Genomic DNA, 127,048 nt, shown 5'->3' with positions numbered 1-127,048 from the left:
TCATGTTGGATACTCATTCTGATTTCAAGGGATCATGCATCCGAGGCAACTCAGGCTGTCGAATAATTGCCACTGGGAAAATGTGTTATGCAATATGTAATTGATGAAATCTGATCTGCCTTGTCAACAATCCAAGTCTTTGGATCACCTTTTTACACGTTTTTCTTTTGTGGCAGCGAATCCATGGATTTAGGTGTTAGTAAATCACAACTCTGATTTTTCAAACCACAATAACATCCAAAACCGGATTTTCATTTAATTAAAAATTGTTTTTCTCACGCAACCTGGCAGATAAGGCTGCAAAGAAACCTGAAAAATATCTCAAATGGTTACGAATTTGAGAAAATCGCTCCTGGGTAATATAATTAACCCCGTTATGAAGAAAAATCACGTTTTAGTTTTTTGAAATGTGTTTTCATTTGGCTAGAAATCGTGTTTTAAAATGACGTGTCGAAAACTGCTACACATATTTGGCAAATGCTCAGGTAACTGCTAGGTCTTGGAATTAAAAAATGGTTGTTGCTTCTGTCAGAAAATTGCCAATCTCAAGCTGCTTTGAAACACAAAGCTCAACTGCCTCTATTGGGAATAAATACATTGAGGATTTGGAAGATGTTAAGTTGAAACTGTCCAAATTTCAAGCTTCACCAGATGCGAGTGAAGCATTGATTCATTTAGTAGAATCTCAATTTTCATAGTTTTTGAGAGAGATAGATAAAAAGAGCAAGATACTAGAAGAACATGAGAGACATGTTACAATGTTAGGAAAACAGGTTGTTGAGTTGAATGAATATGTTAAAAAAAGGGAGAATTCTCAGAGGCATCAAAGGGAAGACGTCCTAAAGCTGAAGCAAGAAATCAAGTTTGCAATTAGCAAAGCTGATTTTCACAAAGAATGTGAACTTGGGAGGATTTTCATGAAGTCTATATGAAACCTCATATAACACTTTCTTCACAACAACAACAATGGTTCATCAAATTTGCCTCATACGATCCATCAATTGAACCACAATCCAGAAAACTATAACAAGAGCATTGTTTATTGTTTTATGTAAAAGATTGGGATCGACTTTTAAAACAAATATTTGGTGCAAATGCATATTGAATTGCAGGAAGAAGTTGAGCTATAGATGATTAGCCAAGTATGCGGCGATTTAAAGCAAGATCTAATTTTATTTCTTTTTTAAATGATGAATTTTAGATTTTGATTTTTAAGCTAATGCAATTGAATTTATTTTTTTGCAGGTCGCACGAGAGCCAACTATTAATTTGTCAATTACCTTGGAAAATGAAGATAGTGAAAAGAAAACTATTTTTTTTTATTAATTTCAAACTTACATTTTCCTTATTATAAACATAAAAAATAAAATTTAACATGATTTTTTTTAATTGAAAAAAAAAATGATTTTTTGTTGAAAATATTTTTGTGAGGTTAGTGAAAATCTAAGAAAAATAAATAAAATCTAAAAATTTTAAAGCCTAAAAGCTTTAAAAATGCAATCAAGAACCTTTAAAAAAATGCAATCAAGCTTGATTTTATTTTTCCTAACTTATCTACTTGAAATTTTATATATATATAATATATATATATATATTTATTTATTTTGTTTTTGTTTTTGTTTTTTGTTTTTTTGTTTTTTTTTTATAAGTATATGAATGTTTCCAATGGAGCCATTTACAGATTAAACTTTCTAAAATGTTCATATCCAAATTTGTGAAATGTACTTGATTGTGCATGAGGACATGAAAAATTGTTTTAACCTTTAGATTTGCCGCAAATATCTCTTGAAGAACAGATGAATGTCGTGGCGCAATCATGTTTCGATACTGTTACACAGTAATTTGTCACTGTCTCCCTGTCAGTCTTTCTACTGTGTCATGAGTCCAATTCATCCATGCTCATGCTCCCTAATGTTGCCAAAATGACCCACTTTGCCAAAGTTTTTGCTATCATCGCGACTGTTGTCAAGATAAACGCGTTGATGGGCGCTCCATAACAGACGGAATGCGCTGCCAGCGCGGAAGTACATGTGTTTCCCGCGCTGGTCGAATTTCATGAGACAGCGCATCTGTTATTCATATCTGATCGCGCTGACATGACCTTCTTTGTTATTCAGCTGCGATGTCAGCGCTCCAGTGCAGTTATGGACCTGCGCTGATCCAGTTTGGGCGAGTTTGTTCTAACAGCCGGCCTTCCAGATGACTCCAGACCTGGTTGTTGGCCTTGTAAATGTCGCCCTCCCTTCTCTGGCATGTCTGTTTCGTCATTTGAGCCACCTTCCTTGGAGATAAGATCATCCTCCCACCATTCGTGGAGACTCCTTCTCCTATTTAAGCCTCTACCATTGCCATGAGCAGCTAGTTTGGAATTCATAGTGCTTGGAGTGTTGCTGCTAGTGTGTGAGTTTGATAGGTAGCTGGTGTGACAAGTGTGGGATTGCTAGGGAGCTTAAGGAAGGTTGTGAAGTGTTTCTTTCTTGTGTGAACTTGTGTGAGAGAGAGCTTTTGTCTTGGGAGATCTACCTCCAAGGGTGAATGCTTAAGAGACCTGCTGGCTGGACCCTCTTGGGAAGGATTTGACGTTAGAACTATGGTTGTATTCTTCTTTGTTTATTAATAATAGACGACTATCATTATGGTTCCACTCTTAATGTCCTTATGATGATGTTTGAGTTATATCCTTTCTGATTGATATATAGTTACATCCACTGGATTTTATGCTTGTGTTTGTATCGTTATTTGCATGTGCAGGTGTCCGTGCACAAGGATCATGAGGATCGTGACCAGCCGAGGCAAAGGAACGGGAGCATCAACTCTTCTACAATTACTAGCATTGGAATCCAGGTAGGCCTTCATCATTGGTATTTTATGCGTAATGAGGAACCTGCATGTTAGCGTTGTTTGATTGTTGCTAGACCTTGTTTGGACTAGTAGGGATCGCCTCTGTCCGCAGAGGGGATTTACCTCCACAACAATACCATTCCTCAATGTAGTCCTTGTGCTCCAAAGAATGTTTGATCTGCATTCTAGATCCTTTGTCAATAAATGGTTAGTATTGATTTTTTTTTTAATATTTTTTTATAAAAATGATATGCAGCTAAATGATTTATGCATCTACATGCTTTAATCATGCATCTAATTTTTTCTTGAAGAATGAACTCTAGACTGAAATATAGTTCCTATGCACACTTCCCCGACATCGGTGCAAAATGTTGAGGCAAATTAATTACCTATCATTTAATTGTCAACCCGAGGGTTTCGTAAAACTTGCGAAGTGTGTGTGCACTGTATATGCTAGAAATTAACTTTCAATTTAGATCAATCTAACTACAGAACCAAATGATGACAAACGAAATTCACCTATTCTAATTCAACGCTCAATTCAAAAGAAATTATAGTACAATTACATGAAATCAAATCTACGCTAAGGGATCATGTGTGCATTATCAAATCAGGATCCTATGAAATGAATAATCAAAACCACATGACATGAAATGAAATAAAAAACAATCATTCTTAACCTCTCACACAGGAAAAGATATGAAAGCAAATAAAAACAATTTTTTTTTTAACTTCTAGATAGGAAAGAAAATAAAAACAATCGCTCTTAACCTCTAGGTAGGAAAGCAAATAAAAACAATCACTCTTAACCTCTCACACAGGAAAATATATGAAAGCAATAAATCTTAATCTATGAAAGCAATAAATCTTAATCTATGAAAAACAATAAATCTCACACATTATAGGTGGCCAATCCAAAAGCATGAGAGATGGCAAGTTGAGAGGCTCCCAGTGCAAGCATTACCAATCAAGGTGAACATCACTCATGAGCATGGTGCTAAATCTAAATTCCATTCAAAACATAAGTAATCTTAACTTTCCACCTGAGTATCTCCAACTTTACACATGCCTTTGAAAGGAGAAGGCTCTCCTATTTATACAAAAACATAAGAAGCTACCTCATTAATGGAGGTCCATTATTCTCTCCCTAGATCCCTAGAAAATCTCATAGAGTTACAACTCAAATAGGTAATGATGAGACACATATCCTCTTTGACCTTTATCCAAATCTTCTTCCATATCTTGAAGGGAATTCGAATTTGAGCATTGGAGGCCACATAAGGGTGCCTTGGAAGCTTCCAAATGACCTACACATGTCATGAAACTCAAGCCACTTTTAAGTATTAGCAAGTATATGTCATTTTTCTAAGTTTTAACCATAAATTCACTTAAAATACTAGAAATCATTAGCTTTTGGAAAACACAAAGGTAACCCATATAATTATGAAAATGGAGGCTAATGAAAGGTTATATGGTCATGGAGTTGCGACATGTGAGTGAAATGGTGGTGATAAAGGTGAAAGTGGATGATATTTTGAATAAATTTTGGGGGCTCTACAATCACAAAATCATTAGGAGTGGAGATTCCATATTCAATGAAAGGGTCTTGTATAAGCATCAGATGCAAGAAAAGGGACAGGAAAAAGAAAGCAAAAAATACAAAGTGCTTGATGAGATCACAGGAAAAGTAAAGGTGTTTGAAAATCACAATGATCAACACACACAACAACAACAACATGCACCTCAAACACCTGAAAGTGGTGTTAGAAGATCTACTAGGATAAGTAGACCCCCTGAATGATACTCTCCTTCATTATATTATGTATTGTTGATTGATTCTGGTGAACTAGAATGTTATGAAGAAGCAATGCAGGTAGAAACCAGGAAGAAGTGGGAGCTAGCCATGAAAGAAGAGATGGAATCCTTGGTACATAACCAGACTTGGGACTTAGTTAGAATGCCTACAGGTAAAAAAACATTGTAGAATAAATGGGTTTACAGGTTGAAGGAAGAAGATGGAGGTAGAAAAAGGTATAAATCTAGACTTGTGGTGAAGGGGTTTGCACAAAAGAAAGGTATAGAATTTGATGAAATATTTTCTCTTGTTGTTAAAATGACTTCAATCATAACTATTTTAAGTCTAGTAGCAACAAAAGATTTCATCTTGAGAAGTTATATGTAAAGATGACCTTTCTCCATGGGGATTTGGAGGAAGAGATATATATGTAGAAGCCACAAGGGTATGAGGTAAAAGGGAAGCAAAAACTAGTGTGCAGGTTGAAGAAGGTTTTGTATGGCCTAAAACATGTTCCAAGGCAGTGGTATCTAAAATTTGTCAGATTTATTTCTGAACTAGGTTATACTAGATGTCACTCTGATCATTGTGTTTATCTATATTATGGCAACTATATTATATTGTTATTGTATGTAGATGACATGCTTATTGCATGGTCTAACATGCAGGAAATAAATGTGCTCAAAGAAAAATTGACAAATTCATTTGCAATAAAGGATTTGGGTGCTGCAAAACAAATACTTGGTATCAGAATAAATAGAGACAGGAAAAATAAAAAATTAACATTGTATCAGAGTGAGTACATACAAAAGGTGTTGAAAATATTTAATATGTGTAATGAAAAACTAGTTACTACACCTTTGGCTAGCCATTTCAAACTAAGTAAGGAGATGTGTCCCGAGACTCAGGAAGAGATGGATTATATGTCTAAATTTCCATATGCATCAACAATTGGAAGCTTGATGTATGCAATGGCCTTCACATGGCCTGATATTGCACATGAAATGGAAGTTGTAAGTAGGTACATGAACAATCCAGGAAAAGGACATTGGATGGCAGTGAAATGGATTCTTGGGTATTTGGTGGTTCAAACATTGCCCTACAAGGATATGTTGATGCAAATATGTATGTGATAGAGATAACAAGAGGATCACCACAGGGTATGTGTTTATTGTAGATAAAACAACTATCAATTAGGTTTAAAAAGTTTAAAGTGTTGTTACACTTTCAATAATGGAAACAAAGTATGTTGCTAATATAGAGGCTAATAAAGAAATGATTTGGTTGCAAAGGTTTATGGATGAATTGGTTAAGACACAAGAGATGGGAAGGTTATACAGTGACTGCCAGAGGGCCATTCATATTTCAAAGAACTCAACATTTCATTCCAAGACTAAATATATACATCTCAAGTACCATTTCATACGGTCAGTGTTGGAAGATGGACAGTTGAAGCTGGAAAAGATACACACTATCCAGAATCTTGTAGACATGTTAACAAAAGTTGTAACCAGGGAGAAACTAAGATTCTGCTAAGTTTCAATTGGTCTTCAAGTATGATGATGAAGATGAGAAACAACCAGGTCCAAAATGGAAGAATTGTCTAACAAATGAAGCAATCGCAGAGTCGCAATAATCAGTATCCAAGTGGGAGATTGTTGGGTGTGGAGCCTGATTATCTTGTTTATTCAAAGGTATCACTGCGTTGGACCCCAGTTCCTAATGGGGTAGAAATGCCACCTATTTAATCACTGACGAGGGGGCGATGATAATTTTATGAGCCCCCCTTGGTGGGGGTTCGTGGGTAGCACTCCTGAAACTAAAAAAATATGTAAAATTTCCTTGTAAAATATTGTAATTTCGTAGTCAATATGGGTTGTTCATTAGGCAGATGATTTGACGGTAGAAGTTATGTTAATTAACGGGTTTTTTTCCCTAGAAGGAAACCCCTCGATTTATATGAGGGAATTGTATTCTGACTATTTATATGCGTATTCTGAGCGAGAAATATAGATGAGATTGTGTGAGAGTGAAGGGGAAATTACAATGGATCTACTGTAGGTTGTATCTCTTCATTTTGTTGGATAATATAAAAGGACTAGTTGTTTCTCCATGGACGTAGCCCAAATTGGGTGAACCACATATATTTATGTCTCTCTCTTTTTTTATGCATTTTCTATGTTTGTGTTTCTGCAATATTTTGTGTGTTCCATTGCTCTGTAATATATAAATTTCCAACAACATGGAGGATGATGATATTTTGCAACGCAAGCCATGGCACCCATGAGTATCTAGACAAATTTCAGTCGCACAAGGAGAAGGTGGCTCACTTAGGTTTTGAGGGTTTGTAGATATGAGAAGAAGAAGATAGGGTTGAAAGAGGCACAAACACGTGTAAGGCAAAATATAATCCAACACAACATCTGTAACTACCTTCTAGCACAATATTCTCTATCGATGATCTAATGGTTGAGCATTATTCCATTGTCTAACAATTAATTCAACGGTGCACATTGGCACAGAGTGGCATGGAGGGGATTTCTTCACAAAGGGAACACTTTACGGCGTGATAAGAATCCTAAACTACATAAAATGAATTTGACATTGAGTGTTTCAAACTAGTAAGTGTGCTAATAAAGAGTAAGAATCACATCTTGAGGTTTTTATCCTAACAGACTTGTGTGCATTGATAAGGACCAAAATGTTACAACACACTCATGAGACTATTTTTACCCATATTATTATTGTTCATCAGTAATGATACTTGTCATTTTTTAAAATAAAAAATATAATAATAAACAATAAAAAATCAAATAGTAATACTCTTACATTTCTCTACATTTATGGATATTAGTCTTTTGGCTTTTAAATCTACACATATTCCACACATGCTCACCCTTACTTTCTTAAGTATTCTAATCTATGGAAAATCACCAATCTAAAGTCTAATGAAATATGCTTAGTTTTATATGTTAACATATACTTTTTACACGTAATCCACTTTAAGATAGATATCTTGAAAATGTATAACTTCCTTATTTAGAATATGCTCTCTGTTCAATTTCCTGAGATGCTCTACTTCTGTATTGGGAATTCATCCTTTTTCCATATAAGGATGAAACAATATTTTAGGTTGATTGTACTATTCACACTTCAGTGATTTAGATTTTTTTGGAAAATGTTTCTCTACGAATTTTCTTTTTTATTAATAAAATTTGAAAAATATTTAACCTTTTATCACTTCATACTAATTAAAAGTACACATTGCAATTTTATAAAAATACACATTTTACAATTTTATAAAAATATTATTATAGTTAGTAAACATTTTTGGGTGAGTGCCAATGTTGAAATTATGTATACTTTTATTTATGTAACAATCTGCATACTTCTTTCTATCTATCTATGTAGCAAATTTAGAGTGAGATCATTCATTATGATTGTCTAATTTTGAATTGTCTTATTCTTATGCAATCAATCACCTCTATATTATTTTAGTATGTTTATATTGAAGAAATTATTTCATTATGTTTATATTGAAGAAATTATTTCATTAGATATGACATTATTAAAGAGTACATCATTATCCATAAAAATAGGTTTTTCATGATATTTTATTTATTGGATTCTTTGAGAAAAAGAAGCTATATGAATATTAGAATTATATTCCATTGAATATTCAATGTTTTCAACAATTTTATTTGGAAATTGTTATCTTATTAGATTTAGAGACTCATAACAATCAATTGAGATCGACATGTTATTTCTCTTACAAAAATAAAATAAAACAATAGATATTTTATAATAGTAATATTTTGCAACAAATAAATTAAGAGAATAAAGGATTAAAATTTAAAGATGAATAATTTCAACACACTAAAAGATAGTTGTTTGTGGGAAAAAAGAATTAACAATTTGCTCTTTTCAAAATAGCTTTTGTTCTAAAATTTCGAGTATTTTTGAAATATAAAATTAATAATTTATAGAATTTATTTTTAAAACAAAATTGTTTAATAATTAATAAAAGAAAATTTGTTTTTATTTTTATTTTATAATTTATAAACCAATTTAATAATGCATTATTAACACTACAAAGTTATTATTAGGGGTGACATATATATAGTAGGTGGATGGGGATATATGATCCAAATGGAAAAAAGGACATAGTTTACTTGGGGTTTGGGAGATACTACAAAAACTTGTAATCTTACGAGACTTGGTTTCTTTCAAAGACAAAGACATTCAAAAGGCTATAGTAATTAATGACTTAATGATCATTTTATAATTTCTCTCCCGTTAAATTCTTTTCATAAAACTAAAGTTATTACTAATTTTCTAAAGAACCATCTTGGCCATAAGTGAATTTGAGCATATTGAATTCTTCCACATATCTAAAGTCTCATTGTGGAATCCAAGAAGAAGGAAAGTATGGGGTTTATTTGCCAAAAGGGATTGTTAAGACAAAGGAGGGGATGAGTGGTAAGTAAGGAAATTTCTTGACTTGGAATATGCTAATGAATAACAATAAGTAGTTGTCGACCAACCATAGTATCATCCTTTTCTTCTGATGACATGTAAAGAATTTAAGAAGACTAGGCCACCTCACAACACTCATGCCATCAAGAGGGTGTAAGGGGAAAGAGAGCACAAGCACTAGTTCCATCCTCAAAGAAACATGCAAGCTACTTCAAAGGGTATTATATGGAATAGTATGATGATTACAACTTCTCTTGCATGTGATATTTCTTTGCCTTCTTCTATTTTATGATCGTCCTCCTTGAATTCATTACCAAGGTTGGTGAGAAATTAAAGGTATGGAATGCCTTTGCTAATTCTATACCTTTTTCTTTCAAACATAGTTATGGATTTTGGTAGTGATTGGTCCTTTTCACCAAGGTTAGGGGTAGGCATGGCACATTGCCACTATTGTAATAAGTATTATGTTCTTTGAGAGCTTAGGGGATTGCATAGGGGTCTCAAGCAATGTGAAAAAGTTGTTGCAAAAGGAAAAATACAATGTGATCTATTTAGCATAGTAATAGAAATGGTGGAAATAGGGGTTCAAGAAGTAGATTTTGGAAACAAATAGAGTTTGATATCAATGTGTGGTTGAGAAACAAAGTACATTAAGGGCTTGAGGGAATGGGAGGAAGAAAAAAACACTTTCATGTCAATTCACACAAGAAAGTAATTGAAAATTTCCTTCCAATTAATATCTCTACAATTTTTGGTAGGGTACATCATGGCCCATCCCAAACTTTGTTTAATTTCATCCCTCCCTGCCAAGTCTATGGAAATATTGCAGGACTTATCCTTTGGTCTTTTTGGGGCCAGAACAAAGCACTCGATTATTCATTGTTCTTGTCACTATATGTAATGGAAGCTTATGTAGGGATTGGCTATGCAACATTGGACATTAAACCTAGCATGATGCATATGGAAAATGAAGGACCATAGTTCCAAGTGGATTGTGACAGTAAAATTCAAGATGTATATGGAATTTGTTTTTTCCTTAAATATTAAATGTTTTGTTAGATTTTACTTGTATTACTATATTTTATAAGATAATAAACATGCTGAACTATTTTACATGATGTTGAAGAGACATGCATAACACATTTTTTGTTTGTTATGACCCTACTTTTAAATTTCTATCCATTATTGAAGAAGAAAGAAAGAATACATAAATTATTTTAACATCCTCGAAGCTAAAGATAGCCTATGGGACAGATTTCTTCTTCATTTGCTTGATGTATTCGACCCTTTTCTGTGATGCTTCACAATAAATTCTCCCAACTTCTCGACAAACCCCTCACTAAATAGATTATCCCAAGAGCCAGCTGCAAGCATATCTGCATAACTTTCCATGTTGTCTTTGAAGGACCGTTGTCTCTGAAGGCCTCACATTCTAAAATGAAATGTTTTTCTGTTTCCCACTTTTCTGGAAGAACAAAAAATGCATACTCTTTCCTCCCACACTTCTTTTGGCCTTTTCCAGTGCCCTGTTTCACAATAGAGTTGATGAGAATTAGTCCTTAACTGAGCAATAAGAATTTTGGCTTTCTAAGAGATATTGGCCTCTATGTATGATTTTGGTTGATAGCTAGGAGTGGGATTAAACACTTCAATATGGTAATTTTTTTTTCTTCCTAGCTCCTTATCTCAAGTATGCTTGTGGAACTTATCCATAACAAAAGCTTTTATCTCTTTGCTGTTTATGAAACACACATTCAAGCAAATACCCCATTTACTAAACCATTTGTTATTTTGCTGCATCCAATTTTAATTTTAATTTTTTAATTTAATTTTATTTAATTTTATTTATTTATTTTTTTCTGTTGCACAATCTGTCATTAAATACAACCTTAGGCCATCTACCCTCTTCCATTTGCTCAACTTTTTTTAAATATCTTACGACTCGCACCATAACAATTTCTTCAATAGGAGCAACCCCTTTTTCACTTAACAAGATAGCATAAGGAACTACACTTTTAATCTTGAATTTGTTTGTAATCAAACACTTCTGAATTTTCTCAATTTGTCTCCATTGCATGTCGGATGTATTGCTAGCCCAGTTTGAGTGGTTTTCCAGTCCCATAACTATCCCTCTCTACACCTATTTTGAAAAGCATAAAATGCTTTCCAACCCCCAAAAGTTCTTTTCTTTCTACTACATCCCAACTTAGATTTTTATTGAAGTCAATTCCGAGGTATTTGTAATCTGACACAACTTCTTCCAGAATGTTGCCATCAAAGTAGAACTTATGCTAGTTATGTTTTATTTTCTTAGAGAAACCACTACTTTTGTTTTGCTAATATTGACTTGCATCCCCACACTTCTACAAAAATTCTCAAGGGATAGTAAGTGCTCTTGCAAACCAAGAGTCGATTTAGCAATTAGAATAAGGTCATCTGCATACAAAAGAAGCCTTACAACACACTTTCCCAAATAAATACCATAACCCCCTTGCGAATTTAACCACTCCTCAAGATTTTCGATATATAAACCAAAAAGGGTAGGAGATAGTGGGAAAACTTGCTTGACCCCAATATTGCTTCTAAAACTTTCAGAAATGCCTACTGAAGTTCTAATTTTGATTTTCACCTCTTCATACAGCCTATGCACAACTACTCTGAAATGTTTAGGAACCCCAAGTTCCTCCATTTTGTGCCAAAGCTTATCCCTAGGAACCGAGTCAAACGCTTTTCTGAAATCAAGAAAGCAACATAAGACTTATTCCTTTTTATCCCAAACTTTTTCAATGATGTGCCTTAAAGTTATACAATGATCAAATTTGGAATGTTTAGGTGTAAAATCCGCTTGCCCTTTAGCATGCTTATCTCTTTCTTTTGCCCACTTGCTAATTTTATTTTCTAGCATGCTTCTAAATAGCTTTGCAAACAAAGGGTTTATCACGATGGTCCTATAATTGGAGGGATTATTGACGTCACCACTCTTGAAAAGAGGTATTTCCAGACTAGTTTTCCAATATGTGGGGAGCCCCTATTGTATGATGTTGTTGAAAATTTTTGTAATGTGAGGTGCAAGGATCTTTGAGCCTCACTTTAGATATTCTGCTTGAGTTAAGCTAAGTATTTTGCTTTTCCAACACCAAAAATCTTGATACTCATCTCTACCTCTTGCATCATGAAGAGTTGAGTATCAGTGTTGACCAAGGGGGGAGGGTCAACCTTGGGATCTTGCTCATAAGAGTTGTCTTGCATAGTCAAACCATTTAGAAGCAGTAATACTATTCCTAGTTTATATCTTTTTCAGTTGGAGCTCATTCCAAAATAATTTGGGATTATTTTTCCCAAGGATGATTAGTTCTTCCCTCCTTGAAACCATGAAATCAACTTTTTTCTTGCTTAATAACTACTTATAAGCTTTGAGCTTTATGGTATCCTTGTTTGTCTCTTTCCACATTCTCCTTGCCTTTTTGCATTCCTCTTCAAACCAAGCATTAACCGGAAAGCAATTTGTTTCAGAATTATTAATTTTTTCTCTTTTGCACTTTGCAAGTGTGCATTGAATTAAATGTATTAATTCATGACTATGAAGGCTGTGAATTGTGATTTTCTCCTTCTCGAAGAGCCTCTCTAGTGTAATTTTGAAGGTATTACAATTTTCTGGAGTCAAAAGAATTTTGCCCTGTGGGAGAATTTGTTGGACATGATGAATTTTTGACTCTAATTGTTTCTTTCCAGTCGAAGAGAAACATAAATGAATTGGCTTGTGATCTGATTTTAAGTCCCACAACTGATCTCCAATCAAAACTTCCTCCATTTTCTCACACAAACGATGTGAGAAAATTACTTAATCTATTACACTTGCTCCATTTGAAAGTATTGCAAGTGAAATTACAAGACTTTGCCCATCTAGTCAAGCCATTACAAATGAATAAATCAAAGTCCCCACATAAAGTAATCAGTTGTTTACCAAAGAGATTGCAACCCTTGTCCTCTGAAATTCTTTCCCACTGATGATTACTCTCTTTTGTAAGCCAAATAGGGTCGCAATCATCTTTATATCAAAGAATGCTAGCTTGCTCACTTTCAGTCTTAGCATTGAAATCACCCACTATAAGGACTTCACCTAGCTACGAATATGTTGCAATATCCGCTTTTAAGGCTACAAATGGATCTTTGTGGTCAAGCCCTATAATTTTGTATATTTTTGAAACTTGTGGCACAAAATAACATGCTGCATTTCTGATGTGGTTTCCATTTCTGATATTTTAAACCAAATGAATTGCTTATTGGAGTCTTCTTTTTCTAACTGAATGAAACGACTTTCTTTCTCCCTTACTAAAACCATGATACCCCCGTGCCCTTTGGCATTCCCTGCTACCTTGTTCCAGACTGCCATCTTCCAGTATCCTTAAAACAAAGGTGTCTTTCACCCTTCATGCTTATGTGTTTCTATGAGGAAAATTATGTCTTTATCTTCCGCAATAGGCCCTAACCCAGGTCCTCAACTCCATGGGTAACTTCTATAGTTCCAAAAAACTAATCTTAAGGAAACTTGGGTATGGATTGACTGATATTTATTTTGACATGCAAGACTCGCATTTGAGTCTTTGTCCCTACTTTCCCATACTAAGCTTGCTTCCCAATTTCCTGTTGAAGAGTTTGTTGCCTCTTCTTTATTACCATCTTGCTGCTCTACTTTGGAAGGAGGTCCAAATCGCGATATTACAACTTTGCGTGTATAAATCCATGCTCTCTAGCCTTCATTTCTTGCTTCCCTAACCTTTAACATTTCCTCCCTCCTTTCCTAATGTTGTTTTACAGTTAAATCTTCTTCTAGGAAAAATTGATAACCCCTCAAGAGATGCTTCTTGCTTAGAATGATATATTTATCATGCAAGCTAGGAATGATGACTTTTGTGGGCCTAGTTCTCTTACAGTTAAACTTACCGATCCTCCATGCTTGGCATATTTTTCCTTGCCATAACAACTTTCCTTTCAAGAAGTCTCTTGCAAGGTCAAGAGTGCATTCATTTTTCCCATAGTCTTTCACCCCTTTAATAATTATGTTTGCTGCCCTATTTTGTCTTTCCTTGCCTTCTCTATCTTGCATGTTGTCAACTTGAATGTTTGTTTCTCCTTCCTTATTAGTAGAATTGTTAATAACTTGAGCCCAAGTTTTCGAAAATTTGGTGGAATCTCCTTTCCTTTCTTCTCTTGATTTCTCTTCATGGTTGTCTATTTGGGAAATCATTTTCCCTTTATCCTGGGATTATTTCACATTCACCACCTTTGTACTTTCTACTATAGATTTCTTTATGTTTTGCACATTGGCCTTCATGCATTGCCATTCTGTCTTCCCTATCAGGAGAGCTTCTTGTAGCAATGCCAATTGTTCTTTTAAAACTTTATTGCTTTCTGCTAAAGCCTTGTTCTCAACTGTTATTATATGAATTTTATGATCTCTTTCCTACTCTTTAGCTTCTAAAATCTCCAACCTTTGTTTTGCATTTAACAATTCTTTCACATAAAGATCAGAGGACCAGGTGAGAGGTGTGGATGTGGGACTATATAAGGCAGAATCATCAATGAATTTTCCTCTGGACTTCTTGTTGCCACGTGCTTGTAGAGGGTACTTGTTTGAGTGCTTCTTGCAAAGGGCTCGAGTACTTTCCTTTTTAGACCACTTTTTCCTTGTCTGCTCCCATTTTAGACGGATTTGTCTTCGCTTTAAAATGCCCCGATATTGTTTGGCATTGATGCAAATCCACTTCCCAGCTTTGGCGGATGAGGCAATTTTCACTTGTCCTAAATCATTTGTCTCCGTAAGTTCTAAAATTTCTTGTCCCATTGTCATGTTTGAATGCATTTACCATCTAACTTGTTTCAAGAAAGATGCATGTCTATAAAATGCAAAGATTACTTCGCACTACTCCCCCTATTTAGGTTTTCACTGCTCCTTGCTCGCTACTCGAGACTTCTGCTACATAAAAGCTCCCCGCTCTCACATTGCTCATTGTTCACTGCTCGATGCTCTCACTACTGACCACACTGTTCACAGTGATGTCCATGCTGCTCGCTGCTCGTCAACAAAAAACTTCAAAGATAAAAGAAGCAGCCAATTGGGTGGCCTAGAGCTTGACACCCATCCTTCTTAACCCTCACTCCTCAATGATCCCAGCTTTGTTAAGGCACAACACTATTCAATTTCTATGAATGACTTGTTTCCAGTTTTCGAAACTAGGACCTCGCTCCAAAAATGAGACCTCGCTCCAAATCTGAGATGCAGTGGGAAACATCCACAGAGATGAGAAGCAAACCATAAACTGTTGTCAAAAACCAACTGCCGTCAAAACCTGGTCTAAGACGGATTTAGAATTACCAGCTTGCTAAATTGAATTCGTGCTAAATCGCATTGGAAAGGAAGAAAGCATGGCCACTGCAATTGTCTTTGCCATTTCAATCTCAGCCCCACGTATATCCCAAATCTTCGTAAACCCTGCTTTGCTCTCATAAACCAAGACTGGGAATGTCCATAACCTTAGAAATGTCCATGTAAGTTAAGATGGTTGATATGTCAAGTTCTAGATTTGCAGTGACAGACACATGAACAAAATTGAAGTTTATTAAAACGCCTCACATCATCCGGCCATGAGGATTCCTAGGGGGATGACTACGCTGAATGAGGTTCTAGGTAGATGAGACATGCAACTTATCTCAACGAGGCTTACATGGGCTTAATGGTTAAGAACATGTGTTTCCTCCTAATAGATCACAAGTTCAAATCCACTGTCGAGTAGAGTCTAGACACATTTCTAAACTTTAGTAGTCAAATCCCATACACCAATTTAATGTCTTACACATTTATAGACTTTAGTAGTCAAATCTTATACACCAATTTAATTTCTTACTTCACAGTAAATTCAAATTAAGTTATTATTATTATTATAATATATATATATATTTTTAAATAAAATCTAATAATTATTATAAAAAATACTATAATATTACTAATAATAAAATATCATTAATATCATTAATAATATTTTGTTATTTAAATATTTTTTCCTAATAACCAAATTATTTAATAAGTAATATCAAAATTAATGTGATATTACAATAACGCTTGAAAACACCCCCACATAACAATCATTCTTCATAAGCTATTACCATAACGTTGGAAAGCAACAAAGTTAATCCTAAGCTATTACAATAACGCTAGAAGGATACCATGGGAGACAACAGAGGAGCGACTGAAGGATTATTTTATGACATTTGGTGATTTAGTGGAAGTGGTGATCATGAAGGATAAGTTCACAGGCAGGTCACGAGGGTTTGGCTTTCTTGTTTTTGCAGATCCAACTGTGGCAGAAAGACTTCTCTTGGATTCCAAGCACAACATCGATGGCCGAATAGTAAGTTTCTTTTCTTAACCTCTTCTTCTTTTCTCATGACTTGAAGATTTATGAGTAGCTTGTTATAACTAGTTCATGTTTCTGTCTTCTCTACAAATATTTAGGTGGAAGTTAGAAAAGCAATTTCCAGAGATGAGCAGAATAACATAAATAGGAGTAGGGATATTACACATGGTTATAGTGGCCAAAATCAAAGTAGGACAAAGAAGATATTTGTGGGTGGCCTACCACCCACTGTTACTGAGAATGACTTGAGGGAATATTTTAACCAGTTTGGTACAATCACCCATGCAGTTGTGATGTATGATCCCGTAACTCAATCATCTCGAGGGTTTGGCTTCATCACATTTGACTCAGAAGATACTGTAGATATTGTTGTGCAAACACCCTTTTATGAGCTCAATGGGAAGATGGTTGAAGTCAAACGATCAGTGCCCAAGGAACTTTCTACTGGCCATGGTCGTTTTCCTGTAGGTAGAGGAGGGAATTTTAGTTTCAGCAATGCGCGTGGCTTCAATTCTACTCCAATTCCTTCAGCGGGCCATTTTCCTCCAATGAACACTGGTTATAGTGCTGCAGTGGGAGAAACAGGTAGCTATTCTTCATATGGACCTGCTGGGTATAATGTTTCCAGTTATGGAACTGCTGCAGGATATGGACCCGCCGTTATTGGTGATGGCTATGGTAACACTAGTTTTGTAAACAATATTTCTAGCACTGAGAGAATCTATGGAGGAGCACCCATTAGCTACGGAGGTCCTGTTGCCTACGGAGTAGACACTGCAGGGAATGGAGGATTATATCGCAATGATGCTACAGCTACTCCAGGTTCAAGTATGTGGGGTGCTCCAGCCATGCCTTATGGAAACACAGGTAGCTTTGTTGGATACGAAGACACAGGGAGTAGGGGCATTAATCCCTATGGAGCAGCTCAAGTTGACAATGGGCAGTCAAATGGCAACAATGCTGGTTATGCAGCACAGAACAATGTGTTTGAAATGGGAGTCCCACCATATGGCTCAGCAAGTGTGGGATATGGAGATGCATAGAGGGACACATGTCGCAGCTCTAGTAATGGAGACTCCTCTAAGAGAACGAGAGCAACAACTAGAAAGATTGTGGGAGTTGTGTCAGGCTTATAGCATATCAAGGAGCCGCGTACTAGATTATCTGGTTAATCAACAGTAATCACTGAGAATTTGATCATAATAATACAAAAATATATTTATCTATTTTTTCTGTTAAAAATATTTTAAACATAGTTTTAACGAGGAGTTTTTATTATTTTTACTTACCTAATTTACTACATGAATTGTATTTCAATTACAATTTTAATGAACATTTATGTTTATAAAGTTGATTACGGTTAAAAATTGTAAATATTTACATTGTAATAAGTGTTTTTTAATGGCAAATATAATTCCTTATATCTTTGATGTTAAGGATCAAAATACTTTCAGAAAGTATATTGGAATAGCCAGTTTCAGAAAGTATATTGGAATAAATCACTTATTGTAATTCTAAATCTCTTCTATTAAAACATGAGGCTATAACATCACGCTTATTGGGGTTTCACTCAACGAACCTCTGACATAGCATGTGGGTTAATGACATACTAAACAATACCTTTAATTTGACCACATTGGAAAATACATCTAATTGTACTCCAAAGAAACATTTGGAGCTTTTTGCATATAATTGTTTTTCCTCCAATAGTTTGAGCACCCTATCAACATGTTCAACATTATCCTTCCAAGACTTGCTAGTAGATTAATATATCATCAAAAAATAATAACACAAATTTTCTAAGGAAGGGTTTGAAAATGGAATTCATAAAACCTTAAAATGTAGAAGGTGCATTGGTGAGGCTAAAAGGCATGACCAAAAATTCATAATGACCCTCATGAGTTCTAAATGTTGTTTTCAGAATGTCTTTAGTCTTCATTATGATTTGATGATATCCTAAACAAAGATCCAACTTGGTGAAGTAAATTGATCCATGCAATTGATCAAATAATTCATCAATGACAGGGATGGGAAATTTATCTTTAATAGTGAGTTTGTTGAGCTCCCTATAATCCGGACACATGCGCCATGATCCATCGTTCTTGTGCACCAATACTACTAGAGCAGAGAAAGAACTTTGACTAGGTTGAATTATACCAGCATCTAACATTTTTGCAACCATACGTTCAATTTCACTCTTTTTCAATTTCAATTTACGTTAGAGCTGATTATCTTTCTCGGTTTCCCCGCAATACCCCTTAATTCAACTTCTTTTCCTTACGCACAAAATTTCATGAAAAGTTCTTGAAAATTAAAAGCTATTGTACCCAAGGATTGTAGCCATTAGACTCCTAGTACAACATCAACACCATCCATTGGAATGGAAAGCATTGGGCTATTCAATACATATTCTCCCATGGATAGCTTGATATTATGGCACTTTTCAGAGCAATTTATGATTCCTCCACTTGCAACCATCAATTGACACTCTGGTGCTGGATATGGGTACTGCTTAAATCAATCAACACTATTACATTTTTCTTCTTGATATGTCCTATCTTGATAGTTTGAGGAGTGGTAATTCCAGCCAATGCATTACAAGATATGGTTGGATTCATTTCTTCTTTCTCCAGAGTTTTTTCTTGGTGTATATCCTCTTCTTTTGACATTTCTTGTTCATTTTCTTCCTCCTCTTCACAATATATGTAGAATAATTTCTTCTCAGCACTCTTATGACCTTCAGTGTATTTGTTATCACAACTGTAACAAAGCCCTTTTGCTATTTTTTCTTCCAATTGTTGTGGTGTCAGCCTTGTAGGTTGTGGAAGGCTAGGGGAAACAACACTTCTATCTTTATAGTTGTGAGTGGTGGGCTTCCTGGTTTTCATAATTTTGCTTTCCATTTTTCTTGCCAGCCTGAATGCCATCTCCAATGAATCAGGTTCTGGAGAACCTCATGTTGGAATCTTATGCTCATTTGGAATATCTTTTACCCTTATGTTCAATTTTTGAAAGTCCTCAATGTGCTTCATCATTGAACCCTTTTGTTTGAGATTTATCAATTGGTTAAAAAAGGCGTTGCTTTTTGTATCCTCATAATGTGCTATCATTTATTCCGTAAAACTTGCCCAAATGACAATTTGTTTACGAGAGCAAAGCCATTGATACCATACAAACTGATTTCGTTCCAAATATAAAGTTGCAATACGTACCTTTTGTGTATTTTGCACATTATGGAGATAGAAAATTACTCCATTTGTAGTATCCATGTTCTAGGATCCTTGCCATCAAACTTCCTCATATCGATTTTTGGAACATGGTGGGTTTTCAATCCAACATTAGAGTCTATGAAATCATGATTAAAATTTCTTTTGTTTTCATCATGAGTTTCCTTTACTACCCTTTCACCATTAGTGACCATTTCTTGTAGCAACTTATTCAAATTTATCTTCAATTCTTCCATCTTATTGTCCATGCCATTCATCTTAGCTTCCACGCCATCCATCTTAGCTTCCATCTTAACTTGCATTCCATTCATATTAGCTTCCACGCCATTCATCTTGGCTTCATTTACCTTTAATGAGAGTGAAATTTATTGTACTTGGTCTTGTAATTTTGATAAATCATGTTGCATTTCTTCCTCTTCTTCACAAGTCATGCTAGAGCTTTCAGGTTGCTTACTAGGTGTTTCCATTTTCTTTCTTCGGGGAATTAATTAATGCTAATAATTCTTCACTATTCCCTTTGAATTCCTTCAAACTAATCTTTCAAACCAATCTTATGCAAAATTTAAAAAAAACTACACACCTTTTTTTTCAGTTTGTAAGAGCTCGATATTAAATCTGTTGTATCTCTGTAACTGCGGAACTCGAATATCTAAAATCTCATTCTACAGTAGTCTTTTGAGTCCTCTTTCTAACCCTGCAAGTATGATACATATTGGATTCTCCTAGGGAGAGATATGCCAAATCTCCCACAGTGACCTGATTATAAAATAGTTCAGTAGAGCAAACTTGTACGATGTGCCACGTGTCACTATTTCAAATTTAGTACCTAAACCTGATATACAGAAAACTACAGGCCATCTTGTTTCTGAAACTTCTTACGAAATTTCAATCTGATGCTCAAAACAAAAGTTATGATGCTTTTCCACAGGTCACCTGTTTGGAATGTAATTCGGGAGTTTGCAAAAACCCTAACGTCCTCAGATCATATCTCCACAAATATAGTGAGACAAGATTTGAAATTCGGACCCAAAGTTTAGAAAGATTTACGCTCAAATGGGTTTTTTTGTAGCTTCTGAAACATCGCAGAAATTTTTTTATAAAGAAAATGCCACGATGACCTGTTTGGAGTAGAGAAACCCTAGAATCCAAAGCTTTGATACCAAATGTTAGGAAACCAACTCACAAAAATATAGAAAAGATAGATCAATGCCTTAGAATTCAGCCTCTTAACATAAGGGCACAAAAATAACAATAGTGGGTTTATATGGAGCATATTAACAACAATATGGGGACAATAGGGGGTTCTTGCTAGTAATGTTGGAGTAATTATGGAAAGAAGAAAAATAGAGAAATATAACCCTAACTCTGTCTATTGCGTGAAGGATGTAGGAAAATTGTTGCTTCCTATCATATAAACCAATATTATAAATTAAGTATCCCTCATTGACATAGATAGGTTAAGCCAACCAATACAATTCCAATCATAATCACTTAAACACAAAGCACAAAACACTGGAAAATTGTCTTGCAATCTGGAACCTTCACATCGTCTGAAGAAACGAAAAGTATATTTTCAGGCTTTAAGTCTATGTGAACGAGTTTCAACTCATGCATATCTACCACACACAATTGACAACATTAGGATAAGGAAACCTTGGATTGAAATTATTAGTACCCTTAAAAAGGCCCATGACAATCCAATCTCATAAATTGGGAGTTAACATGACCGATGAAATAGAGTTGTAGACAAACATTTAATATAAAATCAAAATATTTCAACCCTCCCAATGCATATGTCAAGATTCAAGTGAGTATTTTCTACACACATGCCATAGACTTCGATATTTTCCTTCCACCATCTCGTACAAATTCAATGGGAGCTGGGTGGTAATTTTTATTTTATTTTTTCATAGGAAATCATGTATGCTTGGCCCAAGCTTCTCTAAAACTTCTTTTCACCTCCATCCACAACCTTAAAAATACACAATAACAACCAAATACGAAATGCAGAGAACTCAATCTTTGTGAAAAATAAAAATAAAATGAAGATATAAGTTGCTACAAAATTCTGATGATGCAAGTGTGATTTTGATAGTTATACCATTCCCTCATCCGCACACAACTGTATGGGGAGATGTCATACATCTCATACAACCATTTACAAGTACTACATGTATATTTTGAATAAAAAAATTATCCAGGGGTGTTAGGCCACATGCCCAACATGCCCATCTATTAAATTGTACATGTAAAAATAACGCATGCAAAGTAAAACATCAAAACAAATACTTCTTCACATTATGTGTTATTTCTGTCATATTTAGCAACTTCACGAAGGAAATCAACTTGAATCATTGTTACCTCTTGGTACTTTTTTAAGACATGAATTATTTTGATAGCTATGAGATCCTTTGATTTTCATTCCCAACGCTCCAAAACTTGCCCAAATGTACCTACAAATATTGGCCATACTCTCATTAAAATAGAATTGATCGAATACATGATATATGACAAGAAAAATCCAACATACAATGTCTCCTAGATCCTTACCTTGCCCCATTTTACTGATTATTTTATCTATAGAGCATAGAGCAGAAGACATATGAGGAAAACACATCAAGGAAATGGATTATTTGTAAACTAGGTTGTGGTATCAAACAATAAACCTAAAAACGCTTGCTGAGATCCCATACTAACATTTAGGAAAAAACCATTGGAGATGAAATAAATAATAGTGAGGCGAAATATTTGTTATGACATTGAGGTTTCAAATTCTCTCCAAGTACAAACATGTAATGGCCATCCTTGTCATCACTACACCATGGTGGGGAGGCATTGTGGGAGATCCCTACTTTAAATTTCATAGTTGAAGATGAAGGCCAACTATGTTCTGAGGATGAAATGGAAGGTTTTGCCCTTGCTGATAAAGTGAATTTGACTTCCCCTTCTTTGTTTTTATTCCCGTTCCCAACATATTGCATAGTAAATACTTGCAACTATTGGGCCTACACATAAACATTCATTTATACAAAAACCTCTAACTATGTTTATTATTATGAAACCATAAATCTATATGTACAAGAAAATTAAAAAAATGTCACAACAATTTGAAGGTCGGGAGGAATCTCTGTGCTCTGAGTGTTATAGCATAGATCTATGAGGAAAATGGATAGATGAATTTCAAAAACTAAAACCAACTTGAATCCGAGAAGGGGGTACATCCCATGATGACATTATCTTCCGACTATTCCTCATAACTATGTTTATTATTATGGAACCCTGAATTTGAATGTACAAGAAAATTGAAAAAATCTCACAACAATCTGAAGGGAAAGAGGAATCCCCATGCTCTGAGTGTTATAACATAGATCTATGGGGAAAATGGTTGTGATGGATTCCTAAAACTAAAACCAACCTGAATATGACAAGGGGGTATGTCCCACTATGACATTATCTTCTCGCGCTTTCTCATATTTTCGTCAAACAAACATATGTTGGGTGTGGAGCCTGAATATCTTCTTTATTCATAGGTATCGCCGTGTTGGACCCTAGTTCCTAATGGGTCAAAAATTCCGCTCATTTAGCCGCTGTCAGGGGGATCCAGGAGGGGCGACGACGATTTTATGAGCCCTCCCCTGGCAGGGGTTCGCGGGTAACACCCCTGAAGCTAAAAATAGATATAAAATTGCCTTGTAAAATATTGTAATTTCATAGTCAATTTGGGTCGTTCATTAGGAAGATGATATGATGGTAGAAGTTATGTTTAATTTAGAGCTTTTGGCCCTAGAGGGAAACCCGTCGATTTTTATGAGGGAATTGTATTGCGGCTGGCAGGGGTTCGCGGGTAACACCCCTGAAGCTAAAAATAGATGTAAAATTGCCTTGTAAAATATTGTAATTTCATAGTCAATTTGGGTCGTTCATTAGGAAGATGATATGATGGTAGAAGTTATGTTTAATTTAGGGTTTTTGGCCCTAGAGGGAAACCCCTCGATTTTTATGAGGGAATTGTATTGCGGTTGTATATATGCATATTCTGAGCGAGAAAGAGAGAGGAGACTATGTGAGAGTGAAGTGGAAATTACATCGGATCTCCTTTAGGTTGTATCTCTTCATTTTGTTGGATAATATAATAGGAAGGAATGATTGTTTCTCTATGGACGTAGCCCAAATTAGGTGAACCACATATATCCGTGTCTCTCTTGTTTTATGCGTTTTCTTTGTTTGTGTTTTTGAAATATTTTATGTGTTTCATTGCTTTGTAATATATAATTTTCTAACAACTGGTATCAGAACCAAAGGTCTATTTTCTTGATAAAATCACAAGAGAGAAGGGTAACTTCCTGGCTCAAGTGGGAGCAATGGCAAAAGATGGTAGGTTTAGGGTCAAGAAATTTAACAGCCAAAAATACCATCTATGGAGATGCAGATGGAGGATTATTTGTATAAGAAAGGTATGTACCTACCATTGAGCAAAAAAATAGAGAAGTCGGCGAGTATGACAAACACAGAATGGGAGATTCTCGACAGAAAGGTACTTGGAACAATACGACTGTGCCTAGTAGCATTGGTGACCTTTAATATTTCAAAGGAAACGACAACAGAGGGTTTAATGATAACATTGGCTAAAATATATGAAAAACCATCGTCCTCAAACAAGGTATTTCTTATGAAGCATTTATTTAATATGAAGATGTCAGCAGATGAATCTGTTGCTGATCATTTAAATGAATTTAATACGGTTACCAGTTAGTTAAGTTCTATAGGGGTAAATTTTGATTATGAAGTTAGGGCTCTATTATTTTTGTGCTGATTACCGGAAAGTTGGAATGTCTTAGTTATGGCCATTAGTAAATTTGTCTTTGGATCTAGTACTTTAAAGTTTGATAATGTTGTCGGTGCCATCCTTAGCGAGGAAATGCGACAAAAATTCTTTGGTGAGACATTAGGTAATGCATTGACTACAAAGACTAGGGAAGAAAAATGGAAAAAGGAAAGAGCCCAGGATATCGCAGTAAGTCAAGGAAAGGCATATCCAAGTCCAGATCGGGGATAGTATGCTGGAAATGCGGGAAGAAAGGACACCTGAAGAAAGACTGTAAGTCTTGGAAGGGAAAAGAAGGAGACACACACCAAGAAAACAATCATGAAGCTAATGTGACAGGTGATGCATTGCAATATGCTTTGATTCTTTCATTAGAAAATATTATTTATCACTGAGTGGTAAATTCAGAGGCCCCATTCCATGCCACACCTGATAGGAAACATTTTCATGATTATGTTCAAGGTGATTTTGGACAAGTTCATTTGGGTGATGATAAACCTTATAAAATCATTGGAATGGGTAATTTTTTCACAAAATAGTAGAAAGGAAACCAATGGCTATTGAAGGAGGTAAGGCATGTTCCAAATCTGAAAAGAAATCTAATTTTTGGGAGGTGAAGGCTGTGTAACTACTTTTACAGATAAAACTTGGAAGGTCATTAAAGGAGCCCTGGTAATATCAAAAGGAAAAAATGTTGGTACATTGTATTTATGTAGTGGTATTTATAATTCTGTTAATTCTTTAACCTCCACAGGAGTAGATACAACATTGTGGCATCATAGGACTGGGCACATGAGTGAGAAGGGGATGCAAATACTCCACTTAAGAAATTTGTTGCTAGGTTTGAAGCATGTTGATTTGGATTTCTGTGATAATTGTGTTTATGGAAAACATAAAAGACTTAGATTTATCAAAGTTGGGAATGAAAAAAAGAGTGAAAAATTAGAGCTTGTGCATACATATGTATGGGGACCTGCTCAAGTATCATCTCTCAGTGGCTCTCATTATTATGTTACTTTTATTGATGATGCAACCAGAAAACCCTGGATTTATTGTATTTGAAATAAATCTGATGTATTTGATACTTTCAAGAAATGGAAAGCTTTGGTTGAGAATGAGACAAGAAAGAAGTTGAAGTGTCTCAGATCAGATAATGGAGGTGAATACTGCAACAAAGAGTTTGATAAGTATTATTCAGAGCATGGAATCTGGAGAGAGAAGAAAGTTCTAGGAACACCACAACAAAATGGTCTGTCAGAAAGGATGAACAGGACAATCATGGAGCGTGCAAGGTGCATGAGATTGCATGCGAGATTTCCTTTATAATTTTGGGCAAATGCTGTAGATACTAATGTTTATTTAATAAACAAAGGGTCTTCAAGTTCCTTGGATGGTGGTATTCTAGAGGAGGCATGGATAAGTAAAAAGGTAAACTACTCATTTTTAAAGACTTTTAGTTGTGAAGCCTTTGTCCACATTTATAAAGAAAATAGAACAAAGCTTGAGGAAAAATCAAAGAAATGTACCTTTATTAGATATGGTGTTAATGATTTTGGTTATCATTTATATGATTATGAAAATCACTGTTGAGGCAATTTAATTACCTATCATTTAATTGTCAACCTGGGGGTTTCGTAAAACTTGCGAAGTGTGCATGCATTATATATGCTAGAAATTAACTTTCAACATAGATCAATCTAACTACAAAACAAAATAACGACAGACCAAATTCACCTATCTAATTCAACACTCTATTAAAAGGAAATTATAGTACAATTATAGTACATCATGCAGAATTGAAATTACATGAAATGAAATCTACTATAAGGGATCATGTGTGCATTATCAAATTAGGATCCTTTGAAAAGAATAATCAAAACCACATGACATGAAATGAAAGAAAAAACAATCATTCTTAACCTCTCACACAGGAAAAGATATGAAAGCAAATAAAAACAATTGCTCTTAACTTCTAGATAGGAAAGCAAATAAAAATAATTGCTCTTAACCTCTAGGTAGAAAAGAAAATAAAAACTATCACTCTTAACCTCTCACATAGGAAAAGGTTTGAAAGACAATGAATGATCACTCTTAACCTTTCACATAGGAAAAGATATGAAAGCAATAAATCTTAATCTATGAAAGCAATAAATCTTAATCTATGAAAAACAATAAATCTCACACATTATAGGTGGCTAATCCAAAAGCATGAGAGAGGGCAAGTTGAGAGGCTCCTAGTGAAAGCCTTACCAATCAAGGTGAACATCACTCATGAACATGGTGCTAAATCTAAGTTCCATTCAAAACATAAGTAATCTTAACTTTCCACCTGAGTATCTCCAACTTTACACAGGATAAGGCTCTCCTATTTATACAAAAACATAAGAAGCTACCTCATTAATGAAGGTCCATTACTCTCTCCCTAGATCCCTAGAAAATCTTATAGAGTTACAACTCAAATAGATAATGATGAGACACATATCGTCTTTGACCTTTATCCTAATATTCTTCCATATCTTGAAGGGAATTCGAATTTGAGCATTGGAGGCCACATAAGGGTGCCTTGGAAGCTTCCAAATGACCTACACATGTCATGAAACTCAAGCCATTTTTAAGTATTAGCAAGTATATGTCATTTTTCTAAGTTTTAACCATAAATTCACTTAAAATACTAGAAATCATTATCTTTTGGAAAACACAAAGGTAACCCATATAATTATAAAAATGGAGGCTAATGAAAGGTTATATGGTCATGGAGTTACGACATGTGAGTGAAATGGTGGTGATAAATGTGAAAGTGGATTATATTTTGAATACATTTTGGAGGCTCTACATACCCCCCAACTGACATTATTGCATGTCCTCATGCAATCTACTGCATTGTTTAATCATGATTTGCTTTTGAATGAGATTGGCTTATATCATATGTCCTTAAACTTTGAATTTGACAATTTCATTTCTTTTTGCAAAGTATTCCTTATCATACATTGAATTGCAACATGTTTGGTTGGTTCTTGTGTAAAAACCAACTTTTACTTGGTATTGGTTCTTGTGTTTCAACACCTTGTTTCTTTTTGTTGCAGCAAGATTCATTGAACATACTTAAGAATGCATCTTTAAATCAAACATATAATATGCTCATCATTTAGGCTTTATTTGCAAATCACATAACTTTTGAACCATAATGCAATCATAATTGATTAGGACAAGTATGTTAGGATGAAATGAAGTGATATGGATGTGATAATAAATGGATGTCCCCCCCCCTCAACTAAAGGTTTTTACAATTTTTTTTTCAAATGAGAAAGGAAATATGGTGAAGTATTTCCAAGAATTATAATTTCAGTATTCAAGGAATTCTATGATTAAAATCTAGAAAAGAACATACCTTTACTTACCTAGGAAGTGGACAAAGCATATGTAGAGAAGTTGTAGTTGCTGTTGGATCATGGAATAGAATGTGTAATTTTATCTGCTTCTTGTTTGCATAAATGGTGGATGAGGTGGTGAAAGTGTATTCTTTATTTCTGCTATTAAATCTATCGTATATGCTGCAAAATGCTGAAATGATATAGTCTTCACCTGCTACAAACCCGATGGTACAATTCTAACCATACGAATGAATGTGTTGTTGTCGAGCATGAAGAGAAGTCATTGGATTACCAAACATTGATGAATGTCGTTAACCAATGTGATGCAAACTCGCCATTAATGTCAACGAGTACCAAGGTACCTAAGTACATCTTGTAATGTGCAAATAGATGAGCTGATGTCAAGCCACTTGCAAGATATAACGATCAAGGGACATTGATGTATTCCCGTGATTGTCAGCGAGAGAACTTGTCATTGATGCATACAAGCCTCAAGGTACTAATAAGGAATCTAGCCCTTAACCTAGATAATGTGCTGATGTCGATAGGCCAAGACTTGTTAGAAGGGAGGTCTTAATGAATCCTCCATCATCTAACACGAGCATGAAATGATGATTTTGGAAGAACTATGAATGAAAATTTTTGCAGTGGATCAAGGTTTATTTTATGGAAGGGAAAATGACAAGAGGGTAAATAAGTGAATGGAAAGAAAAAGGAAAAATCAGCATGTAAGCGAGCTGAATGTCTCTCTTAATGGGTTAATGAATGGAAATTATGGAAAATGTGAAGGAAACATGCGACTCTTTGCAAGGAAAATGGTGATGGCAATGCTTAGCGAAAATGCTTGGGTAGCTTGTGAGTTTGGAGAGGAAAAATGATGGCATTTATGGATGATAGAAATGGATTCAATTGGTTTATATTTCTTGAAATTGGTCGTAGAAAACCAACCATGTATAATTGGCTTCCTTCAATTCTCTGATTTCCCTAGAACCTGAAAATAAACATGGCACTAACATTGCAACAACGTAAGTGTGTTCAAAGAGAAGTGATCAATTTCTCTATGTACATACGAAAAAATTGCATAATTGACAGGTTCATGATGTGATTTCGTTTCAAATGGTTAGTCCAATTTCACAATCACGATAATAAATACAATTTCTAAAAGAAAACAATTTCCTCAATTTATGTTTGAATCATAGCATTTCATAAAGATAAGCAAATACTATTTGCTAATGCTTGATGATTCTTGCAAAACAATCCTTAATAAAAAATTCATGAATTGATCTTGCAGATAAAGCGCCCTTACAGTTCTTCTTGTTTCCTCCATCATACTTGAAGACATAATCATTAGACAAATCCAATAAATTTTGATCATGATTTTCTAATTAGAATGCATTGTTGGCAAGTAGATCATTGAGTTAAATACATAGCTGCAAAATTGTTTTTCAGCTGCAGAATTGTTGGTCAGCTGCAGAATTGTTGGTCAACTACAGAGTTGCGCAGTTTCTGTAGCTAAAATCTTGAACAGACAGTTGAGTACACATAGATATGCAATTTTGTTATGAAAAAATAACCATTCCAATCTTCAAATTGATCAATACCTCTTCCAGAAAGTTTAGCAAATAGAACATTTTTTTGTAGTTTATTTATTATTGTTTTATTTTATATGTTTTTTTTATTGTTTTGATTTTGTTATTATTTTTTTAATGTTTTTCTTTGTATTTTTATTTATTTAGTTTATTTATTTGTTTTTATTAAATTTTTAAATGATTTTGTTTTTAATCTGTATCTATATATATATATATATATATATATATATATATATATATATATATATATATATATATATATATATATATATATATATATATATCATGTTTAGATATGCCACTCATATTCCTATACCCTTGAGTGATTGTGGTCTTTGATAATTTTTTACAACCCTCTTCTTGTTCTTTTTACTTTCAAATACATGTGGAGATTTGGAATTCAATCATGCTAGGGATTTCAAAAATAACACATTTTTCATGTAATTTGTTTTGAGCGATTCACAAAATCAAGGAAAATTGGATTTGGGGGCACCTAGAACAATATAGAAAACAAATAAAAATATCAAAACTTAACAAGTTGTGATAAAAAAATTATTGATACTGGTATCCCTGAAATGCTAGAGGAAGTGCTCGGGGTCAAAGTGAGGGAGGTCACACTCCCAGGGCTGCCAACGCCTTTTCAGAATATCTCTGGTATTTGATTTGTTGTTCGATATGCAATTCCATCCTTTGAAGATCTCCTTGCACTTGCGATCATAATGCGGTTTCAGCCCTAGATCATGAACCCATCATTGAAGCTTCTTTTGTCGATCCTTCTATTAAACCATCACATAGATTCTTTGGAAATGTATTTCAAATGGCACGTTGGTGGACATCTCCAATATTTTCTTTTTTTTTTTGTTTTTCCATGTCTTCTTCCTTTTGATTTTGCGTCTTCACCACTATGACTGGGCAGGGACTATGGTGGGACAGAAAATCGTTGACGCTCCCAAGGAATGTTCTTGCAAGCATGCCACGTCCATAGCTTCCAATGACAACTGTGTCATATTGTAAAGCTTGCAACCCCTCACAAACCCTTTGTTTTGTTGGCCTTATCACAACCATACCTTCACATGGAATATTTGTCTCTTTTGAAGAATATTGCATACATTTCTCAACTAAATGCTCACTATCATTTAGTGCTTGAACGCCATCATTTTATGTAAGATCAGCTGGCACATAAACTTCTTTCATGCCAAATTCTCTTGTTCCCATAGTAGTAACTGGAAGCATAGTTGGATGATGCACATGATAAACAATTACTTTATCTGGTTCTCTACAAAAATTATGAAGGGCTCATATGAAAGCATGAAATGCCTATGCAGATCAAGTTATTGCAATGAATATCATGTTGGATACTCATTCTGATTTCAAGGGATCATGCATCCGAGGCAACTCAGGCTGTCGAATAATTGCCACTGGGAAAATGTGTTATGCAATATGTAATTGATGAAATCTGATCTGCCTTGTCAACAATCCAAGTCTTTGGATCACCTTTTTACACGTTTTTCTTTTGTGGCAGCGAATCCATGGATTTAGGTGTTAGTAAATCACAACTCTGATTTTTCAAACCACAATAACATCCAAAACCGGATTTTCATTTAATTAAAAATTGTTTTTCTCACGCAACCTGGCAGATAAGGCTGCAAAGAAACCTGAAAAATATCTCAAATGGTTACGAATTTGAGAAAATCGCTCCTGGGTAATATAATTAACCCCGTTATGAAGAAAAATCACGTTTTAGTTTTTTGAAATGTGTTTTCATTTGGCTAGAAATCGTGTTTTAAAATGACGTGTCGAAAACTGCTACACATATTTGGCAAATGCTCAGGTAACTGCTAGGTCTTGGAATTAAAAAATGGTTGTTTCTTCTGTCAGAAAATTGCCAATCTCAAGCTGCTTTGAAACACAAAGCTCAACTGCCTCTATTGGGAATAAATACATTGAGGATTTGGAAGATGTTAAGTTGAAACTGTCCAAATTTCAAGCTTCACCAGATGCGAGTGAAGCATTGATTCATTTAATAGAATCTCAATTTTCATAGTTTTTGAGAGAGATAGATAAAAAGAGCAAGATACTAGAAGAACATGAGAGACATGTTACAATGTTAGGAAAACAGGTTGTTGAGTTGAATGAATATGTTAAAAAAAGGGAGAATTCTCAGAGGCATCAAAGGGAAGACGTCCTAAAGCTGAAGCAAGAAATCAAGTTTGCAATTAGCAAAGCTGATTTTCACAAAGAATGTGAACTTGGGAGGATTTTCATGAAGTCTATATGAAACCTCATATAACACTTTCTTCACAACAACAACAATGGTTCATCAAATTTGCCTCATACGATCCATCAATTGAACCACAATCCAGAAAACTATAACAAGAGCATTGTTTATTGTTTTATGTAAAAGATTGGGATCGACTTTTAAAACAAATATTTGGTGCAAATGCATATTGAATTGCAGGAAGAAGTTGAGCTATAGATGATTAGCCAAGTATGCGGCGATTTAAAGCAAGATCTAATTTTATTTCTTTTTTTAAATGATGAATTTTAGATTTTGATTTTTAAGCTAATGCAATTGAATTTATTTTTTTGCAGGTCGCACGAGAGCCAACTATTAATTTGTCAATTACCTTGGAAAATGAAGATAGTGAAAAGAAAACTATTTTTTTTTATTAATTTCAAACTTACATTTTCCTTATTATAAACATAAAAAATAAAATTTAACATGATTTTTTTTAATTGAAAAAAAAAATGATTTTTTGTTGAAAATATTTTTGTGAGGTTAGTGAAAATCTAAGAAAAATAAATAAAATCTAAAAATTTTAAAGCCTAAAAGCTTTAAAAATGCAATCAAGAACCTTTAAAAAAAATGCAATCAAGCTTGATTTTATTTTTCCTAACTTATCTACTTGAAATTTTATATATATATATATATATATATATATATATTTATTTATTTTGTTTTTGTTTTTGTTTTTTGTTTTTTTGTTTTTTTTTTTTATAAGTATATGAATGTTTCCAATGGAGCCATTTACAGATTAAACTTTCTAAAATGTTCATATCCAAATTTGTGAAATGTACTTGATTGTGCATGAGGACATGAAAAATTGTTTTAACCTTTAGATTTGCCGCAAATATCTCTTGAAGAACAGATGAATGTCGTGGCGCAATCATGTTTCGATACTGTTACACAGTAATTTGTCACTGTCTCCCTGTCGGTCTTTCTACTGTGTCATGAGTCCAATTCATCCATGCTCATGCTCCCTAATGTTGCCAAAATGACCCACTTTGCCAAAGTTTTTGCTATCATCGCGACTGTTGTCAAGATAAACGCGTTGATGGGCGCTCCATAACAGACGGAATGCGCTGCCAGCGCGGAAGTACATGTGTTTCCCGCGCTGGTCGAATTTCATGAGACAGCGCATCTGTTATTCATATCTGATCGCGCTGACATGACCTTCTTTGTTATTCAGCTGCGATGTCAGCGCTCCAGTGCAGTTATGGACCTGCGCTGATCCAGTTTGGGCTAGTTTGTTCTAACAGCCGGCCTTCCAGATGACTCCAGACTTGGTTGTTGGCCTTGTAAATGTCGCCCTCCCTTCTCTGGCATGTCTGTTTCGTCATTTGAGCCACCTTCCTTGGAGATAAGATCATCCTCCCACCATTCGTGGAGACTCCTTCTCCTATTTAAGCCTCTACCATTGCCATGAGCAGCTAGTTTAGAATTCATAGTGCTTGGAGTGTTGCTGCTAGTGTGTGAGTTTGATAGGTAGCTGGTGTGACAAGTGTTGGATTGCTAGGGAGCTTAAGGAAGGTTGTGAAGTGTTTCTTTCTTGTGTGAACTTGTGTGAGAGAGAGCTTTTGTCTTGGGAGATCTACCTCCAAGGGTGAATGCTTAAGAGACCTGCTGGCTGGACCCTCTTGGGAAGGATTTGACGTCAGAACTATGGTTGTATTCTTCTTTGTTTATTAATAATAGACGACTATCATTATGGTTCCACTCTTAATGTCCTTATGATGATGTTTGAGTTATATCCTTTCTCATTGATATATAGTTACATCCACTGTATTTTATGCTTGTGTTTGTATCGTTATTTGCATGTGCAGGTGTCCGTGCACAAGGATCGTGAGGATCGTGACCAGCCGAGGCAAAGGAACGGGAGCATCAACTCTTCTACAATTACTAGCGTTGGAATCCAGGTAGGCCTTCATCATTGGTCTTTTATGCGTAATTAGGAACCTACGTGTTAGCGTTGTTTGATTGTTGCTAGACCTTGTTTGGACTAGTAGGGATCGCCTCTGTCCGCAGAGGGGATTTACCTCCACAACAATTTGGCGACTCCATTGGGGAGTTTTCTTTTTTACCTTGTTGTTTGATTTGTAAACTTTAGACGGAGCCTGAAGCACGGCCAGATAGCCTTCGAAACACTATTGCTCTGCATTAGCGAAGTAGATCAAAGCCACTTCAGTCCATCTCCGGTTTGGTTTACGAACTGAACAACTTGGAGCTGGCTTTTGTCTTTTTGTGTTCATTTTTTTCCTTGAGTTTGATTTTTGCTCTCTTTTCAAAGTTTGGGGATTAGTTCTCGGTTTTTGGATTTCCTGGTTCAGTCTGGGAGGTGCCTTGATTGTTAAAGAGTGATTGCCTTGGTTTGGGAGTTTTTGGCTTGATTGTGCCTATTTTTTAGCTTCAGCGCAGTTTATAATAAAACAGTTGCGCTGCCATCGCATAGCTGTTTCTTTGACTTCTTGATCATCACTTTTATACACTGAACAGTCGCGACAGTTCTGAAAATCGAACCAGCGCGGCTAAGCCGTGTACTTCCGCGCTGACAGCGCTTTGTTGCTACGCGTGGTTTCTGATCAGCGCATTGTTGCTGTGTATCACCCGCGCTGATACCTGTAGAATTGAATTTCTTCAATTCTGCCTCCTGAGCCTGTTGGTTTTGCTATCCCCTGCTGTTTTCACTTGGTTTATGACTTGATTTTCATTGTCTGAAGATTGAAGCACTTTCTTGTGAAGGCTTGTTGAGCGAATCTTGCTTTTTGTGTCTTGTGACCTAGTTTTGTCATTCCAATTTCTTTGGATCAGCTTTGCTTGGTTACTCGCTTACAAAGGTTCATTTACTGCTTGCTTTTGGTTTTGTGAAACCTTCCTCTTTGCTTGCTTTTGCTTGGTTGTTTAGGTGATTGTTATTGAACCAGTCTTCACATTGTTTCGATTACTTCTCACTACCTGGACATGGATCACAGTTGTTTGGGGTCAACCGGTTCTTTTCACATTCTTTTGTTATTATTTCTCAAAATTTTGTTTAATGCACTTTTCCATCAACAAAAAAAAAGATCTCTTTTGCTTTGTTAATGAGAACTAGAAGCTTTTCGTTTTGATTAATGATTAGTGATCTTAAAGAAAAGATTGTGAATTTTCGTTAGCTGCATTAGAGAAACTGTTTGTTGTTTTGTGATCATTTCGTTTGTATGAAAGCCTTCTAACTCTCTCGTAATTAGCATTCATCGAATGGAATGACATATTTTGGCATATAGTTTTCATTTAAGCGATTTTGAGAGATTTCATACGATAGGGCCTGAAAACCGAAACCTAATTCAAGATCAACCATAAAATGAACTGAATGAACTTAAAAACGAATTGGAACATAACGCTCACTGTTTAGAGGTCTAGGCTAGAGACGTGCTCTGGCGTCGTTAAACCTAGTCACTGTTGTTTCACATTACGGTTGGGTGATTCCTCCTTTTGTGACTCGATAGTGGTTTAGCACGGACTTGAGCTCCCACGTACCATCGCGTATATAGGGGAGACCCCACTAGGTTATCATCCTTTATCTACAAGAAGCCGTGTCTGCCGCCTTACAAGCTGTAACGCACCGAACACAGCATTCGGGAAGATTTACTACCGTACGGGAAGTCCTTGGTTTTCATATGACTGCCAAGGTGTATATGCAGTTTTACGGATTTGGTTGGTAAACCCTTTGCTTAGTCTCTCCAGAGTAGTCACTTTTGATCCTTTTCGGACTCCTTAAAAGAAAAGGCTCACTTGAGAACTTGTCACTTCGGGCTCACAAAACATTCAAAGGCGACTAGAGTCACCTTTTTGTCCTTTTCTCGACTCTTAAAACATGAAAAGGTCAAGTTGTGTCCTTGCATCTTAAAATTTATTCGGCCACGTTCACATTTACCCGGTTAGATCTCGTTCGCGTTAGCTTGAGTAGGCTTCTTTTCATTCTCGATGGCAACTTTTCCAGGGTTCACCAACCCAGGGATCCCCTCTGACGGGAACCCTGCTCATTTCGCTCCTTTTGGAAATGTTGGTGCTCCTTATATGGCAACGTTGTCCCTCCCAGGGTTAACTGTTGGGTTGCCGGTTTGGTTGTTCTCAACCTCTTTGGTCTCTGCCGTCTCACCGTCTAGTCAATCTGTCCCTCCACCTGAACAACATCATGTTGATTCTAAGGTGGATCTCTCCCCTTCTATGCCCACTTCTACATCCTCATCTTCTACTTCACCTGGTGAAAGTCTAGGTTCGAGTAAACTGGTGGCTAAGAAGAAGAAGAAGAAGACGAAGAAGAAGAAGGCCCCCAAGGGAGAGGCTAGAAGTACTGCTCTTACTCCGAGTACACCTGAAGTTGGGCCACCTTCTACTCCTCCGCGGAAGGTCAAATTTCCTTGTAGATTATGCAAGGGGGACCATCTTCTTCGCGATTGTCCTGGTATTCCCAGGGTACTAGAAGTATGGTCTTGCGATCCGGCCCGCCCCTCATCGTCCTCTGAAGCTCACGGCGATGCTACCTTATCAGTTGGGAATGGTAAGGGAAAAGGGAAGATTCGAATCCCCTATAGACTTTGTGAAGGCAATCATCCCCTTCATCTTTGTCCACTCATGGATAAAGCCTCCGTTGTCTTGGAAGGTCTTACAGCTCCTTCACCCCAACTTCCCGTTGGTTATCGACGTCTCTCTGCAGCTGCAGATCGTCCCCCTGCTGACAAAGAGATTACTTCAGATTCCTCTCTTGTCTAGGCCCCTCTTCCCGAACCCGGCCGTCCCTAGCCTGTTCCAGACCAACCATTGGTCGGAAAGAGTGTTGACTCGAGTCCGCTGCTCGCTCACTTTGTTTCGGAAGAGAATCATGCCCATGTTCTTCTCATCTCTTCAGATTCTCCTGAGTCTCGAAATGACTCTCTTAACCCAGCTGCTCCCGAAGGTTCTCCTTCGATTCCTTTAGCACGTGGGGGCAATCATACGATTCCCCCACCAAGTAGTCTGGTCACTTCCTTTGATTGGAATCGCCTGATCGCCGGTCGCCTTCCATCCCATATGCCTTTCCAGATCACAGTACATGCCTGTGCTAAGGCAGTACCCGACACTGTTTTGGATGAAGGGGCATCTGTCAGTCTTATGCCGTACACTAGTTGGCAAGCTTTAGGTTCCCCGCAGCTTGGGCCAGTCACTCAGAATCTGTTGGCCTTCGACGGAGGAGCCTGTCCATCTCTAGGAGTTCTCCCAAAGTTCCCTATTACTTTGGGAGGCAAAACCGTCTATATAGATGTCTTGGTTACCCAAGGTGTTTTAGACTTTAGTCTTCTCCTTGGTCGCGACTATGTTTATGCTATGGGGGCCCTTGTCTCTTCGCTTTTCCGTGTGGTTTGCTTTCCACACGATGGAAGAATTGTGACTATCGATCAATTGTCATTCGTTAGTCCCCCGATGCCTCCTGCGTAGTTGTCGTCCCCTCCTAGTTTTTATCCACCAGTTGCATCTACCCCACCACAGATCAACTACGTGGCCACCTATCCCGTGCCTGGATCCAGTGATTCCACCGTTGTGTATAGTGTCCTGGGGGCGTTGGGCCCTGACTTCCAAGATGTTTCCCTTCCACCGGCAGTGGCAATCTTGGAAGCCCCGACTTTCTATTCATTATGATGAAGTTCGGTCGGAGCATAGTTCAGTTTCTTATGTCAAGCTCCTTAAAAAATGAAATTGGGTCTGGTTGGAGCATAGTTCCTTTCCTGTGTCAAGCTCCTTAAATAATGAAACTAGGTGTCCGAGGATAGTTTTGATCTTGTGGCGACCTCGTTAAAAAACAAAACAAGGTAGTCGAGCATAGTTCATGATCTTGTGTCAAGCTCGTTAAAAAATGAAACAAGGGTTATGAGGATAGTTCTTTTACTGTGTCAACCTCATTAAAAAATGAAACAACTCCTCCTTTTCCAAATCAAGTCTTTGATTAAGATCTCGTAAACTACAAGTCGATTCTTTCATCGATCTCGAGCGTGAACCTTCATTCCATCCACTTTGTTGAATGCAATGAAGCTTGGGGGGCATGTACCTCGATTTGCGTCATTATGCTGGGGGCATGCGAGCTTATAACAAGCATAGTTTTTCGTTTCAAGCTTGTGTAAACATGAAACCGAATCCAAGCAGAGTTCTCCATGGTTCAAGCTTGTGTAAAAATGAACCCATACCTGATTTACATCTCGTGATTGCCATGTTTATCTGCTGAATTCTGCTAGATGAGCCTTAGTTGTTTCATTCCATTGCCACCATCTCTTTGGCCGATCATATGCTTTCACTTGGTTGTTTTTCCTTTCCTGAGGAACCGCAGCGATGAGTGGTTTCATTAGCTAGCTTCTTGATCATTACATGTTTTGAGCAGTTCCACCATTACTGGAACTAGTTGCTACCCATTATGCCACTCGTTCCTCTAGGACGAGTCTCCTTTAAGCTCTTTTTTGACTCGTAAAATATGAAAAGGTTGCTGAGTATTTTTCTCTTTTTGACTCGTTAAATAGAATAAAAATGGAGGTCTGCTTTCAGCTCTTTTCCGACCGTTTAAAGATGAAAAGATTGCCGAGTTCCCTCTTGACTCGTTAAATGGAAATAAGAGGCGGTCGTCTTTAAGCTCTTTTTCGACGTGAAATAAGAAAAGATAGCCGAGTCCCCCTCTCGACTCGTTAAAAAAAGTGAGAGGCGGTCGCCTTTAAAGCTCTTTTTTTGACCATTTAAACTCGAAAAGATTGTCGGGTTTTTGTCATTTCGAACTCGTTATTGGCTCCAAAATGACGTGCTTCTGACCGCTTTTCTACTTTTTCGAGTCGAATTCACTACTTACGAAAAGTACTCCTTGATCATACTGGTCGAGCGGTTCTTTCGAGCATTGTTTTATACTTTTTCGGGCCCGAGAGGCACAACTTTACGAAAAAGGACCCCCCTGGAGTTCACTTTTCTGCTGTCTTTTCAGACTCTCTAAACAGGAAAAGACGCCGAGTTCTTCCTTTGTCAGACTCGTTAAAACTTAATGACATCGGATTCCGTCGTAATGATGCCTTACAAGCATATGCTATCCCTGTCAAGCTTGTTAAAAATAACTGGGGTACTCGCCAGCAATGGTGGGGGAAATGGACCCATAATTATTGTCGTGTCGGCAGTATGTCGCTCTTGAACATGGCACTTGTCTGCATTCGTGTCTGGGTGGGAACCTTTCATCTTGTTTTACACTGGCCTCCGTGGGTTTGGGTTATCCTGTTTGACTTTTCATCTGCTCATTGCCTTGTCACCATGACCCTTGATCATTTGGATCTCAAATACTGCCAAGTCCACTGTCGTGCCGCCGATATGTCCAAGAGAAGTTGACCTCTGCAAGAATGCTCAACCTCCCTATGATACCTGAGTCTTCATGGATGGCTGCAACCATACCTTTACTATCATCACGGTCTCATTAGCTGGGTGGCTGCGTCCATACCACAGACCTCTTTCGTATGTCTTTTGGATGGCTGCGCCCATGCCTAGACTACATGTAATTGATTATCAGAGATATCAGTTGTACATACGTGCAGGTTCTTCCTGGTGGTGTTCCAGTTCAGCCAGTTTCGTAAAGCATTTCACCCCTCCCACTCTCTCGGGCTTCATGCTTTAGGGGGCATCTGTTACACAGTAATTTGTCACTGTCTCCCTGTCAGTCTTTCTACTGTGTCATGAGTCCAATTCATCCATGCTCATGCTCTCTAATGTTGCCAAATGACCCACTTTGCCAAAGTTTTTGCTATCATCACGACTGTTGTCAAGATAAACGCGCTAATGGGCGCTCCATAACAGATGGAATGCGCTGCCAACGCGGAAGTACACGTGTTTCCCGCGTTGGTCAAATTTCATGAGACAGCGCGTCTGTTATTCATATCTGATCGCGCTGACATGACCTTCTTTGTTATTCAGCTGCGATGTCAGTGCTCCAATGCAGTTATGGACCCGCGCTGATCCAGTTTGGGTGAGTTTGTTCTAACAGCCGGCCTTCCAGATGACTCCAGACCTGGTTGTTGGCCTTGTAAATGTCGCCCTCCCTTCTCTGGCATGTCTGTTTCGTCATTTGAGCCACCTTCCTTGGAGATAAGCTCATCCTCCCACCATTCGTGGAGACTCCTTCTCCTATTTAAGCCTCTACCATTGCCATGAGCAGCTAGTTTGGAATTCATAGTTCTTGGAGTGTTGCTGCTAGTGTGTGAGTTTGATAGGTAGCTGGTGTGACAAGTGTGGGATTGCTAGGGAGCTTAAGGAAGGTTGTGAAGTGTTTCTTTCTTGTGTGAACTTGTGTGAGAGAGAGCTTTTGTCTTGGGAGATCTACCTCCAAGAGTGAATGCTTAAGAGACCTACTGGCTGGACCCTCTTGGGAAGGATTTGACGTCAGAACAATGGTTGTATTCTTCTTTGTTTATTAATAATAGACGACTATCATTATGGTTCCACTCTTAATGTCCTTATGATGATGTTTGAGTTATATCCTTTCTGACTGATATATAGTTACATCCACTGGATTTTATGCTTGTGTTTGTATCGTTATTTGCATGTGCAGGTGTCCGTGCACAAGGATCATGAGGATCGTGACCAGCCGAGGCAAAGGAACGGGAGCATCAACTCTTCTACAATTACTAGCATTGGAATCCAGGTAGGCCTTCATCATTGGTATTTTATGCGTAATGAGGAACCTGCATGTTAGCGTTGTTTGATTGTTGCTAGACCTTGTTTGGACTAGTAGGGATCGCCTCTGTCCGCAGAGGGGATTTACCTCCACAACAGATACCATTCCTCAATGTAGTCCTTGTGCTCCAAAGAATGTTTGATCTGCATTCTAGATCCTTTGTCCATAAATGGTTAGTATTGATTTTTTTTTTAATATTTTTTTATAAAAATGATATGCAGCTAAATGATTTATGCATCTACATGCTTTAATCATGCATCTAATTTTTTCTTGAAGAATGAACTCTAGACTGAAATATAGTTCCTATGCACACTTCCCCGACATCGGTGCCAAAATGTTGAGGCAAATTAATTACCTATCATTTAATTGTCAACCCGAGGGTTTCGTAAAACTTGCGAAGTGTGTGTGCACTGTATATGCTAGAAATTAACTTTCAATTTAGATCAATCTAACTACAGAACCAAATGATGACAAACGAAATTCACCTATTCTAATTCAACGCTCAATTCAAAAGAAATTATAGTACAATTACATGAAATCAAATCTACGCTAAGGGATCATGTGTGCATTATCAAATCAGGATCCTATGAAATGAATAATCAAAACCCCATGACATGAAATGAAATAAAAAACAATCATTCTTAACCTCTCACACAGGAAAAGATATGAAAGCAAATAAAAACAATTTTTTTTTTAACTTCTAGATAAGAAAGAAAATAAAAATAATCGCTCTTATCCTCTAGGTAGGAAAGCAAATAAAAACAATCACTCTTAACCTCTCACACAGGAAAATATATGAAAGCAATAAATCTTAATCTATGAAAGCAATAAATCTCAATCTATGAAAAACAATAAATCTCACACATTATAGGTGGCCAATCCAAAAGCATGAGAGATGGCAAGTTGAGAGGCTCCCAGTGCAAGTATTACCAATCAAGGTGAACACCACTCATGAGCATGGTGCTAAATCTAAATTCCATTCAAAACATAAGTAATCTTAACTTTCCACCCGAGTATCTCCAACTTTACACATGCCTTTGAAAGGAGAAGGCTCTCCTATTTATACAAAAACATAAGAAGCTACCTCATTAATGGAGGTCCATTATTCTCTCCCTAGATCCCTAGAAAATCTCATAGAGTTACAACTCAAATAGATAATGATAAGACACATATCCTCTTTGACCTTTATCCAAACCTTCTTCCATATCTTGAAGGGAATTCGAATTTGAGCATTGGAGGCCACATAAGGGTGCCTTGGAAGCTTTCAAATGACCTACACATGTCATGAAACACAAGCCACTTTTAAGTATTAGCAAGTATATGTCATTTTTCTAAGTTTTAACCATAAATTCACTTAAAATACTAGAAATCATTAGCTTTTGGAAAACACAAAGGTAACCCATATAATTATAAAAATGGAGGCTAACGAAAGGTTATATGGTCATGGAGTTGAGACATGTGAGTGAAATGGTGGTGATAAAGGTGAAAGTGGATGATATTTTGAATAAATTTTGGGGGCTCTACAATCACAAAATCATTAGGAGTGGAGATTCCATATTCAATGAAAGGGTCTTGTATAAGCATCAGATGCAAGAAAAGGGACAGGAGAGAGAAAGCAAAAAATACAAAGTGCTTGATGAGATCACAGGAAAAGTAAAGGTGTTTGAAAATCACAATGATCAACACACACAACAACAACAACGTGCACCTCAAACACCTGAAAGTGGTGTTAGAAAATCTACCAGGATAAGTAGACTCCCTGAATGATACTCTCCTTCGTTATATTATGTATTGTTGATTGATTCTGGTGAAATAGAATGTTATGAAGAAGTAATGCAGGTAGAAACCCGGAAGAAGTGGGAGCTAGCCATGAAAGAAGAGATGGAATCCTTGGTACATAACCAGACTTGGGACTTAGTTAGGTTGCCTACAGGTAAAATAACATTGTAGAATAAATGGGTTTACAGGTTTAAGGAAGAAGGTGGAGGTAGAAAAAGGTATAAAGCTAGACTTATGGTGAAGGGGTTTGAACAAAAGAAAGGTATAGAATTTGATGAAATATTTTCTCTTGTTGTTAAAATGACTTCAATCAGAACTATTTTAAGTCTAGTAACAAAAAAAGATTTGCATCTTGAGAAGTTATATGTAAAGATGACCTTTCTCCATGGGGATTTGGAGGAAGAGATATATATGTAGAAGCCACAAGGGTATGAGGTAAAAGGGAAGCAAAAACTAGTGTGCAGGTTGAAGAAGGTTTTGTATGGCCTAAAACATGTTCCAAGGCAGTGGTATCTAAAATTTGTTAGATTTATTTCTGAACTAGGTTATACTAGATGTCACTCTGATCATTGTGTTTATCTATATTATGGCAACTATATTATATTGTTATTGTATGTAGATGACATGCTTATTGCATGGTCTAACATGCAGGAAATAAATGTGCTCAAAGAAAAATTGACAAATTCATTTGCAATAAAGGATTTGGGTGCTGCAAAACAAATACTTGGTATCAGAATAAATAGAGACAGGAAAAATAAAAAATTAACATTGTAACAGAGTGAGTACATACAAAAGGTGTTGAAAATATTTAATATGTGTAATGAAAAACTAGTTACTACACCTTTGGCTAGCCATTTCAAACTAAGTAAGGAGATGTGTCCCAAGACTCAGGAAGAGATGGATTATATGTCTAAATTTCCATATGCATCAACAATTGGAAGCTTGATGTATGCAATGGCCTTCACAAGGCCTGATATTGCACATGAAATGGAAGTTGTAAGTAGGTACATGAACAATCCAGGAAAAGGACATTGGATGGCAGTGAAATGGATTCTTGGGTATTTGGTGGTTCAAACATTGCCCTACAGGGATATGTTGATGCAAATATGGTATGTGATAAAGATAACAAGAGGATCACCACAGGGTATGTGTTTATTGTAGATAAAACAACTATCAATTATGTTTAAAAAGTTTAAAGTGTTGTTACACTTTCAACAATGGAAACAAAGTATGTTGCTAATATAGAGGCTAATAAAGAAATGATTTGGTTGCAAAGGTTTATGGATGAATTGGTTAAGACGCAAGAGATGGGAAGGTTATACAGTGACTGCCAGAGGGCCATTCATATTTCAAAGAACTCAACATTTCATTCCAAGACTAAATATATACATCTCAAGTACCATTTCATACGGTCAGTGTTGGAAGATGGACAGTTGAAGCTGGAAAAGATACACACTATCCAGAATCTTGTAGACATGTTAACAAAAGTTGTAACCAGGGAGAAACTAAGATTCAGCTAAGTTTCGATTGGTCTTCAAGTATGATGATGAAGATGAGAAACAACCAAGTCCAAAATGGAAGAATTGTCTAACAAATGAAGCAATGACAGAGTCGCAATAATCAGTATCCAAGTGGGAGATTGTTGGGTGTGGAGCCTGATTATCTTGTTTATTCAAAGGTATCACTGCGTTGGACCCCAGTTCCTAATGGGGTAGAAATGCCACCTATTTAATCACTGAAAGGGGGGGCGATGATAATTTTATGAGCCCCCCTTCGTGGGGGTTCGTGGGTAGCACTCCTGAAGCTAAAAAAATATGTAAAATTTCCTTGTAAAATATTGTAATTTCGTAGTCAATCTGGGTTGTTCATTAGGCAGATGATTTGATGGTAGAAGTTATGTTAATTAAGGGGTTTTTTTCCCTAGAAGGAAACCCCTCGATTTATACGAGGGAATTGTATTCTGACTATATATATGCGTATTCTGAGCGAGAAATATAGATGAGATTGTGTGAGAGTGAAGGGGAAATTACAACGGATCTACTGTAGGTTGTATCTCTTCATTTTGCTGGATAATATAAAAGGACTGGTTGTTTCTCCATGGACGTAGCCCAAATTGGGTGAACCACATATATTTATGTCTCTCTCTTTTTTTATGCATTTTCTGTGTTTGTGTTTCTGCAATATTTTGTGTGTTCCATTGCTCTGTAATATATAAATTTCCAACAACATGGAGGATGATGATATTTTGCAACGCAAGCCATGGCAACCATGAGTATCCAGACAAATTTCAGTCGCACAAGGAGAAGGTGGCTCACTTAGGTTTTGAGGGTTTGTAGATATGAGAAGAAGAAGATAGGGTTGAAAGAGGCACAAACACATGTAAGGCAAAATATAATCCAACACAACATCTATAACTACCTTCTAGCACAATATTCTTTATCGATGATCTAATGGTTGAGCATAATTCCATTGTCTAACAATTAATTCAACAGTGCACATTGGCACAGAGTGGCATGGAGGGGATTTCTTCACAAAGGGAACACCTTACAGCGTGATAAGAATCCTAAACTACATAAAATGAATTTGACATTGAGTGTTTCAAACTAGTAAGTGTGCTAATAAAGAGTAAGAATCACATCTTGATGTTTTTATCCTAACAGACTTGTGTGCATTGATAAGGACCAAAAAGTTACAACACACTCATGAGACTATTTTTACCCATATTATTATTGTTCATCAACAATGATACTTGTCATTTTTTAAAATAAAAAATATAATGATAAATAATAAAAAATCAAATAGTAATACTCTTACATTTCTCTACATTTATGGATATTAGTCTTTTGGCTTTTAAATCTACACATATTCCACACATGCTCACCCTTACTTTCTTAAGTATTCTAATGTATGGAAAATCACCAATCTAAAGTCTAATGAAATATGCTTAGTTTTATATGTTAACATATACTTTTTACACGTAATCCACTTTAACATAGATATCTTGAAAATGTATAACTTCGTTATTTAGAATATGCTCTCTGTTCAATTTCCTGAGATGCTCTACTTCTGTATTAGGAATTCATCCTTTTTCCATATAAGGATGAAACAATATTTTAGGTTGATTGTACTATTCACACTTCAGTGATTTAGATTTTTTTGGAAAATGTTTCTCTACGAATTTTCTTTTTTATTAATAAAATTTGAAAAATATATAACCTTTTATCACTTCATACTAATTAAAAGTACACATGTTGCAATTTTATAAAAATACACATTTTACAATTTTATAAAAATATTATTATAGTTAGTAAACATTTTTGGGTGAGTGCCAATGTTGAAATTATGTATACTTTTATTTATGTAACAATCTGCATACTTCTTTCTATCTATCTATGTAGCAAATTTAGAGTGAGATCATTCATTATGATTGTCTAATTTTGAATTGTCTTATTCTTATGCAATCAACCACCTCTATATTATTTTAGTAGGTTTATATTGAAGAAATTATTTCATTATGTTTATACTGAAGAAATTATTTCATTAGATATGACATTATTAAAGAGTACATCATTATCCATAAAAATAGGTTTTTCATGATATTTTATTTATTGGATTTTTGAGAAAAAGAAGCTATATGAATATTAGAATTATATTCCATTGAATATTCAATGTTTTCAACAATTTTATTTGGAAATTGTTATCTTATCAGATTTAGAGGCTCATAACAATCAATTGAGGTCGACATGTTATTTCTCTTAGAAAAACAAAAAAAAACAATAGATATTTTATAATAGTAATATTTTGCAACAAATAAATTAAGAGAATAAAGGATTAAAATTTAAAGATGAATAATTTCAACACACTAAAAGATAGTTGTTTGTGGGAAAAAAGAATTAACAATTTTCTCTTTTCAAAATAGCTTTTGTTCTAAAATTTGAAGTATTTTTGAAATATAAAATTAATAATTTATAGAATTTATTTTTAAAACAAAATTGTTTAATAATTAATAAAAGCAAATTTGTTTTTATTTTTATTTTATAATTTATAAACCAATTTAATAATGCATTATTAACACTACAAAGTTATTATTAGGGGTGACATATACATAGTAGGTGGATGGGGATATATGATCCAAATGGAAAAAAGGACATAGTTTACTTGGGGTTTGGGAGATACTACAAAAACTTGTAATCTTACGAGACTTGGTTTCTTTCAAAGACAAAGACATTCAAAAGGCTATAGTAATTAATGACTTAATGATCATTTTATAATTTCTCTCCCGTTAAATTCTTCTCATAAAACTAAAGTTATTACTAATTTTCTAAAGAACCATCTTGGTCATAAGTGAATTTGAGCATATTGAATTCTTCCACATATCTAAAGTCTCATTGTGGAATCCAAGAAGAAGGAAAGTATGGGGTTTATTTGCCAAAAGGGATTGTTAAGACAAAGGAGGGGATGCGTGGTAAGTAAGGAAATTTCTTGACTTGGAATATGCTAATGAATAACAATAAGTAGTTGTCGACCAACCATAGTATCATCCTTTTCTTCTGATGACATGTAAAGAATTTAAGAAGACTAGGCCACCTCACAACACTCATGCCATCAAGAGGGTGTAAGGGGAAAGAGAGCACAAGCACTAGTTCCATCCTCAAAGAAACATGCAAGCTACTTCAAAGGGTATTATATGGAATAGTATGATGATTACAACTTCTCTTGCATGTGATATTTCTTTCCCTTCCTCTATTTTAATGATAGTCCTCCTTGAATTCATTACTAAGGTTGGTGAGAAATTAAAGGTATGGAATGCCTTTGCTAATTCTATACCTTTTTCTTTCAAACATAGTTATGGATTTTGGTAGTGATTGGTCCTTTTCACCAAGGTTAGGGGTAGGTATGGCACATTGCCACTATTGTAATAAGTATTATGTTCTTTGAGAGCTTAGGGGATTGCATAGGGGTCTCAAGCAATGTGAAAAAGTTGTTGCAAAAGGAAAAATATAATGTGATCTATTTAGCATAGTAATAGAAATGGTGGAAATAGGGGTTCAAGAAGTAGATTTTGGAAACAAATAGAGTTTGAGATCAATGTGTGGTTGAGAAACAAAGTACATTAAGGGCTTGAGGGAATGGGAGGAAGAAAAAAACACTTTCATGTCAATTCACGCAAGAAAGTAATTGAAAATTTCCTTCCAATTAATATCTCTACAATTTTTGGTAGGGTACATCATGGCCCATCCCAAACTTTGTTTAATTTCATCCCTCCCTGCCAAGTTTATGGAAATATTGCAGGACTTATCCTTTGGTCTTTTTGGGGCCAGAACAAAGCACTCGATTATTCATTGTTCTTGTCACTATATGTAATGGAAGCTTATGTAGGGATTGGCTATGCAACCTTGGACATTAAACCTAGCATGATGCATATGGAAAATGAAGGACCATAGTTCCAAGTGGATTGTGACAGTAAAATTCAAGATGTATATGGAATTTGTTTTTTCCTTAAATATTAAATGTTTTGTTATATTTTACTTGTATTACTATAGTTTATAAGATAATAAACATGCTGAACTATTTTACATGATGTTGGAGAGACATGCATAACACATTTTTTGTTTGTTATGACCCTACTTTTAAATTTCTATCCATTATCGAAGAAGAAAGAAAGAATACATAAATTATTTTAACATCCTCGAGGCTAAAGATAGCCTATGGGACAGATTGATTCTTCATTTGCTTGATGTATTCGGCCCTTTTCTGTGATGCTTCACAATAAATTCTCCCAACTTCTCGACAAACCCCTCACTAAATAGATTATCCCAAGAGCTAGCTGCAAACATATCTGCATAACTTTCCATGTTGTCTTTGAAGGGCTCACATTCTAAAATGAAATGTTTTTCTGTTTCCACTTTTCTGGAAGAACAAAAAATGCATACTCTTTCCTCCCACACTTCTTTTGGCCTTTTCCAGTGCCCTGTTTCACAACAGAGTTGATGAGAATTAGTCCTTAACTGAGCAATAAGAATTTTGGCTGTCTAAGAGATATTGGCCTCTATGTATGATTTTGGTTGATGGCTAGGAGTGGGATTAAACACTTCAATATGGTAATTTTTTTTCTTCCTAGCTCCTTATCTCAAGTATGCTTGTGGAACTTATCCATAACAAAAGCTTTTATCTCTTTGCTGTTTATGGGACACACATTCAAGAAAATACCCAATTTACTAAACCATTTGTTATTTTGCTGCATCCAATTTTTATTTTTATTATTTTATTTTATTTATTTAGTTAATTTTTTTTATTTTTTTTTCTGTTGCACAATCTGTCATTAAATACAACCTTAGGCCATCTACCCTCTTCCATTTGCTCAACTTTTTTAAATATCTTACGACTCGCACCATAACAATTGCTTCAATAGGAGCAACCCCTTTTTCACTTAACAAGATAGCATAAGGAACTACACTTTTAATCTTGAATTTGTTTGTAATTAGACACTTCTGAATTTTCTCAATTTGTCTCCATTGCATGTCGGATGTACTGCTAGCCTAGTTTGAGTGGTTTTCCAGTCCCATAACTATCCCTCTCTACACCTATTTTGAAAAGCATAAAATGCTTTCCAACCCCCAAAAGTTCTTTTCTTTCTACTACATCCTAACTTAGATTTTTATTGAAGTCAATTCCGAGGTATTTGTAATCTGACACAACTTCTTCCATAATGTTGCCATCAAAGTAGAACTTATGCTAGTTATGTTTTATTTTCTTAGAGAAACCACTACTTTTGTTTTGCTAATATTGACTTGCATCCCCACACTTCTACAAAAATTCTCAAGGGATAGTAAGTGCTCTTGCAAACCAAGAGTTGATTTAGCAATTAGAATAAGGTCATCTGCATACAAAAGAAGCCTTACAACACACTTTCCCAAATAAATACCATAACCCCCTTGCGAATTTAACCACTCCTCAAGATTTTCGATATATAAACCAAAAAGGGTAGGAGATAGTGGGAAAACATGTTTGACCCCAATATTGCTTCTAAAACTTTCAGAAATACCTACTGAAGTTGTAATTTTGACTTTCACCTCTTCATACAGCCTATGCACAACTACTCTGAAATGTTTAGGAACCCCAAGTTCCTCCATTTTGTGCCAAAGCTTATCCCTAGGAACCGAGTCAAACGCTTTTCTGAAATCAAGAAAGCAACATAAGACTTATTCCTTTTTATCCCGAACTTTTTCAATGATGTGCCTTAAAGTTATACAATGATCAAATTTGGAATGTTTAGGTGTAAAACCCGCTTTCCCTTTAGCATGCTTATCTCTTTCTTTTGCCCACTTGCTAATTTTATTTTATAGCATGCTTCTAAATAGCTTTGCAAACAAAGGGTTTATCATGATGGTCTTATAATTGGAGGGATCATTGACGTCACCACTCTTGAAAAGAGGTATTTCCAGACTAGTTTTCCAATATGTGGGGAGCCCCTATTGTATGATGTTGTTGAAAATTTTTGTAATGTGAGGTGCAAGGATCTTTGAGCCTCACTTTAGATATTCTGCTTGGAGTTAATCTAAGTATTTTTCTTTTCCAACACCAAAAATCTTGATACTCATCTCTACCTCTTGCATCGTGAAGAGTTGAGTATCAGTGTTGACCAAGGGGGTAGGGTCAACCTTGGGATCCTACTCATAAGAGTTGTCTTGCATAGTCAAACCATTTAGAAGCAGTAATACTATTCCTAGTTTATATCTTTTTCAGTTGGAGCTCATTCCAAAATAATTTGGGATTATTTTTCCCAAGGATGATTAGTTCTTCCCTCCTTGAAACCATGAAATCAACTTTTTTTCTTGCTTAATAACTGCTTGTAAGCTTTGAGCTTTATGGTATCCTTGTTTGACTCTTTCCACATTCTCCTTGCCTTTTTGCATTCCTCTTCAAACCAAGCATTAACCGGAAAGCAATTTGTTTCAGAATTATTAATTTTTTCTCTTTTGCACTTTGCAAGTGTGCATTGAATTAAATGTATTAATTCATGACTATGAAGGCCGTGAATTGTGATTTTCTCCTTCTCGAAGAGCCTCTCTAGTGTAATTTTGAAGGTATTACAATTTTCTGGAGTCAAAAGAATTTTGCCCTGTGGGAGAATTTGTTGGACATGATGAATTTTTGACTCTAATTGTTTCTTTCCAGTCAAAGAGAAACATAAATGAATTGGCTTGTGATCTGATTTTAAGTCCGATGGCTGATCTCCAATCAAAACTTCCTCCATTTTCTCACACAAACGATGTGAGAAAATTACTTAATCTATTACACTTGCTCCATTGAAAGTATTGCAAGTGAAATTACAAGACTTTGCCCATCTAGTCAAGCCATTACAAATGACTAAATCAAAGTCCCCACATAAAGTAATCAATTGTTTACCAAAGAGATTGCAACCCTTTTCCTCTGAAATTCTTTCCCACTAATGATTACTCTCTTTTGTAAGCCAAATAGGGTCGCAATCATCTTTACATCAAAGAATGCTAGCTTGCTCACTTGCAGTCTTAGTATTGAAATCACCCACTATAAGGACTTCACCTAGCTGCGAATATGTTGCAATATCCGCTTTTAAGGCTGCAAATGGAGCTTTGTGGTCAAGCCCTATAATTTTGTATATTTTTGAAACTTGTGGCACAAAATAACATGCTGCAATTCTGATGCGGTTTCCATTTCTGATGTTTTAAACCAAATGAATTTCTTATTGGAGTCTTCTTTTTCTAACTGAACGAGACGACCTTCTTTCTCCCTTACTAAAACCATGATACCCCCGTGCCCTTTGGCATTCCCTGTTACCTTGTTCCACACTGCCATCTTCCAGTATCCTTTAAACAAAGGTGTCTTTCACCCTTCATGCTTATGTGTTTCTATGAGGAAAATTATGTCTTTATCTTCCGCAATAGGCCCTAACCCAGGTCCTCAACTCCATGGGTAACTTCTATAGTTCCAAAAAAATAATCTTAAGGAAACTTGGGTATGGCTTGACTGATATTTATTTTGACATGCAAGACTCGCATTTGAGTCTTTGTCCCTACTTTCCCATACTAAGCTTGCTTCCCAATTTCCTGTTGAAGAGTTTGTTGCCTCTTCTTTATTACCATCTTGCTGCTCTACTTTGGAAGGAGGTCCAAATCGCGCTATTACAAATTTGCGTGTATAAATCCATGCTCTCTATCCTTCATTTCTTGCTTCCCTAACATTTAACATTTCCTCCCTCCTTTCCTAATGTTGTTTTGCAGTTAAATCTTCTTCTAGGAAAAAGTGATAACCCCTCAAGAGATGCTTCTTGCTTAGAATGATATATTTATCATGCAAGCTAGGAATGATGACTTTTGTGGGCCTAGTTCTCTTACCGTTAAACTTACCGATCCTCCATGCTTGGCATATTTTTCCTTGCCATAACAACTTTCCTTTCAAGAAGTCTCTTGCAAGGTCAAGAGTGCATTCATTTTTCCCATAGTCTTTCACCCCTTTAATAATTATGTTTGCTGCCCTATTTTGTCTTTCCTTGCCTTCTCTATCTTGCATGTTGTCAACTTGAATGTTTGTTTCTCCTTCCTTATTAGTAGAATTGTTAATAACTTGAGCCCAAGTTTTGGAAAATTTGGTGGAGTCTCCTTTCCTTTCTTCTCTTGCTTTCTCTTCATGGTTGTCTATTTGGGCAATCATTTTTCCTTTATCCTGGGATTATTTCACATTCACCACCTTTGTACTTTCTACTATAGATTTCTTTATGTTTTGCACATCGGCCTTCATGCATTGTCATTCTGTCTTCCCTATCAGGAGATCTTCTTGTAGCAATGCCAATTGTTCTTTTAAAACTTTATTGCTTTCTGCTAAAGCCTTGTTCTCAACTGTTATTATATGAATTTTATGATTTCTTTCCTACTCTTTAGCTTCTAAATTCTCCAACCTTTGTTTTTCATTTAACAATTCTTTCACATAAAGATCAGAGGACCAGGTGAGAGGTGTGGATGTGGGACTATATAAGGCAGAATCATCAATGAATTTTCCTCTAGACTTCTTGTTGCCACGTGCTTGTAGAGGGTACTTGTTTGAGTGCTTCTTGCAAAGGGCTTGAGTACTTTCCTTTTTAGACCACTTTTTCCTTGTCTGCTCCCATTTTAGACGGATTTGTCTTCACTTTAAAATGCCCCGATATTGTTTGGCATTGATGCAAACCCACTTCCTAGCTTTGGCGGATGAGGCAATTTTCACTTGTCCTAAATCATTTGTCTCCGTAAGTTCTAAAATTTCTTGTCCCATTGTCATGTTTGAATGCATTTACCGTCTAACCTGTTTCAAGAAAGATGCATGTCTATAAAATGCAAAGATTACTTCGCACTACTCCCCGCTATTTAGGTTATCACTGCTCCTTGCTCGCTACTCGAGACTTCTGCTACATAAAAGCTCCCCGCTCTCACATTGCTCACTGTTCACTGCTCGATGCTCTCACTACTGACCACACTATTCACAGTGATGTCCATGCTGCTCGCTGCTCATCAACAGAAAACTTCAAAGATAAAATAAGCAGCCAATTGGGTGGCCCAGAGCTCGACACCCATCCTTCTTAACCCTCGCTCCTCAATTATCCCAGATTTGTTAAGGCACAACACTATTCAATTTCTATGAATGACTTGTTTCCAGTTTTCGAAACTAGGACCCCGCTCCAAATATGAGACCTCGCTCCAAATCTGAGATGCAGTGGGAAACATCCACAAAGATGAGAAGCAAACCATAAACTGTTGTCAAAAACCAACCGCCGTCAAAAACTGGTCTAAGACGGATTTAGAATTACCAGCTTGCTAAATTGAATCCGTGCTAAATTGCATTGGAAAGGAAGAAAGCATGGCCACTGCAATTTTCTTTGCCATTTCAATCTCAGCCCCACGTATATCCCAAATCTTCGTAAACCCTGCTTTGCTCTCATAAACCAAGACTGGGAATGTCCATAACCTCAGAAATGTCCATGTAACTTAAGATGGTTGATATGTCAGGTTCTAGATTTGCAGTGATGGACACACGAACAAAATTGAAGTTTATTAAAACGCCTCACATCATCCGGCCATGAGGATTTTGAGGGGGATGACTACGATGAATGAGGTTCTAGATAGATGAGACATGCAACTTATCTCAATGAGGCTTACATGGGCTTAATGGTTAAGAACATGTGTTTCCTCCTAATAGATCAAAAGTTCAAATCCATAGTCGAGTAGAGTCTATACACATTTCTAAACTTTAGTAGTCAAATCCCATACACCAATTTAATGTCTTACACATTTATAGACTTTAGTAGTCAAATCTTATACACCAATTTAATTTCTTACTTCACAGTAACTTCAAAATTAAATTATTATTATAATAATATATTTTTTTAAAAATAAAATCTAATAATTATTATAAAAAATACTATAATATTACTAATAATAAAATATCATTAATAATATTTTGTTATTTAAATATTTTTTCCTAATAATCAAATTATTTAATAAGTAATATCAAAATTAATGTGAACATCAACTTCAAAGCTATTACAATAACGCTTGAAAACACCCCCACATAACAATCATTCTTCATAAGCTATTACCATAACGTTGGAAAGCAACAAAGTTAATCCGCACTGCAACATAACAATCATTCTTCCTGAGATAATTTTTTAACCACTAATCAAGGAAAAAAAGATTAATTTATTATTATAATTTTAATTCAGAGTTCTTTCACGTCGGTGGAAGGTCCCCGCTTACGAGCACCACCATCTTTTGAACACGCATTCATGTATAAATAGAGATGATCACAATAGAGATTAAAAACAAACACATGCGGTGAACAGATCCTCGCGGGGCTTCGATATAAATATTCATACTGCAGAACACTCCTTCCATCTTCCTTTATCGATCGAGATTTATAATCAAAATTGCTCTGCTTTTTACTTTAAACGGTGCGCAAAGCAGAATCTCTTTTATCCTCTTACTTTATAATTATCCACCGAACTGTACGATTTTTGGTTTGGTTGTAATATGGAATCAAAGCAGGGGAGGGTTTTTCTGGGTGGGATACCATGGGAGACAACAGAGGAGCGACTGAAGGATTATTTTATGACATTTGGTGATTTAGTGGAAGTGGTGATAATGAAGGATAAGTTCACAGGCAGGTCACGAGGGTTTGGCTTTCTTGTTTTTGCAGATCCAACTGTGGCAGAAAGACTTCTCTTGGATTCCAAGCACAACATCGATGGCCGAATAGTAAGTTTCTTTTCTTAACCTCTTCTTCTTTTCTCATGACTTGAAGATTTATGAGCAGCATGTTATAACTAGTTCATGTTTCTGTCTTCTTCTGCAAATATTTAGGTGGAAGTTAGAAAAGCAATTTCCAGAGATGAGCAGAATAACATAAATAGGAGTAGGGATATTACACATGGTTATAGTGGCCAAAATCAAAGTAGGACAAAGAAGATATTTGTGGGTGGCCTACCACCCACTGTTACTGAGAATGACTTGAGGGAATATTTTAACCAGTTTGGTACAATCACCCATGCAGTTGTGATGTATGATCCCGTAACTCAATCATCTCGAGGGTTTGGCTTCATCACATTTGACTCAGAAGATACTGTAGATATTGTTGTGCAAACACCCTTTTATGAGCTCAATGGGAAGATGGTTGAAGTCAAACGATCAGTGCCCAAGGAACTTTCTAGTGGCCATGGTCGTTTTCCTGTAGGTAGAGGAGGTAATTTTAGTTTCAGCAATGCGCGTGGCTTCAATTCTACTCCAATTCCTTCGGCGGGCAATTTTCCTCCAATGAACACTGGTTATAGTGCTGCAGTGGGAGAAACAGGTAGCTATTCTTCATATGGACCTGTTGGGTCATCTTATTCATGGCTGATAATATTTTTATTAGATTCTTCTCGTCGAGAGTTGTAGTATTGATCTAAAGATGATCCGATTTCGATAAGTATTTATGGAGGTATGAATTTATTTTGATTATGGAATAATTATCAAGCCGACCTGCACTTATGTAGGTTCAGAAGCCCAACAGTCGCATCTATTCAATTATCATAAGATGTGTATAAATACAGGAGGACTTTTCCTCATTTGGACTCACTCAACTCATCACATCTCTCTCTCTCTCTCCAACGCAGAAAAGAGTCTCTTCTCTCCTGCGCAGTAGGTGACTCTCTCACACAAGTGGAAGGAAGGACACAGAATCTAGTTCTACAACTGTAGAAACAAAGTTTGACCAGCGTTGACCTGAAGACTCCCTCCTCATAACTATGTTGTAGGTCCATCTGGACCTCCTCTGAAGGCCACAGTTTTTGGTGGTGTAATCAAGCCGATTCGACAATCGGTTTGCGAGATATCAATTGCCCTAGTTTTGATGATGAAGCCGCTAATGCTGATGCTGCTGATCTAGGGTTTGCTACTATTGATATAAATCAGATTCTCTTTGTACTATTTCTCTTTGCTGAATTATTGAAGATAAAAGAAGATTTGATCAAAGGGTTTCCCCACATTGTGGGGTTTGTCCTTGGCTAGCCGCCACATCTTGTGTCTCTTGTCTTGGCTTGTTTTCTGTCAATTGTTTAATGTTCTATCTACACTTTACTTTATGTACATGTGATTGCTAATCTGTGGATAATAATAATAAAGATAAGTAAACTGTTATAAGTATAGAACATACCATAAATTAGCATGGTATTAGAGCTGAGGTGAAGACAAAGCCCGAGCAAGAGCAAGAGCAATCACTGAAAAGAAGATTGGCAAGGTTATCCTGAAAGAACTATGGGGTCCTCATCACTCTTTCCTACTGAAGACAAGCTCTGTGAGAAAGTTGACTATCACGGATGAAAGATGTCTATTGATCTTACCTTAGAAGATCAAGGAGTATTGGACCATGTGAGAGGCAATATTGTTGAGCCTCCATCAAATGCAATCGCTGCTGCCAAGAACAACTGGAAAACTGGTGAAGTCAAAACAAAGAATATCATCCGAGACTCTATTGACAAGCGCTTGGTGGTTTACATCTCCGACTTGAACACCTCCAAGAAAATCTACGATAGACTGGTGAGTTTATTTAAAGTTAATGATGCAAATCAAGTTTTGTTCCTTAGAAATAAGCTAAAGAAAATTAAGAAGGGCAAAGATGAGAGTATGCAAACATACTTCTTAAGAATCACCGAGATTATGAACGATCTCCTATCTATTGGGGAGACTATTATTGATAGGGAAATGGCACTCATGGCTCTTGGAGGATTACCATCTGAATGTATGTGTTCAGGACTGCTCTTTTGAACAATAATGTAATTCCTAGTTTCGAGGAATTAATGGCTAGATGCATTCAAGAAGAAACAAAGGTTGAAGAGCAAGAAATGCCCATGCCTAAAGGTCCTCCTGTTGCTTTTTCTTCTCATGCTAAAAAAAGGAAAAATTCTGTGACTAAATAAAAAAGAAAGGCTGGAACTAAGGGTGGAAGAAAAGGACGATGTTACATTTGCGATAAACCAGGTCACTATGCAAGGGAGTGTCCTGATAGAAAGGACTCACACCGGGACGATGATCAAAGTCCATCTCATGGCAATCAAAGGAATGGAAAATTCAATAGCAAAGGTAAAAGGAGTGCTAGTAATCAAGGAAGAGGACAACCATTCAATAAGGCTAAAAATTCCAGGTATGAATCCAACATTGTTGAAAATAAGCAAGATGAATATTATTTACCAGCTGCTCTATCTACCTCTGCTCCTTCGAACTCAATGGGAATTTGGCTCATTGACAGTGGTGCATCAAGGCACTTCATTGGTTACAAAGAAGTTCTCCATAATCCAATAGAGAAGGAAACTAACCTGGAAATTGTCCTTGGAGATAATATGAAATATCCCGTGAAAGGTGTAGGCAATGTCTCTCTTAAATTGAATCAAGGAAATACGATCCACTTATAGGATGTATTATATGTACCTGACCTCAAGAAGAATCTCGTGTCCATCTCGGCAATGGAAGACAAAGGCTACAAGGTGAACTTCAGTGATGCAAGGTATGTATATGGAAAGTTGATTCATTATATCAAGTCAGAGGAAGTTCGCTAGGTGTCATGTCTTGTGACACATCTCTTCAGTCTGAACTTTGGCATCAGAGGTTTTCCCACCTTCATTATAAAGCTCTACCCGCTGTAAGACAAATGTAACAGGGATGCCTGAATTCCGAGTAGAGAAAGAAGGTGTATGTCTGGGATGTGCCGAAGGAAAGCTAAAAATGGTACCATTCCCCTCAAGCCAAAGTAAGACCTCTGATATATTATAACTGGTTCACTCAGACATATCTGGTATGATGCCTGTGAACTCCTTGGGAGGATATTCATATTACCTTACTTTTACAGATGACTATTCTTGAAAGACTTGGATATACTTCTTGAAAAAGAAGGATGAAGTGTTCTCTTGGTTTCGACACTTCAAAGCCTTGATCGAGAATCAAACCGAAAAGAAGATCAAGATCTTAAGGACTGATAATGAGACTGAATATGAATTTAACAAGTTTCATGACTATTGTAAAGAGGTTTGCATCAAGAGGGAGACTACTACACCATATACTCCTAAATAGAATGGTGTGGCGGAAAGGAAGAATTGTATGATTGTGGAAGCTGTCTGTGCCATGCTCCATGATCAAAGACTTCTGAAGTTTCTATGGGCCGAAGCTGCAAACACCGCTGTATATGTACAAAACCAATGCCCTCATCAAGCATTGGGTTCTAAGACTCCTGAAGAAACATTCACCAATAAGAAACCCGACGTATCTCATTTTATAATTTTTGGAAGCCTTGTATATTTCATATTCCGAAAGAGAAAAGGAATAAATTGGGTTCATTTGGAAAGAAAGGAATCTTTGTGGACTATGGTGAAAATACTGAGGGCTATAGAATCTATGTAGCCGGTCAAAGGGAAGTTGTGATTAGTCATGATGTCACCTTTGACGAAGATATGGCTCTCAGCAAGGTGGAAAATCTTCCGACTTTGAGGAGCTCTCAAGAAACCGACACCAGGGAACTGAAAGAAAAGGATGATGAAACAATGCCTGATGTGGAAGAACCCATGGATCCTATTGATCCACCTGAGCCTTCCTCTTCTAGGAAGAGGCCCTCTTGGCTTAGGGGCTACTCGATGATGTTGAAGGACACACTGCACCCCGAGGAACCTTCCGTGAAAGTAAGAAACCCAACAGGCATCAGGGATACTTGACCATCATGAGCACGATCATACAAAATGAGCCTTCATCATTCTCAGATGCCGTCAAGCATAAAGTATGGAAGGATGTTATGACCGAAGAATATGAGTCTATTATGAAGAATGATTTCAGGGAACTAGTTCCCATACCCCAGGACAAGACAATTGTCACTTCTAAATGGCTTTACAAGATAAAGCATGCAATAGATGGAAGTACAGAAAAATATAAGGCTCGTTTTGTCGCTCGTGGCTTCTCCCAGAAGGAAGGTATAGACTATGACGAGATATTTACACCTATTGCCAGATATACCACCATCCACTCGATCATAGCCCTTGTGGCTTCACAAGGATGGAACCTACATCAAATGGATGTCAAGACCGCATTCTTGCATGGTTCGATCAAAGAAGAGGTCTACGTGGAGCAACCCGAAGGATTTGAGATTCATTATCGAAAATCTCATGTATGCAGGTTGAAGAAAGCCCTCTATGGGCTGAAGCAAGCACCTTGAGCATGGTATGAGAGGATCGATAGCTACTTGATGAAGCTGGTATTCACTAGGAGTGAAGCCGATCCTAACCTTTACTTTAAGGTTGAAGATGATAAACCTCTCATACTGGTGCTATATGTGGATGAAATCTTCCTAACAGGTGCAGACCCTCTCATTCACAAATGTAAGAGGGAGTTGGCTTCTGAATTTGAAATGAAGGACCTAGGACTGATGCACTATTTCCTAGGACTTGAAGTTTGGCAGAAGCCAGGGGAAATTTTCCTATCTCAAGGAAAATATGTGGTGAAGATTTTGGAAAGATTTGGTATGGTGGGCTGCAAGCCCGTAACTACCTTGATGGAGCTTGACTTCAAAAACTTAAGCGGTAGTGCTGTTGGACCTATTTTACGAACTGCCACCGAGTATCGTCAACTCGTCGAAGCATTAATGTTCTTGGTGAACAACTGTCTAGACATATGTTTTGCAGTCAACACATTGAGTCAACATATGGTTGAACCTCACCACATACATTGGATTGGTGCCAAGAATTTGTTGAGATATCTTCATGGCACAATCACTTTTGGGTTAAGATACACTACCAGAGATGTGAGACTACTTGGATATACTAATGCTGATTGGGTAGGCAGTGTGGTGGACTAGAAGAGCACTTTCGGGTGCTATTTCACCTTGGGATTTTCTTCGATATCCTGGATGAGCAAGAAGAAGAAGTCTGTGGCTTTGAGCACCGCCAAGGCATAATATATTACTATTAGCATGGCCTCTTGTGAGGAAATCTGGTTGCGGAAGCTCTTCAGCACGCTGTTTGGATTTACATTGGATACCACCGTGATCCTATGTGACAACCAGAGTGGGATTCGTTTGTCAGAGAATCTCGCATTTCATGATCGCTCCAAGCATATCGATATCAGGTACCACTATATTCAAGATATGGTGCAACGAAGAGCTATAAGGCTCTAACATATTAGTACAGATGAACAGGTGGCCAACATTCTGACAAAGCCCCTTGGGAAAGTTAAATTCTTGACTTTTTGAGAACAACTTGGTGTTGTTCAAAGACCCTCTGATGAGCGTCCTGTATGATGCATTGAGCTCTGGGAGCTCCGGGGGGGGGGGGGGGTGCGGTGTACTTCTTGGAGCGACATATGACCACAGGGTGATTCTCTATCCCCTGGTGGTGTGCATGTACACCCCATGGTGACTATGTAGCAGGATGATTGGTTCTCCTGTGAGGTCTGGATGATGTGTTCTCCATGACAATTATGTAGCAGGATGATTGATTCTCCTGTGAGGTCTGGATGATGTGTTCTCCATGACAATTATGTAGCAGGATGATTGGTTCTCCTATGAGGCCTGGATGATGTATTCTCCATGGTGATTGTGTAGCAAGATGATTAGTTCTCCTGTGAGGCATCCTACCCATGCAGTTTGGGACTCATGGGAAGTACCTCTCATCTGATCAATGAGCAGGGAAATGAAGTTAGGGACCATAGTAGTACCGATGGACGCATCGCTGTATCTACCATACTCCCTACGCTAAGATGACCTTCATTGATATGGGACCAATGATACTGGTTTGGGACTAATGGTAGGAGTGGTACCTACTATGACGTTGAAGCCATGCCGATTGGGACTGGTCTGGGACTAGTGGTATGCACTCTAAGACTAACTTCGAGTCAATGGAGGATGATACTGGTCTGGGACCAATGGTAGGAGTTGTACTCACTATGACGCTGACTTCGGGTTGGTTGAGACTGGTCTAGGACCAGTGGTACATACTCTTAGATTGACTTTGAGTCAGTATGATGCATCCTCGATCATTTCTTCTTCTTCATAATTCGAACAAAAGCAGAGCAGAGTAGAATAGAGCAGAACAGAACAGAGCAGAGAAGTACAGATCAATACAGGGTAGAACAAGACAAAGCAAAACAGGTAGAATAGAGCAGAGCAGGGCAAGGGTCAAGCTGTACAGGGCAGTGCATTTGATGGATGAATCATAGCGACCGATAGACAGATTGCAAATTGTCCAGTTGAGAGGGAGTGTTAAAATTGACAAATAGGGAACTGAAAGAAAAGGATGATGAAACAATGCCTGATGTGGAAGAACCCATGGATCCTATTGATCCACCTGAGCCTTCCTCTTCTAGGAAGAGGCCCTCTTGGCTTAGGGGGCTACTCGATGATGCTGAAGGACACACTGCACCCCGAGGAACCTTCCGTGAAAGTAAGAAACCCAACAGGCATCAGGGATACTTGACCATCATGAGCACGATCATACAAAATGAGCCTTCATCATTCTCAGATGCCGTCAAGCATAAAGTATGGAAGGATGTTATGACCGAAGAATATGAGTCTATTATGAAGAATGATGTCCGGGAAGTAGTTCCCATACCCCAGGACAAGACAATTGTCACTTCTAAATGGCTTTACAAGATAAAGCATGCAACAGATGGAAGTACGGAAAAAATATAAGGCTCGTTTTTTCGCTCGTGGCTTCTCCCAGAAGGAAGGTATAGACTATGACGAGATATTTACACCTATTGCCAGATATACCACCATCCACTTGATCATAGCCCTTGTGGCTTCACAAGGATGGAACCTACATCAAATGGATGTCAAGACCACATTCTTGCATGGTTCGATCAAAGAAGAGGTCTACGTGGAGCAACCCGAAGGATTTGAGATTCATTATCGAAAATCTCATGTATGCAGGTTGAAGAAAGCCCTCTATGGGCTGAAGCAAGCCCCTCGAGCATGGTATGAGAGGATCGATAGCTACTTGATGAAGCTAGGATTCACTAGGAGTGAAGCCGATCCTAACCTTTACTTTAAGGTTGAAGATGATAAACCTCTCATACTGGTGCTATATGTGGATGAAATCTTCCTAACAGGTGCAGACCCTCTCATTCACAAATGTAAGAGGGAGTTGGCTTCTGAATTTGAAATGAAGGACCTAGGACTGATGCACTATTTCCTAGGACTTGAAGTTTGGCAGAAGCCAGGGGAAATTTTCCTATCTCAAGGAAAATATGTGGTGAAGATTTTGGAAAGATTTGGTATGGTGGACTGCAAGCCCGTAACTACCCTAATGGAGCTTGACTTCAAAAACTTAAGCGGTAGTGCTGTTGGACCTGTTTTACAAACTACCACCGAGTATCATCAACTCGTCGGAGCATTAATGTTCTTGGTGAACACCTGTCTAGACATATGTTTTGCAGTCAACACATTGAGTCAAAATATGGTTGAACCTCACCACATACATTGGATTGGTGCCAAGAATTTGTTGAGATATCTTCATGGCACAATCACTTTTGGGTTAAGATACACTACCAGAGATGTGAGACTACTTGGATATACTGATGCTGATTGGGTAGGAAGTGTGGTGGACTAGAAGAGCACTTCCGGGTGCTATTTCACCTTGGGATATGCTTCGATATCCTGGATGAGCAAGAAGAAGAAGTCGGTGGCTTTGAGCACCGCCAAGGCAGAATATATTACTATTAGCATGTCCTCCTGTGAGGCAATCTGGTTGCGGAAGCTCTTCAGCAAGCTGTTTGGATTTACATTGGATACCACCGTGATCCTATGTGACAACCAGAGTGGGATTCGTTTGTCAGAGAATCTCGCATTTCATGATCGCTCCAAGCATACCGATATCAGGTACCACTATATTCAAGATATGGTGCAACGGAGAGCTATAAGGCTCCAACATATCAGTACAGATGAACAGGTCGCCAACATTCTGACAAAGCCACTAGGGAAAGTTAAATTCTTGACTTTTTGAGAACAACTTGGTGTTGTTCAAAGACCCTTTGATGAGGGTCTTGTATGATGCATTGAGCTCTGGGAGCTCCAGGGGGGTGCAGTGTACTTCTTGGAGCGACATATGGCCACAGGGTGATTCTCTATCCCTTGGTGGTGTGCATGTACACCCCATGGCGACTCTGTAGCAGGATGATTGGTTCTCCTGTGAGCTCTGGATGATGTGTTCTCCATGACAATTATGTAGTAGGATGATTGGTTCTCCTGTGAGGTCTGGACGATGTGTTCTCCATGACAATTATGTTGCAAGATGATTGGTTCTCCTGTGAGGCCTGGATGATGTATTCTCCATGGCGATTGTGTAGCAGGATGATTAGTTCTCCTGTGAGGCATCCTACCCATGCAGTTTGGGACTCATGGGAAGTACCTCTCATCTGATCAATGAGTAGGGAAATGAAGTTAGGGACCATAGTAGTACCGATGGACGCATCACTGTATCTACCATACTCTCTATGCTAAGATGACCTTCATTGATCTGGGACCAATGATACTGGTTTGGGACTAGTGGTAGGAGTGGTACCTACTATGACGCTGAATTCAGGCCGATTGAGACTGGTCTAGGACTAGTGGTACGCACTCTGAGACTGACTTCGAGTCAATGGAGGATGATACTGGTCTGGGACCAATGGTAGGAGTTGTACTCACTATGACGCTGACTTCAGGTTGGTTGAGACTAGTCTGGGACCAGTGGTACATACTCTTAGACTGACTTTGAGTCAGTATGATGCATCCTCGATCATTTCTTCTTCTTCATAATTCGAACAAAAGCAGAGCAGAGTAGAATAGAGCAGAGCAGAACAGAGCAGAGAAGTACAGATCAATACAGGGCAGAACAAGACAAAGAAAAATAGGTAGAATGTTCGCCATGTGTCACAAGGTACATAGTTGAGTTGGTCGATTTAGATTGGTTGTTTAGTGGCCAACCACAGGCTGCCATGTGGCCCAACCAGAGTCTGCCATGTGGCAACATGGGGCCCACCAATTTTTTTTGGGCCTAAATAGCCTATGTGGGAATCAAACCTACAACCTCCACCATACAAACCGCATGCATTACCAATAGGCCATGTGTATCGCTTGATAAATGTTGGTGGAGACTTTATTTTAAAGTTTGAAGAGTGGCGCATATGGAATTGGGGGCGTGCTAGGGCTTAGCCCTTGGTCACCCCCGCGCTAGAGGAGCGCGGGCAGGGGGTCGGGGACTAGCCCCTAGCTCACCCCCATGGTAGTAATTATTACCACAACTGCTGTCGTATCATGTGAACAGTCCACCAGAACTGTCGGGGTTTAACTAACCACTGGCCTCAAACTCTTACCACCCGCATTTGATTACCACAGCAGCTACCACAAACAGTTCCGCAACCCAAGCATTAATTGTCAGGAATTAACAAAACACTGGCCATGTGAACGCTTGAACTGCCAGTCAACAAGCCATTCACCTAACCGCCCACCTTTGAAACCACCGAGCCCTAACCGCTGACATGTGACCAGGTTTGCGGTTAGCTTAAACTGTCAATTCGACCGCCAACTGTGGGGGGCCAGTCCTAGGCCATATGGAGGCCCATGTGCTTAGGGGCGCAAATTTTGGGGGCTGGAGAAATTAACGATCCTACAATTTCGTCTGCCGAGTGGGAATTGAGCCAGGTTTGGAGGAGCAGTTCCACGTTTGGGGCACCGGTGCTAGGTTTGGGCCGAATTGTAGGGAGGTTAACTGTAGAATTGGTTAAAATAGAGAAATCTCATATCTTCTTCAGTTTTTGGTCTTTTCATGAGCAGGAAGAGGCTAGATATGCATTTTTGGGACTTCTGAAGCCAATGGAACAAGTTTCAGAGCCATTGGAGCACTTCTGAAGATACTTTTTGCAGGTTTAAGTATATGGGTGCTAGGTTCAACCATGGGGTTGAATCAATTTTTGAAGGATTTTGAGAATGAAGAGGACCTTGTAGGAGTTTTCTAGCCTTCATATGTTTTCTTCAGTAGATGAGACATCTATAGTGTAGCTCATATTTCTATTTTCTCATTATCTCCTTGAGGAAAGTTCTCTTTTAGTACTTCAAGTGAATTGATGTACTTTTTATTCTCATTGTCAGATGGAGTATGGGGTCTCGATTTGAGAACCCTTTTCTTGTTGATTGTTTCATGACTGAATGTAGGTTGTCATGCTTTTAGAGTGAGAATTATTTGTTGGAGAATGTTTCCTTGAAGGGTGAACTAGCCACTCTTTTGGTCAACACACTTTATGTATTTTTTATCATTGAAGTATTTTGAGAATAATGAGATTGGGTCAAGCCATTAGAAGCTAGACCAAGGAGACGTAGCCTAGGAGGGTGTTTGGTCAATTTAGAGTGTCCTAAATTGCTATATTAATTGTCAATCTGGGAGTCGTAAACTGCTGAAGTGAGGCGCACTATATATGCAAGATAACCGATTTCTTACTTTTTGTCGTTTTTGATTTTTAGTTTTTTTTTGGGTTTATCTTCGTTGATTCCCTAATGTGAGATGGAAATTATAAAAGACAAGTATGGATAAAAATGTTCAAGGCAATGATGTCCTTTAAAATGATTTCCAAAACTTCAAACTTGCAAAAAGGTTTTAAAACATGCAATGATGAAATTAATTCCTAAAAGAGAATGAAAATATGCCACTATTCTAATTAAACAAACAATGAACTATTGATCATGAAACCTAGTATCCTTGTTGCTGTATAAATATAAAAGAAACTGAACTCAAAGAAATCCAAAAATTGCAAGCAAAGTAAACTAAAATCAAATTACATCAACTCATATTTTGACCCCTCACCATTCGTCTCACTCTGGCTTTCGGAGGTAATCATAAACAACTTGAGCAATCTAATATCTAATTTGTAGAAAATAAAACTAGTATCAAACTACACACTCATACTTCAATCCCTCACCATTAGTCTCACTATGGCTTTCGGAGGTAACTGAAAATGACATGAGCAATTCAATATCTATCTTGCAGAAAAGTAAACTAATATCAAACTACACATTCATACTTCAATCCCTCACCATTAGTCTCACTATGGCTTTCAAAGGTAACTGAAAATGACATGAGCAATTCAATAACTAACTTGCAGAAAAGTAAACTAATATCAAACTACACACTCATTCTTCAATCCCTCACCATTAGTCTCGCTATGGCTTTCGGAGGTAACTGAAAATGACATGAGCAATTTAATATCTATCTTGCAGAAAAGTAAATGAGCAAAACTGAAATAAATAAAACAGTGCTGGAAATAAGAACTAAGAAAAATAAATCAGCAGAAGGACAAGGACTTCACCTAGCTACGAATATGTTGCAATATCCGCTTTTAAGGCTGCAAATGGATCTTTGTGGTCAAGCCCTATAATTTTGTATATTTTTGAAACTTGTGGTGTAAAATAACATGCTGAAATTCTGATGTGGTTTCCATTTCTGATATTTTAAACCCAATGAATTGCTTATTAGAGTCTTCTTTTTCTAACTGAATGAAACGACCTTCTTTCTCCCTTACTAAAACCATGATACCCCCGTGCCCTTTGGCATTCCCTGCTACCTTGTTCCACACTACCATCTTCCAGTATCCTTTAAACAAAGGTGTCTTTCACCCTTCATGCTTATGTGTTTCTATGAGGAAAATTATGTCTCTATCTTCTGCAATAGGCCCTAACCCAAGTCCTCGACTCCATGGGTAACCTCTACAGTTCCAACAAACTAATCTTAAGGAAACTTGGGTATGGCTTGACTGATATTTATTTTGACATGCAAGACTCACATTTGAGTCTTTGTCCCTACTTTCCCATACTGATCTTATTTCCCAATTTCCTGTTGAAGAGTTTGTTGCCTCTTCTTTATTACCATCTTGCTGCTCTACTTTGGAAGGAGGTCCAAATTGCGCTATTACAACTTTGCGTTTATAAATCCATGCTCTCTAGACTTCATCTCTTGCTTCCTTAACCTTTAACATTTCCTCCCTCCTTTCCTAATGTTGCTTTTACAGTTAAATCTTCTTCTAGGAAAAAGCGATAACCCCTCAAGAGATGCTTCTTGCTTAGAATGATATATTTATCATGCATGCTAGGAATGATGAATTTTGTGGGCCTAGTTCTCTTACCGTTAAACTTACCAATCCTCCATGCTTGGCATATTTTTCCTTGCCATAACAACTTTCCTTTCAAGAAGTCTCTTGCAAGGTCAAGAGTGCATTCATTTTTCCCATAGTCTTTCACCCCTTTAATAATTATGTTTTCTGCCCTATTTTGTCTTTCCTTGCCTTCTCTATCTTGCATGTTGTCAAATTCAATGTTTGTTTCTCCTTCCTTATTAGTACAATTGTTAATAACTTGAGTCCAAGTTTTGGAAAATTTGGTGGAATCTCCTTTCCTTTCTTCTCTTGCTTTCTCTTCATGGTTGTCTATTTGGGCAATTATTTTCCCTTTATCCTGGGATGATTTCACATTCACCACCTCTGTACTTTCTACTATAGATTTATTTATGTTTTGCACATCCGCCTTCATGCATTTCCATTCTATCTTGCCTATTAGGAGAGCTTCTTGTAGCAATGCCAATTGTTCTTTTAAAACTTTATTGCTTTATGCTAAAGCCTTGTTCTCAACTGTTATTATATGAATTTTATGATCTCTTTCCTACTCTTTAGCTTCTAAAATCTCCAACCTTTGTTTTGCATTTAACAATTCTTTCACATAAAGATCAGATGACCAGGTGAGAGGTGTGGATGTGGGACTATATAAGGCAGAATCTTCAATGAATTTTCCTCTGGACTTCTTGTTGCCACGTGCTTGTAGAGGGTACTTGTTTGAGTGCTTCTTGCAAAGGGCTCGAGTACTTTCCTTTTTAGACCACTTTTTCCTTGTCTGCTCCCATTGTAGACGAGTTAGTCTTCGCTTTAAAATGCCTCGATATTGTTTGGCATTGACGCAAACACACTTCCTAGCTTTGGCATATGAGGCAATTTTCACTTGTCCTAAATCATTTGTCTCCATAAGTTCTAAAATTTCTTGTCTTGTTGTCATGTTTGAATGCATTTACCGTTGAACTTGTTTCAAGAAAGATGCAGGTCTATAAAATGAAAAGATTACTTCACACTACTCCCCACTGTTTAGGTTATCACTGCTCCTTGCTCGCTGCTCGAGACTTCTGCTATATAAAATCTCCCCGCTCTCACATTGCTCACTGTTCACTGCTCAATGCTCTCACTGCTGACCACACTGCTCGCTGCTCGTCAAAAAAAAACTCCAAAGATAAAAGAAGCAGCCAATTGGGTGGCCCAGAGCTCGACACCCATCCTTCTTAACCCTCACTCCTCAATGATCCCAGCTTTGTTAAGGCACAACACTATTCAATTTCTATGAACGACTTGTTTCCAATTTTCGAAACTAGGACCCCTCTCCAAATATGAGACCTCGCTCCAAATCTGAGATGCGGTGGGAAACATCCACAGAGATGAGAAGCAAACCATAAGCCGTTGTTACAAACCAACTGCCGTCAAAAACTGGTCTGAGATGGGTTTAGAATTACCAGCTTGCTAAATTGAATCCGTGCTAAATCGCATTGGAAAGGAAGAAAGCATGGCCATTGCAATTGTCTTTGCCATTTCAATCTCAGCCCCACGTATATCCCAAATCTTCGTAAACCCTGCTTTACTCTCGTAAACCAAGATTGGGAATGTCCATAACCTCAGAAATGTCCATGTAAATTAAGATGGTTGATATGTCAGGTTCTAGATTTGCAGTGACAGACACACGAACAAAATTGAAGTTTATTAAAACGCCTCACATCATCCAGCCATGAGGATTTTGAGGGGGATGACTATGCTGAATGAGGTTCTAGATAGATGAGACATGCAACTTATCTCAACGAGGCTTACATGGGCTTAATGGTTAAGAACATGTGTTTCCTCCTAATAGATCACAAGTTCAAATCCATAGTCGAGTAGAGTCTATACACATTTCTAAACTTTAGTAGTCAAATCCCATACACCAATTTAATGTCTTACACATTTATAGACTTTAGTAGTCAAAGCTTATACACCAATTTAATTTCTTACTTCACAGTAACTTCAAATTAAGTTATTATTATTATAATAATATATATTTTTTAAAAATAAAATCTAATAATTATTATAAAAAATACTATAATATTACTAATAATAAATTATCATTAATATCATTAATAATATTTTGTTATTTAAATATTTTTTCCTAATAACCAAATTATTTAATAAGTAATATTAAAATTAATGTGAACATCAACCTCAAAGCTATTACAATAACGCTTGAAAACACCCCCCACATAACAATCATTCTTCATAAGCTATTACCATAACGTTGGAAAGCAACAAAGTTAATCCTAAGCTATTACAATAACGCTAGAAAGCACCCATGATCACTGCAACATAACAATCATTCTTCCTAAGATAATTTTTTAACCACTAATCAAGGAAAAAAAGATTAATTTATTATTATAATTTTAATTCAGAGTTCTTTCACGTCGGTTGAAGGTCCCCGCTTACGAGCACCACCATCTTTTGAACACGCATTCATGTATAAATAGAGATGATCACAATAGAGATTAAAAACAAACACATGCGGTGAACAGATTCTCGCGGGGCATCGGTAATTCTCCAGAGACCGTTTCGATCGAGATTTATAATCAAAATTGCTCTGCTTTTTACTTTAAACGGTGCGCAAAGCAGAATCTTTTTTATCCTCTTACTTTATAATTATCCACCGAACTGTACGATTTTTGGTTTGGTTGTATTATTCGGATTTGATATTTGGTGTTTGTATGAAGCAGATTTGGTGTAATATGGAATCAAAGCAGGGGAGGGTTTTTCTTGGTGGGATACCATGGGAGACAACAGAGGAGCGACTGAAGGATTTAGTGGAAGTGGTGATCATGAAGGATAAGTTCACAGGCAGGTCACGAGGGTTTGGCTTTCTTGTTTTTGCAGATCCAACTGTGGCAGAAAGACTTCTCTTGGATTCCAAGCACAACATCGATGGCCGAATAGTAAGTTTCTTTTTTAACCTCTTCTTCTTTTCTCATGACTTGAATATTTATGAGTAGCATGTTATAACTAGTTAATGTTTCTGTCTTCTTCTGCAAATATTTAGGTGGAAGTTAGAAAAGCAATTGCCAGAGATGAGCAGAATAACATAAATAGGAGTAGGGATATTACACATGGTTATGGTGGCCAAAACCAAAGTAGGACAAAGAAGATATTTGTGGGTGGCCTACCACCCACTGTTACTGAGAATGACTTGAGGGAATATTTTAACCAGTTTGGTACAATCACCCATGCAGTTGTGATGTATGATCCCGTAACTCAATCATCTCGAGGGTTTGGCTTCATCACATTTGACTCGGAAGATACTGTAGAAATTGTTGTGCAAACACCCTTTTATGAGCTCAATGGGAAGATGGTTGAAGTCAAACGATCAGTGCCCAAGGAACTTTCTAGTGGCCATGGTCGTTTTCCTGTAGGTAGAGGAGGTAATTTTAGTTTCAGCAATGCGCGTGGCTTCAATTCTACTCCAATTCCTTCAGCGGGCCATTTTCCTCCAATGAACACTGGTTATAGTGCTGCAGTGGGAGAAACAGGTAGCTATTCTTCATATGGACCTGCTGGGTATAATGTTTCCAGTTATGGAACTGCTGCAGGATATGGACCTGCCATTACTGGTAATGGCTATGGTAACACAGCTAGTTTTGTAAACAATATTTCTAGCTACGGAGGTCCTGTTGCCTACGGAGTAGACACTGCAGGGAATGGAGGATTATATGGCAATGGTGCTACAGCTACTCCAGGTTCAAGTATGTGGGGTGCTCCAGCCATGCCTTATGGAAACACAGGTAGCTTTGTTGGATACGAAGACACAGGGAGTAGGGGCATTAATCCCTATGGAGCAGCTCAAGTTGACAATGGGCAGTCAAATGGCAACAATGCCGGTTATGCAGCACAGGACAATGTGTTTGAAATGGGAGTCCCACCATATGGCTCAGCAAGTGTGGGATATGGAGATGCATAGAGGGACACATGTCGCAGCTCTAGTAATGGAGACTCCTCTAAGAGAACGAGATCAACAACTAGAAAGATTGTGGGAGTTGTGTCAGGCTTATAGCATATCAAGGAGCCGCGTACTAGATTATCTGGTTAATCAACAGTAATCACCGAGAATTTGATCATGATAATACAAAAATATATTTATCTATTTTTTCTGTTAAAAATATTTTAAACATAGTTTTAACGAGGAGTTTTTACTATTTTTACTTGACCTATTTTACTACATGAATTGTATTTCAATTACAATTTTAATGAACATTTATGTTTATAAGTTGATTACTGTTAAAAATTGTAAATATTTACATTGAATAAGTGTTTTTTAATGGCAAATATATTCCTTATATCTCTGATGTTAAGGATCAAAAAGTATATTGGAATAAATCACTCATTGTAATTCTAAATCTCTTCTATTAAAACATGAGGCTATAACATCACAAGTATTGGGGTTTCACTCAACGAACCTCTGACATAGCATGTGGGTTAATGACATACTAAACAATACCTTTAATTTGACCACATTGGAAAATACATCTAATTGTACTCCAAAGAAACATTTGGAGCTTTTTGCATATAATTGTTTTTCCTCCAATAGTTTGAGCACCCTGTCAACACGTTCAACATGATCCTTCCAAGACTTGCTAGTAGATTAATATATCATCAAAAAATAATAACACAAATTTTCTAAGGAAGGGTTTGAAAATGGAATTCATCAAACCTTGAAATGTAGAAGGTGCATTGGTGAGGCTAAAAGGCATGACCAAAAATTCATAATGACCCTCATGAGTTCTAAATGCTGTTTTCAGAATGTCTTTAGTCTTCATTATGATTTGATGATATCCTAAACAAAGATCCAACTTGGTGAAATAAATTGATCCATGCAATTGATCTAATAATTCATCAATGACAGGGATGGGAAATTTATCTTTAATAGTGAGTTTGTTGAGCTCCCTATAATCCAGACACATGCGCCATGATCCATCGTTCTTGTGCACCAATACTACTAGAGCAGAGAAAGAACTTTGACTAGGTTGAATTATACCAACATCTAACATTTCTGCAACCATACGTTCAATTTCACTCTTTTTCAATTTCAATTTCCGTTAGAGCTGATTATCTTTCTCGGTTTCCCTGCAATACCCCTTAATTCAACTTCTTTTCTTTACGCACAAAATTTCATGAAAAGTTCTTGAAAATTAAAAGCTATTGTACCCAAGGATTGTAGCCATTAGACTCCTACTACAACATCAACACCATCCATTGGAATGAAAAGCATTGGGCTATTCAATACATATTCTCCCATGGATAGCTTGATATTATGGCACTTTTCAGAGCAATTTATGATTCCTCCACTTGCAACCATCAATTGACACTCTGGTGCTAGATATAGGAATCAATTCAATTCCTTGGTTATCTTACAATGAATAAAATTATGGGTACTGCTTAAATCAATCAACACTTACATTTTTCTTCTTGATATGTCCTTCTATCTTGATAGTTTGAGGAGTGGTAATTCCAGCCAATGCATTACAAGATATGGTTGGATTCATTTCTTCTTTCTCCAGAGTTTTTTCCTGGTGTATATCCTCTTCTTTTGACATTTCTTGTTCATTTTCTTCCTCCTCTTCACAATCTATGTAGAATAATTTCTTCTCAGCACTCTTATGACCTTCAGTGTATTTGTTATCACAACTATAACAAAGCCCTTTTGCTATTTTTTCTTCCAATTGTTGTGGTGTCAACCTTGTAGGTTGTGGAAGGCTAGGGGAAACAACACTTCTATCTTTATAGTTGTGAGTGGTGGGCTTCCTGGTTTTCATAATTTTTCTTTCCATTTTTCTTGCCAGCCTGAATGCCTTCTCCAATGAATCAGGTTCCCAAAGGAGAACCTCATGTTAGATGTTACCCTTTAAAGTCCCTATGAACACATCAATCTTATGCTCATTTGGAATATCTTTTACCCTTATGTTCAATTTTTGAAAGTCCTCAATGTTCTTCATCATTGAACCCTTTTGTTTGAGATTTATCAATTGGTTAAAAAAGGCGTTGCTTTTTGTATCCTCATAATGTGCTATCATTTATTCCGTAAAACTTGCCCAAGTGACAATTTGTTTACGAGAGCAAATCCATCGATACCATACAAACTGATTTCGTTCCAAATATAAAGTTGCAATACGTACCTTTTGTGTGTTTTGCACATTATGGAGATAGAAAAATTACTCCATTTGTAGTATCCATGTTCTGGGATCCTTGCCATCAAACTTCCTCATATCGATTTTTGGAACATGGTGGGTTTTCAATCCAACATTAGAATCTATGAAATCATGATTAAAATTTCTTTTGTTTTCATCATGAGTTTCCTTTACTACCCTTTCACCATTAGTGACCATTTCTTGTAGCAACTTATTCAAATTTATCTTCAATTCTTCCATCTTATTGTCCATGCCATTCATCTTAGCTTCTGCGCCATCCATCTTAGCTTCCATCTTAACTTGCATTCCATTCATATTAGCTTCCACGCCATTCATCTTGGCTTCATTTACCTTTAATGAGAGTGAAATTTATTGTACTTGGTCTTGTAATTTTGATAAATCATGTTGCATTTCTTCCTCTTCTTCACAAGTCATGCTAGAGCTTTCAGGTTGCTTACTAGGTGTTTCCATTTTCTTTCTTCGGGATTAATTAAAATGAAAAAAAATCTACCTTGCGGAACCCATGATAAATATTGGATTCTCCAAGGAAGATATATGCCAAATCTCCCATGGTGACCTGATTATAAAATAGTTCAGTAGAGCAAAATTGTACGATGTGCCACGTGTCACTGTTTCAAATTTAGTACCTAAAACTGATATATAGAAAACTACAGGCCATCCTGTTTCTGAAACTTCTTACGAAATTTCAATCTGATGCTCAAAACAAAAGTTATGATGCTTTTCCGCAGGTCACCTGTTTGGAATGTAATTCGGGAGTTTGCAAAAACCCTAACGTCCTCAGATCATATCTCCACAAATATAGTGAGACAAGCTTTGAAATTCGGACCCAAAGTTTAGAAATATTTCGGCTCAAATGGGTTTTTTTGTAGCTTCTGAAACGTCGCAGAAAATTTTTTATAGAGAAAATGCCACGATGACCTGTTTGGAGCAGCGAAACCCTAGAATCCAAAGCTTTGATACCAAATGTTAGGAAACCAGCTCACAAAAAGATAGAAAAGATAGATCAATGCCTTAGAATTCAGCCTCTTCGAGGGGGCAACCTCCTTTACATTCCACAAATGAACATTTCTTGGATGATAAAAATTACTTAACCTCCCTTCTATATATAGGAGTTTAAGGGGTCATAATATAATCAAGCCGACATAACAGTAATAACAAAGGGCACAAAAATAACAATAGTGGGTTTATATGGGGCATATTAATAACAATATGGGGACAATAGGGGCACAATAATAACAATAAGGAATACAATGATAATAGTAATGGGGGAATCACTAGTATTATAGGGGCCTAAAAAAATTCAAAATATATGTTTCAACCCTCCCAGTGCATATGTCAAGATTCAAGTGAGTATTTTCTACACACATGCCATAGACTCTAATAGTTTCCTTCCAACATCCGGTACAAGTTCAATGGGAAATGGGTGGTAATTATTTTTCTATAGGAAATCATATAAGCTTGACCCAAGCTTCTCAAAAACTTGTTTTTACATCCATCCACAACCTTAAAAATAGACACTAACAACCAAATACGAAATGCAAAGTACTCAGCATTTGTGAAACAAAAAAAGAATGAAGATATAAGTTGCTACAAAATATTGATGATGCAAGTGTGATTCCGATAATAAAAACATTCCCACATCTACACACAACTATTTGGGGAGATGGGGAGATGGAATACATCTTAGACAACCATTTACAAGTACTACATGTATATTTTGAATCAAAAAATTATCCAGGAATGTTGGGTCACATGCCAAACATGCCCATGTATTAAATTCCACATGTAAAAATAACACATGCATAGTAAATAATCATAACAGATACTTCCTCACACTATGTGCTATTTCTGTCATATTTAGAAACTTCATGAAGGACATCAATTTCAATCATTACTACCTCTTGGTACATTTTTAAGCCACAAATGATTTTGATAGCTACAAGATCCTTTGATTTTCGGTCCCAATGCTCCAAAACTTTCCCAAACATACCTACAAATATTGGCCATACTCCCATCAAAACAAAATTCATCGGATACATGATCCATAACAAGAAAAATCCAACACATAATGTTTCCTAGATCCTTATCTTGCCCCATTTTACTGATTATTTTATTTGCAGAGCATAGAGCAGAAGACATATGAGCATAATATTGCAATGCTATAAGCATTTACAAAATATAATGTCTCTCTTCCTTTTTCATAGAACTACTACCCAAAACAATATGAAAATTATATATAATGTATATTACACGATATAAAAGAATAAAAATTATTTCAAACTTATTGATATCAATATTAATACATAGATCAAGCCTAACATTAAAATATAAAGATAAAGATGAAGATCAATGTTTAGTGCGTTGCATTTGCTTTTTCCTATAGGGATGGGAATTCATGGAATGAATGGAGGAGGTCAACTGAAAGGAATGAAGGACACAAAGCAAGTAATCATCATTATCATCCAAGTCAAATGTTGCTCAAACACTCATACATACGTGACAAAATTTGCAATTATGACTAAAACTCTAACTCTAGGAATGATCCATCGTCTTGCAGAATAATTAGTTGAGAAGTTGTAAATATGATCGAAACCCTAAACTAAACTTGATTGTTTGAGATTCTAATTGGTGGAGAAATTCTAAATATGGCGAGAAAAATTAGACCAAACTTGACTATTTTAAATTCCTAATAGGGGATTTCCAAATTGTGTTAGAATCAACCTTTCGACCATTGCACGCTGAGAATTTGGCAGGATACTATCACCCTAACGAACTAGGGGGTTCTTGCTAGTAATGTTGGAGTAATTATGGAAAGAAGAAAAATAGAGAAATATAACCCTAACTGTCTATTGCGTGAAGGATGTAGGAAAATTGTTGCTTCCTATCATATAAACCAATATTATAAATTAAGTATCCCTCATTGACATAGATATGTTAAGCCAACCAATACAATTCCAATCATAATCACTTAAACACAAAGCACAAAACACTGGAAAATTGTCTTGCAATCTGGAACCTTCACATCGTCTGAAGAAACGAAAAGTATATTTTCAGGCTTTAAGTCTATGTGAACGAGTTTCAACTCATGCATATCTACCACACACAATTGACAACATTAGGATAAGGAAACCTTGGATTGAAATTATTAGTACCCTTAAAAAGGCCCATGACAATCCAATCTCATAAATTGGGAGTTAACATGACCAATGAAGTAGAGTTGCAGACAAACATTTAATATAAAATCGAAATATTTCAACCCTCCCAATGTATATGTCAAGATTCAAGTGAGTATTTTCTACACACATGCCATAGACTTCGATATTTTCCTTCCACCATCTCGTACAAATTCAATGGGAGATGGGTGGTAATTTTTATTTTATTTTTTCATAGGAAATGATGTATGCTTGGCCCAAGCTTCTCTAAAACTTCTTTTCACCTCCATCCACAACCTTAAAAATACATAATAACAACCAAATACGAAATGCAGAGAACTCAAACTTTGTGAAAAATAAAAATAAAAATGAAGATATAAGTTGCTACAAAATTCTGATGATGCAAGTGTGATTTTGATAGTTAGACCATTCCCTCATCCGCACACAACTGTATGGGGAGATGTCATACATCTCATACAACCATTTACAAGTACTACATGTATATTTTGAATAAAAAAAATTATCCAGGGGTGTTAGGCCACATGCCCAACATGCCCATCTATTAAATTGTACATGTAAAAATAACGCATGCAAAGTAAAACATCAAAACAAATACTTCTTCACATTATGTGTTATTTCTGTCATATTTAGCAACTTCACGAAGGAAATCAACTTGAATCATTGTTACCTCTTGGTACTTTTTTAAGCCATGAATTATTTTGATAGCTATGAGATCCTTTGATTTTCATTCCCAACGCTCCAAAACTTGCCCAAATGTACCTACAAATATTGGCCATACTCTCATTAAAATAAAATTGATCGAATACATGATATATGACAAGAAAAATCCAACATACAATGTCTCCTAGATCCTTACCTTGCCCCATTTTACTGATTATTTTATCTATAGAGCATAGAGCAGAAGACATATGAGAAAAACACATCGAGGAAATGGATTATTTGTAAACTAGGTTGTGGTATCAAACAATAAACCTAAAAACGCTTGCTGAGATCCCATACTAACATTTAGGAAAAAACCATTGGAGATCAAATAAATAATAGTGAGGCGAAATATTTGTTATGACATTGAGGTGTCAAATTCTCTCCAAGTACAAACATGTAATGACCATCCTTGTCATCACTACACCACGGTGGGGAGGCATTGTGGGAGATCCCTACTTTAAATTTCATAGTTGAAGATGAAGGCCAACTATGATCTGAGGATGAAATGGAAGGTTCTGCCCTTGCTGATAAAGTGAATTTGACTTCCCCTTCTTTGTTTTTATTCCCGTTCCCAACATATTGCATAGTAAATACTTGCAACTATTGGGCCTACACATAAACATTCATTTATACAAAAACCTCTAACTATGTTTATTAGTATGAAACCATAAATCTATATGTACAAGAAAATTAAAAAAATGTCACAACAATTTGAAGGTCGGGAGGAATCTCTGTGCTCTGAGTGTTATAGCATAGATCTATGAGGAAAATGGATAGATGAATTTCGAAAACTAAAACCAACTTGAATCCGAGAAGGGGGTACATCCCATGATGACATTATCTTCCGACTATTCCTCATAACTATGTTTATTAATATGAAACCCTAAATTTGAATGTATAAGAAAATTGAAAAAATCTCACAACAATCTGAAGGGAAAGAGGAATCCCCATGCTCTGAGTGTTATAACATAGATCTATGGGGAAAATGGTTGTGATGGATTCCTAAAACTAAAACCAACCTGAATATGACAAGGGGGTATGTCCCACTATGACATTATCTTCCTGCGCTTTCTCATATTTTCGTCAAACAAACATATGTTGGGTGTGGAGCCTGAATATCTTCTTTATTCATAGGTATCGCCGTGTTGGACCCTAGTTCCTAATGGGTCAAAAATTCCGCTCGTTTAGCCGTTGTCAGGGGGATCCAGGAGGGGCGACGACGATTTTATGAGCCCTCCCCTGGCAGGGGTTCGTGGGTAACACCCCTGAAGCTAAAAATAGATATAAAATTGCCTTGTAAAATATTGTAATTTCATAGTCAATTTGGGTCGTTCATTAGGAAGATGATATGATGGTAGAAGTTATGTTTAATTTAGGGCTTTTGGCCCTAGAGGGAAACCCCTCGATTTTTATGAGGGAATTGTATTGCGGCTGGCAGGGGTTCGTGAGTAACACCCTTGAAGCTAAAAATAGATGTAAAATTGCCTTGTAAAATATTGTAATTTCATAGTCAATTTGGGTCGTTCATTAGGAAGATGATATGATGGTAGAAGTTATGTTTAATTTAGGGTTTTTGGCCCTAGAGGGAAACCCCTCGATTTTTATGAGGGAATTGTATTGCGGTTGTATATATGCATATTCTGAGCGAGAAAGAGAGAGGAGACTGTGTGAGAGTGAAGGGGAAAATACATCATATCTCCTTTAGGTTGTATCTCTTCATTTTGTTGGATAATATAAAAGGAAGGAATGATTGTTTCTCTATGGACGTAGCCCAAATTAGGTGAACCACATATATCCGTGTCTCTCTTGTTTTATGCGTTTTCTTTGTTTGTGTTTTTGAAATATTTTATGTGTTTCATTGCTTTGTAATGTATAATTTTCTAACAACTGGTATCAGAACCAAAGGTCTATTTTCTTGATAAAATCACAGGAAAGAAGGGTAACTTCCTGGCTCAAGTGGGAGCAATGGCAAAAGATGGTAGGTTTAGGGTCAAGAAATTTAACAGCAAAAAATACCATCTATGGAGATGCAGATGGAGGATTATTTGTATAAGAAAGGTATGTACCTACCATTGAGCAAAAAAATAGAGAAGTCGGCGAGTATGACAAACACAGAATGGGAGATTCTCGACAGAAAGGTACTTGGAACAATACGACTGTGCCTAGTAGCATTGGTGACCTTTAATATTTCAAAGGAAACGACAACAGAGGGTTTAATGATAACATTGGCTAAAATATATGAAAAACCGTCGTCCTCAAACAAGGTATTTCTTATGAAGCATTTATTTAATATGAAGATGTCAGCAGATGAATCTGTTGCTGATCATTTAAATGAATTTAATACTGTTACCAGTTAGTTAAGTTCTATAGGGGTAAATTTTGATTATGAAGTTAGGGCTCTATTATTTTTGTGCTCATTACCGGAAAGTTGGAATGTCTTAGTTATGGCCATTAGTAAATTTGTCTTTGGATCTAGTACTTTAAAGTTTCATAATGTTGTCGGTGCCATCCTTAGCGAGGAAATGCGACAAAAATTCTTTGGTGAGACATTAGGTAATGCATTGACTACAAAGACTAGGGAAGAAAAATGGAAAAAGGAAAGAGCCCAGGATATCGCAGTAAGTCAAGGAAAGGCATATCCAAGTCCAGATCGGGGATAGTATTCTGGAAATGCGGGAAGAAAGGACACCTGAAGAAAGACTGTAAGTCTTGGAAGGGAAAAGAAGGAGACACACACCAAGAAAACAATCATGAAGCTAATGTGACAGGTGATGCGTTGCAATATGCTTTGATTCTTTCATTAGAAAATATTATTTATCACTGAGTGGTAAATTCAGAGGCCCCATTCCATGCCACACCTCATAGGAAACATTTTCATGATTATGTTCAAGGTGATTTTGGACAAGTTCATTTGGGTGATGATAAACCTTATAAAATCATTGGAATGGGTAATTTTTTCACAAAATAGTAGAAAGGAAACCAATGGCTATTGAAGGAGGTAAGGCATGTTCCAAATCTGAAAAGAAATCTAATTTTTGGGAGGTGAAGGCTGTGTAACTACTTTTACAGATAAAACTTGGAAGGTCATTAAAGGAGCCCTGGTAATATCAAAAGGAAAAAATGTTGGTACATTGTATTTATGTAGTGGTATTTCTAATTCTGTTAATTCTTTAACCTCCACAGGAGTAGATACAACATTGTGGCATCATAGGATTGGGCACATGAGTGAGAAGGGGATGCAAATACTCCACTTAAGAAATTTGTTGCTAGGTTTGAAGCATGTTGATTTGGATTTCTGTGATAATTGTGTTTATGGAAAACATAAAAGAGTTAGATTTATCAAAGTTGGGAAAGAAAAAAAGAGTGAAAAATTAGAGCTTGTGCATACATATGTATGGGGACCTGCTCAAGTATCATCTCTCAGTGGCTCTCATTATTATGTTACTTTTATTGATGATGCAACTAGAAAACCCTGGATTTATTGTATTTGAAATAAATCTGATGTATTTGATACTTTCAAGAAATGGAAAGCTTTGGTTGAGAATGAGACAAGAAAGAAGTTGAAGTGTCTCAGATCAGATAATGGAGGTGAATACTGCAACAAAGAGTTTGATAAGTATTATTCAGAGCATGGAATCTGCAGAGAGAAGAAAGTTCTAGGAACACCACAACAAAATGGTCTGTCAGAAAGGATGAACAGGACAATCATGGAGCGTGCAAGGTGCATGAGATTGCATGCGGGATTTCCTTTATAATTTTGGGCAAATGCTGTAGATACTAATGTTTATCTAATAAACAAAGGGTCTTCAAGTTCCTTGGATGGTGGTATTCTAGAGGAGGCATGGATAAGTAAAAAGGTAAACTACTCATTTTTAAATACTTTTAGTTGTGAAGCCTTTGTCCACATTTATAAAGAAAATAGAACAAAGCTTGAGGAAAAATCAAAGAAATGTACCTTTATTAGATATGGTGTTAATGATTTTGGTTATCATTTATATGATTATGAAAATCACTGTTGAGGCAATTTAATTACCTATCATTTAATTGTCAACCTGTGGGTTTCGTAAAACTTGCGAAGTGTGCGTGCATTGTATATGCTAGAAATTAACTTTCAACTTAGATCAATCTAACTACAAAACAAAATAATGACAGACCAAATTCACCTATCTAATTCAACACTCTATTAAAAAGAAATTATAGTACAATTATAGTACATCATGCGGAATTGAAATTACATGAAATGAAATCTACTATAAGGGATCATGTGTGCATTATCAAATTAGGATCCTTTGAAATGAATAATCAAAACCACATGACATGAAATGAAAGAAAAAACAATCATTCTTAACCTCTCATACAGGAAAAGATATGAAAGCAAATAAAAACAATTGCTCTTAACTTCTAGATAGGAAAGCAAATAAAAATAATTGCTCTTAACCTATAGGTAGAAAATAAAATAAAAACAATCACTCTTAACCTCTCACATAGGAAAAGGTTTGAAAGAAAATGAACGATCACTCTTAACCTCTCACATAGGAAAAGATATGAAAGCAATAAATCTTAATCTATGAAAGCAATAAATCTTAATCTATGAAAAACAATAAATCTCACACATTATATGATCCAGGTGGATATTGGTGGCCACCTGCCAAGTCCACCTAGACCCCCACCATTGTCTTTCTCAGCATTTTCAGTTTCCGTAATTGTAGCACAACTTACTATTTTTAGCAGTTTTTCGGGTCCTGAACTTCCGGAGCCGTTTTGAGGCCCTAAACGACGTTTTTTGGGGAATCCGGGGGCAACACGAGTCCATGGAATGGAACGGTGTTGCCTGTTCCAACAATGATAGTGCTCGGATAGATCTTTCTAATGAGCTATTGTACGCGTCAAACGGAGATCATATGCCAAAGTTACGACCCCGGGAAGTTGATGTACCAACTTACCCCCAAACGGGGCCCACAGTTTGGCGTTTCATCTCCTAGGGTTAGGTTTTGGAATGATAAGGGTTTTTCCATTGTTTCTCAACAATAAATAGGCCTTGGAGCCTCATTGTAACACAGTTCAGAGGCATGTAGCCATCACATCTCTTCTCAGAGATAAGCTACCATCGCCCTAGCTAGTTTATTTCCATTTCTGTTTGTAAGCATATTTCAGTATTTTCCATTAATGAAATGAAGTATTATTTCCGCTGCATCTTTGTGTATATGGTTATCTCTGTAATTTGTTGCGTTCCTGTTTAAATCTGGATCAATGGTATCAGAGCGGTCTGCTTTTTCTCTGTTTTTCTTTGCATGTCCCCAACAAGGTCGGGATATAAGGAGTTAGGGCTTGAACTGGTTGAACCTTTGCAAGACCAGCCTCGCAAATCCCGACGGCCTCCCATGGCGGACGAGAAGAAAGACGAGGGGGCAGGAGATCCCATCAAAATCTTGCTCGAAGAAGCGCTCGAGCGACAACGGAACGCGATGATGGACAACTTTGCGCAGATCCTTCAGCGGCTACCCAGAAGCGGCGCATCGGCTTCCAGCAGCTCCTCTGGAAACGCCACACCCTTTAAGGTACAAGTTAATTTTGAAATCCCCATATTCGAGGGTCAGATAGACGCTGATGCCGTAGATAAATGGTTAAATCTGCTAGAGGGTTATTTTTCTGTTCATGAATTTTCGAGTCGGGAAAAGATTGTTTTTGCTCTTCTCAAAGCAACCCCCCACGTCAAGGACTGGTGGGAAACCTACTGCGAGCAGAAGGATGAAAGTACTGGCTCACTATTTTCAGCCGCACCCACCTGGGATTCGTTCCGGGATGCCATCAAGGAGCAGTACTACCCTGTCGGAAGCTATGAGGATGAATACATAAAGTGGACCACGCTGCGGCAGGGAAGGGACCAAGACGTGCCGGAGTTCACCAATCTTTTCCATACCCTTCGCACAAAGTTGGGTATCAAGGATTTGGAGCAACATTTGATACTCAAATACCGTGGCTGCTTGCACAAGTACATCCAGGAAGAAATACAGTTCCTAAACATCCCCTCGCTCGGTGCAGCATACCGGTATGCCGTCAAGGTCGAGCAGAAGTTTAAACAAAATAAGCGAGACTTTGGATCTGTGAATCCAAAGCAGGGGAAAGGTGCCCCTAAACCACAGAACAAAGGACAAAGCCAAGGCGGGACAGCCCAAGACAACCAGCCGAAGCTGCAAGCAAAGAGCAACGCCGCGAAGCCGAGAAAGGACACTGGAAAATGGTGCGAGTTCCATAAGAGCTCCACTCACAACACAAGTGAGTGTCGGGCCAAGCAGTCACTGGTGGCTGAGCTAAAGGTTTCAGAATCAGATGCATGTTCCGACTCTGAGTCAGAACCCGATAAGGGGTATGAAAAAGGGAAGCAGATCATTGATGCGGATCCTAGCGCCACTGTTGCTACCGCAAAGATCCAGAAAAATGAACCCGAAGATCCAGAGGAGGAGGAGCGTCTCTTCCACTCCCAGATGTGGGTAAAGGGCTCCCCGATACAGTTCATTGTTGATAGCGGGAGTCAAAAGAACCTCATTTCGGCAGAGGTCGTGAAGCGGTTGGGCTTACCGACCACAGCACATCCACAACCATACACCGTTGGGTGGCTTCACCAAGGGCGAGATCTTCGCGTGAGCCAGCAGTGTCGCCTTCCATACAACATCAAGCCCTTCACGGATGAGGTATTGTGTGACATTGCTCCCCTTGAAGTTTGTGATGTATTACTAGGACAACCATACTTGTGGAAGCGACATGCTGTGTATGAATCAAGGCCCCGTGCTGTTATTATTACATTGGGAAATAAGTTGTTCAGGATACCAGAGGTAGCACCACCTACCGCCATCTCTTTGATTACTGCAAAACAATGCAGTAAGATCATTTCCAAAACCAGGAAATTTGTTTTCCTGATGATACGCCCTCAAGGGAAGAAGAAGACAGTGGCCGCGACCTCCAAACGGGGTCCCTCTGCACGACAGCTACAGATGGACAAGATTGTGGAGGAGTACGAAGACATCTTCACCTCCCCGGTAGGAGTTCCTCTGCACTGTCAAGTCAAGCACTCCATCGATCTGACCCCAGGTGCGCCGCTACCCAATGGACCAATTTATCGGCGCTCCGTTCTGGAGAAAAATGAAATCAAGAGGCAGATTCAGGAGCTCCTGCAGAAAGGTCACATCCGTCTGAGTTCTTCACCCTGTGGGAGCCCGATAGTGTTGGTACAGAAGAAGGATGGGACGTGGAGACTCTGTATTGACTATCGGGCGCTGAACAAGATCACTGTCCGTAATAGGTACCCGATCCCATGGATTGATGACCTCCTAGACCAACTAAAGGGGGCGAAATATTTCAGCAAGATCGATCTGAAGTCAGGATATCACCAGGTACCAATTGAACCCTCAGATGTGTGGAAGACTGCCTTCAAATCCAAGGAGGGCCTCTTCGAATGGTTGGTCATGCCTTTCGGATTGACGAATGCTCCTGCAACCTTTATGAGGCTAATGGATGACATCTTGCAGCCATTCACCAACTCCTTTGTAGTAGTATACTTGGATGACATTCTGATCTTCAGCCAGAGTTGGGAAGAGCACCTCCACCACATCCGACAGGTTCTCCAAACACTGCAGCAACACAAGCTATGTGCCAATTTGGAGAAATGCACTTTTGGCATGACCGAGGTTCAGTATCTGGGATACATCATTGATGAACAGGGGGTGCATGTCGATCCAGCCAAGGTCCAAGTCATTCGGGATTGGCCCTCTCCAACCACTCTAACAGAGCTCCGCAGCTTTCTAGGTCTTGCCAACTTCTACCGCAGGTTTGTGTTGGGATTTTCTCATATTTCTTGGCCCTTGAGTCAAGTCACCAAGGGCGGGGCGAAAGCAAAATTCTTTTGGTCTGAATCTCAACAGAAGGCATTCAGGGAGTTGAAGGATCGCCTCTGCACGGCACCAGTGCTCGCGTTACCAGATTTACAACAACCATTTGAGGTCGAGACAGATGCCTCTGACTATGCTATTGGGGCAGTCCTTACTCAACATGGACATCCAGTGGCATATCACAGTGAAACACTTTCAGACACAGTCCGGAAGTACCCCACTTATGATAAAGAGATGTATTCCATTGTACAGGCCTGCCGACAATGGAAGCATTACATTTTGGGGAAGGAAACGGTCATCCACACAGACCACCGACCTCTGCAGTTCATACAGACCCAAGGGAAATTGCAGAATGATCGCCATCAGAAGTGGTCTACATACCTGCAACAGTTTCACTTGAATATCAAGTATAAAAAGGGCAGCACCAATAATGTTGCAGATTGCCTCAGTCGACCACCGATCATGGCGCTAACCACCGTGCTCAACTCTTGCGGGCACGAGACTTCTGATTGGCCACTTCTCTACAAAAGCGACCCAGAATTCGGCCACACATACCAGACACTCTTGGAGGGTCGGCAGGTTGCAGATTTTCACCTCCAGGATGCCCTGTTATGCCACCTCGGTCACCTTTGTGTTCCTTCAAGCGAGCGTGCCAAGATGATTTGGGAAGCACACTACAGTCGGGCTGCTGGGCATTTCGGGGTCGAGAAAACAGTGGCAGTACTGCAAAACTATTTCTATTGGCCGAATCTTCGACAGGATGTTGGGAAGTACATCCAATCATGTACTGCCTGTGCCATTGCCAAACCGACCATTAAGAAGCAAGGCCTCTATACCCCGTTGCCTACCCCTAGTCGACCTTGGGAATCCATCTCCATGGATTACATGTCAGGCCTTCCTTCCACTAAGCATGGAAATGACTGTGTTTTTGTGGTCGTCGACAGGTTCTCAAAGATGGCCATTATGATGGCCTGCAAGAAGAATATCACAGTAGAAGCCACTGCTAAACTCTTCTTTGAACGAGTGTGGGTGCACTTTGGGATCCCACAGTCCATCATCTCAGATCAGGACAGTCGGTTTCTCAGCACCTTTTGGTCCAGTCTCTGGTCAATGCTGGACACTAAACTCACGAAGTCCACAGCCTTCCATCCTCAAACTGATGGCCAGACAGAGGTTGTCAATAGGATGATTATGCACATTCTGCGCATGTATAACTCAAAGCATCCACGCACATGGGACGAGAGCCTCCCCTACGTTCAGCACAGCTACAACCGAGCTCTTCACAGCTCCACTGGCCATAGCCCTTTTCAGGTGGGTTTGGGATTCCAGCCACTATGCCCCATTGATGTGGCCATGCCACTTGCAGCTACTCACATGAATTCAGCTCATGTCCAGTCCGAAACAGATAAGGCCACCAGCTTCATTGAGCGCATCCAACATATTCGCCAGCAGGTCCATGACATTCTTGAGAAATCAAATGCCAAGTACAAGCAGCGACATGATCAACATCGGGTGCCACACAAGTTTCAGGTGGGCGATAAAGTCTGGTTGCATTTGCAAAAGGAACGCCTTACTGGAGCCTATCGGAAATTGAGACCACTCCGATATGGTCCTTACACCATTACTAAGGCTATGGGAGACAATGCATTTGAGCTCAGCATTCCCCCATTCCTTGGCCTGCACCCAGTATTCAATGTGGACCGCCTTCGGCCATACTTTCCACCATTGCTAGACACATCCGACATTGCAGAACAGCTCAAACCCACAGAATTAAATCCAGATTGCATGGAACAAGCTGCAACTGATCGGATCATGGACACACAGATCAAGAACACTCGCCAACAGAATATCCAACTGTATCGAGTTGTCAAAGCGGGCCAACTCCTTCAGCAGGGCAAGTGGCTCACCAGGGAACAAGTTCAGCAGAAGTTTCCTCATCTCATGGAGGAGCTCAACGCAATGGGGACCATTGCTTCCTAAGGGGGGAGGAATGATCCAGGTGGATATTGGTGGCCACCTGCCAAGTCCACCTGGACCCCCACCATTGTCTTTCTCAGCATTTTCAGTTTCCGTAATTGTAGCACAACTTACTATTTTTAGCAGTTTTTCGGGTCCTGAACTTTCGGAGCCGTTTTGAGGCCCTAAACGATGTTTTTTGGGGAATCCGAGGGCAACACGAGTCCATTCCATCCAACAATGATAGTGCTCGGATAGATCTTTCTAATGAGCTATTGTACGCGTCAAACGGAGATCATATGCCAAAGTTACGACCCCGGGAAGTTGATGTACCAACTTACCCCCAAACGGGGCCCACAGTTTGGCGTTTCATCTCCTAGGGTTAGGTTTTGGAATGATAAGGGTTTTTCCATTGTTTCTCAACAATAAATAGGCCTTGGAGCCTCATTGTAACACAGTTCAGAGGCATGTAGCCATCACATCTCTTCTCAGAGATAAGCTACCATCGCCCTAGCTAGTTTATTTCCATTTCTGTTTGTAAGCATATTTCAGTATTTTCCATTAATGAAATGAAGTATTATTTCCGCTGCATCTTTGTGTATATGGTTATCTCTGTAATTTGTTGCGTTCCTGTTTAAATCCGGATCATTATAGGTGGCTAATCCAAAAGCATGAGAGATGGCAAGTTGAGAGGCTCCTAGTGAAAGCCTTACCAATCAAGGTGAACATCACTCATGAACATGGTGCTAAATCTAAATTCCATTCAAAACATAAGTAATCTTAACTTTCCACCTGAGTATCTCCAACTTTACACAGGATAAGGCTCTCCTATTTATACAAAAACATAAGAAGCTACCTCATTAATGGAGGTCCATTATTCTCTCCCTAGATCCCTAGAAAATCTTATAGAGTTACAACTCAAATAGATAATGATGAGACACATATCGTCTTTGACCTTTATCCTAATATTCTTCCATATCTTGAAGGGAATTCGAATTTGAGCATTGGAGGCCACATAAGGGTGCCTTGGAAGCTTCCAAATGACCTACACATGTCATGAAACTCAAGCCATTTTTAAGTATTAGCAAGTATATGTCATTTTTCTAAGTTTTAACCATAAATTCACTTAAAATACTAGAAATCATTATCTTTTGGAAAACACAAAGGTAACCCATATAATTATAAAAATGGAGGCTAATGAAAGGTTATATGGTCATGGAGTTACGACATGTGAGTGAAATGGTGGCGATAAAGGTGAAAGTGGATTATATTTTGAATACATTTTGGAGGCTCTACATACCCCCCAACTGACATTATTGCATGTCCTCATGCAATCTACTGCATTGTTTAATCATGATTTGCTTTTGAATGAGATTGGCTTATATCATATGTCCTTAAACTTTGAATTTGACAATTTCATTTCTTTTTGCAAAGTATTCCTTGTCATACATTGAATTGCAACATGTTTGGTTGGTTCTTGTGTAAAAACCAAATTTTAATTGGTATTGGTTCTTGTGTTTCAACACCTTGTTTCTTTTTGTTGCAGCAAGATTCATTGAACATATTTAAGAATGCATCTTTAAATCAAACATATAATATGCTCATCATTTAGGCTTTATTTGCAAATCACATAACTTTTGAACCATAATGCAATCATAATTGATTAGGACAAGTATGTTAAGATGAAATGAAGTGATATGGATGTGATAATAAATGGATGTCCCTCCCCCCCCCCCTCAACTAAAGGTTTTTACAATTTTTTTTTCAAATGAGAAAGGAAATATGGTGAAGTATTTTCCAAAAATTATAATTTCAGTATCCAAGGAATTCTATGATTAAAATCTAGAAAAGAACATACCTTTACTTACCTAGGAAGTGGACAAAGCATATGTAGAGAAGTTGTAGTTGCTGTTGGATCATGGAATAGAATGTGTAATTTTATCTGCTTCTTGTTTGCATAAATGGTGGATGAGGTGGTGAAAGTGGATTCTTTATTTCTGCTATTAAATCTATCGTATATGCTGCAAAATGCTGAAATGATATAGTCTTCACCTGCTACAAACCCGATGGTACAATTCTAACCATGCGAATGAATGTGTTGTTGTCGAGCATGAAGAGAAGTCATTGGATTACCAAACATTGATGAATGTCGTTAACCAATGTGATGCAAACTCGCCATTAATGTCAACGAGTACCAAGGTACCTAAGTACATCTTGTAATGTGCAAATAGATGAGCTGATGTCAAGCCACTTGCAAGATATAACGATCAAGGGACATTGATGTATTCCCGTGATTGTCAGCGAGAGAACTTGTCATTGATGCATACAAGCCTCAAGGTACTAATAAGGAATCTAGCCCTTAACCTAGATAATGTGCTGATGTCGATAGGACAAGACTTGTTAGAAGGGAGGCCTTAATGAATCCTCCATCATCTAACGCGAGCATGAAATGATGATTTTTGAAGGACTATGAATGAGAAATTTTGCAGTGGATCAAGGTTTATTTTATGGAAGGGAAAATGACAAGAGGGTAAACAAGTGAATGGAAAGAAAAAGGAAAAATCAGCATGTAAGCGAGTTGAATGTCTCTCTTAATGGGTTAATGAATGGAAATTATGGAAAATATGAAGGAAACATGCGACTCTTTGCAAGGAAAATGGTGATGGCAATGCTTAGCGAAAATGCTTGGGTAGCTTGTGAGTTTGGAGAGGAAAAATGATAGCATTTATGGATGATAGAAATGGATTCAATTGGTTTATATTTCTTGAAATTGGTCGTAGAAAACCAACCATGTATAATTGGCTTCCTTCAATTCTCTAATTGCCCTGGAACCTGAAAATAAACATGGCACTAACATTGCAACAGCGTAAGTGTGTTCAAAGAGAAGTGATCAATTTCTCTAGGTACATACGAAAAAATTGCATAATTGACAGGTTCATGACGTGTTTTCATTTCAAATGGTTAGTCCAATTTCACAATCACGATAATAAATACAATTTCTAAAAGAAAACAATTTCCTCAATTTATGTTTGAATCATAGCATTTCATAAAGATAAGCAAATACTATTTTCTAATGCTTGATGATTCTTGCAAAACAATCCTTAATAAAAAATTCATGAATTGATCCTGCAGATAAAGCGCCCTTACAGTTCTTCTTGTTTCCTCCATCATACTTGAAGACATAATCATTAGACAAATCCAATAAATTTTGATCATGATTTTCTAATTAGAATGCATTGTTGGCAAGTAGATCATTGAGTTAAATACATAGCTGCAAAATTGTTTTTCAGCTGCAGAATTGTTGGTCAGCTGCAGAATTGTTGGTCAGCTACAGAGTTGCGCAGTTTCTGTAGCTAAAATCTTGAACAGACAGTTAAGTACACATAGATATGCAATTTTGTTATGAAAAAATAACCATTCCAATCTTCAAATTGATCAATACCTCTTCCAGAAAGTTTAGCAAATAGAACATTTTTTTGCAGTTTATTTATTATTGTTTTATTTTATATGTTTTTTTTTATTGTTTTGATTTTGTTATTATTTTTTTAATGTTTTGCTTTGTATTTTTATTTATTTATTTTATTTATTTGTTTTTATTAAATTTTTAAATGATTTTGTTTTTAATCTGTATATCTATATCTATATCTATCTATATATATATATATATATATATATATATATATATATATATATATATATATATATATATCATGTCTAGATATGCCACTCATATTCCTATACCCTTGAGTGATTGTGGTCTTTGATAATTTCTTACAACCCTCTTCTTTTTCTTTTTACTTTCAAATACATGTGGAGATTTGGAATTCAATCATGCTAGGGATTTCAAAAATAACACATTTTTCATGTAATTTGTTTTGAGCGATTCACAAAATCAAGGAAAATTGGATTTGGGGCACCTAGAACAATTTAGAAAACAAATAAAAATATCAAAACTTAACAAGTTGTGATAAAAAAATTATTGATACTGGTATCCTTGAAATGCTAGAGGAAGTGCTCAGGTCAAAGTGAGGGAGGTCACACTCCTAGGGCTGCCAACGCCTTTTCAGAATATCTCTGGTATTTGATTTGTTGTTCGATATGCAATTCCATCCTTTGAAGATCTCCTTGCACTTGCGATCATAATGCGGTTTCAACCATAGATCATGAACCCATCATTGAAGCTTCTTTTGTCGATCCTTCTATTAAACCATTACATAGATTCTTTGGAAATGTATTTCAAATGGCACGTTGGTGGACATCTCCAATATTTTCTTGTTTTTTTTGTTTTTCCATGTCTTCTTCCTTTTGATTTTGCGTCTTCACCACTATGACTGGGCAAGGACTATGGTGGGACAGAAAATCGCTGACGCTCCCAAGGAATGTTCTTGCAAGCATGCCACGTCCATAGCTTCCAATGACAACTGTGTCATATTGTAAAGCTTGCAACCCCTCACAAACCCTTTGTTTTGTTGGCCTTATCACAACCATACCTTCACATGGAATATTTGTCTCTTTTGAAAAACATGATTTTTTTTTAATTGAAAAAAAAATGATTTTTTGTTGAAAATATTTTTGTGAGGTTAGTGAAAATGTAAGAAAAATAAATAAAATCTAAAAATTTTAAAGCCTAAAAGCTTTAAAAATGCAATCAAGAACCTTTAAAAAAAATGCAATCAAGCTTGATTTTATTTTTCCTAACTTATCTACTTGAAATTATATATATATATTTTTTGTTTTTGTTTTTGTTTTTTGTCCTTCTTTTTTTTTTATAAGTATATGAATGTTTCCAATGGAGCCATTTACAGATTAAACTTTCTAAAATGTTCATATCCAAATCTGTGAAATGTACTTGATTGTGCATGAGGACATGAAAAATTGTTTTAACCTTTAGATTTGCCGCAAATATCTCTTGAAGAACGGATGAATGTCGTGGCGCAATCACGTTTCGATACCATTCCTCAATGTAGTCCTTGTGCTCCAAAGAATGTTTGATCTGCATTCTAGATCCTTTGTCCATAAATGGTTAGTATTGATTTTCTTTTTTAATATTTTTTTTATAAAAATGATATGCAGCTAAATGATTTATGCATCTACATGCTTTAATCATGCATCTAATTTTTTCTTGAAGAATGAACTCTAGACTGAAATCTAGTTCCTATGCACACTTCCCCGACATCGGTGCCAAAATGTTGAGGCAAATTAATTACCTATCATTTAATTGTCAACTCGAGGGTTTCGTAAAACTTGCGAAGTGTGCGTGCACTGTATATGCTAGAAATTAACTTTCAATTTAGATCAATCTAACTACAGAACCAAATGATGACAAACGAAGTTCACCTATTCTAATTCAACACTCAATTCAAAAGAAATTATAGTACAATTATAGTACAATTACATGAAATCAAATCTACTCTAAGGGATCATGTGTGCATTATCAAATCAGGATCCTATGAAATGAATAATCAAAACCCCATGACATGAAATGAAATAAAAAACAATCATTCTTAACCTCTCACACAGGAAAAGATATGAAAGCAAATAAAAACAATTTTTTTTTAACTTCTAGATAAGAAAGAAAATAAAAATAATCGCTCTTATCCTCTAGGTAGGAAAGCAAATAAAAACAATCACTCTTAACCTCTCACACAGGAAAATATATGAAAGCAATAAATCTTAATCTATGAAAGCAATAAATCTCAATCTATGAAAAACAATAAATCTCACACATTATAGGTGGCCAATCCAAAAGCATGAGAGATGGCAAGTTGAGAGGCTCCCAGTGCAAGTATTACCAATCAAGGTGAACATCACTCATGAGCATGGTGCTAAATCTAAATTCCATTCAAAACATAAGTAATCTTAACTTTCCACCCGAGTATCTCCAACTTTACACATGCCTTTGAAAGGAGAAGGCTCTCCTATTTATACAAAAACATAAGAAGCTACCTCATTAATGGAGGTCCATTATTCTCTCCCTAGATCCCTAGAAAATCTCATAGAGTTACAAGTCAAATAGATAATGATAAGACACATATCCTCTTTGACCTTTATCCAAACCTTCTTCCATATCTTGAAGGGAATTCGAATTTGAGCATTGGAGGCCACATAAGGGTGCCTTGGAAGCTTTCAAATAACCTACACATGTCATGAAACACAAGCCACTTTTAAGTATTAGCAAGTATATGTCGTTTTTCTAAGTTTTAACCATAAATTCACTTAAAATACTAGAAATCATTAGCTTTTGGAAAACACAAAGGTAACCCATATAATTATAAAAATGGAGGCTAACGAAAGGTTATATGGTCATGGAGTTGAGACATGTGAGTGAAATGGTGGTGATAAAGGTGAAAGTGGATGATATTTTGAATAAACTTTGGGGGCTCTACAATCACAAAATCATTAGGAGTGGAGATTCCATATTCAATGAAAGGGTCTTGTATAAGCATCAGATGCAAGAAAAGGGACAGGAAAAAGAAAGCAAAAAATACAAAGTGCTTGATGAGATCACAGGAAAGGTAAAGGTGTTTGAAAATCACAATGATCAACACACACAACAACAACAACATGCACCTCAAACACCTGAAAGTGGTGTTAGAAAATCTACCAGGATAAGTAGACTCCCTGAATGATACTCTCCTTCGTTATATTATGTATTGTTGATTGATTCTGGTGAAATAGAATGTTATGAAGAAGTAATGCAGGTAGAAACCAGGAAGAAGTGGGAGCTAGCCATGAAAGAAGAGATGGAATCCTTGGTACATAACCAGACTTGGGACTTAGTTAGGTTGCCTATAGGTAAAATAACATTGTAGAATAAATGGGTTTACAGGTTGAAGGAAGAAGGTGGAGGTAGAAAAAGGTATAAAGCTAGACTTATGGTGAAGGGGTTTGAACAAAAGAAAGGTATAGAATTTGATGAAATATTTTCTCTTGTTGTTAAAATGACTTCAATCAGAACTATTTTAAGTCTAGTAGCAGAAAAAGATTTGCATCTTGAGAAGTTATATGTAAAGATGACCTTTCTCCATGGGGATTTGGAGGAAGAGATATATATGTAGAAGCCACAAGGGTATGAGGTAAAAGGGAAGCAAAAACTAGTGTGCAGGTTGAAGAAGGTTTTGTATGGCCTAAAACATGTTCCAAGGCAGTGGTATCTAAAATTTGTCAGATTTATTTCTGAACTAGGTTATACTAGATGTCACTCTGATCATTGTGTTTATCTCAAAAGGCACAATGATGGCAACTATATTATATTGTTATTGTATGTAGATGACATGCTTATTGCATGGTCTAACATGCAGGAAATAAATGTGCTCAAAGAAAAATTGACAAATTCATTTGCAATAAAGGATTTGGGTGCTGCAAAACAAATACTTGGTATCAGAATAAATAGAGACAGGAAAACTAAAAAATTAACATTGTATCAGAGTTAGTACATACAAAAGGTGTTGAAAATATTTAATATGTGTAATGAAAAACTAGTTACTACACCTTTGGCTAGCCATTTCAAGCTAAGTAAGGAGATGTGTCCCAAGACTCAGGAAGAGATGGATTATATGTCTAAATTTCCATATGCATCAACAATTGGAAGCTTGATGTATGCAATGGCCTTCACAAGGCCTGATATTGCACATGAAATGGAAGTTGTAAGTAGGTACATGAACTATCCAGGAAAAGGACATTGGATGGCAGTGAAATGGATTCTTGGGTATTTGGTGGTTCAAACATTGCCCTACAGGGATATGTTGATGCAAATATGGTATGTGATAGAGATAACAAGAGGATCACCACAGGGTATGTGTTTATTGTAGATAAAACAACTATCAATTAGGTTTAAAAAATTTAAAGTGTTGTTACACTTTCAACAATGGAAACAAAGTATGTTGCTAATATAGAGGCTAATAAAGAAATGATTTGGTTGCAAAGGTTTATGGATGAATTGGTTAAGACGGAAGAGATGGGAAGGTTATACAGTGACTGCCAGAGGGCCATTCATATCAAAGAACTCAACATTTCATTCCAAGACTAAATATATACATCTCAAGTACCATTTCATACGGTTAGTGTTGGAAGATGGACAGTTGAGGCTAGAAAAGATACACACTATCCAGAATCTTGTATACATGTTAACAAAAGTTGTAACCAGGGAGAAACTAAGATTCTGCTAAGTTTCGATTGGTCTTCAAGTATGATGATGAAGATGAGAAACAACCAGGTCCAAAATGGACGAATTGTCTAACAAATGAAGCAATGGCAGAGTCGCAATAATCAGTATCCAAGTGGGAGATTGTTGGGTGTGGAGCCTGATTATCTTGTTTATTCAAAGGTATCACTGCGTTGGACCCCAGTTCCTAATGGGGTAGAAATGCCACCTATTTAATCACGATAGGGGGGGCGATGATAATTTTATGAGCCCCCCTTGGTGGGGGTTCGTGGGTAGCACTCCTGAAGCTAAAAAATTATGTAAAATTTCCTTGTAATATTGTATTTTCGTAGTCAATCTGGGTTGTTCATTAGGCAGATGATTTGACAGTAGACGTTATGTTAATTAAGGGGTTTTTTTCCCTAGAAGGAAACCCCTCGATTTATATGAGGGAATTGTATTCTGACTATATATATGCGTATTCTGAGCGAGAAATATAGATGAAATTGTGTGAGAGTGAAGGGAAAATTACAACGGATCTACTGTAGGTTGTATCTCTTCATTTCGCTGGATAATATAAAAGGACTGGTTGTTTCTCCGTGGACGTAGCCCAAATTGGGTGAACCACATATATTTATGTCTCTCTCTTTTTTTATGCATTTTCTATGTTTGTGTTTCTGCAATATTTTGTGTGTTCCATTGCTCTGTAATATATAAATTTCCAACAACATGGAGGATGATGATATTTTGCAACGCAAGCCATGGCAACCATGAGTATCCAGACAAATTTCAGTCGCACAAGGAGAAGGTGGCTCACTTAGGTTTTGAGGGTTTGTAGATATGAGAAGAAGAAGATAGGGTTAAAAGAGGCACAAACACATGTAAGGCAAAATATAATCCAACATAACATCTGTAACTACCTTCTAGCACAATATTCTCTATCAATGATCTAATGGTTGAGCATTATTCCATTGTCTAACAATTAATTCAACGGTGCACATTGGCACAGAGTGGCATGGAGGGGATTTCTTCACAAAGGGAACACCTTATGGCGTGATAAGAATCCTAAACTACATAAAATGAATTTGACATTGAGTGTTTCAAACTAGTAACTGTGCTAATAAAGAGTAAGAATCACATCTTGAGGTTTTTATCCTAACAGACTTGTGTGCATTGATAAGGACCAAAATGTTACAACACACTCATGAGACTATTTTTACCCATATTATTTTTGTTCATCAATAATGATACTTGTCATTTTTTAAAATAAAAAATATAATGATAAACAATAAAAAATCAAATAATAATATTCTTACATTTCTCTACATTTATGGATATTAGTCTTTTGGCTTTTAAATCTACACATATTCCACACATGCTCACCCTTACTTTCTTAAGTATTCTAATCTATGGAAAATCACCAATCTAAAGTCTAATGAAATATGCTTAGTTTTATATGTTAACATATACTTTTTACACGTAATCCACTTTAAGATAGATATCTTGAAAATGTATAACTTCCTTATTTAGAATATGCTCTCTGTTCAATTTCTTGAGATGCTCTACTTCTGTATTAGGAATTCATCCTTTTTCCATATAAGGATGAAACAATATTTTAGGTTGATTGTACTATTCACACTTCAGTGATTTAGATTTTTTTGGAAAATGTTTCTCTACGAATTTTCTTTTTTATTAATAAAATTTGAAAAATATTTAACCTTTTATCACTTCATACTAATTAAAAGTACACATGTTGCAATTTTATAAAAATACACATTTTACAATTTTATAAAAATATTATTATAGTTAGTAAACATTTTTGGGTGAGTGCCAATGTTGAAATTATGTATACTTTTATTTATGTAACAATCTGCATACTTCTTTCTATCTATCTATGTAGCAAATTTAGAGTGAGATCATTCATTATGATTGTCTAATTTTGAATTGTCTTATTCTTATGCAATCAACCACCTCTATATTATTTTAGTATGTTTATATTGAAGAAATTATTTCATTAGATATGACATTATTAAAGAGTACATCATTATCCATAAAAATAGGTTTTTCATGATATTTTATTTATTGGATTCTTTGAGAAAAAGAAGCTATATGAATATTAGAATTATATTCCATTGAATATTCAATGTTTTCAACAATTTTATTTGGAAATTGTTATCTTATCAGATTTAGAGGCTCATAACAATCAATTGAGGTCGACATGTTATTTCTTTTACAAAAATAAAATAAAACAATAGATATTTTATAATAGTAATATTTTGCAACAAATAAATTAAGAGAATAAAGGATTAAAATTTAAAGATGAATAATTTCAACACACTAAAAGATAGTTGTTTGTGGGAAAAAAGAATTAACAATTTGCTCTTTTCAAAATAGCTTTTGTTCTAAAATTTCAAGTATTTTTGAAATATAAAATTAATAATTTATAGAATTTATTTTTAAAACAAAATTGTTCAATAATTAATAAAAGCAAATTTGTTTTTATTTTTATTTTATAATTTATAAACCAATTTAATAATGCATTATTAACACTACAAAGTTATTATTAGGGGTGACATATACATAGTAGGTGGATGGGGATATATGATCCAAATGGAAAAAAGGACATAGTTTACTTGGGGTTTGGGAGATACTACAAAAACTTGTAATCTTACGAGACTTGGTTTCTTTCAAAGAAAAAGGCATTCAAAAGGCTATAGTAATTAATGACTTAATGATCATTTTATAATTTCTCTCCCGTTAAATTCTTCTCATAAAACTAAAGTTATTACTAATTTTCTAAAGAACCATCTTGGTCATAAGTGAATTTGAGCATATTGAATTCTTCCACATATCTAAAGTCTCATTGTGGAATCCAAGAAGAAGGAAAGTATGGGGTTTATTTTCCAAAAGGGATTGTTAAGACAAAGGAGGGGATGCGTGGTAAGTAAGGAAATTTCTTGACTTGGAATATGCTAATGAATAACAATAAGTAGTTGTCGACCAACCATAGTATCATCTTTTTCTTCTGATGACATGTAAAGAATTTAAGAAGACTAGGCCACCTCACAACACTCATGCCATCAAGAGGGTGTAAGGGGAAAGAGAGCACAAGCACTAGTTCCATCCTCAAAGAAACATGCAAGCTACTTCAAAGGGTATTATATGGAATAGTATGATGATTACAACTTCTCTTGCATGTGATATTTCTTTGCCTTCTTCTATTTTATGATAGTCCTCCTTGAATTCATTACCAAGGTTGGTGAGAAATTAAAGGTATGGAATGCCTTTGCTAATTCTATACCTTTTTCTTTCAAACATAGTTATTGATTTTGGTAGTGATTGGTCCTTTTGACCAAGGTTAGGGGTAGGCATGGCACATTGCCACTATTGTAATAAGTATTATGTTCTTTGAGAGCTTAGGGGATTGCATAGGGGTCTCAAGCAATGTGAAAAAGTTGTTGCAAAAGGAAAAATACAATGTGATCTATTTAGCATAGTAATAGAAATGGTGGAAATAGGGGTTCAAGAAGTAGATTTTTGAAACAAATAGAGTTTGAGATCAATGTGTGGTTGAGAAACAAAGTACATTAAGGGCTTGAGGGAATGGGAGGAAGAAAAAAACACTTTCATGTCAATTCACGCAAGAAAGTAATTGAAAATTTCCTTCCAATTAATATCTCTACAATTTTTGGTAGGGTACATCATGGCCCATCCCAAACTTTGTTTAATTTCATCCCTCCTTGCCAAGTCTATGGAAATATTGCAGGACTTATCCTTTGGTCTTTTTGGGGCCTGAACAAAGCACTTGATTATTCATTGTTCTTGTCACTATATGTAATGGAAGCTTATGTAGGGATTGGCTATGCAACCTTGGACATTAAACCTAGCATGATGCATATGGAAAATGAAGGACCGTAGTTCCAAGTGGATTGTGACAGTAAAATTCAAGATGTATATGGAATTTGTTTTTTCCTTAAATATTAAATGTTTTGTTAGATTTTACTTGTATTACTATAGTTTATAAGATAATAAACATGCTGAACTATTTTACATGATGTTGAAGAGACATGCATAACACATTTTTTGTTTGTTATGACCCTACTTTTAAATTTCTATCCATTATCGAAGAAGAAAGAAAGAATACATAAATTATTTTAACATCCTTGAGGCTAAAGATAGCCTATGGGATAGATTGCTTCTTCATTTTCTTGATGTATTCGGCCCTTTTCTGTGATGCTTCACAATAAATTCTCCCAACTTCTCGACAAACCCCTCACTAAATAAATTATCCCAAGAGCTAGCTGCAAGCATATCTGCATAACTTTCCATGTTGTCTTTGAAGGCCCGTTGTCTTTGAAGGCCTCACATTCTAAAATGAAATGTTTTTCAGTTTCCACTTTTCTGGAAGAACAAAAAGTGCATACTCTTTCCTCCCACACTTCTTTTGGCCTTTTCCAGTGCCCTGTTTCACAACAGAGTTGATGAGAATTAGTCCTTAACTGAGCAATAAGAATTTTGGCTGTCTAAGAGATATTGGCCTCTATGTATGATTTTGGTTGATGGCTAGGAGTGGGATTAAACACTTCAATATGGTAATTTTTTTTTCTTCCTAGCTCCTTATCTCAAGTATGCTTATGGAACTTATCCATAACAAAAGCTTTTATCTCTTTGTTGTTTATGGGACACACATTCAAGCAAATACCCCATTTACTAAACCATTTGTTATTTTGCTACATCCAATTTTTATTTTTATTTTTTTATTTTATTTTATTTTATTTATTTTTTTATTTTATTTTATTTTATTTATTTATTTATTTTTTCTGTTGCACAATCTGTCATTAAATACAACCTTAGGCCATCTACCCTCTTCCATTTGCTCAACTTTTTTTAAATATCTTACGACTCGCACCATAACAATTGCTTCAATAGGAGCAACCCCTTTTTCACTTAACAAGATAGCATAAGGAACTACACTTTTAATCTTGAATTTGTTTGTAATCAAACACTTCTGAATTTTGTCAATTTGTCTCCATTGCATGTCGGATGTACTGCTAGCCCAGTTTGAGTGGTTTTCCAGTCCCATAACTATCCCTCTCTACACCTATTTTGAAAAGCATAAAATGCTTTCCAACCCCCAAAAGTTCTTTTCTTTCTACTACATCCCAACTTAGATTTTTATTGAAGTCAATTCCGAGGTATTTGTAATCTGACACAACTTCTTCTAGAATGTTGCCATCAAAGTAGAACTTATGCTAGTTATGTTTTATTTTCTTAGAGAAACCACTACTTTTGTTTTGCTAATATTGACTTGCATCCCCACACTTCTACAAAAATTCTCAAGGGATAGTAAGTGCTCTTGCAAACCAAGAGTCGATTTAGCAATTAGAATAAGGTCATCTGCATACAAAAGAAGCCTTACAACACACTTTCCCAAATAAATACCATAACCCCCTTGCGAATTTAACCACTCAGATTTTCGATATATAAACCAAAAAGGGTAAGAGATAGTGGGAAAACATGCTTGACCCCAATATTGCTTCTAAAACTTTCAGAAATGCCTACTGAAGTTCTAATTTTGACTTTCACCTCTTCATACAACCTATGCACAACTACGCTGAAATGTTTAGGAACCCCAAGTTCCTCCATTTTGTGCCAAAGCTTATCCCTAGGAACCGAGTCAAACGCTTTTCTGAAATCAAGAAAGCAACATAAGACTTATTCCTTTTTATCCCAAACTTTTTCAATGATGTGCCTTAAAGTTATACAATGATCAAATTTGGAATGTTTAGGTGTAAAACCCGCTTGCCCTTTAGCATGCTTATCTCTTTCTTTTGCCCACTTGCTTATTTTATTTTCTAGCATGCTTCTAAATAGCTTTGCAAACAAAGGGTTTATCATGATGGTCCTATAATTGGAGGGATTATTGACGTCACCACTCTTGAAAAGAGGTATTTCCAGACTAGTTTTCCAATATGTGGGGAGCCCCTATTGTATGATGTTGTTGAAAATTTTTGTAATGTGAGGTGCAAGGATCTTTGAGCCTCACTTTAGATATTATGCTTGGAGTTAAGCTAAGTATTTTGCTTTTCCAACACCAAAAATCTTGATACTCATCTCTACCTCTTGCATCGTGAAGAGTTGAGTATCAGTGTTGACCAAGGGGGGAGGGTCAACCTTGGGATCCTGCTCATAAGAGTTGTCTTGCATAGTCAAACCATTTAGAAGCAGTAATACTATTCCTAGTTTATATCTTTTTCAGTTGGAGCTCATTCCAAAATAATTTGGGATTATTTTTCCCAAGGATGATTAGTTCTTCCCTCCTTGAAACCATGAAATCAACTTTTTTCTTGCTTAATAACTGCTTGTAAGATTTGAGCTTTATGGTATCCTTGTTTGACTCTTTCCACATTCTCCTTGCCTTTTTCCATTCCTCTTCAAACCAAGCATTAACCGGAAAGCAATTTGTTTCAGAATTATTATTTTTTTCTCTTTTGCACTTTGCAAGTGTGCATTGAATTAAATGTATTAATTCATGACTATGAAGGCCGTGAATTGTGATTTTCTCCTTCTCGAAGAGCCTCTCTAGTGTAATTTTGAAGGTATTACAATTTTCTGGAGTTAAAAGAATTTTGCCCTGTGGGGGAATTTGTTGGACATGATGAATTTTTGACTCTAATTGTTTCTTTCCAGTCAAAGAGAAACATAAATGAATTGGCTTGTGATCTAATTTTAAGTCCCACAACTGATCTCCAATCAAAACTTCCTCCATTTTCTCACACAAACGATGCGAGAAAATTACTTAATCTATTACACTTGCTCCATTGAAAGTATTGCAAGTGAAATTACAAGACTTTGCCCATCTAGTCAAGCCATTACAAATGACTAAATCAAAGTCCCCACATAAAGTAATCAATTGTTTACCAAAGAGATTGCAACCCTTGTCCTTTGAAATTCTTTCCCACTGATGATTACTCTCTTTTGTAAGCCAAATAGGGTCGCAATCATCTTTACATCAAAGAATGCTAGCTTGCTCACTTGCAGTCTTAGCATTGAAATCACCCACTATAAGGACTTCACTTAGCTGCGAATATGTTGCAATATCCGCTTTTAAGGCTGCAAATGGAGCTTTGTGGTCAAGCCCTATAATTTTGTATATTTTTGAAACTTGTGGCACAAAATAACATGCTGCAATTCTGATGTGGTTTCCATTTCTGATATTTTAAACCAAATGAATTGCTTATTGGAGTCTTCTTTTTCTAACTGAATGAGACAACCTTCTTTCTCCCTTACTAAAACCATGATACCCCCGTGCCCTTTGGCATTCCCTGCTACCTTGTTCCAGACTGCCATCTTCCAGTATCCTTTAAACAAAGGTGTCTTTCACCCTTCATGCTTATGTGTTTCTATGAGGAAAATTATGTCTTTATCTTCCGCAATAGGCCCTAACCCAGGTCCTCAACTCCATGGGTAACTTCTATAGTTCCAAAAAACTAATCTTAAGGAAACTTGGGTATGGCTTGACTGATATTTATTTTGACATGCAAGACTCGCATTTGAGTCTTTGTCCCTACTTTCCCATACTAAGCTTGCTTCCCAATTTCCTGTTGAAGAGTTTGTTGCCTCTTCTTTATTACCATCTTGCTGCTCTACTTTGGAAGGAGGTCCAAATCGCGCTATTACAACTTTGCGTGTATAAATCCATGCTCTCTAGCCTTCATTTCTTGCTTCCCTAACGTTTAACATTTCCTCCCTCCTTTCTTAATGTTGTTTTACTGTTAAATCTTCTTCTAGGAAAAAGTGATAACCCCTCAAGAGATGCTTCTTGCTTAGAATGATATATTTATCATGCAAGCTAGGAATGATGACTTTTGTGGGCCTAGTTCTCTTACCATTAAACTTACCGATCCTCCATGCTTGGCATATTTTTCCTTGCCATAACAACTTTCCTTTCAAGAAGTCTCTTGCAAGGTCAAGAGTGCATTCATTTTTCCCATAGTCTTTCACCCCTTTAATAATTATGTTTGCTGCCCTATTTTGTCTTTCCTTGCCTTCTCTATCTAGCATGTTGTCAACTTGAATGTTTGTTTCTCCTTCCTTATTAGTTGAATTGTTAATAACTTGAGCCCAAGTTTTGGAAAATTTGGTGGAATCTCCTTTCCTTTCTTCTCTTGCTTTCTCTTCATGGTTGTCTATTTGGGCAATCATTTTCCCTTTATCCTGGGATTATTTCACATTCACCACCTTTGTACTTTCTACTATAGATTTCTTTATGTTTTTCACATCATCCTTCATGCATTGCCATTCTGTCTTCCCTATCAGGAGAGCTTCTTGTAGCAATGCCAATTGTTCTTTTAAAACTTTATTGCTTTCTGCTAAAGCCTTGTTCTCAACTGTTATTATATGAATTTTATGATCTCTTTCCTACTCTTTAGCTTCTAAAATCTCCAACCTTTGTTTTGCATTTAACAATTCTTTCACATAAAGATTAGAGGACCAGGTGAGAGGTGTGGATGTGGGACTATATAAGGCAGAATCATCAATGAATTTTCCTCTGGACTTCTTGTTGCCACGTGCTTGTAGAGGGTACTTGTTTGAGTGCTTCTTGCAAAGGGCTCGAGTACTTTCCTTTTTAGACCACTTTTCCCTTGTCTGCTCCCATTTTAGACGGATTTGTCTTCGTTTTAAAATGCCCCGATATTGTTTGGCATTGATGCAAACCCACTTCCCAGCTTTGGCGGATGAGGCAATTTTCACTTGTCCTAAATCATTTGTCTCCGTAAGTTCTAAAATTTCTTGTCCCATTGTCATGTTTGAATGCATTTACCGTCTAACCTGTTTCAAGAAAGATGCATGTCTATAAAATGCAAAGATTACTTCGCACTACTCCCCACTATTTAGGTTATCACTGCTCCTTGCTCGCTACTCGAGACTTCTGCTACATAAAAGCTCCCCGCTCTCACATTGCTCACTGTTCACTGCTCGATGCTCTCACTACTGACCACACTGTTCACAGTGATGTCCATGCTGCTCGCTGCTCGTCAACAGAAAACTTCAAAGATAAAAGAAGTAGCCAATTGGGTGGCCCAGAGCTCGACACCCATCCTTCTTAACCCTCGCTCCTCAATGATCCCAGCTTTGTTAAGGCACAACACTATTCAATTTCTATGAATGACTTGTTCCCAGTTTTCGAAACTAGGACCCCGCTCCAAAAATGAGACCTCGCTCCAAATCTGAGATGCAGTGGGAAACATCCACAGAGATGAGAAGCAACCCATAAACTGTTGTCAAAAACCAACTTCCGTCAAAAACTGGTCTAAGACGGATTTAGAATTACCAGCGTGCTAAATTGAATTCGTGCTAAATCGCATTGGAAAGGAAGAAAGCATGGCCACTGCAATTGTCTTTGCCATTTCAATCTCAGCCCCACGTATATCCCAAATCTTCGTAAACCCTGCTTTGCTCTCATAAACCAAGACTGGGAATGTCCATAACCTCATAAATGTCCATGTAACTTAAGATGGTTGATATGTCAGGTTCTAGATTTGCAGTGACAGACACATGAACAAAATTGAAGTTTATTAAAACGCCTGACATCATCCGGCCATGAGGATTCTGAGGGGGATGACTACGCTGAATGAGGTTCTAGATAGATGAGACATGCAACTTATCTCAACGAGGCTTACATGGGCTTAATGGTTAAGAACATGCGTTTCCTCCTAATAGATCACAAGTTCAAATCCATAGTCGAGTAGAGTCTAGACACATTTCTAAACTTTAGTAGTCAAATCCCATACACCAATTTAATGTCTTACACATTTATAGACTTTAGTAGTCAAATCTTATACACCAATTTAATTTCTTACTTCACAGTAACTTCAAATTAAGTTATTATTATTATAGTAATATATATATATTTTTAAATAAAATCTAATAATTATTATAAAAAATACTATAATATTACTAATAATAAAATATCATTAATATCATTAATAATATTTTGTTATTTAAATATTTTTTCCTAATAACGAAATTATTTAATAAGTAATATCAAAATTAATGTGAACATCAACCTCAAAGCTATTACAATAACGCTTGAAAACACCCCCACATAACAATCATTCTTCATAAGCTATTACCATAACGTTGGAAAGCAACAAAGTTAATCCTAAGCTATTACAATAACGCTAGAAAGCACCCATGATCACTGCAACATAACAATCATTCATACTGCAGACCACTCCTTCCATCTTCCTTTATCGATCGAGATTTATAATCAAAATTGCTCTGCTTTTTTACTTTAAACGGTGCGCAAAGCAGAATCTCTTTTATCGTCTTACTTCATAATTATCCGCCGAACTGTACGATTTTTGGTTTGGTTGTATTATTCGGATTTGATATTTGGTGTTTGTATGAAGCAGATTTGGTGTAATATGGAATCAAAGCAAGGGAGGGTTTTTCTTGGTGGGATACCATGGGAGACAACAGAGGAGCGACTGAAGGATTATTTTATGACATTTGGTGATTTAGTGGAAGTGGTGATCATGAAGGATAAGTTCACAGGCAGGTCACGAGGGTTTGGCTTTCTTGTTTTTGCAGATCCAACTGTGGCAGAAAGACTTCTCTTGGATTCCAAGCACAACATCGATGGCCGAATAGTAAGTTTCTTTTCTTAACCTCTTCTTCTTTTCTCATGACTTGAAGATTTATGAGCAGCATGTTATAACTAGTTCATGTTTCTGTCTTCTTCTGCAAATATTTAGGTGGAAGTTAGAAAAGCAATTTCCAGAGATGAGCAGAATAACATAAATAGGAGTAGGGATATTACACATGGTTATGGTGGCCAAAATCAAAGTAGGACAAAGAAGATATTTGTGGGTGGCCTACCACCCACTGTTACTGAGAATGACTTGAGGGAATATTTTAACCAGTTTGGTACAATCACCCATGCAGTTGTGATGTATGATCCCGTAACTCAATCATCTCGAGGGTTTGGCTTCATCACATTTGACTCAGAAGATACTGTAGATATTGTTGTGCAAACACCCTTTTATGAGCTAAATGGGAAGATGGTTGAAGTCAAACGATCAGTGCCCAAGGAACTTTCTACTGGCCATGGTCGTTTTCTACTGGGAATTTTAGTTTCAGCAATGCGCGTGGCTTCAATTCTACTCCAATTCCTTCAGCGGGCCATTTTCCTCCAATGAACACTGGTTATAGTGCTGCAGTGGGAGAAACAGGTAGCTATTCTTCATATGGACCTGCTGGGTATAATGTTTCCAGTTATGGAACTGCTGCAGGATATGGACCTGCCATTACTGGTAATGGCTATGGTAACACAACTAGTTTTGTAAACAATATTTCTAGCTACGGAGGTCCTGTTGCCTACGGAGTAGACACTGCAGGGAATGGAGGATTATATGGCAATGGTGCTACACCTACTCCAGGTTCAAGTATGTGGGGTGCTCCAGCCATGCCTTATGGAAACACAGGTAGCTTTGTTGGATACGAAGACACAGGGAGTAGGGGCATTAATCCCTATGGAGCAGCTCAAGTTGACAATGGGCAGTCAAATGGCAACAATGCTGGTTATGCAGCACAGAACAATGTGTTTGAAATGGGAGTCGCACCATATGGCTCAGCAAGTGTGGGATATGGAGATGCATAGAGGGACACATGTCGCAGCTCTAGTAATGGAGACTCCTCTAAGAGAACGAGATCAACAACTAGAAAGATTGTGGGAGTTGTGTCAGGCTTATAGCATATCAAGGAGCCGCGTACTAGATTATCTGGTTAATCAACAGTAATCACTGAGAATTTGATCATGATAATACAAAAATATATTTATCTATCTTTTTTGTTAAAAATATTTTAAACATAGTTTTAACGAGGAGTTTTTATTATTTTTACTACATGAATTGTATTTCAATTACAATTTTAATGAACATTTATGTTTATAAAGTTGATTACTGTTAAAAATGGTAAATATTTAGATTGTAATAAGTGTTTTCTAATGGCAAATATAATTCCTTATTTCTCTGATGTTAAGGATCAAAAAGTATATTGCAACAAACCACTCATTGTAATTTTAAATCTCTTCTGTTATAACATGAGGCTATAACATCACAAGTATTGGGGTTTCACTCAATGAACCTCTGACATGTCATGTGGGTTAATGACATACTAAATAATACCTTTAATTTGACCACATTGGAAAATACATCTAATTTAACTCATGAGCCTTGGGTGTTGTTGGCCCATGCTTTGCCCTGCCACCACAGGTGCTGCTACCTTTGTGAGTCTGCTCATGGCCGCGCAACCCTTCACCTTTGCTCACCCCTTGCTTGCCACCTCTGCGGCCTCCTCTCACGCCTACATTGCTTTTGTCCACACGCCTAGATGTTTTGACACCTTGATGGGGCGTCACTGTGACCAGAGCTTGGTTTCTCACCCCTTCAAAAGCAAGGGCAACAGGGGAGGAAGAGCACCCCCTTTGCACCGACAGTTTCATAACTTCCCCCAGTGGAGGCATGCCTTGAACATTCACCAAACACCAGAATTTACACCCAAAAGAACACTCCCCACAGAGAGAAGACTCGAGCATAACCGCCCAAAATAACACGAATTCACCAAGATGGCTCCTTCTACCCACAAAGGATCACCCCCACCAGATAATCCTAACACCTCCTCCTTCTAGAATACCACCAAATATGGAGGGCCACTCAGGGATAGGGGAGTTGTTTCAGTCTCATGCAATCTGGAGCATTACCTTGGGTCCCCTATTTTGCAAGATTCATTGACCCTCAGAGATTCAACCCTTCTTTTATTCTTGGCATAAGCAATATATGGGCTCCCTTCAGACCAAATCCTCTTTTAAAGAGTATTGGATAACCCTTCCCAAATATTTTTCCTAGCAGATTTGGCTATCTCATAATCAAGCTATCTTTAAATCCTCCTTAGTCACTATCAGAAGAGATGTTCTTAAAGCCCTCTCTTTCTGCTTTAAACAGAACCATCCCTCAGTTGATTCTTATTTGGACCCCTCAAAACTTCAATGGCTCAAACCCTGGATTTGACCCCTCCCAACTTCTCCTTCAAATAAGTTGAGGTCCTATCCTCCCTGGCTTCTTTAAAACTCTCTTGAAGTTTTGTTGACTAGAAGTTGAATGCCTACTCTTGGATTCTTCAATTTGATGGAGCTTCAAAGCGAAATCTAGTAGTGGCAAGAGGGGGAGGGATTCTCTCTAATCCCGAAGGAATAATAGGAAATAAGTATGCTTGGGGATTAGGAAGAAAAAACAATAATCAAGCATAGGCTTACAAACTCTAGATGGGTCTTCTTTTAGTCAGAAAAAAGGGGAATTAAGGACATTATTATTATGGGGGACTCCCTCTTAAAATTGGAAATTAGGGCCAAACTCCATGTGGGTCATCTTATTCATGGTTGTTAATATTTTTATTAGATTCTTCTTGTTGAGAGGTGTAGGATTGATCTAAAGATCATCCGATTCCGATAAGTATTTATGGAGGTATGAATTTATTTTGATTATGGAATAATTATCAAGCCGACCTGCACTCATGTAGGCTTAGAAGCCCAACAGTCGCATCTATTCAATTATCATAAGATGTGTATAAATACAGGAGGACATTTCCTCATTTGGACTCACTCAACTCATCACATCTCTCTCTCTCTCTAGCGCAGAAAAGAGTCTCTTCTCTCCTGCGCAGTAGGTGAATCTCTCTCACACAAGTGGAAGGACATAGAATCTAGTTCTACAACTGCAGAAACAAAGTTTGACCAGCGTTGACTTGAAGACTCCCTCCTCAAAACTGTGTTGTAGGTCCATTTGGACCTCCTCTGAAGCCCACATTTTTTGGTGGTGGAATCAAGCTGATTCGATGGTCGGTTTGCGAGATATTGACTGCCCTAGTTTTGATGATGAAGTCGCTAATGCTGATGCTGTTGATCTAGGGTTTCCTACTGTTGATATAAATCAGATTCTCTTTGTACTATTTCTCTTTGCTGGATTATTGAAGATAAAAGAAGATTTGATCAAAGGGTTTCCCCACATTGTGGGGTTTGTCCTTGGCTAGCCGCCACATCTTGTGTCTCTTGTCTTGGCTTGTTTTCTGTCGATTGTTTAATGTTCTATTTGCACTTTACTTTATGTACATGTGATTGCTAATCTGTGGATAATAATAAGAAAGATAAGTAAATTGCTATAAGCATAGAACATACCATAAATAAGCATGGTATTAGAGCTGAAGACAAAGCCCGAGCAAGAGCAAGAGCAATCACTAAAGAGAAGATTGGCAAGGCTATCCTAAAAGAACTATGGGGTCCTCATCACTCTTTCCTACTGAAGACAAGCTCCGTGAGAAAGTTTACTATCACGGATGGAAGATGTCTATTGATCTTACCTTAGAATATCAAGGAGTATTGGACCATGCGAGAGGCAATATTGTTGAGCGTCCATCAAATGCAACCGCTGCTGCCAAGAAAAAATGGAAAACCGGTGAAATCAAAACAAAGAATATCATTCTGGACTCTATCGACAAGCACTTGGTGGCCTACATCTCCAACCTGAACACCTCCAAGGAAATCTACGATAGACTGGTGAGTTTATTTGAAGTTAATGATGCAAATCAAGTTTTGTTCCTTAGAAATAAGCTAAAGAAACTTAAGAAGGGCAAAGATGAGAGTATGCAAGCATACTTCTTAAGAATCACCGAGATTAGGAACGATCTCCTATCTATTGGGGAGACTATTACTGATAGGGAAATGGCACTCACGGCTCTTGGAGGATTACCATTCGAATGGTATGTGTTCAGGACTACTCTTCTGAACAATAATGTAATTCCTGGTTTCGAGGAATTAATGGCTAGATGCATTCAAGAAGAAACAAGGGTTGAAGAGCAAGAAATGGCCATGCCTAAAGGTCCTCCTGTTTCTTTTTCTTCTCATGCTAAAAAAAGGAAAAATTCCGGGACTAAATAAAAAAGAAAGGTTGGACCTAAGGGTGGAAGAAAAGGACGATGTTACATTTGCGATAAACCAGGTCACTACGTAAGGGAGTGTCCTGATAGAAAGGACTCACACCAGGATGATGATCAAAGTTCATCTCATGGCAATCAAGGGAATGGCAAATTCCATAGCAAAGGTAAAAGGAGTGCTGGTAATCAAGGAAGAGGACAACCATTCAAGAAGGCTAAAAATTCCAGGTATGAATCCAACATTGTTGAAAATAAGCAAGATGAATATTATTTACCAGCTGCTCTATCTACCTCTGCTCCTTTGGACTCAATGGGAATTTGGCTCATTGACAGTGGTGCATCAAGGCACTTCACTGGTTACAAAGAAGTTCTCCATAATCTAATAGAGAAAGAAATTAACCTGGAAATTGTCCTTGGAGATAATATGAAATATCTCGTGAAAGGTGTAGGCAATGTCTCTCTTAAATTGAATCAAGGAAATACGATCCACTTACAGGATGTATTATATGTACTTGACCTCAAGAAGAATATGGTGTCCATCTCGGCAATGGAAGACAAAGGCTACAAGGTGAACTTTAGTGTTGCAAGGTATGTATATGGAAAAACAATGTTAAATATGCCTTCGCTCTTGGGTTTCAAGTTGATTCATTATATCAGGTTGGAGGAAGTTCGCTAGGTGTCATGTCTTGTGACACATCTCTTCAGTTTGAACTTTGGCATAAGAGGTTTTCCCACCTTCATTATAAAGCTATACCCGTTGTAAGACAAATGTAACAGGGATGCCTGAATTCCGAGTAGAGAAAGAAGGTGTATGTCTGGGATGTGCCGAAGAAAAGCTCAAAATGGGACCATTCCCCTCAAGCCAAAGCAAGACCTCTAATATATTACAACTGGTTCACTCAGACATATCTAGTATAATGCCTGTGAACTCCTTGGGAGGATATTCATATTACCTTACTTTTACAGATGACTATTCTTGAAAGACTTGGATATACTTCTTGAAAAAGAAGGATGAAGTGTTCTCTTGGTTTCAACACTTCAAAGCCTTGATCGAGAATCAAACCGAAAACAAGGTCAAGATCTTAAGGACTGATAATGGGAATGAATATGAATCTAACGAGTTTCATGACTATTGTAAAGAGGCTGGCATCAAGAGGGAGACTACTACACCATATACTCCTAAACAGAATGGTGTGGCGGAAAGGAAGAACCGTACGATTGTGGAAGTTGTCTGTGCCATGCTCCATGATCAAAGACTTCCGAAGTTTCTATGGGCCGAAGCTACAAACACCGCCGTATATGTACACAACCGATGCCCTCATCAAGCATTGGGTTCCAAGACTCTCGAAGAAACGTATCTCATTTTAGAATTTTTGGAAGCTTTGTATATTTTCATGTGCCAAAAGAGAAAAGGAATAAATTGGGTGCATCTGGAAAGAAAGGGATCTTTGTGGACTATAGTGAAAATACTGAGGGCTATAGAATCTATGTAGCCGGTCAAAGGGAAGTCGTGATTAGTCATGATGTCACCTTCGATGAAGATATGGTTCTCAGCAAGGTGGACAATCTTTTGACTTTGAGGAGCTCTCAAGAAACCGACACCAGGAAACTGAAAGAAAAGGATGATGAAACAATGCCTGATGTGGAAGAACCCATGGATCCTATTGATCCACCTGAGCCTTCCTCTTCTAGGAAGAGGCCCTCTTGGCTTAGGGGGCCACTCGATGATGCTGAAGGACACATTGCACCTTGAGGAACCTTCCATGAAAGTAAGAAACCCAACAGGCATCAAGGATACCTGACCATCATGAGCACGATCATACAAAATGAGCCTTCATCATTCTCAAATGTCGTCAAGCATAAAGTATGGAAGGATGTTATCACCAAAGAATATGAGTCTATTATGAACAATGATGACTGGGAAGTAGTTCCTAGACCCCAGGACAAGACAATTGTCACTTCTAATGGCTTTAGAAGATAAAGCATGTAATAGATGGAAGTACGGAAAAATATAAGGCTCGTTTTTTCGCTCGTGGCTTCTCCCAGAAGGAAGGTATAGACTATGACGAGATATTTACACCTATTGCCAAATATACCACCATCCACTCGATCATAGCCCTTGTGGCTTCACAAGGATGGAACCTACATCAGATGGATGTCAAGATCGCATTCTTGCATGGTTCGATCAAAGAAGAGGTCTATGTGGAGCAACCCGAAGGATTTGAGGTTCATGATTGAAAATCTCATGTATGCAGGTTGAAGAAAGCCCTCTATGGGCTGAACCAAGCACCCCGAGCATGGTATGAGATGATAGATAGCTACTTGATGAAGCTGGGATTCACTAGGAGTGAAGCCGATCCTAAACTTTACTTTAAGGTTGAAGATGACAAACCTCTCATACTGGTGCTATATGTGGATGAACTCTTCCTAACAGGTGCAGACTCTCTCATTCACAAATGTAAGAGGGAGTTAGCTTCTGAATTTGAAATGAAGGACCTAGGACTGATGCACTATTTCCTAGGACTTGAAGTTTGGCAGAAGCCAGGGGAAATTTTCCTATCTCAAGGAAAATATGTGGTGAAGATTTTGGAAAGATTTGGTATGGTGGACTGCAAGCCCGTAACTACCCAGATGGAGCTTGACTTCAAAAACTTAAGCGGTAGTGCTGCTGGACTTGTTTTACGAAATGCCACCGAGTATCGTCAACTTGTCGGAGCATTAATGTTCTTGGTGAACTCCTGTATAGACATATGTTTTGCAGTTAACACATTGAGTCAACATATGGTTGAACCTCACCACATACATTGGATTGGTGCCAAGAATCTGTTGAGATATCTTCGTGGCACAATCACTTTTGGGTTAAGATACACTGCCAGAGATGTGAGACTACTTGGATATACTAATGTTGATTGGGCAGGCAGTGTGGTGGACCGGAAGAGCACTTCCGGGTGCTGTTTCACCTTGGGATCTGCTTCATATCCTGGATGAGCACGAAGAAGAAGTTGGTGGCTTTGAGCACCATTGAGGTAGAATATATTACTACTAGCATGGCCTCCTGTGAGGCAATCTGGTTGCAGAAGCTCTTCAGCGAGCTGTTTGGATTTACATTGGATACCACCGTGATCCTATGTGACAACTAGAGTGGGATTCATTTGTCAGAGAATCTCGCATTTCATGATCGCTCCAGGCATATCGATATCAGGTACCACTATATTCAAGATATGGTGCAATGGGGAGCTATAAGGCTCCAACATATCGGTATAGATGAATAGGTCGCCAACATTCTAACAAAGCCCCTAGGGAACGTTAAATTCCCGACTTTCTGAGAACAACTTGGTGTTGTTCAAAGACCCTCTGATGAGGGTCCTGTATGATGCATTGAGCTCTGGGAGCTCCGGGTGGGTGTGGTGTACTTCTTGGAGCAAAATATGACCATAGGGTGATTCACTATCCCCTGATGGTGTGCATGTACACCCCTTGGCGACTATGTAGCAGGATGATTGGTTCTCCTGTGAGGTCTAGATGATGTGTTCTCCATGACAATTATGTAGTAGGATGATTGGTTCTCTTGTGAGGTCTGGATGATGTGTTCTCCATGACAATTTTGTAGCAGGATGATTGGTTCTCCTGTGAGGCCTGGATGATGTGTTCTCCATGGTGATTGTGTAGCAGGATGATTAGTTCTCCTGTGAGGCATCCTACCCATGCAGTCTAGGACTCATGGGAGGTACCTCTCATCTGATCAATGAGTAGGGAAATGAAGTTAGGGACCATAGTAGTATCGATGGACGCATCATTGTATCTACCATACTCCCTATGCTAGGATGACCTTCATTGATATGGGACTAATGATACTGGTTTGGGACTAGTGGTAGGAGTGGTACCTACTATGATGCTGAATTCAGGTCGATTGAGACTAGTCTGGGACCAGTGGTACGCACTCTGAGACTGACTTTAAGTCAGTGGTGGATGATACTGGTCTGGGACCAATGGTAGGAGTTGTACTCACTATGATGCTGACTTCGGGTTGGTTGAGACTGGACTAGGACCAATGGTACATACTCTTAGACTGACTTTTTTTTAGTATGATGCATCCTTGATCATTTCTTCTTCTTCATAATTCGAACAAAAGCAGAGAAGAACAGAACAAAGTAGAGTAGAGTAGAGCAGAGCAGAACAGAGCAGAGAAGTACAGATCAGTACATGGCAGAACAAGACAAAGCAAAATAGGTAGAATAGAGCAGAGCAGGGCAAGGGTCAAGCTGTACAGGGCAGTGCATTTGATGGATGAATCATAGCGATCGACAGACAGATTGTATATGGAGTTATCCCTAGTTGAGAGGGAGTGTTAAAATTGGCAACTAGGGCCAAACTCCATGTGGGTCATCCTATTCATGGCTGATAATATTTTTATTAGATTCCTCTCGTTGAAAGGTGTAGGATTGATCTAAAGATCATCCGATTCTGATAAGTATTTATGGAGATATGAATCTATTTTGATTATGGAATAATTATCAAGCCGACCTACACTCATGTAGGCTCAGAAGCCCAACAGTTGCATCTATTCAATTATCATAAGATTTGTAGAAATACAGGAGGAATTTTCCTTATTTTGACTCACTCAACTCATCACATCTCTCTCTCTCTCTCCAGTGCAGAAAAGAGTCTCTTCTCTCCTGCGCAGTAGGTGACTCTCTCTCACAGAGGTGGAAGGAAGGACGCAAAATCTAGTTCTACAGCTACATAAACAAATTTTGACCAACGTTGACCTGAAGACTCCCTCCTCAAAATTGCACTGTAGGTCCATCTGGACCTCCTCTGAAGGCCACATTTTTTGGTGGTGGAATCAAGCTAATCTAACGGTCGGTTTGTGAGATATCAATTGCCCTATTTTTGATGATGAAGCCGCTATTGTTGATGCTGTTGATCTAGGGTTTTCTACTACTGATATAAATCAGATTCTCTTTGTACTATTTCTCTCTGCTGAATTATTGAAGATAAAAGAAGATTTAATCAAAGGGTTTCCCCACATTATGGGGTTTGTCCCTGGATAGCCGCCACATCTTGTGTCTCTTGTCTTGGCTTGTTTTCTGTCGATCGTTTAATTTTCTATATGCACTTTACTTTATGTACATGTGATTGCTAATTTGTGGATAATAATTAGAAAGATAAGTAAATTGCTATAAGCATAGAACATACCATAAATTAACACTCCCTCTGTGTTATCTAGCTCTTAATAATAGACTCCTCTCTTAGAGAAAATGTTCTTAGCTTATTGCTCCATCGAATCAAGGTTATCTTACTCTCATTCTCCACCTCAAAACTCTTCCATATTATGATAAATACTTGAGGAAGTCAACTAATTGGAAAATAAAGCCTGCTTGCTGGATGAGGGTAAAATGGATATAAATGGTGCTCTAGACCAATACACTATCCCTTGAAGTTATCCATGTTTATTCTTCAATTTTCCTCTCCATATATTAGTTCCTATCTTATAACGAAGCCCATGAATAGTCTCTCCATAATGTGGACTCCTCCCTCATGCCTATCATCCCCTTTGTATCTACCCAACCTTCTAAATCATGTAGAATTAAAGGTTAATTATTGTTCTTAAGTGATTAATTCATGCTTGAAGGAGTGGAGTGCAATCAAGAGGCTCAACAGGACGTCTTGGTGGGCTAAGATGCAACACTCACATTAATCAAAATTGTAATCAATTTGTTTAAGGTTACTATGATGCTATAATAGATGGATTGCCAATCCGATTTCTCTTATGTGAATTCTTCAAGATTGAGAATGTCCAAATGCCTTGTGAATGATTTATGAATACCTACCTAGTTAAGAGGGAGTGTTAAAGAAAGTGTAACTAGGTTCGGTCTTCATAAATGTAATTTTGATCTTTGTACTTGTAAAAGAAAAGACATTATTTTTTTCATCTGTAACAATGAGTTTCTTGCTCATTGAATAGGTTAAGCGCATGTTTGAGTACTTCTAGGAAGTTAAACAATCAATGTATCTTTTGAAGGCCATTATGGGCTTTCTACGCCATGTAAAAAAAAATATTAGAGTCAAAAGAATACCTCCAAGCCTCCTCTATATGTCAGCATCATAAAGGGAAGCAATTCTAATTATAGAGATCAAGTCAGCCTAATAGGAGGGGCAGGCTCCTATATAAAGGGTCATTTGACCTTTCCAATACAAAGCTATTTATATATGAAATATGTGAATGGGAATTAATTGGGCTAGAAAAGAGTGCTTATTAATCCTCTTACTCAAGCGAAGAAGGAGACTAGTCAAGCGAAGGAAAGAGAAGGAATCATGCACCATTTTCTTGAAGATATCCCCTCACATGCGCGAAGAATTAGGGCCACACTGTTGCTACATCAGATCTGCTACTAGATCAAAAGGAAGATCTCAATTGGGTAAAGAATATGGTCCTCTTTCCAAGTGAGAAAGTGTACATTTCAAACAAAGGCACAAAGAAAAATATCTCTTCTAGGGCAAGCATAACTAGGGTTGCTATCAGTTGTTGGAAGAAGAACATAGTGGGAAGACTAACTGTTGCAAAATAAAAAGTCTTGACTTGTGTTTGGAGGATCTTCTTGTCAAGGGTCTAGGGTTTGGAATTTTTCAATTGAAGCTTCAATAAGATAAATTTGTAGAAGGGTTTTCCTCTCTAGGAGAGAGAGGTTTTTCCCTAGCTGATGAGCCAATATCTTGTGTTCTTGTCTCTTGTGTTTTGGTAACTGTTTGATGAAGTAAGAGAACATATAATAATAATAATAAGAAGAAGAAGAAGAAGATTATGTGAATAAGAAAAGTAAAATTACGTCACAATTTGTTATTATTGCTTGAAGAATCTCATTATAACATAGATGCCTTAGATTCTTCGACATGGCATCAGAGGTAAGGTGACTCGTCAAGGAAGGGCATCTCAAGAAAAAGTGAAACATCAAGATCAAGAAAGGTTGAAGAATCAGATCCATCAAAGACAAGGAGGATTACCATCTCCTCTCCTAGATCCATCAAGAGGGAATACCATCTTGGGAGAAAAGAAAGAAGAAAGCCTTCCATCTAAAGGCATCCACAAGAAGGCTCATTCAAGAAGAAGTCTTCATCTTCAAAAGGAAATAACTCTAGATCAATTTTTATCATTGAAGGCCTCTACACATTGGGAAGTTCTCATCACCAAGAAATCTCTCACAAGGTACCTTGAAGGAAGCATGTTGAAGATCTCTAAGATCCAAAAAGACAAATCATCAAATCTTCAAGGAAGCAACAAGATCTCTTCATTACCAACACTTTCAAGTAAGTATTTTTATGTCCTCTTCTGAACACATCAAAAATGTATTTTTTCAAGGAAAGCAACAAATTGGTTGGCACTGGTAATTTCCTTGCATGGAAAAAGAAGACTGATCTACTTCTCAAAGAGAACGATCTTTTAGACTACATCAAAGGGAGTATCATTGTTCTTGCTAAGGAAAAAACCCAAGCTCTAGCAAAGTATAATAAGGATGAGACAAGAACTCAAAGGATTATGATAGAATCCATTAAGGACTCTCCTTATATTTCCAAACTTGAAACATCTAAAAACATCTATGATAAGCTGGTGAAGCTATTATTCTAAGTTAGTACAACTGGAGAAGTGATATCATTATGTAATGAATTATATAAGATGAGGATAACCAAGGAAGAAGGAATAACTCCTTACTTCACGAAGATATCTAAGATGAGAGATCAACTACAAGAGCTAGGAGAAGTTATGTGCGACAAAGAAATGACAACTAGAGTACTTAATGATCTACCTAAGGGATGGGGTAACTTCACATCAAGTATATATGCCAAAAAGGAAGCTACCCCACTAAATGAACTTTTTTCTCTATGAAAAAATGAGGAGGCTAGACTCAAAACCAAAGATGACATGGGATAAAAGGAGCAAGCATTTGCTACTATGACAAAGAGAAAAGGAAAATTTGGCAAGTTTGGTCCACAAAGAAGAGGTAAAAGAGAAATGTCCAAAGTCCAATGCTTTGGTTGTCAAGAGTATAGCCACTTGATCTGGAGCTCAAGTTTTTTATCAAAATTCAAAGTTGTTGGATCGGTGTGGAATCTGAACGACTGCATAGTGCTCATTGTCCTAAATCCAGCACAACTCATTTCGCACGAAACAGACACCATATGCTCCTAGAAACGCGCTCTGTTTGTTTTCTCAGACAGGCGAATTTGGCAAAAAAATACAAAACACTGCACAATCAACAATCCATACTACTAACGTGGTAGGCTAATTGGGCTACCTATGTGTCATGATGATGTGGCAAGGTGACTGTGCATATGATTGGATTTCAGCCAATTAATGTTTGCCATGTGTCATAGGGTACATAGTTGAGTTGGTCGATTTAGATTGGTTGTTTAGTGGCCAACCACAAGCTGCCATGTGGCCCAACTAGAGTCTACCATGTGGCAGCATGGGGCCCACCAATTTTTTTTTGGGTCTGAATAGCCTATGTGGGAATCAAACCTACAACCTCCACCGTACAAACCGCATGAATTACCAATAGGCCATGTGTATCGCTTGATAAATGTTGGTGGAGACTTTATTTTAAAGTTTGAAGGGTGGCGCATATGGAATTGGGGGCGTGCTAAGGCTTAGCCCTTGGCCACCCCCGTGCCAGAAGAGCGCGGGCAGGGGGTCGGGGACTAGCCCCTAGCTCGCCCCCATGGCAGTAATTATTACCACAACTGCTGGCATATCATGTGAATAGTCCACCAGAACTGTCGGGGTTTAACTAACCGTTGGCCTTAAACTCTTACCACCCGCATTTGATTACCATCGCAGCTACTGCAAATAGTTCTGCAACCCAAGCATTAATTGTGGAGCGTTAACAAAACATTGGCCATGTGAACGCTCGAGCTGCCAGTCAACAATCCATTCGCCTAACCACCCACCTTTGAAACCATCGAGCCCTAACCGCCGACATGTGACCGGGTTTGTGGTTAGCTTAAACTGTTAGTTCGATCGCCAACTACGGGGGGCTAGTCCCAGGCCGTATGGAGGCCCATGTGCTTAGGGGCGCAAATTTCGGGGGCTGGAAAAATTAATGGTCCTACAATTTCGTCTGTCGAAGGGGAATTGAGCCAGGTTTGGAGGAGTAGTTCCACATTTGGGGCACCCGTGCTGGGTTTGGTCTGAATTGTAGGGAGGTTAACTGTAGAATTGGGTAGAATAGAGAATGCTCATATCGTCTTCAATTTTTGGTCTTTTCATGAGTAGGAAGAGGCTAGATAGGCATTTTTGAGACTTCTGAAGCTAATGGAACAAGTTTCAAAGCCATTGGAGCACTTCTGAAGATACTTTTTGCAGGTTTAAGTATATGGGTGCTAGGTTCAACCATGGGGTTGAATCAATTTTTGAAGGCTTTTGAGAATGAAGAGGACCTTGTAGGAGTTTTCTAGCCTTCATATGTTTTCTTCATTAGATGAGACATCTATAGTGTAGCTCATGTTTCTATTTTCTCATTATGTCCTTGAGGAAAGTTCTCTTTTAGTACTTCAAATGAATTGATGTAGTTTTTATGCTTATTGTCAGTTGGAGTATGGGGTATCGATTTGAGAACCCTTTTCTTGCTGATTGTTTCATGACTGAATGTAGGTTGTCATGCTTTTAGAGTGAGAATTATTTGCTGGAGAATGTTTCCTTGAAGGGTGAACTAGCCACTCTTTTGGTCAAGAGACTTTATGTATTTTTTATCACTGAAGTATTTTGAGAATAATGAGATTGGGTCAAGCCATTAGAAGCTGGACCAAGGAGACGTAGCCTAGGAGGGGTGAAATCCTTTATCAATTGCTGAATGTATTATTGTTATGTTGTTGTTCAGTGTTTTTAATTCATGTTTTAAGCTCATGCATTACATATAAAGATATAGAAAATCATGTTTAAATTGCAATTTACCTCATAATCCTCAAGCACTTTGTTTGTTTTCTAAATTGGAATTTAGTACAACAAACCTTAACTTTCCCATTTAGATCACCACTATAAGAGGTATTTTCCAAAATTTAAGAAGGAAAACAATAAGAGGAAGCAAGAAGAAGCCAACATTACCCAAGAAGTGAAAGAAGAAGAGAAGAAGAAGAAAAAGGAGGACCCTCCAGATCTCTAGTATGATTAAAATCAACTTCTTAACATAAGTCTTCTTTAAAGGTTTTGGGTATCATAGGAACATGTAAAAGTAGGATAGAATGCATCGTTTATGAAAAATGGAATCTTCAGGAATATAGAAGAATTATGTAGAGATAACTCAGAAAAATATTCATGTAGGAAGGATGTAACTATTGAATGACCTCATCAATGCAGAAAGGAATGCTCATGATCAAATCTTATAAGGCCACTATTATCAACAAGAAGGAGCATTTGCAAGATGAGGAATACTAGGATCCTCTGGTGGAATATTCAATAGAAGGTTCATGACTTTTAGGAAAATAAAATGTCTCGATATGAATTCCACTTATGGGATTCAAGAAAGGATGATATGCATGCAAGGAAATATGTAGAAAAACAAAGAGAATTGAGGGAATGTCAATCCTAAATTTTGTCAAAGGAAGCTGAGATGATCAAGGAAAGAACTAAGATCAAGGAAAGAACTAAGATGAGGTATGTATGCATCTTTGTTTTCAGTTTAATAGACATGCCATCATATGTATTAATGAGCATGGGGAATATATCTAAAAGGCATGGTCAAGAATAAGGAAGATCTCTTTCATTAATAATATGCTCGAAGGCATGATTCACACACCAATAAAGGACAACATGAGAAATGTCCTCATAAGGAGTATGATGTGGTTGAATAAGAAACCTATGAAGAAGCATATGGGAAAGGAGATCAGAGATGAAAGGACACCATGGTCACTAGGAATCATCATCTGACAGATTTGTTAAAGGCATCCCCCTAAAGAAGGCACGAGAACTCTAACAAAGGAAGAAAAAGATCAAAGGACACTTGACACTTGGAAAGATCTTGGACATGTAAAAATGCAGGATGTTGATAGTAGGATGTTGATAATTCAAGCCAAAAAGATGTCATCATGGAAAATCATATCATAAGGTATTATTTGATTTAATTTTTGAATTCTTGAGTAATATCTGGATGAATTCATGCAGGGTTACTAGAACAAGAATTGTAAGTTCAAGTACAATTAGCATTCATGTGGTGGATGAAAATTTCAAAAAGAAGAATGATGAGAAAGAAGTATCTATATGACAAAAGTTCCAGACATGTTTCAAGAAGGTCACTTTCCATGAAGAAAGGAATGACATGACAAAAAAAGAAGGAAAGTGATCAATGGTTGATGCCCTACAAGGAAGAAGCTCAACTGAATTTCATGACACCAAGGAAAGAAAGTGATCAAGCAGTTGAAGGACCCATGAAGAAGAAATTGTTGATTAAAAGGAGAATCCCTATATAAAAGGGAGCTGTAACAAGTCCTTAATTAAGAGGGAGTTTGGGAAAGTTCCTAGCCAGAGGGAACTTGGGTACATTCCTTTAAAGGAATGAACATATCTTCCCTATTTAAGAGGGAGAGACAGACCCAACATTCTTGTCTTCACATCAGAAGAAAAATGGAAGGATTGGGTAACCATATAACATCCCATACTCTTTGAGGATGTGTAGGGCATCCAAGATAAGAGTAAGTAAGAGGAATGATATTCTTTGAGGGCTTGGAACCCAAGATAAGAATAGTCCTAAAAGTTCATACTCAATGAACACCTGGGTGGGTATGTACCTTGAGAGACAATGATGAAGGTCTCTATAGTCATTGGTCTCACTAATATTGTGCTCTGATCTACTGAGAGATAGAGCTACCAGTCAAGGCCTTGCTGTGGAAACAATGTTGGTTACTATGATTCTATAACAAATGGATTGCCAATACGATTTCTCTTATGTGAATTGTTCAAAATTGAGAATTTCCAAATGCCTTGTAAATGATTTATGAATACCTCCCTAGTTAAGAGGGAGTGTTGAAGAAAGTGTAACTAGGTTCAGTCTTCATAAATGTAATTTTGATCTTTGTACTTCTAAGAGAAAAGAAATATTATTTTTTTCATTTATAACAATGAGTTTCTTGCTCATTGAATAGGTCAAGCACATGTTTGAGTGCTTCTAGGAAGTCAAAGAATCAATATATTTGTTGAAGAGCCTTATGGGTTTGTTACACCATGTAAAAATATGTATTAGAGTCAAAAGAAGACCTCCAAGAAAAGTCTGAAGCCTCCTCCATATGTCAGCATCATAAAGGGAAGCAATTTGAATTATAGAGATCAGGTCGGCCTCAAGTTATCAAGTCGGCCTCAAGTCGGCCTAATAGGAGGAGTAAACTCTTATATAAAGGGTCATTCGACCTCTTCAATACAAAGAAATTCATATCTGAAATATACGAAGGAGATGAAGAGAAAAGGTTACCAAAAATTCAAGGAAAGGAGCCTCTAGTGTAGTGAAGAAGGAAGGAAGAAAACGAGTTTTAGAGGGTTGTTTTACGGCCTATTAACATGTGCAAAGGAAGGGAAGCTCATTCTGCTGTCATACAAACCCTCCTATTGCAATCACCCAAAGAGAATTAATTGGGCTAGAAAAGTGTGCCTATTAGGCCTCTTACTCAAGTGAAGAAGGAAAATACTTAAGCGAAGGAAAGAGAAGGAATCACACACAATATATACCCTCACACGTGCGAAGAGTTAGGGTCACACTGCTACTACATCAGATCTGCAACTAGATCAAAAGGGACAACTCGATTAGGTAAAGAATAAGGCCCTCTTCCTAAGTGAGGAAATCTACATCTCAAACAAAGGAACACATAAAAATATCTCTTCTAGGGAAAGCATAAATAGGGTTGCTATCAATTGCCGAAAGAAGAACGTAAAGGGAGGACGAAGTGCCGGAAGGAGGATGAAGTGCTGAAAAAGAAAAAGGCTTGACTTTGTTGGAAATAATACTGGGAGGGGGGTGAATCAGTATTATCAGTTCAATAATTTTTCATTTCCTAAATAGATTTATATACACTACTTTTGTGAAGTGAGTTAGCGTGTACACGTTACTGTTATTAGATAAACTAGCGTATACCGAGAGAACTTATGATTTAATCAATTTATCATGAGTTTATCTTTAATCAGTGCATCAGTAACTTGTTAAGAAATGCAGTAAATCCATAATAAACAATCACACATAAGAAACACACATGAACACCAAGATTTAAGGTGGAAACCCAATTCGAGAGAAAAAATACCTGTTGTTGTCGTCTCTGTCTTCTTTTAATAATAAGAAAATCTGTTTACAATCTTGTATTGGTGCAGACTCATACCAGTACGAAGGAACCCACCTGCAGAAGGCTACAACTTTCTCTCATTTTCCATCTTCTACTGGAAGGGAGCTACAACCCCTAGCTCTTGTACTAGCTAATGTGTTTACTAGTACATAGGTGGCGACCTATAGAAGGCTACAACCTTCTCTCTTTTTCAAGGGAGCACGTTTCATAAATTTTCAGATTGGATGCTCCTTGTACACAAAAATACAAATGAAGGCCTCGTTTCATAAAATTTTCATATTGGACCCATCAAAAACTTTGAAACTCAAACTGCATCAACCAACAATAAGTTAATCTGAACAATCAGATCACTGTCACCATAATGTTGTGCTGAACCCAAAAACTTGCATCATCATTCAGAACTAGATGTAACCTCAAAAATCATGCATCAGAGTGTATACGCTACTTTACTGAACCCAACCTGCATGCATACGCTACTTCCTTTAACCAAACCTGCGTATACCCTCAAAACTACTGAAACATAAAACTTCTGAATCAAGTATGTGCCAACTAGCTATATACTGAACATCTATTGGCAATTTATTGAGCTTTAATCAGGTAGTAGCAGAGATAACCCTTCTTACTTAGACAATCAATCAATGAGACACCAAAATCCTTATGCATTCAATTTTACAGTCAGATCTAAGAAGACTTCATTGATAGACAATAGTAAAACAACAGAACTAATCAGATAGATCTGTCAGATTTGAATAATAGGCTTTTCTTTTGTATACACTACTTGGAAGAGTAGAACCTGCGTGCATACTAGATTTTACTGAGACAAACTAGCATATATATCTGCAAATATTAACTCATAACTTCACTGCTATTCCAGACTTCAGACAAACCCAAATCATGACATTTAAAGAATAAAACAGGTGTACACAATCAGATCTAGCCCAATCAAAATCATATAATTCAATTATAAGTCATTTAAGGTCTCATGATCCTGATCCAACATTGAATTCAAGGTGCACATAATATTTAAGATAAAATCACAAACACAACCCTCGCAACATAAAATATACTTTAGATATAAGTATTCTTGAAAAAACCCTTTTACTTGCACACTTTGGCCTTATGATATTCTCCTCCTTATATAGTTTTAGGCCTTTCTCAATACCTCGGACAAAAACCACTTAGGACCTGTGGTATTCTTGAATGGGATCAAATAGTCATTACTCTGCTGAATATTGTGGGCTAATACCATGGTATTGACCCATGGTATGGTTTAATCTTGAATTTCCTTGATTTTCCAACATATACACGCTTTTCTTATTGTGAAGGTGTGTGTATATGTATACACTCTTTTTGTTTTGTGAACCTACGTGTATATGCTATTTTGACTAGTGGACCAATGTACACATCTTAAACTACTTTACACCATCCTTTTCCTTCAACTTCTTTATTCTGATCAGTAGACCTTAGTTCCATCTACCTGTTCTTCTATACCAATGCCCTGTTACATATGAATAGACCTGTTACATTATGGGTTGCCTTTCATCAAAACTGAATTGACCTGTGAGTGAGTTGCCATCAAGGACAACACTTGTATCATAATGCCAACAATCTCCCCCTTTGGACTTGATGGCAACCATGATGGTGTTGATTGTTGCAAGTTGTAGAAACTATTATAGATAACATGTAACACCAACACTAAAATACTCTCCCCCTTTGACATCAAGGGCAAAGGGTGGACCAGCATACTATCTCCCTTTGATATACATTATGCTATCCATGCTTCCCTTAAGTACATGCAAAGTTTTCAGAGATATGTTTCAAAAGAATAACATGACTCTAGAACTCAATTAAGTGAGTATGACCTCCCTAAGACCAATGAATCATACATACATCAATCACCCAACCAAGTGGGGATACACCACATTTGACTCATCCACCTAACCAAGTGGGGATACACCACAATTGACTCATCCACCCAACCAAGTGGGGATATACCAATTGTTTATACATGACAAAAATACAACAATTATTACATCATCCATCCCAGGCATAGTGGGGAAGCAAATTACATCATATGTCCAATAGGACTCATTCAAATATAGACTATGATAGAAGGAGTCATATCACCCCCTAGATCTTTACATGACTTATGCAACAAATGATATAAATATCTGAAACCATAGCTGAACTCAACAACCATAATGCCAACAATGCAGAATGTGTGTGAAGGCTAATGCTCCCCCTAAACCTGTGTTACCTATGCATAGTAAACAAGTCATTCATCAATGCATATTTGTCAGTCAGATAAAAATCAATGAGCAAAGCATGTCGTCAGACTGTAATCATCAATATCGGACAGAGCATCCATATCAGAGTTTGACCCACTGCTTTTCTATTAGAAAAACATATACGCTCCTTTAGCCACAGAAACCCGCGTGTATTCACAACTATACTTCATGAAACCTGTGTATAATAACCTTCTTTTGAAAAATGGATTTAACAACAGGATTATGCAGCAACTACTCCCAGCTTTTGTCTGAGATATTCAAATGTTTCTCTGGGAAGTGGTTTGGTGAATATGTCAGTGACCTGTTCTTTGGAGGGGACATACTCCAATTTAACCTTTTGTTGAAGCACTTGTTCTCATAGAAAATGGTACTTAATGGGTATGTGCTTGGTTTTGGAGTGCATGATAGGATTTTTTGAAATACTGATGGCACTTGTATTATCACATAGAATGGAGATGGGTGGAGTACATGTGATCCGAATGTCCTGAAATGTTTGCATCATCCAAAGTAGTTGTGTGCAAAAAGATGTAGAAACCACATATTCTGCTTCAGCTGTAGATTAGACAATCGAACTTTGTTTCTTGCTGAACCAAGACACTAACTGAGAACCCATATAGAGTGCACCTCCAATAGTGCTCTTTCAATCATCAACATTTCCTACCTAATCTGCACTTGTATATGCATGAAGAGTAAGATATGTATCTTTAGGATACCATAGTCCAAATTCCTGAGTTCCTTGAATATATTTGGAAATTCTTTTAACTACCTAAAGATGTGATTCCTTTGGATTTGCTTGGAACCTTCCAACAATTCCTACTACATGCATGATATCAAGTACGATACCTATTAGATAGAGCAGACTTCCGATCATAGATCTATGTGTTAGCTGGTTTATTGCTGGTGATTCATCGTTAGAACTGAGACTGCATCCTGTTACCATTGGAGTACATATTGGTTTAGAATCTTCCATTCAGTACTTCTTCAAGATCTGCTTGAGATATTTTGTTTGTGAAAGGAAAATACCATCTTTTGTGTGTTGTACTTGTAGACCAAGAAAATAAGTAAGTTCACCAAGTATGGACATTTGAAATTCTTGTTGCATTACTGAAGCAAAATTTTGACTCATGGATTCTTCATTGCTACCAAAGATGATATCATCAACATAAACAAAAATAATTAGCAGTTTATCATTTTCAATCTTTGAGTGTAAATTGCTATCTGTAGAGCCTTTTGTGAAACCTTGTTGTTGTAGATATTTGTCATGGCGGTAATACCAAGCCCTTGGAGCCTGTTTCATACCACATAAAACCTTTTTGAGCTTGCATACGAGTTTTGCATCATTTCCAAGAATGAATCCTTCTGGTTGTTCAATATAAACTTCTTCTTCTAGATCTCCATTAAGAAAAGCTGATTTTACATCCATTTGATATACTTTGAATTTT

General features: G+C 37.2%; 2 protein-coding genes and 2 pseudogenes across 2 annotated transcripts; 3 read left to right on the top strand and 1 right to left on the bottom strand.

Moving 5' to 3' along the window:
* Positions 1-15,538: 15,538 nt before the first annotated feature.
* LOC149221164 (heterogeneous nuclear ribonucleoprotein 1-like) lies at positions 15,539-17,570 on the top strand. Its single transcript, XM_089387337.1, has 3 exons — positions 15,539-15,581; positions 16,292-16,521; positions 16,626-17,570. Exons 1-3 carry the CDS (start codon positions 15,539-15,541, stop codon positions 17,568-17,570), a joined length of 1,218 nt encoding a protein of 405 aa, XP_089243463.1.
* A 3,675-nt stretch (positions 17,571-21,245) lies between these two features.
* Positions 21,246-77,613, bottom strand: LOC149221162 (serine/threonine-protein kinase AFC2-like; annotated as a pseudogene).
* Positions 69,686-70,908, top strand: LOC149221163 (heterogeneous nuclear ribonucleoprotein 1-like). The gene is made up of 2 exons (XM_089383662.1): positions 69,686-69,889; positions 69,994-70,908. Exons 1-2 carry the CDS (start codon positions 69,686-69,688, stop codon positions 70,906-70,908), a joined length of 1,119 nt encoding a protein of 372 aa, XP_089239788.1.
* A 27,830-nt stretch (positions 77,614-105,443) lies between the features above and the next one.
* On the top strand, positions 105,444-106,678 carry LOC149221161 (heterogeneous nuclear ribonucleoprotein 1-like; annotated as a pseudogene).
* The last annotated feature ends 20,370 nt before the right edge of the window (positions 106,679-127,048 follow it).

Source organism: Pinus tabuliformis, chromosome Q (assembly GCF_031772625.1).
Source record: "Pinus tabuliformis cultivar Carrire ecotype Pingquan chromosome Q, CPIR1, whole genome shotgun sequence".
Taxonomy (NCBI): domain Eukaryota; kingdom Viridiplantae; phylum Streptophyta; class Pinopsida; order Pinales; family Pinaceae; genus Pinus; species Pinus tabuliformis.
This window is presented reverse-complemented; position numbering and strand designations above follow the sequence as displayed.

Bases quoted from the DNA above. Each gene is read 5' to 3' on its own strand.
- LOC149221164 (XM_089387337.1), top strand. From the start codon at position 15,539: ATGGCCACTGCAATTGTCTTTGCCATTTCAATCTCAGCCCCAC. The intron at 15,582-16,291 runs GTATATCCCAAA...AACGTTGGAAAG, and splicing joins CATTTCAATCTCAGCCCCAC to CAACAAAGTTAATCCTAAGC. The intron at 16,522-16,625 runs GTAAGTTTCTTT...ACAAATATTTAG, and splicing joins ACAACATCGATGGCCGAATA to GTGGAAGTTAGAAAAGCAAT.
- LOC149221163 (XM_089383662.1), top strand. From the start codon at position 69,686: ATGGAATCAAAGCAGGGGAGGGTTTTTCTTGGTGGGATACCATGGGAG. The intron at 69,890-69,993 runs GTAAGTTTCTTT...GCAAATATTTAG, and splicing joins ACAACATCGATGGCCGAATA to GTGGAAGTTAGAAAAGCAAT.